Source organism: Cololabis saira, chromosome 16, assembly GCF_033807715.1.
Source record: "Cololabis saira isolate AMF1-May2022 chromosome 16, fColSai1.1, whole genome shotgun sequence".
Lineage (NCBI taxonomy): Eukaryota > Metazoa > Chordata > Actinopteri > Beloniformes > Belonidae > Cololabis > Cololabis saira.
Window position 1 is genome coordinate 32,801,498 of NC_084602.1, and position 109,295 is coordinate 32,910,792.

General features: G+C 41.1%; 5 protein-coding genes across 20 annotated transcripts; 1 reads left to right on the forward strand and 4 right to left on the reverse strand.

The window, feature by feature from the left end:
* Positions 1 to 8,281: 8,281 nt before the first annotated feature.
* LOC133461871 (SCAN domain-containing protein 3-like) lies at positions 8,282 to 29,182 on the reverse strand. 7 transcript variants are annotated; one of them, XM_061742854.1, is made up of 15 exons: positions 28,965 to 29,182; positions 27,433 to 27,477; positions 22,895 to 24,302; positions 21,886 to 21,944; positions 21,632 to 21,808; positions 21,377 to 21,440; positions 20,978 to 21,180; positions 20,542 to 20,641; positions 20,401 to 20,459; positions 20,136 to 20,312; positions 19,884 to 19,947; positions 19,482 to 19,690; positions 18,634 to 18,740; positions 12,616 to 13,070; positions 8,282 to 12,390 (listed from the first exon to the last, which is right to left on the reverse strand). In XM_061742854.1, exons 2-15 carry the CDS (start codon positions 27,469 to 27,471, stop codon positions 12,383 to 12,385), a joined length of 3,129 nt encoding a protein of 1,042 aa, XP_061598838.1. In that variant the 5' UTR covers positions 27,472 to 27,477; positions 28,965 to 29,182; the 3' UTR covers positions 8,282 to 12,382. The 7 variants fall into 7 exon arrangements, with proteins under 7 accessions (XP_061598838.1, XP_061598837.1, XP_061598834.1 ...); XM_061742853.1 differs by lacking the exons at positions 8,282 to 12,390; positions 12,616 to 13,070 and adding an exon at positions 14,995 to 16,924 and having other exon boundaries at positions 24,137 to 24,302; XM_061742850.1 differs by lacking the exons at positions 8,282 to 12,390; positions 12,616 to 13,070 and adding an exon at positions 14,995 to 16,924 and having other exon boundaries at positions 20,401 to 20,453.
* Positions 29,183 to 34,916: 5,734 nt separating this feature from the next.
* On the reverse strand, positions 34,917 to 72,259 carry LOC133461870 (zinc finger MYM-type protein 4-like). Of its 8 annotated transcripts, none has more exons than XM_061742847.1 (30): positions 72,082 to 72,259; positions 67,014 to 67,611; positions 65,918 to 65,959; positions 61,637 to 61,695; positions 61,410 to 61,559; positions 59,955 to 60,018; positions 59,561 to 59,769; positions 58,110 to 58,234; positions 57,666 to 57,900; positions 57,269 to 57,484; positions 56,966 to 57,116; positions 56,447 to 56,562; positions 55,986 to 56,348; positions 55,142 to 55,292; positions 54,139 to 54,314; positions 53,873 to 54,050; positions 53,082 to 53,195; positions 50,709 to 50,752; positions 49,168 to 49,306; positions 44,969 to 45,090; positions 44,753 to 44,870; positions 43,645 to 43,893; positions 42,770 to 42,846; positions 41,468 to 41,597; positions 41,224 to 41,375; positions 41,033 to 41,147; positions 39,819 to 40,076; positions 38,289 to 38,400; positions 38,116 to 38,184; positions 34,917 to 36,524 (listed from the first exon to the last, which is right to left on the reverse strand). In XM_061742847.1, the coding sequence occupies exons 2-30, from the start codon at positions 67,597 to 67,599 to the stop codon at positions 36,380 to 36,382; spliced, it is 4,665 nt and encodes a 1,554-aa protein (XP_061598831.1). In that variant the 5' UTR covers positions 67,600 to 67,611; positions 72,082 to 72,259; the 3' UTR covers positions 34,917 to 36,379. The 8 variants fall into 8 exon arrangements, with proteins under 8 accessions (XP_061598831.1, XP_061598829.1, XP_061598825.1 ...); XM_061742845.1 differs by lacking the exon at positions 72,082 to 72,259 and adding an exon at positions 71,805 to 72,070; XM_061742841.1 differs by lacking the exon at positions 72,082 to 72,259 and adding an exon at positions 71,730 to 71,887 and having other exon boundaries at positions 57,269 to 57,481.
* A 9,409-nt stretch (positions 72,260 to 81,668) lies between these two features.
* adprs (ADP-ribosylserine hydrolase) lies at positions 81,669 to 89,056 on the forward strand. The gene is made up of 6 exons (XM_061742869.1): positions 81,669 to 82,015; positions 84,327 to 84,423; positions 84,503 to 84,710; positions 85,453 to 85,640; positions 85,798 to 85,898; positions 88,243 to 89,056. The coding sequence occupies exons 1-6, from the start codon at positions 81,814 to 81,816 to the stop codon at positions 88,596 to 88,598; spliced, it is 1,152 nt and encodes a 383-aa protein (XP_061598853.1). The 5' UTR covers positions 81,669 to 81,813; the 3' UTR covers positions 88,599 to 89,056.
* Positions 89,057 to 89,480: 424 nt separating this feature from the next.
* Positions 89,481 to 108,744, reverse strand: LOC133461877 (b(0,+)-type amino acid transporter 1-like). 3 transcript variants are annotated; one of them, XM_061742866.1, is made up of 6 exons: positions 108,010 to 108,744; positions 96,958 to 97,091; positions 91,591 to 91,720; positions 91,381 to 91,505; positions 91,209 to 91,296; positions 89,481 to 91,128 (listed from the first exon to the last, which is right to left on the reverse strand). In XM_061742866.1, the coding sequence occupies exons 1-6, from the start codon at positions 108,703 to 108,705 to the stop codon at positions 90,898 to 90,900; spliced, it is 1,404 nt and encodes a 467-aa protein (XP_061598850.1). In that variant the 5' UTR covers positions 108,706 to 108,744; the 3' UTR covers positions 89,481 to 90,897. The 3 variants fall into 3 exon arrangements, with proteins under 3 accessions (XP_061598850.1, XP_061598852.1, XP_061598851.1); XM_061742868.1 differs by lacking the exon at positions 108,010 to 108,744 and adding an exon at positions 102,528 to 103,276; XM_061742867.1 differs by lacking the exon at positions 108,010 to 108,744 and adding an exon at positions 101,480 to 102,498.
* On the reverse strand, positions 97,103 to 100,811 carry LOC133461880 (b(0,+)-type amino acid transporter 1-like). Its single transcript, XM_061742870.1, has one exon. The coding sequence runs from the start codon at positions 98,495 to 98,497 to the stop codon at positions 97,772 to 97,774; it is 726 nt and encodes a 241-aa protein (XP_061598854.1). The 5' UTR covers positions 98,498 to 100,811; the 3' UTR covers positions 97,103 to 97,771.
* Positions 108,745 to 109,295: the final 551 nt, after the last annotated feature.

Consider the following 109,295-nt stretch of genomic DNA (forward strand, 5'->3'; position numbering starts at 1 on the left):
CATAAACATATTTTAACATTTTCAAGTTACAAAATAACATATTTGAACCATTTTTCAGATTTTTTCAGTTATTTTATTGTTTGGAAAATGGTTAAAATATGTTATTTTGTTATTTGAAAATTTGTTTTGTTTGAGAAAATGCTTTGAAAAAAAGCTGAGGGAAGAGTTGGTGGAGAATCAAGTCATAGCAAGCAAGGATCTCCCACAGGAAGAGAGAGTTGAAGGTTCTGGGTTCTTCTAGGGAAAGAGGAGAGCTTTACAAATCTGGCATCACTGGTGAAGGCAATGCTCTGCATCTCTCACAGCAATGAAGCTCAGAGAGGTCATTCAGCATGGTGACAAAGATCCTCACAGGAAACACAATGAGTATGGATAATTCTACTCTTTGCGCACTCCTTTCTTGCAAGATAAACCATACCAGCCCTGGCCACAAGTATGTCCCTCCAAGAAAGTGATTGAAGCTGCAAAGTCTGACACCTACAACTACAACAGGTCCTTGGGTGACAAAGGGAACCTGGAAAATTCTACAAATATTGTATTTTATTGTTATTAATACTAAACTTATTTGGCTCCAAGAAGGCTGTAGAATCATTTTGGGAGGTACATTTTAGCACATTTCATTGTAGCTATGGATTTAAAGCTCATTAAAAGTCGTCTTGTTTATATCAGGGTGGGGATGTTGTGAGTGGAGCATTCCAACCACTACCCCAGAAAATCTCCCTCTTTTTCACAGCCCAATGTTGGCAGGTATGGAGAACAGAAGTGTATTATATAAAAACTTTGTAGAGGGTGCAAATATTCAAAGTCTTAATAGCCTTTTGATTAGAACATCAATAAGTGATTTAAAATATATTTCCATTTCCTTCTGAAACACAACAAAACAAGGTTTTTTTGTTAACGAATTTACTTTTATGTATAACATTTTTTGCCCAAATTAAAAATAGATTTATTAAAAAGTAACATTATTCTTCTTCTCTAGGACATAATAGTCTGCCCAAAATGTTTTTGTGTAAGAACAATGCCAAAAAATATGTAAAACAGTTTCTGGATAAGGGTCACAAAAGGAGCAGTTTGTATTAATGTTTTTTTTTTTTTTTTCTGCGTATAATGACTGGCCGGGTAATACTTATGGATAATTTTGAAGGATACCTACTTAACCTTGTTTACAATTAAAAATTTATGAGGGAGCATCCACACTTTCTTCCAGTTAATATTTTTAATAAATTGATTCCAATAAGCAGTAACATAAGGGATAGAGACAATGTCTCTTTGGAATAGAGCACATATTTTCCTATTAGTATTTTGGGGGTGTAATGAGAAACAGATTTTGCCCTCTGGAGAGTTAATTGAACTGGGGAGAGAAACATATCCAAGTGAAGGCATGTGTATTCCTCTAAATAACATCAAGGTGCCTGTTGGAATGGCATTAATAATAACATCATATTCCTTTTGGGTTACTTGGAGGTTGTATCTAGTTAAGAATTCCTTGAAAGCGTCATTGTAGACTCGCTCGATTTATTTTACCTACAGACTTTATTTATATTTTTTTTATCGATAAGAAAAAAACAAATAAATGTAAAAATAAAAATAAAGTCTCTATAGGTGTCGGTACTACCTATGAACCTTTAGCTATGACACAAAGAAAGAATGACAATAGTACTGGTGGTAGCAGTAGTAGTAAATAAATAAATGACAATAATAGGATTTAATTCATTAGATAAAAGCTTTACACAAGGACTGATACATTCAAGTTAAAAGAAAAAATGTTAATGTATAATAATAAATTGAATGTAAATAGCCATAAAAAAGGACCTGTAAATACCTGGGATTTTTCTGAATGTTGATAATTCCTTCATGCTGATAATGTGAAAAAGAAATGCTTATGTACAAGCTTAAATGAGTGAAACACAAACCTTTTATGAACAATACTTGGAAATTAAATAAAAATCATTTTTTTATTTACTTGATGAAATTAGAGACATTGTACATCTCCAAACCAGTGTGGCAACCAAATTAGAGCTATTTTTAAATCCAGAAGTGATAAAGGTGCTCTCTGGTGTGACTTTTTCCTGGTAAAGTACATTGCAATCAAAACACAAACCCCCCTCTTTCTGCACTGCATCATAATGTAGCCAGAGAAAGTCCTTGTACCACTTTTGTGTGATACTCTCTCTTAGCTGGTCTGCTCCTGTCCCCCCCTCACTTTGACTTCCTGCCTACAACCCTTGATGTCCCTGCATGGTATTAATGTTTTTACAGTAGGCAACAATTTATATATTAATGTGCAGTACCAGCAATTGACTTACATAAAACTAAAAAAGTATCCGTTAAGGTTTTTATCATAGCCTACAGAATGAAGACTTGTAACAACTGATTTGCAAATGTATACAGGGTCATGCACTGTCAACTCTGTTTACAGTATAACACTTACAGTAAAAGATTTCACTTATTTATTTTAAGACCTCACCTCAAGCCCTGTACTATCCTCTTCCTTTCCTTGCTTCCTCCGTGCTGCTGCACTGCTGCTCCTAAACATATATAAGGGCTTCAGAGGTACAGCTCCTGAGCATAAAGGTGGCCCATTTTAAAACTAAATGGGACATTTAGTCCCCCTGGTTCCTCTGCCTATGCTATGACCACAATACAATAGAATAGAATAGAATAGAATATCCTTTATTTTCTCCCTCAGTGGGGAAACTTATTTGTTGCAGTACACACATATAGGGGAGGGGTGAAAGACAATAAAAAATGTATAAAAAATACAAAAGATACGTATAAAATATGTATAAACAGGATATGTATAAAAATCACTTTTATGTATATACAGTTAACAGTGCAGAAAAGCAGGTGGAGTGTGAGGTAGATTGGCAGATATTGCACATCTCAAGTTATTGCACATATTATTGTCTGTTGGCTACTGAGAGGCGTGGTTATATAGTCTGATGGCAGCAGGGAGGAAGGACCTGCGATGCCTCTCGGTGGTGCATCGTGGGTGACGAAGCCGGTCACTGATGGAGCTCTCCAGGGCTCTGACAGTCTCATGAAGGGGGTGGGAGACATTGTCCATGATGGAGGACAGTTTAGCCACCATCCTCCTCTCCCCCACCACCTCCACCCGGTCCAGACTGCAGCCCAGGACAGAGCCGGCTTTCCTCACCACCTTGTCCAGTCTCTTCCTCTCTGCTGCAGTGATGCTGCTGCTCCAGCAAACCACACCATAGAAGATGGCCGACGCCACCACAGAGTCATAAAAGGTCCTCAGGAGGCCGTCCCTCACTCCGAAGGACCTCAGTCTGCGCAGCAGGTGGAGTCGGCTTTGGCCCTTTTTGTAGAGAGCCTGAGTGTTAACAGTCCAGTCCAGTTTATTGTTGAGGTGAACACCCAGGTACTTATAAGAGTCCACAATCTCTATGTCCGTTCCCTGGATGTTCACCGGCGAGGGGGGGACTTTGCGCCGGCGGAAGTCCGCCACCAGCTCCTTCGTTTTTCCAGAGTTTATCTGGAGGCGGTTCCGCTGGCACCAGTCCACGAATCTGTTGTTCAGTTCTCGGTACTCCGTCTCGTCTCCGTTGTTAATGAGACCGACGATGGCGGAGTCATCCGAGAACTTCTGGAGGTGGCAGGTTGATGTGTGGTGGGTGAAGTCAGCTGTGTAGACGGTGAAGAGGAGGGGGGCCAGGACGGTCCCCTGTGGAGCTCCAGTGCTGCAGACCACCGTGTCAGACACACGGCCTCCTGTCCTCACAAACTGTGGTCTGTTAGTGAGGAAGCCGTTGGCAGACTCCAGCATGGTGTAGTTTGTCCCCCAGCAGTCCTTGTCCCCAATACAGCTTTGACTCAATAAAACTTTAAGGTCAAGTCGGTATCTGGCTCAATATAGATAAATTATTAATATTATGTATTGTTGAGTTAAGATTTTGAGTTATTTAGCTTTATTAGAGAAAGGAAACGATCATAGTCCACATGACTTTATTTACGACTGAAATGTATGTAAGAAACGACAATGCATTTATTAAAAACTTAAACAAAGCATTACAAAATTATATATACATATACATATACATACATACATACATACATACATACATACATACATACATATATACATATATATATATATATATATATATATATATATATATATATATATATATATATATATATATATATATATATATATATATATTATACACATACAGGCTCGTATAGGCTCTCTCCTGAAATATGTTTTCTTTTGCAATAAAGAAAGATGTGTTTTTCTGTCCAGCCAGTAGCCTATCAATTTTATTTTGAATTGATAAAGCAAATAAGTGATTCATGCTCGTGTAGTGTAACACTGATGATGATAATGCCCTGAACACATCTCAAAACACAAACACAATAAAATCTGGGATGTTAGGGCCAATAGGGGCGGATCTTGCTAACCTGCCATGCTGCTTGGTCCTGTCACTCATAGACATATATACATATACCTATATATACATATATGTCTATGCTGTCACTGGCCAATCTCATTTCCATAGAAACAAGGATCTGCTCAAACTGGCAGTAGACGTGACGTCATCTCCAACGCTCCCTGGCTGCAGCTGTTTGCTGGCCGGCCACTGAATGTTGGAATGATTGTGATCACGGCGACGTCATCACATAAAACACAGGGGGGAAAAAACAGAAAAAAAACAGAAAAAAAAATAAAACAAAGCAAAGTTTGCATTCGCAAGTTCAGGTGGAGGTGCTCTGCATCTCTCACAATTAGAAGACGCTCCATCTCTTCCAGGATGTTGTGTTGAAGGTCATGACCTCCAGCCTGCTGTGCAGCTCCTGCAGGCCACTGAAATCAGTGTTGATGTTTATTAGAGGTCCTTCTGAGCTCTTTGAGCCATTTCAGGTAAGTTTGCTTTTGAATTTTGCAAAACTGACTGATTAGATTATTCCCATTAATAATTACTTTTCATGTGGCAGAACAGTCCTTTCAGTTGATATTTTAACAGAATAAATAATTCCATCAACTTTGACTTGTTTCTTTGCAGACAGACTAAACCTAGATAGTTTTTCTTTGCCTACTTCATTCAATTAATTAGATCAGAAATTCAAGTGACTGCAGGTTTCAGTTCAATCTCAAAAGGTCATCAATGTGAGAGCAAATATCTTCATACAACACTTATACCTCTTTGTCCTTGTCATTTTACAATCTCCACCTGAAAACAACTCCCTTCTCAGGGAACACGTTTCCTTTCAGTAAACACTACTGCACTACTATTGTAGAGTCATGCATATTAAAATTCATAGATATTGTATATTTAAAAACATTAGAAATTTTGTTTTGAGTTAAGAATAATAGCCTTCCTGCTTGTTTTCAGCATTTCTTTAAATTAAGAGAAACAAATTATAATTTAAGAAGGCTGTGGGTCTTTGAAAGATGTGGTGTGAGGACTAATGTTAAATATAGATGTGTTTCATTTTTGGGAGTCAAATTATGGAATCAACTTAGTGATGAAGTGAAACTGTGTAAATCTCTGTTGAATTAAAAAAAAATATTGAAAAGTAAAATAATTAAGGATTACAATGCTAAATGATTGGAGTATAATTTGGTTAAGCAGAACAATTTAAAGGGAAATTTCTCTTTTTGTTTCTTTTCATATTGCAGATAATCTGGGTTTTCTGTTGGAAAGTACAGGTTAGGCAAATATAAGCTTTGGCTTCAGCCTATTCCTTTTTCGGTTACAGAGTTTATTATTATTATTATTTTTTGTGTGAAACTGATGAGTGTAAACTTGTATGAAAGTGTTTTGTCATTTACACACACACACACACACACACACACAGTTTGAATTGCAAATAATGTAATGTAACCGAAATAAACAATTCATTCATTCATTCATTCACTACTCAAGATGTCTACAGAATACTCAGCTCTGCATCATGTCATGCACAGACCAAGGTCTGCAATCAATCAATCAATCAATCAATCAATCAATCAATCAATCAATGTTGTTGAACATCAACTCATGTTGGATTATGATGAATCTTAAAAGAAATAAAATGTTGGAGGTCTGCTGTGGTGCCCTAACACGCCCCAACAACAGTGTAGTTCTGATCCTACCTAAATTAGCGTTTAGTGAATTAGTCCCAGGAGACAAAAGTAATTTAATATTACACAGAAGTATTTATTAGCACAACTAGCTGGATCTTGATAGTTCTTAAAAAGGAAAACAAAAGAGAAAACAGTTGAGCACATTTGCAGTTTGACTTCAGCAGGATCCAGTTTGCCCAGTTATTTGAGACAAGTTCATTCAAATTCAATAATCAGAAACCTTTTTTAGAGTACATCTAGAACAATTCTACATGTAATGTGATCACATACGACATTTTGACAGTCATGACACATTTATCCACCAGAAACATGAGATGGTGATGTTTAAGACACTTGACACACACTGTGAATGGAATCAGTTGTAATCAGAATCAGAATCAGAATCAGAATCAGAATCAGCTTTATTGGCCAGGTTCGAACATTGTCCAACAAGGAATTTGATTCGGTTATTTCGCTCTTTGGTAGTAAAAAAAAAAATAAAAATAAACAATAAACAAATAAAAAATAAACAAATGTGGTATTACTATCTACAGTATAAACATTTTAACATTTTAAGGTGCAGCAGTTTGAGGTAGTGATAAAAGAAGGATAGTTCTGAATAAAAATAAGAATAAGTATAGTATAACCTATATACAATTTTAACAGACAAATTATACAAAAAATACAAAAAATTATACAAAAGGAAGTACAAAAGTGAGAAAAGTGAGAGGTGCAGCAGAGTGAGGCAGACATGATTATTAGAGAGGGTGCTGGATGATTTTTATTGCACGTGTTTGGTTACTCTGAGACTTATTGTTTGTGGGAGTTCATCAGAGCAACCGCTTGCGGGAAGAAACTGTCTTTGTGTCTGGAGGTTCTGGCGCACAGAGCTCTGTAGCGCCGTCCAGAGGGGAGGAGTTGGAACAGGTGGTGTCCCGGGTGTGAGGGGTCTGCAGAGATTCGACCTGCCCGTTTCCTGGTCCTGGACCGGTACAGGTCATCGATAGATGGGAGGTTAGTCCCAACTATCCTCTCTGCAGACCTGATTGTCCGTTGCAGTCTGTGCCTGTCTAGTTTGGTGGCTGATCCAAACCAGACAGTGATGGAGGAGCAGAGAACAGACTGTATGATGGCAGAGTAGAACGTGATCAGCAGCTGCTGTGGCAGGTTGAACTTCCTGAGCTGCCGCAGGAAGTACAACCTCTGCTGCGCCTTCTTCCTGATGGAGTTGATGTGGGTGGACCACTTCAGGTCCCGGGAGATGGTGGACCCAGGAACTTGAAGGAGTCTGTGGAGGAGACGGTGCTGTTGAGGATGGTGAGGGGGAGGAGTGGCAGTGGGTTTTTCCTGAAGTCCACTGTCAACTCCACAGTCTTGAGTGGGTTCAGTTCCAGGTGGTTCCGACCGCACCAGTGGACCAGCTGATCCACCTCCCTTCTGTACGCGGACTCGTCACCCTCCCGGATCAGACCGATGACGGTGGTGTCGTCCGCGTACTTCAGGAGCTTCACAGACGAGTCCCCTGAGGTGCAGTCGTTAGTGTAGAGGGAGAAGAGCAGTGGTGAGAGGACGCACCCCTGGGGGGCGCCAGTGCTGATGGTACGGGTGCTGGATGTGATGCTCCCCAGCCTCACCTGCTGCCTCCTGTCACTCAGGAAGCTGGTAATCCACTGACAGGTGGGGGCAGGCACGGTGAGCTGGGTGAGCTTCTGGTGGAGGATTGCGGGTGCGATCGTGTTGAACGCAGAGCTGAAGTCCACAAACAGGATCCTCGCATAAGTCCCTGAGGTGTCGAGATGACGCAGGATGTAATGCAGTCCTATGTTGACTGCGTCATCCACCGACCTGTTTGCCCGGTAGGCAAACTGCAGGGGGTCGAGCAGGGAGCCTGTGGTGTCTTTCAGGTGGCTCAACACCAGCCGCTCAAAGGTCTTCATGACCACAGACGTCAGGGCGACGGGTCTGTAGTCATTTAGACCTGTGATGGTGGGTTTCTTGGGGACTGGGATGATGGTGGAGCGTTTGAAGCATGAGGGCACCTCACACAGCTCCAGGGACCGGTTAAAGATCCGTGTGAAGGTGGGAGCCAGCTGCTCGGCGCAGGCTCTCAGGCAGGAGGGCGACACGCCGTCCGGGCCAGGAGCCTTCCTGATCTTCTGCCTTTTGAACAGCCGGCACACGTCTTCCACAGAGATCTTCAGTGCAGGCAGGGTCTTGGGTGGGGGGAGGGGGGTAGACAGAGGTGGGGGGGGTTGGCTGAGGTGAGGTGTGAAAAGGTGGGCAGTGGGGGGGGAGGGGGGGGATGGTGGAGGTGTAGCCGCAGGGGGGGAGGAGGGGGATGGTGATGGTGGAGCCGCAGGGGGGGAGGGTGAGGGGGGGGGAGGTGGTGATGATGAAGGTGATGATGATGAAGGTGATGATGATGATGAAGGTGATGATGATGAAGGTGATGATGGTGATGATGATGAAGATGATGAAGGTGATGATGATGGTGATGATGATGATGGTGATGATGATGAGTCGAACCGGCAGTAGAAGTTGTTCAGCTGGTTGGCGAGTTTGCGGTTGCCTGCAGGGCGTGGAGCTGGTCTTTTGAACCCAGTGATGTTCTGCAGGCCTCTCCACACAGACGAGGGGTCAGGGTTGGCAGAGAGGCGATTCTGCAGCCGTTCGCCGTAGGATCGCTTCGCCTTCCTGATTTCTCTTGTCAGTGTGTTTTTGGCCTGCCTGAACAGGGCTCGGTCGCCGCTCCTGTAGGCAACCTCCTTGTCTTTGCGTAGTTTTCTGAGGGTCGGAGTGAACCAGGATTTGTTGTTATTGTATGTGCAGAACGTCTTGGTCTGCACACACATGTCCTCGCAGAAACTGATATAGGATGTAACAGTATCAGTCAGTTCATGGAGATCTGAGGCCGCAGCTTCAAAGACACTCCAGTCGGTGATCTGAAAACAGTCCTGAAGCTCCAGCTTTGACTCCTCAGTCCACTTTTTAACAGTATTAACTACAGGCTTCGAGGTCTTTAATTTCTGCCTGTAGGTAGGGATGAGGTGGAGCAGACAATGGTCAGAGTGACCAAGAGCTGCGCGGGGAACAGAGCGGTATGCATTTTTTATGACGGTGTAACAATGGTCCAGAGTCCGCGTGTCCCTGGTGGGACACGTGACGTGTTGTTTGAATTTCGGGAGTTCGTGAGTGAGGTTTGCTTTGTTAAAGTCCCCCAAAACAATAAAAAATGAGTTCGGGAGTTTTTTCTCCAGGTCTGTTATCTGATCGGCGAGACACTGAGTGGCTTCAGCCACACACGCGTCGGGTGGAATGTAAACGCCGACCAGAACAAAGGATGAAAACTCCCGCGGTGAATAAAATGGTTTGCAGTTCACAAAAAGTGTCTCTAAGTGAGGACTGCAAGAAACTTTTAGCACTGTGGCATCTGTGCACCAACCTTCGTTTATATAGAGGCAGACCCCGCCGCCTTTTCGTTTCCCTGATGATTCCTTGCAGCGATCCGCTCGGATGAGCTGGAATCCCGGCAGCCGTACTGCGCTGTCCGGGACGAGATCACTGAGCCAGGTTTCCGAGAAGCAAAAGGCGGCAGATCTGCTAAAATCCCGGGTCCTTGTGATGAGCATAAGAAGCTCATCTATTTTATTTGTAAGGGATCGGACGTTTCCCAGGTGAATGGAGGGGAGCGCGGTTCGGAATCCTCTCTCTCTCAGACGCACGAGGGCTCCGGCGCGCTTCCCCCGCTTGCGTCTCCTGTAGAGCCGGTAAACAGCGGCTGCTGCTCCGATCAGAATCTCCTTTAAGCTGTCCGGATCGGAGAAAATTGGGCAAGATGTGCCGGGAGAAGACTTCCTAATATTAAATAGCTCTTCTCTGCTGAAGGTGACCCGTGAGGGGCAGCAGAAAATAGGAAAAATAAACAAAAAGCAGAAGAAAAACAGAGAGCGAAAAACCGTGGCGGCCATAGGCGGCGCCATCTAAGGTTCATCAGTTACACAGTTGTGTATTCTGACATGTTTATTTTTGATTTTGTATTTTTGTTATCGTGTTACAGTACCATCTGTAGGATAGTGAAGCACCAGAAGTATTTAAACTTTGTCTGTTGTCGACAACAAAATACTCTCCAAGAAAAATAGATAAAAAACCATGCAAATCTGTTCCTGCAGAGTGGATTTTAAATACTGGAATCTCTACTTAATTATAAAAATACAGAAATATATTTATTAAAAGCAGACCGAGTAGTGTAGGTGTGAACACAAACATTTAACCCCCGTGGTTTTTAAATTGCGTCTGTGGCAGGGTGGAGGAGCAGCCACTCAGCTGATTGGGCACAGGTGTGCCCAATGATATTTTTAAAAGGAGGCTCAAGACACACCTTTTTAGCTTGGCTTTTATCTGATCTCATTTACCTAGTCTTTTCAGGTATTTATTGTATTTACTTATTTAGCTTTTTTATTATCTTTAAACCTTTAATCCATTTTAGTGACTTTGTATTTTATGTTATTTATTATTCATCTTAAGTTTTGTATAGATTTCCCTAAAATTTTACACTTTTAGGCATTTTTTACTTTCTTTTAATTTTTAGCTCCAGTGTTTCCTCAGGGGGGTCGTCCACACTGGGAGGTGTGCCTGCTCTGCCCATGGGGGTGTCGTCATGGGGGTCCCTCAGGCCTGGGTAGCTGGGGGTGGGACTCCACCTTCTGTGTGGGGTCTGTCCTGGGGCCTGTACTACGAAGCGGGATTTGGGGTTAGCGAGGTAACTTCAGGTTTAACCCTGGGTTTTCAGGACTACGACGGTGGTTCACTTCTTACCGGGGTACATCGCCATGGTAACTTATGCTGAACAGCTAACCTGCTCCGGAGCAGGTTATGTTCGAGATACAGATCGCCGGGTATAAAAGCACCGCCCACTGACCAATCAGCTCTCTTGGAAAATGGCATGCCCTTTCGAAGAGAATCCAGTGGAGCTCGGTGCGCGGATCGTGAGAGGATCCCTCCGATCTTCTTCTTGTCATTTTTTTTTTCTGTTTGCTGCAAGTAATGTCAATGCTATTTCATTGTGCTTTTGTATACTGATATCATCCTAAAACAGAGAGTGATAGAAACACTAAAGCCTTGTACTTTTTGTACTTCTAAGATATGAAAGTGAGCCTACTTACCGCTTTGAATTATGTTTTTATATTTATTTTTTATTTGCTCCCATGTGCGTTTCACTCCGCTGGGGTTGCAGCTGAAGGGATGAGGCTACAATTGTCATACACGCCATATGAATACATCTTAGCAACACATGCATTTAACAGAATAGACAACTGTAATTATAGTCAGATCTACTTATGCCCTAATGATGGGGCAGTGATGTTTATATCCCTATGAACTTACGCATTTATACAGTCAGCGATCTTTTGCCAGCTGTCTTTCCTGCATTTTGCAGCTGCAACTGTGTTGCTTTTTGCCTGTATTATATGCCTATACTCATCATATTTCCGTAAAATTATTGTTTGCTCTTCGCTACTGAAATAAGCGGCTCTGACAGCGGACTTCTCCATGCTTGCGATTGGTCATGCGCTGAAAACACCGCCCCTTTTATGTGCACGCGCTCATATCCAGATTGGAGAAACCTGGGTTGATATACCGAGTTGATAACCACCGTCGTGTGACCGCTTAGCGTGATTGCAATTGTCCGGGTTAGTGAATCTGGATAAGGAAAAGATATCCTGGGTATGTTGAACTTGCTTCGTAGTACAGGCCCCTGGTCTCTCCGGGTTAGGGGGGTCTCTGTGGCGATGCTCCCTGTGGTCGTGGTCGGTGGAGCCTCTCGGTGTGGACGGCCACCCACAGGTAGTGTTTTCCTCACCTGGATCGTTAGTGCCAAGCCATGTCACCAGTCCACTTACTGTGTTTGTGTGTGTGTGTGGGCGTGTGAGTGTATGCACATGTATATGAGTGTGAGTGAGGGTGTGTGTACGCGTGGGGGGTGGGGTCGTATGGGATGTTTTAAATTGTATTTCTGATTGTTATTTTATTTTGTATGTAAAGCACCATGTGTTGCATTTATATTGCATGATTCGGTGCTATATAAATAAATAAAGTTTGAAGTTTGAATCAACCTCTCCACCCTGCCTGGCTACATAAGAATTGGCTGCACACCAGCAAGAGGTCTGCTGGGAGAGGGCTCTGCTGGTGCACGTGTGTCTGGGTGAAATAAAGAGTTTCTGCGCTAAACCCTGTGTCCTGTCGGGTGACCCCCGTAGCACTAGCCTTGCTACAGCGTCGTTGGGCAGGCAGAGGACGACGTCTCGTAGCAGCAGATCAGGAGGCTGTGGAGAGAAAAACCGGGTGACACACTCAACCCGCTTCAGAAGTTGGCACACATTTCAACAACTCATGTCAACACATTGTTTTTATTTTGACTAAAACACCATTAAAATTAACTTATTGACACAATATGCACAAACTTCCAAAGATTAGAAACTGCCAAACTTTATTTGCTACAAGTTTAAAGAGTCATATATGTAATCTTTTTGATTATTTTGGACACTCACTTTGCATTTCCAGCTCTGGAACCGTCTTGTAGATCAGTCGAGTGTGGTAGAGTTCAAAACATGGCACGGGGCAGAGGTGGGGCTCTCCTGAACACGTCTTACAGTAATAGCGCGTCTGCCTTTTTGTAGTAACACAATCCTTCATTTCAGGCTGGTCCTCTTCTTTCGTCTCCTCGCTGAGAGCTGTTCCTTTCTCCTCCACTTCCTCCTCTGCTCCCTCCTTTCTCTCTGGATCATCATTCTCTTCCATCTTCCGCTTTTTACCCTCTGCCTCCTCTTCCTCAGCCCCCTTCCTCTTGCGTTGTGAGCAGACCTTGCAGTCCGACTTGGTGTCCTTCTTGCCCAGGAAATGGCGTCCGGTCAGGCGGGCTGGGACGCCCACGCATGGCTGAATTTCCTCCTGAGGATTTGTTGACTGTGCCGGCGACGTGGATGGTTGGTCGGGCTGCGAGGAGCTATCCAGCAGAAGTGCAGAATTAACTATAAATACTATTATGCAACAGTGAATATCATTCAATGTACCAAGATTATTATTATTTTCTATAGTGGAACAGATTTGACTATTGTTCCCATCTTCCTGCCAGCTTCATCTGCTATGGGTAAACTGGCCAAAAATACAAGTCTCATATCTCTAGCAGAGGAGAGCAAAGAGTTGGTTCTGGGACGCCTTTAAAGCGCAGCACGGTGCTTCTGGTGAGACCTGGCTGGGATTCACGATACCTGGTTGGGCAGTTTGACCGCTGCAGCCGTCGTGCCTGGTGGACCCAGAGGTAAAGAGCCTCTCGGATGATTCTCAGGATGATTCTCTAATGTCCGGCTTTAGATGCCTTTACTGTATGATGATCTGTCCCACCATGTGCTCATTAGTAAGGGGTTAAGATATCTTCCTTTAAATGGAAAACTAGTCAAACTAACCGTTCTCGTCAGCCACTGATACCTGATCATTTGTATTACTTTTATTAATATTTTCAGATGTAAGTAGACCACATATTTGTAATGCACTGCTGCACTGTGGGTCAGCTGTGTTTGTCTGTGTGTTTCAGACATGCCCTGCATCTGTAAAACAGTGTTGGCTAAAGCTGCAGCTTAAGAGATCCAGATGTGCATTGTGAGTTGTTCTAACATCTCTCATATTCGTATAGGTTCGTATTAGACAACCACAAAACATAGTCGATAAACATAAGAGGTCAGTACATTAAAAACATTTAAAGGGGACCTATTATGAAAAACATGTTTTTTCTTGCTTTAACATATATAAAGTGGTCTCCCCTCAGCCTGCCAACTCAGAGAAGGAGGAAAGCAACCAAATTCTGCAGTGTCTGTACAGCCGCCCGGATGAGCCGTCCAGTGTGATGTGGATCTACGAGCCAATAAGATTCTGCTCCCGTCGTTACGTAACGACAGGAGCGATTTACATCGGTTGGCCTCCGATGCGTGAAACCACGCCCACAACTACCTCTGGCCGGAACAACAACAACAACTCTGCCGGCCGGAGCTTCCGCCATTTTTCCGTAGCGGTGTATCGCGTCAGGCAGCCAATCAGCACAGAGCCTCATTATCATAGCCGCCCATCCACTCAGAATCCCACATAGATAATGAGGTTAGAGAATGGGAAGATAAATACATGGTTCAGAGGCTGAATTTCTAATTCATTTAACAAAAACAATCAAAAGCTTGTTTTTAAGACATTCAAGGCCTGTTTAAAGTAGGTTTTAGATGCCATAATAGGTCTCCTTTAAAGCAGGGGTTCTTAACCTTTCTGACGTTGAGGCCCAATTTTTTCAGTACAGAGCGGCCCAGGGCCCAAGCAAAAACCTTGTCAAATAAAATGATCATCACAGACTTTTATGAAACATGTCAATGTTAACATGCACACGTCAAGCTTGATTTATAGGACAAATCAATGAGTTCAGGCTTATTAATAAAAAACGATCAATAATTAGATTTTACTTAAATGAAAAAGGAAGGACTCAGAATAATAAAAAAAATATATATATACATATAAATCAATCAATGGATGGCAGTAGAGCGGGTCGTCCAATGATCGGAAGGTCAGCGGTTGGAATCCCGCTCCGTCCCAGTTACTGTCGTAGAGTCCTTGGGCAAGACACCTTACCCACCTTGCACTGTGTGAATGTGTCTGTCAGTCTGCAGGGCAACTGTGGCTACAAACGTAGCTACCACCACCGGTGAGAATGTGTATGAATGAATAATGATCTCTGTAAAAAGCGCTCTGGGTGCCTTGAAGGGCGCTATATAAAACCAAGCCATTATTATTAATAAAAAGTAAAATAAATACATTCAAAATAATGTTTTTAAATTAAATAAATAAACTGTAAATAAAATTGAAATAAAGTGCAAATTAAACTATATTTGTGCATGGCAGAACCAGAATAATCTTTATTTTCTTTCATATACATATATATAAAAAAAATTAAAAAAATTCCTTTTTATCTTCACCTCTCAATGAGACACTTGGGCCTGCTTCTGAGACAAAATCAGGTCCAGTCTGGGTGGAATGGGGGAAAGGCTCACTCTCAGAGTAGCCTCCAGCGTTGCTCTGAGTCTGTTTCGGGCTTTGGTCTTAGTTGTGGCCACGATGGAGAATCCTGACTCACACAGGTACGTTGTTGTGAATGGGAGGAGTTGTTTCACAGCCCTCAGTGCAAGACATGGGTACTCCTTTGAGACAGCAATCCAGAAGGAGCCCAGGTCCAGTTTGCCCCACTGCAACTTTAAAGTGCTGTCGGTGGAAACTTCCAGAAGCTGGGATTCCAAATGCGAGGGCAAAGCAACATCATTTGCAGTGGGATCCACAGAAAATGGGTCCAAAATCCACATGTGTCCCTCTCTGGGATCCTCAGGAAAGTAGTCATCAAATTTCTCTGCCAGTTGTGAGAGGTGCTGAGAGACTGAGTCACTGATATTCACATGGGGGAATTCTTCCAAAATGTCCGACAAAAGTGGAAACATGTCCATTCTCTTTTCCTGGGTCCTCTTGGTCCACAAAGCAAGTTTCCTCTTGAAAGCTTTAACTTTGTTTGCAACAACAAAAATGTTGCTGGTTCTTCCTTGAAGTGAGATGTTCAGCTGGTTCAGTAGTGAAAAAATGTCACAGAGGTAGGCAAGTTTTGCTGTGAACTTTGTGTTGGCAAAGTGATGTGCAAGAGTATATTTTTTCTCGGTGAGAAATGAGAAGACCTCATTCCTCAGTTCAAACAGACGGTTGAGGAGCAGTCCTCTTGAGAGCCATCTCACTTCACTGTGATTGAGCAGCTGGATGTGATCTGCTTCCATGTCCTTACACAGTTCAGCAAAACTTCTGGAGTTCACAGCATTGTTTTTAATCAAGTTGATGGTTTTCACACTTACATCAATCACCTCGTGGAACTCTGACATCTTTTTTGCTGCAAGGCTTTCACGGCGGAGAAAACAGTGTGTCCATTTAGCTTCTGGTGCACGATCCAGAATCTGTCTGATGACGCCGTGATGCTTGCCAGTCATTGATGCTGCACCGTCACTGCACACCCCGACACAGTTCTGCCAGTCCATGCCGTTCTCACTGAAGTAGTTATCCATGCAGCGGAAACATTCCTGAGCCGTAGTCTGTGTTGGTAGCTCTCGACAAAACAGTATGTCTTCATGCAAACTATTGTCCCAGCAATAGCGAACAAAAACCAGCAGCAGTGTAGCATTCGTGACATCAGTGGACTCGTCAAGTTGCAAAGAGAAAAATGGGCTACTTTTTACTCTTTCAATGAGTTGTTGCTGTATGTCTGAGGCCATGTCCACGATACGGTGACTCACAGTGTCGTTTGAGAGTGGGATGGTCAGCAACCTTTTTGCAGCGGCCTCTCCGATCATCTCATGGCACATATCAACAGCAGAAGGCAGAACCAACTCCTTTGCTATGGTGAAAGCTTTCTTACTCTGTGCCACACGTCTGGCTACGAGGTAGCTAGCTTTCAATGTACATTTAGAGTTACCAGTCAGTGACACGATAGAGATAGATTTTTTCTCCATCTGCAACCCATCTTCTTTTCTCTTGAAAAATTCCACCGGCTTTCCTACAAGCGTCGGATGCTTGCTCTCTAGATGCCGCTGTAGTTTTGAGGGCTTCAGTGCTTCGTTGGATAGAGTTAATCCACACTCCACACACTTGGCTCTTGGCACTGCCGCGCTACCTCCGTTTACAAAGCCGTATTTGATGAAGTCCGGATTGTACTTGCGCATGAATTTACTTTTGGTGGGGTTGTCGTCTTCATTTTTCCGTTTTAGATATTTCTCCATCGTGTTGGCGTATGGTGCACTGGAAAATAAAGGATAAATGATCAGGCCAGTGATACGGTGTTTCCTCAAACCAGAGCTTTTAGTTATCTTTTTAAATCACATTTTACATCAACACTTCTGCACAAACTGTTAAGTTTAAACCATATTTTAAATCATATCTGTAAACTGCACACTTAAGTTACTTTAGGTTTAACCTGCAGTACACAAATGGTAATATACATTCAAACCAAAATCTTAATAAAGCTACAAAATAATATAGCCTACAAGCAACAAACAATTTCTTATTAGCTCATTACCTTCAATAAGTCTTGTGAAAATTAACTTTATCTCAGGGAAATTCACCTTTTTAATACAAAAACTGCTACATACATAGTAGCTAAACAATTAACATGAACAAATATGGTCTTTGCCTTAACGAAATATAATAAAATCCATTCACTCATGCACAACGCATGTCAGCATTGAGTAATTCCGGCACATGCACGTGCTTACTCTTGAACACAAAGAAAATATACTTATACCCGCCACGCCCCCGTCTTGCGCTTTTCCACTGCGGGCCAAGGCGGGTGGAGCCGTGCCAAGCAGATACTTTTTCTGTAACCATTCTGTCGAGGTTCTAACCGGGCTGAGCCGGGACTATTTCTGACGTCACCACCCTCCGCGCCACTGATTGGTCGGGGGGCGGGGCCGTCAGACGTTTGAATCATGAAGCAGGAGTCAGAGCGAGAGCGACTGGTGGCTCGCGGCGATTTTATTATACAGCGCAAACGTCTGTTTGGTGATCCAACTCTGAGGTGCAGATGTTCATAAACCTGGTGGCTGACGAGAGAATTAAAAAAGGGATGTAGACGGGTGATAAGGAACGATCAGATCCACAGGCGCTCTTTTTTCTTCTCAGCCGCTCGCGGCTCCAGCTGATTTCTGATTAGCGCCGACACAAACAAACGGGTTGCGCAATAGAGTACGTCACAGCAGCTTCACCCCAACCCGCCCACTTCTCACCTGGCTGTGGAAAAACAAACGTGGACAAAACGGGTGTAGCCGCGACGAGCCGAGTCGGGCTGAGTAGATACTAGTGGAAAAGCGCCACAAGTAATCAATCCTTGATACTGGCGGATCCAAGCCGACTCTGAGCGCAGACCAAGTAAACGATCCCTTATCCTGGCGGATTTAAACCTATTTTGTGCAAAATAAAGGATCTTCTCCGTAAATACACACCTTAATATTACACGTGCAGCTAGCTGAGTGTCCGAGGTAAATGGAACACGGCATTATTCTCCTCTTTTATAGAGCTCCCCCGTCTTCTTCCCCTTGGTTCCCTCCTCCACCGGGTGGCAGTGAGTAACAACTGACTAATGCATTAGCGCCACCACATGGTCGGGAGTTGCTATGCAGTCCCGCGGGCCCTCGCAGCCCACGCGTAAAAAACTGAATTTTCTTGCTGCCCTCTAGGGGGCGCTCGCGGCCCAAGCTTGGGCCTATGGAGGTCTTGGCCCTATGGTTAAGAATCACTGCCATAATAGGTCCCCTTTAAATAACACAGCAAACTAAACAGAGACCAACTATGTCTAATGCAAATACATTTAAAAGTAGATTCAGATTCAGAATTCTGTCCACTTGAAATGACAATCGCAGGGCAAATGGCAGAATTTGCTATTCTTATTTTATGACATTTTTTGGTTATTGGAAGTGGAAAGGTAAAATGTTCAGATGGCTGCAGAAATTCACCTGTCGCACTTGGTGGCTGGAGGAACGTGGCCCATCAGGCAGACTGTGGAGCAGAAGAGCTGCGTTGATCCTTTTCTCTGGATTGCCGTTTGGCCTTTTAGCAAAACCTGGAACAGATACCAACATTTAATAATACAGACAATGTCTCAGAATTAGACAGTGAAGTGTTTTCATGTGTTGAGACACATTGTCACGCAAGTGCCAGCTTCCTAAATCCCTGCAGAGACGACACCTTGCAAGTAGCTTCAGCCTCATACCCCCGCTTCAACAAAGACTTGAACCACGGAAATGCCATATGATGGAGTTCCTGACTGACTATGGGGTAGTTCCAAACTGAACGATCAGATCTGACTGTAAATAGCTTTTAATTGCTTCCTGTCTTTCACCTTTGGTTTGTTGATTCTTGCCGTCTGTGCTTTGAACTTTTTGTATAAAAGCCCTGTTGTCAAACCACTCTGGGTCAGCATACCAACTTCAGACCCGATCTGTGCTGGTCCTGCTCACCGCCGGCTTACTGAAATAAAACTCTCAACCCCACAGCGGATTCCTGAACTGGATTTTATATTATTCTTCAACACATGCTACACGCTGCATTAATCCATTCCCACACATTCTCAAAGGAGCTCTTAGTCTGTGCAGTGTCTTATTTAGTATACAGAGTGCCTTTTCTCTGTAATAAACCTACTTGCACACTTACAAATGCATTTGGAAAAATGGAGAGGCCAAAGATCAAACTACTGACCTTCCAACTGGTAAGTAACTTCTCTAACTCCTGAACCTCAGTCTCTCTTGCAGATTTTAACTTGACAGAAAACGCACTATTGCGTAACAACAATGCTGCAAAGTACCTTAGAGCAGCCGCTGCAGCGGACACTACCAGGGACTGGGGGCTGTGGTGGCCGCGGCGGCATTGGTGCCAGGGTGGGAAGTGAAGTGGTGATTGGCACTGGGGGTCTCATCGGAAGGGAAGAAATGGCCTGCAGCCCGGCTCCTCTGCCAGGGATAAAAATGGCCGTTTGAGTTGGAGCTGGAGCTGGAATTGGGACAGCTGCTGGGGCTACACAGGGGGGACAAAAATAGGTTTTTGCAATTGTTCAGATTATTTCTGTTTTAGCAAAGAAAGGAAAAAAAGTGGAAAGAATATGTCATCCGGGCAGCTATTATGTACTTCACTTGTACACATTATTACTGATGCTCTAAAAAGTGACCATCGCCCCTTTTGCGGAATAAAAACCAGTAAAAAGACTCACTTGAAGGTGATGCAAGAGTGGTGGCTCCTCTTACAGAGTAGACAGAGCTAATCTTAAGCTCTTCCTGAAATGATGAAACACAGAAAGGCAATCTTTCAAAGGGTAATTTGTGTTATAAGCATTATTATTCACATGGTAACAATACGGGCTGTCAGTAATATATCATCATTCTCTAGTTGAATCTTTTCAGATTATTCAACATGCAATAAAAATCACAAATCATCATCATCAGCCTTTCCTTCTCCTACCCACCTCCTGTTGGTCCGGCTCTTCTTTAATCTGCTTGATGGAGCTCTGAGGAAGCAAAGCGGCATCAAAGCCTTCATCAATGGGCTCGTCTTTAATATTGTCATCAATGGGCTCGTCTTTAATATTGTCACTAGGAGGCGTCGGGGGATTTCTGTCCTCCACTGGAGCTGTGATTGACGTCTGAAATAAAAGACTTGTCATCAATACCTGGTCGAAACTTAAAGGGGCTGATGACTGACAAATCTATCTGACTGATTCAAATCCTTACTTCTCTCTGTTGGCTGTCTTCTGTCTGCTCTGCCTGGTTCTGGACACCACCGTCTGATGCTACGACAAAGAGAAAGACATTTCTTTAATAACCATATGGGCAACCTGAGAACTGCAAAACATCATGTGAGAACAGGCTGACCCTTGGTGGCTGGAGGAAGGTGGCTCGTCAGGCAGACTGTGGAGCAGAGGAGCTGCGTTGATCCTTTTCTCTGGAACGCTGTTTGGCCTTTTCGTAAAACCTGGAACAGACAACCAACATTTAATAATACAGACAATGTCTCAGAATTACACAGTGAAGTGTTTTCATGCTACACGCTACATTAATCCATTCACACACATTCTTACAGGAGCTCTTAGTCTGTGCAATGTCTTATTTGGTATACAGAGTGCCTTTTCTCTGTAATAAACCTACTTGCACACTTACAAATGCATTTGGAAAAATGGAGAGGCCAAAGATCAAACTACTGACCTTCCAACTGGTAAGTAACTGCTCTAACTCCTGAACCTCAGTCTCTCTTGCAGATTTTAACTTGACAGAAAACGCACTATTGCGTAACAACAATGCTGCAAAGTACCTTAGAGCAGCCGCTGCAGCGGACACTACCAGGGACTGGGGGCTGTGGTGGCCGCGGCGGCATTGGTGCCAGGGTGGGAAGTGAAGTGGTGATTGGCACTGGGGGTCTCATCGGAAGGGAAGAAATGGCCTGCAGCCGGGCTCCTCTGCCAGGGATAAAAATGGTCGTTTGAGTTGGAGCTGTAATTAGGACAGCTGCTGGGGCTACACAGAGGGGACAAAAATAGGTTTTTGCAATTGTTCAGATTACCGTATTTCTGTTTTAGCAAAGAAAGAAAAAAGTGGAAAGAATGTGTCATTCGGGCAGCTATTATGTACTTCACTTGTACACATTATTACTGATGCTCTAAAAAGTGACCATCGCCCCTTTTGCAGAATAAAAACCAATAAAAAGACTCACTTGAAGGTGATGCAAGAGTGGTGGCTCCTCCTACAGAGTAGACAGAGCTGATCTTAAGCTCTTCCTGAAATGATGAAACACAGAAAGGCAATCTTTTAAAGGGTAATTTCTGTGTTATAAGCATTATTATTCACATGGTAACAATACGGGCTGTCAGTAATATATCATCATTCTCTAGTTGAGTAGTCTTTTCAGATTATTCAACATGCAATTGAATCACAAATCATCATCATCAGCCTTCCTTCTCCTACCCACCTCCTGTTGGTCCGGCTCTTCTTTAATCTGCTTGATGGAGCTCTGAGGAAGCAAAGCGGCATCATAGCCTTCATCAATGGGCTCGTCTTTAATATTGTCATCAATGGGCTCGTCTTTAATATTGTCACTAGGAAGCGTAGGGGGATTTCTGTCCTCCACTGGAGCTGTGATTGACGTCTGAAATAAAGACTTGTCATCAATACCTGATCGAAACTTAAAGGGGCAGATGACTGACAGTAGATTCAAATCCTTACTTCTCCCTGTTCGCTGTCTTCCGTCTCCTCTGCCTGGTTCTGGACACCACCATCTGATGCTACGACAAAGAGAAAGACATTTCTTTAATAATCATATGGGCAACCTGAGAACTGCAAAACATCATGTGAGGGGCGGCAGAGAGCCGAGGTGTGACAGACTTGGAAGATTGCAGAATATGACAACCTACATATGGTAACCATGTTGGTCCCTGAATGTTTTTAGCTCGTCAGCTGACCCTTGATAGACAGTGACCCAAATATGCAAATACACGCGGATTGTCAATCTATGGGATCTGACTGAGATGTTTTGTGACAGTTCAGTCGAGATCTATGATTTTCCTGTTTACTTCACCTCATCACCCTGAGGCTGTTGTGGTCAGATTCAGCTTCATCGTAATGTTTCAGGTCTTCATATCGCCACTCTGCAACCGCAACATACCCGCCAACTTTAGTTTTTTTTCTTCAAAGAACAAGTAAATCATCTCTTTCGCTGTAATTTGTCCTCTAAATCTCTCGCAAAGGTTGGGATTTAAAAAAAAAAAAACTAACCGAAAAATGTGTGTGTCTTTGACGCCAACCCTGACCCTCGCGCACAAACATTTTGAAGATATAGGGAACTGGAGACGCAGGCGGTGAGGTGGAGAAATGAAGCCAGATTCATGTCATACTTTTAATGTCATCACATAGACTTATAGATCCATGTACACCCCTATTTTTTACATTTTCAACTGGTTAGAGTTGAAGTTGAAGTAACATTTATTTATTGTTCAGGGATTGTTCTTCAAAAGTTCAGGGATAAAAGCCAATAAATAGGTTTTGAAAGTTACATTTGCTGTCAAGTGGTCATTTGTGTACGCCGTACATTTACAAATGCCACAACTATCAGCTGAGGCGGGATGCCGGGATGCCATGATCCCAAGAACGTACCAATTACGCAATATCGTGGACAAATACTGGTAAAATGGCATCTGTGATCATAATTTATTCTGAATAGTACGCATGAAGCTACCTCTGCTGTTTTCTGGTGTGTTGTCTTGAGAAGAGTGGGAGGTGTTGGCTGACCCACGGCTTTCTTCTCCCTCTTGCTCCAGAGTGCCCACCGGCAGAGCAAAGTGCCAGTCCTCATCATCTTCCTCCGGCCCAAACGAAGGCAGGCCATCCAGCGCATCATCAAACGCTGCCTCCCCACATCCTCCACAGACCCCTTTGCTGGTTCCCATGTTAAAGGAGGACTGTTGGTCAAAATCCCTCAGAGCCATCTTCCAGTTTTTTTCCAAAAGTTCCAAGAATTCTTTTGCCTTCTTCTCTGCCAGGTCATCATCATTCATAAGAGCCTGTCCAATCAGGACCTCCACTGCTCCTTTTAGACAGAATCCAATTTTAACTGCTGTTGAAGGTTTTCCATACTCATTTTTGCCTGGACTGAACTTTGTAAGAGTCTTAGCTACACTGATGACAAGCTGAAATTTTGATGGTGCACATAAATCTTCCAGACTTTGCACAGTCTTGTCCACATCTTTGGCAACCAACACAAATCGGCCAAGCTGCCTCATTCTTTGCGCAATGTACTGATCCCCAGACTTCACACGGCTGTGTTTTGCGTACAGTGAATCTCCATATCTGCAGATCAAAGAATCACTCCTAATGTGAAAGGACACATCATCTTGTCGCATGTTGTTGATGATACCCTGACATCCGCCGGAAGAAGCCGCTATTGGAAGCAGGCGTGCAGCACGACTTTGTACTCTTCCTCTTGTCTTTTTTCCTTCTTCTATCACACAGGATTTTTCACTTTTGCATAAGGACTGATGTCTCCACAGATCCTTTTTAGAAAACATTCCCAAACAAAATGAGCAAGGCAAATAGTCCTTAACAGAAGCTTTATCAGAGGGCTGCTTCCATGTCACTAGTTGTCCTCTGCCTTTTTCCAGGACTTTGGTATTGTGCTTGAAGTCGCCTTTATTCCGTAGTTGTTCCAAAAGAACCTTTCTTTCTTTTGATCCTAAAGGGAAGCTGAAGGCATATGCTACATTCTTGATGTCTGAATGCTTTCTCTGCAAATGCCTCGCCATCTTTAGGTGTGATTGGCCACAGTAGAGGCAATAATGCCTTTTGTCCCATGCTCGTTTGTTTTCTTCTCTTTTTGTACATGTTTTTACAGTCACTTCAACTTTTTTGTTCCTCTTTGGTCTTTTATTTAGTCTTTGCACATAAGTTATTGGGTTATTTTGTTCTTGAATGTTACACTTGCCTCCTTGCTGATCTTCATCTTCACTCAAACTTGTGCCTGGGCGTTTCAAATCTTCATCACTAGATGATGATGCATTCTGAGGTGAACTGTAATCTGGATCCAATCCTGTGTAGCTGGATAATTCAGACCCAGAAGAATCACTCCCTGAATCCTCATTCCACTCCAACTGTAAGTGAAAAGCATAACCATGAGAAAGTCATCAATTTCAACTTATCAAGTCCAACTTTACAGAGCCACTTAACCATCATTATGTTGAAAATGGACTATCCCACTCGCTGATACGAAGTGAAGTCAATTGTAAATTTGTATTGTAGCAGAGCAGTTCACAAATTAACAACCGTTACCATGTTTAGCATCATGACTACAGTCATCAGTTCCATAGTGAACACTTGAGATTAAAATATCGTTTGGAAAATTTCAAAATCATTTGTTTGGAAAAGGCAGATGTCAAGCATACTGTTTTTGGATGTATAACAAAACTTCAAGAGTATATTTTTACTCATGCTGGAAAAAGACTCACAGAAGACATCATGTTGAATTGTTGGTAACTTAAACCTTTCGTACATTGTGACTACGAGTGTACCACTACCTTTCTACCCTCACAGTCAAAAGACAAACATCACTGAATACCATCAATACTTATACAATGGTTTTTCAGATCTGCAAATAAGCTACATAAAAATATAATTAGCCTGCTATTTGGAATTAGTATTAATCTAGCACAGTGAAACGGCTCTATATCTGTATTAATTTGGATGTATGAATAAGGGCCATGAAACTATCCCCTCAAATATTACCATAGAGTTGACTCAGCACGTTTATTGTTTAAAACTTGAGCTGTCCATTTTGTATTTCTTAAGTCCCCACCATAATTTAGCTGAATTTACAGTATCTCCTGCTCACTGAGTAAGAAGACATGAAATTGATCCTTTCAACTTGCAGTTGTGCATAGTTTTTTGATCCATTGTTGGTTACTTGGACATTACAGTCACCCATGATGTTGCATATGAGTGGTGGTTGTTGCCGTGTGCTGAGGTTTTCTAGAAAATATTAGTAGTAGCCTAACTATGGAATATTATATCATTCAAAAAGGTAGGAAGGAAGGGAGGAACATTTCAGTGTCTGCCAGGGTCATGTAGCCTGTATTCACAACCTGTGAGGCAAAAACACTTATGCAGCAGTGTGTGTGCATGCACATAGACTTTTGACATGTGTTTACTACATGTGTTTACTATCTGTTGCAACACGTGAGTACAGAATGAGCAGACAGTAATTACAGTCCACTGTAAAAGCCCAACACTCGTATTACATCAACATAGGTTAACTAACATGTGAGTGTTAGTCTACCTTAAAGGAATAATTCTGACATTTTTGGAAATACACTTATTTGCTGTCTTCACAAGAGATCACTGAGAAGATCAAACCACTTTAATGTCTGCACACTAAATATAAACCATATATACACAAGTGGTTTTATATTCCCATTCAGCTCTTGACATGGAAATGAATAAGCGTGTGTGAACTAATTTTTGACATTTCATAATTCATAATATCCAATTCATTACATTTACTTCCCTAAAGATGGACATAGCAAAATTGGAACAATGTATTTTTTTGCTGTCAGGATTCGTAAATTAAAGTTATTGACCAAGATGAGGAAGCAGAATGGCTTGCGGTGAGCATCCCATTCAGTCAGCTTGTTACCTCACCCCTTAGAACAGGGGTTCTTAACCTTTCTGACCTTGGGGCCCAATTTTTTCAGTACAGAGTGGCCCGGGGCCCATTAAATATAAACACTGTATAGCAGGGGTATTCAACTTTAAGAGGTCCATTTAGAGAAAATGTACTCAAGCGAAGGTCCAGAACATCACAATAAATAAATATATATATATATATATATATATATATATATATATATATATATATATATTCAAGTAACCTCCTAGTTGTATCAACATCTGCATCTGACTGTTATATTAAAAAAGTACATACCGGTATTTGCCCATTAACATGTGTAACTTCAATTACACATATTTTTTTCTCTTAAAAATAAAATAGATTTTATTTTATTTTTCAAATGCTATCTTATTTTATTTCTTTACCAGCAGTTTGAATTTCCCCTTTTCTTTGTTAATTGTCTCAACACATTTTTATAATAAATGAATATAAACACATCTTAACAATTGAACAGTTTTGCAGTTTCTCTTTCTTCCCCTTATAATCTTATATGTCCCCACTTTCTGTCGTTCAGTGAGAGAACTGAGCTCTAATTTCTCCTGCCAGGACTTTAAATCTGGGCTGAATGGTGTCAGGTTCTCATGAGAAGGTGCTCATTGATGAGCCTGGAACGATATTTAGTTTTATTTAGCTTCTCATCTCTGTAAGAGTCAAGCTAATTACTTACTAAGTAACTTACTAAGTTTTATTTACATTAATAAGTTGTCAGGACTGCGCGTGTCGGATTTCATCCGAGCCTGATCAGCTGACACGGGCAGGGCCCGCAGCTCCCTGGCCGCTGCAGCAGTGTCACTTTCCGATGCTTTTGCGAGCCCGAACAACAGTCCAGCCCACACATCTACATGTACAATCCTTCAGCAGTAACGATGGAGCCCACCGCCCGAGCGGCACCGACCTCCCCGGCCGCGGGGACGCGTCGGGATGAATGAACACGCCGCGCTCGCTCGCTCTGGGCGCAGACCCAAGTAATCGATCCCTGATCCTGGCGGATCTAAACCTACTCTGTGCAAAATGAAGGATTTTCACTATAAATACACACCATTTCTCTTACTATTACACGTACAGCTAGCTGAGTGTCTTCTTCTCCTCATTTGGTCGGGAGTTGCTATGCAGTCCCGCGGCCCCCGCGGCCCACACGTACAAAACTGATTTTTTTTCGCGGCCCACTAGATGGCGCTCGCGGCCCAAGTGTGGGCCGCGGCCCTATGGTTAAGAATCACTGCCTTAGAAAATGTAACTTCAAGTATAGGTGAATCAATATAGCTAGCCTGACAGCCATGTGTAGTAATCTATTTAGCCTAAGCTTGAGAATTGCATGAATCCAGACAAAGTACTCACATGAAGATCGCATTGGATATAAGAATTTATCATTTTTCCCATCGTTAACTTATTATTCCAGATGTGAAATCCTGTTTGTATTAGGGTATCTGTTGTCAGTTTGTTTCAATTTAAAAGTCTCTTTAAAAAAAAAAAAACCTTCAACGCTGAATTATAACAACCAACTGTTCTAGTTTAGGGTCTACATCAGGATAGAGTAAAGATTTCATAAAGGCACATACCTGTATTGGCGTCACAGCCTGTATTGGCCTCACAGCCATCTCTTCCTGGAAATAATACCAAAGAGAAGATTGGTATTATTCATTATTTCATGTTATCTTTTGAGCAATGTATACAAAATAGTAAACAACATTAAAGAACAGCTTTTTCTATTGCAACAGCAAACTTAGACTTGAAATTAAATATATTAACCCTTAACAGTTTACAGTATACTTAAATATAAATAACAGAGACTCAGCAGTTTGTTTTTTGTTGCTGGAAAGGAACATTTTGAAGAGGTTTGACTATCACAGCCCAACAGTTTGGCAAACTGATTGAGTTTGTCATTCGTGAGGCTGATAATCTTGAACACTCCCATCACATGCATACAGTGGTGGACAGTAACGGAGTAAATTTACTTGAGTACTGTACTTAAGTACATATCCAGAGGATTTGTACTTTACTTGAGTATTAGATTTCTTTGGTACTTATTACTCTTACTTGAATACATTTCCAAGACAAATATTTTTACTTTTACTCGAGTAAATTTCTAGGAAGGCTGAAAAGTACTCGTTACTTTCAGGTCTGCTCTTTTTTCTTCTTCAGGTTTTATATAACATTGTGGTTCTAAAAGCAGCACATCAGTGCAGCTGGTTTCAAAGATTTAATTCTCAGAAACAAGAGTTAAAAGTTCCTTAAATTAATTTATGAAAAATATAGTAATTTACTGATGTGGAAAATAAGAAATTTACTCTTACTCTTACTTTTACTTAAAGTAAATTTAAAAGCATTTACTTTTGGATACTTAAGTACCTTTAAAAGCAAGTACTTTTCTACTCTTACTCGAGTAATATTTTGACTGAGCTACTTTTACTTGTAACGGATTCAATTTTGACCAGTAGTATTTGTACTCTTATTCAAGTACTGGGGTCGAGTACTCTGTCCACCTCTGCATGCATACAAAAAAACACAGACCTAAGGTTCTCGGGTTCTTTGCTCCACACCAATCTGTAAAAGTCCTGATGCACTGGTATCTCTGGTAGTATTTACATGTGGCAACACGTTTCCCAAATAAGAAGGGATACCTATAGACACCTATAAACAGCCTCTGGAGGCCATTACAGTGAAAATAAAGTGAGGACCAGCCTAAATGTCCTCACTTTGTAAAATGGTCCTCACTCCAAAGATTAAAAACTCACCCTGGTGCTCACAAAGATAGCTATGCAATAACACGCAATAACACGCAATAACACACACACACACACACACACACACACACACACACACACACACACACACACACACACACACACACACACACACACACACACACACACACACACACACACACACACACACACACACACACACACACACACACACACACACACACACACGACAAATAACAGAGTTAAAAACGTTATTTCTATTTCTTTAAGAGTCCTTTAATTAGGATATCAACTATAGTCTCAAATGCTTAAACAGGCAACGCATAATGAGTGCTGTTATGATCAGATTAATAACAAGAAAGAAAAGAATAGTAGAAAAACTGTACCTTGTTCCCTCGTATTGTGCCGCTCCTTGGTCTTCTCTAAAAAATGACTTTGAAGAGAAAGTGCATTCCTAGTCTGAAAACTTTTGTTCAGCCAATCTAATTCTACAAAGAGAATGGAAGAAAAAAAACGAATGAGTTGTTGTTAAGACTGAGAGATCGTGACTTATCACCATGGATGTATTATCTTTAACCGCTTATCACACACTGCATGTATTGGAAACAGCGCTACGGCGTCGCTTGTAAACAGTCGCAGAAATATGACGTCATCGTAGACTCTTTTTTTTTTTTTTTTTTTTCTTTATTGAAAGACAAGATGCAAACAGCACAATCCAACCGCCAGGGGGAGACATACACTCATCGGCGGAAAATCAGGACACAATGAAACAATGAACTACAAAAATACATTGAAAAGGGACATAAACTTAAGGTCTTGATGGCCTTTGCATTGGTGGAGAGACTAATGGTTCTAATGTATTGTTTGACCTCATTTTCAAAAATACAAAAAAGAGGCAACTACAAACGCATGGAGTGCTGCTGGGTGTAAGAAAAGTATACTTCAGGTGCTCTTCGGCATGGGGATCCGAAAGATTCAAAAACAATTTAGAAAAACCGAGGCACTCAAGAAGTTAGAAAAATTTAAAACGCCTTTATTAAATCATGGCTTAGAAAAAGTTAAAATGCCTAGAAAAAGTTGAAATGCCTATTTTTTAGGCATTTTAACTGGAACACAAACTGTTCCAGACTCTTCCCTCTGGCAGGAGGCTGCAGTCCATCAGGACCAAAACCTCACGCCACAAGAACAGTTTTTTCCCGTCTGCAGTTGTCCTCGTCAACAAGGCCCCGGTACATTTCATCTCATTTTGTCTCTTACATATTTGCTTTTATAATTGTATTGTGGTGCACCAATCACCATAACAAATTCCTCGTGTGAAAACTTGGCTATAAACCCTTTTCTGATTCTGATTTCTGATTCTGATTCTGATCGTAGACTCGCTCGCTTTATTTTACCTTTTTTTATTTAACTTTTTTAATTTTAAATGTATTTGTATTTTTTTTATCGATAAAAAAAATACAAATACATTAAAAAATAAAACTCTCTATAGGTTTCGGTACTACCTATGGACCTTTAGATATGACACAAAGAAAGAATGAGTACTAGTGGTAACAGTAGTAGTAAATAAATAAATTACAGTAATAGGATTTAGTTCATTAGATAAAAGCTTTACACAAGGACTAATACATTCAAGTTAAAAGAAAAACATGTTAATGTATAATAATAAATGAATGTAAATAGCCATAAAAAAGGGGCTGTAAATACCAGGGATTTCTCTGAATGTAAATTTGTGGTTTCCAACCTTTTTATGTGTGGTAGCAGAGTCACATTTCAGACGTGTAGGATAAAAGCCCACAAATTCTTATTTTTCCCTAAACGTGTAAACTAATGTGGTACTTTTGGATTACTTTCGTAAAAAATGATCTGAAAACCTCTTTCATCGCTGCAGCAAGGAGTTGGAGATGCTACAAACAACAACAAAAACAATAATCATAATAATCTCTTTCAAGAGTTGATACAAATTACTGTCATCATCCTCATGTCCTCTCATGGTTTGTCCCTGCCGTGCCAAATATTTGATTGAACTTGCAATTTTCTACGGACAGTGCCTTTTATTTTGCTTGGTGATTTGCCAGAGCTCTGGACGACTGTGCACCTACAGGGTGACTTTCCTGTGCAGTCATAGAAACAGCACGATGGTGTGTATGACTCTTATCATGGGCTTTACATTTTTCAAAAGCTTTTTTCCTATTTTTAAATCCAGAAGTGATAAAGGTGCTCTCTGGTGGGACTTTGTCCTGGTAAAGTACATTGCAATCAAAACACAAACCCCCCTCTTTCTGCACTGCATCATAATGTAGCCAGAGAAAGTCCTTGTACCACTTTTGTGTGATACTCTCTCTTAGCTGCTCCTAAACATATATAAGGGCTTCAGAGGTTCAGCTCCTGAGCATAAAGGTGGCCCATTTTAAAACTAAATGGGACATTTAGTCCCCCTGGTTCCTCTGCCTATGCTATGACCACAATACAATACAGCTTTGACTTAATAAAACTTTAAGGTCAAGCCGGTATCTGGCTCAATTTAGACAAATTATTAATATTATGTATTGTTGAGTTAAGATTTTGAGTTATTTAGCTTTATTAGATAGAGAAAGGAAACGATCATAGTCCACATGACCGTATTTACGACTGAAATGTATGTAAGAAACGACAATGCATCTATTAAAAACTTAAACAAAGCATTACAAAATTATATATATATATATATATATATATATATATATATATATATATATATATATATATATATATATATATATATATATATATATATAGATATATATAGATATAGATATATAATATACACATACTATAAGTATAGGCTCTCCTGAAATATGTTTTCTTTTGCAATAAAGAAACGTGTGAATAAATCAATTTAATTTTGAATTGATAAAGCAGATAAGTGATTTATGCTCATGTAGTGTAAAACTGATGATGAATGATAATGCCCTGAACACATCTCAAAACACAAACACAATATAATCTGGGATGTTAGGGCCAATAGGGGCGGATCTTGCTAACCTGCCATGCTGCTTGGTCCTGTCACTCATAGACGTATATACATATACCTATATATACATATATGTCTATGCTGTCACTGGCCAATCTCATTTCCATAGAAACAAGGATCTGCTCAAACTGGCAGTAGACGTGACGTCATCTCCAACGCTCCCTGGCCGCAGCTGTTTGCCGGCCGGCCACTGAATGTTGGAGCGATTGTGATCACGGCGACGTCCTCAAATAAAACACAGAGGGAAAAAGAACAGAGAGAAAGAAAAAAAACACTTCTCTCAACCTGCATCTCTCTGCAAGGCAGAAAACATTTAGAAGACGCTCCATTTCTTCCAGGATGTTGTGTTGAAGGTCATGACCTCCAGCCTGCTGTGCAGCTCCTGCAGGCCACTGAAATCAGTGTTGATGTTTGTTAGAGGTCCTTCTGAGCCCTTTGAGCCATTTCAGGTAAGTTTGCTTTTGAAGTTTGCCAAACTGACTGATTAGATTATTCCCATTAATAATTACTTTTCAAGTGGCAGAACAGCCCTTTCAGTTGACTGTTAACTGATAAATAATATCAACTTTTACTTGTTTCTTTGCAGACAGACTAAACCTAGATCATTTTTCTTTGCGTAGTTCATTCAATTAATTAACATCCATCCATTTTTAAAATGTAAAAACAAATAAATTAAAGAGTTTTTACCAAATCTTTTTGGTAGACGGTATCCTACCATCCTGGGAGCGATTAAGGATTTCAGTTGTTATTCCTCCTACAAACGTCTTTAGGAATGCAGCACTGTGGGCTTGTCGGCGTCACATACTTCACGTTCTCTGTTGGTCTTCTGTTGGTCAGAACTGCACTCGAACCACTTCTTCCCTCATTTACGTACGCAAAATGATCCCATTTAGATAAGAGTTCAATGTTGGGAATTGCATTTAACAGCCATTTATCATGAAGGAAGAAGTAGTTATTTTGTGATATATGCTGAAAGAAAACCTATGCACCAGATAATAAACAATAAAATAAAGTAGAACAAAAATAAAGCAGGTCAAGGTGCCAAAAGCCAAGAAAAAAAACTGTTTTAAGCTGTGATTTAGGAGACTCCAACAAAAGAGGTCCGTCTGGTTTGAAAAGGAACCACAACAGCGAAAGCCTGGGTCCCCAAAGGCCCGGTAAAGCAAACAAATGAGGGGGAAAAAAAGCTCTAATAACTGAAACGTGATGGGTACATATTTGCCATCTTCCTTGCTTGTTTTTTTCTTTCTTATGACTGTCAAAGACCCCACTTAGTAAATAGGGTTAAAACAAATCTCTGAATTGGGTTCACTAAATAAGTTATTTGAAGTTCTGGCTTGACTACTATAATTTTTAAAATGTGGTTCCAACCCATGAAGATCAGAAACCGGTGAGTTGTTCCTGTACGTTGTGGATGTTCTCTTACGCGCTGGAGTTCCTGTTCATGCTGACGTTCATGCCTGTGAAGGTGCTTCATGTTTAATCAACAGTTCTAGTTAAAAACTCAAACGATCATGAAACAGAAACACAAATACAGAAGTTTGTGAGCAAATTCAAAGAATCATACACAGAGAAAGATCTGACAAGAGCCTTAAAAAGATGATTTTTGCACTTTTTAATGGATTGTATTTATGTTTTAAAACTGCACAAATTGCGTTTAGTTTCCCAACACCACGTTCACGTTCCACCACAGTTTTTTTTCCCATATCCTTTGGCCTGCTAACAAAGAAATGATTTGATTTGTCCTTTTAATACTTGATGGCAACAGCATGGTGTGCATGAATAAAACATTACATTGTCTGTGGGCATTTTTTTTTGCCATACAGTCCTCACATGGGAGTCTCAGAGAGCAGCAATTAAATCCAGTAATATTTTGAATACGTCAGCATTAATGGTAAACGTCCATATGGGTTTTAAAAAGAAAGAAATCCACCAACTTTAACTGTTATGTCAGATCATACTCATGAATCCCCGTTAGTTCTGTGAATACTTAAACAAAAAAAACAGATGCAAATAACAGTCATTACAAACGCAGCCCCACCCTAACTTATATGAAAGAACAAAACAAAAAACAAGCAAATTGAATCCCAGATTTATTTTCTAATGTTAAATCAACCCGAAGTATTCTGTTATACTCACGATGAGAGAGAAGGAATAATAACCACAAATGTTGTACGGGCCATAAAAATGTCATTAAAAAAACAAAACAAAAAAATCATACAGCACTTTTTCTTATTCAGGAAACCTCAGTACAAGTTCTTTTCTTTTATATTTTTATTTGTCTTATGCTCCTTAATATGTTTCAAACTTTTTCCTTTAATTAAGACAAAAAAGGGGGAAAAAAACCAAAGGTCTTGGTCTTTAGGAGTTGTACACTAACGTCTTTCACAATGTCTTTCTTAAATCGTCTGATCCTTAAAACAAGCTCGGTTGAACAACACAACATTGGACCTATTTCATTATTTATTTGACAAAAAAGAAGCCAAAATGTGTAGCACTGTGTAAAAAAAAAACTAAGCAAATCAGTTTTTCTTTGTCACTGAAGAATGTTCTCCAGCCTACCTGGAAATGGCCTTATAATCTTCTCTGCAAAGCTGGTGTTCCACAACTGCTTCGATAAGGCCACGTTTCCACGACAACATCATTTTGTGTCTGTTTTGTTGAAGTATGGTTCACAGAATGCAAAAGCGTAGGACTTCTAATTGGCTGGATAACAATTCCTTGGATGCTTTCATTTGCATGAGCTTGGTCTGAACTCTGACCTTTGGACTTGCTGCCCAAATACACCAACTTCCCAAACTGCATTGCACACAGAAGAAGAGTGGGGTCCATGCAATGCAACCCATTCTGTGCCTGCAGTGGGTAAGATTACTGCATCAACTCACACCTAGATCCTCCAGAGAAAACTGCCACGACGTCTGCTTTTACAGAGATGCTCACAATCAATTTATCAAGTATATCTAGTACTCGAGTTGAGGGGAGTTGAGGGGGGATGGCATCCCCCCTGAAATTAAAACGGTCCAAATCATCCCCCCTGTAAAACTGCCATCCCCCCCTTCCATCCCTTATGTCATTTCATCAATGAATGTGGTTTTACTGCTATTTCAACATTTAGAGTCATCACCAGAAAAATAACAAAAAATAACTTATTTGACAATTTCTACCTGTTTCAAGTAAATTTTCACTTGAAATAAGTAGAAAAATCTGCCAGTGGGACAAGATTTATCTTCTCATTACAAGCAAAAAAATCTTGTTCCACTAGCAGATTTTTCTGCTTATTTTAAGTGAAAATCTACTTGAAACAGGTGAAAATTGTTTTTTTTCCCAGTGATGAGTCTTGTTTTAAGTGTAATGAGATTTTTTTACTAAAATGAGACATTTTAACTAGAAATAAGACAAATATTCTTGTTAAGATTTTGAGTTTTTGCAGTGATCCATTTTACTTATCCTGTGAAGGACAGAGTCATATTGATAAGTTCAGAAAACTGTTTTTTATTGTTGTGTTTTGATGTATTTGATGTAAGTCCAGTGGATATTTAAAGCTTACAGAAGGCTGCATTTAACTGCTGCTATGTCATTCCTGCAGTATTTCTGCTGGTGTTTTGGTCAGTGCTATTATTTGTAATATATTATATTATTTTTAATCAGCACAAATTATCTGTCCCCATATGATAAAATCCACCATCCCCCCTGATTTTTTTTTACAACTCGAGTACTGAGTATATCTGATTAGGTGGCCGACTTACCATGTTCATTCTGATTGAAGCAGCATGGACGCACTAATCGTTTTAAACACTGACTTTTCATCTGGTTTAGGTTTTTACATAAACTATGCAAGCTCAATCAGCCTGGAAAAGACCAGAGGATTCTTTTTTTCTATGTCCTGATACATAAAACCGTAGAACCTTAGGCTCCCTTGTCCCAGCATTATGTACAATACAAAAGAGACGTTTCTTGCAACAAATAAGGCCACACGGGATAAACAATATAAAAAGGAACAACAGCCATCATCTCTGCCTCTGCTGGAGCCTGTCCCGGCTCTCTTCAGGTGAATTAACCTGACGCACGTGTTTCTGGACTGGGGGAGGACACATCACGTACGCATGGGGGGAAGAATATGGAAACTCCACACAGAAACCCCTGCTGGGACTGGAACCAGAAACCCTCATGCTGAGAGACGACAGTGCTAACCACAACCTCCATGCTGCCCGGGAAACAACAGAATAAATGATAGTATTTACAAATAAAACTAACAATGAGAGGCACTGAGTTGTATCTCCGTCCTTTGTAGAAAGTTTTTTTTTTTTTTGAACCAGCATTTTATAAATCACAAGAAAATTAAAAAACAAAACAAAACAAAAATCACAATAAAATATATGTGCTGCAGGCGGGTTCCATCCTCAAATACCAGCATCAGCTTTCAGAACTCACACGAGTCAATGCTCCCCAGTCCAGGTGCTGAAGGTTCGATGGGTGACGACACTTTGACAGGTCAAATTAAAAAAACAAGGGAGTGGTGGCGTATGATAGTTGGGGTAACGAACTCTGACATTCCCTCCTTCCCCCCTATAATACCAGGGGTTTGTAAACTCATTGTGCATTTCTGTGATGAGGACATGACCACTGGAGAAACTAAACACAAGCGAGTTCTTTGCTCTGCGCTTTCAGTGTCTTTGTTCTTCCACCCTGATTAAAAAAGACAAAAAAACAAACAAACCATCTGTCTGCGTCAGTCTCCCCATGAAGAGGCTTTAGGTGACGTTTCTGTTGCAGAGAGAAATACGATGAGAATCATTCCCCCTCGGCCTTAGGGGTCGCTGAGCCCTGACGCTGCGCTGCTTCCTGCTCCTGCTGGACCTCCCGGACAGCCAGGATACGTGTGAGCATGCTCTGCAGGGTGCTGGCGGCGAGCGGCTGAGACGTGTACCAGTGGGAGCTGAGACGGTAGAAGAGCAGACACAGTCATTCCATTCAGTTTCATGTTATGAGCAGGTTGATGTGTTTGCAGTGCAGAACTGTAGTTTCTCCCTCATCAGAGGTGTCAAAAGTATTCACATTCATTACTCAGGTAGAAGTATACATACTTGAGTTTAAAAATACTCCTGTAGAAGTTGAAGTATCAACTCAAGTTTTTTACTCAAGTAAAAGTATAAAAGTACTGGTTTCAAAACTACTTAAAGTATAAAAGTAAAAGTAATGTAAGGGGGAAAAAAGCCATTACGGACAAAAGCCATTGAAAATGAAGCATCTTAGTATAATGCAAATATATTAAAGAACCATATATGTGTACTATTGAGCATTAACATGTGTTTCAGAGAGCAGGAGATATGATGACTAGTTGCCTATAAGTATTGTAATGGTGCAAAAAGTCAAACTTCAGAGGCATGTTATCATTTATCCTAACCTTTATTGGAATGTACATCCAAGTTTAGTTGCAGGAATCTGAGGGAACGGATGTAAGAACAAAACTGGACAAGAACATCTGAAACAACCACAACCAAATTCACTCTATCCGGATGGAGCAATTTAACTGGATAGTTTTGTTTTTAAAGGCCGAAATGAAATAGAGTAACGAGGCTGTTTTTAAAATGTAAGGAGTAAAAAGTACAGATAATTACGTGGAAAATGTAAGGAGTAAAAGTAAAAAGTCGTCTGAAAAATAATTACTCCAGTGAAGTATAGATAACCAAAATTTCTACTTAAGTAAGGTAACAAAGTATTTGTACTTCGTTACTTGACACCTCTGTCCCTCATCCATCAAGTGGTATCTGTTTTCAAAAACCTGGAAGGTTCAGGTTAAAAGACATTCATTTGTTCTTGGTTTCTCTAGAAAAATAGACATCAAAGCTCATCAGTGGAAAAAAAAACATACAAAACCACTTCAGAGAAGCGGTTCAGTTATTAGGTTTAGGGGGCAATCACTTTTTCACACAGGGCTATGTAGGTTTGGACCCCCCCCCCCTTAATAATAAAAACCTTCCTTTAAAAACTGCATTTTGTGTTTACTTGTGTTATCTTTATCTAATATTTAAATTTGTTTGAGGATGTGAAACATTTAAGTGTGACAAACATGCAAAAAAATAAGAAATCAGGAAGGGGGCAAACACTTTTTCCACACAACTGTATATAGAGAATTAACGGTTTATATATACATAAACCTTTATTTAAATGTTCTGCCACCCACAGGAATTGAAATAAAATTAAATTAAAGCATATAATGACTTTCACTTTGTCTGATGTTGGAGTAACGTGAGGAGTGAGTTTCATCATTGGGATATTAGTCCTCTAACTGTTTCCTAACGTTCATAAACCACAGATTTAACTAAAAACTTAAATCCCACACTCTGAGTCGATGGGAGACTTTTTGTTAACAATGAATAGAGCTCATCACCTAGCTGGCTTACTTTTAATCTCGAGACGACTGTCAAACCTAAGCTTTAACCATGTTTACCCGGAACTTAGCCACTAAATACTCTGCTATTTGTATTTGTGGGAGGTTTTGCTGTAAATCACAAGTTGAGGCTGACCTGTGCGTGTGGACATCTGTTTCAGGTTGGAGGTAAAACACATCTGGACGATTCTTCACAGATTCTGGGCTGTTGGGGAGCAAGAAGACAAAGTTTAGTTCTCTCAACAGCAGCAGTGTGTGTGTGTGGTGTGTGTGTGTGTGTGTGTGTGTGTGTGTGTGTGTGTGTCTCACCATCTCGAGAGGTAGAACTCGTAGAGGCGGACAGGACAGTGCAGGGGGTTGGTCTGGTTTTCAACCATCTCTAGGTCTCCCTCGTTCTCCGGCTGCCGTTTCCGGCGTCGCTCTTCACACAACAGGAACCAAACCACCGTTATTTTCATCACACCGAAATCCACATTTATATTTTATTATAGCAATTTCATATTTTAATGTACTCTGAAAACATCAACCATATCCCACTGCACACTGCAAAAATGAATTTCTAAGAAAGGAAAAAAGGACATGCTCCGAGAAAATTGGAAAAACTATTTTAAACAGTTTTGTTGATTTTAGAAAACCGGTCAAGAACATTTTTGTTAGGCGAAAGAAAAGGCTAATTTCTTTTTTTGCAGTGCAGTTAAAAAATATCTTTTCCAACTTAAAAGTGCTAGATATACACGAAATTAAAAAAAATTTTTTTTACATTGACACCAAAAAACAAAATTGTGTATTAACAGTAAATGTTATGTTCTTTACAGACTTCTGTTTATCTAACTCTTCTCTAAAAAGGTGATTTATAAACATAAATCATATTTATTGTTGTACATTAGAAGTAAATAACATAATTTATCTTATTTCAGAAACCCACAGGTTAACCATTTCTTCTTTTAGAAATTCTTAACTTTTGGTTCTTTACTGTATTTTAGCTTAAAGGCTTTAGTCAGTCATCATCAGAGCATCAGAGCGTCTGCAGAAGATGGACCTTGTCTGCAGACTTCCTGGAGGTAAAGTCTCACCCCAGAAAACAGAACCGTCCAGCAAAGATGACGGAGGGCGAAATGAAGAAGTGCCCTGAGGGAAACCCGGTCCCACGACAATGGGAGAGGAGGTACTAACTGTACTAACTGTATTTGAGCTGGAATCAATACCACATACAGGACTGTCTCAGAAAATTTGAATATTGTGATAAAGTTCTTTATTTTCTGTAATGCAATTAAAAAAACAAAAATGTCATACATTCTGGATTCATTACAAATCAACTGAAATATTGCAAGCCTTTTATTATTTTAATATTGCTGATTATGGCTTACAGTTTAAGATTAAGATTCCCAGAATATTCTAATTTTTTTAGATAGAATATTTGAGTTTTCTTAAGCTGTAAACCATGATCAGCAATATTAAAATAATAAAAGGCTTGCAATATGTCAGTTGATTTGTAATGAATCCAGAATGTATGACATTTTTGTTTTTGTAATTGCATTACAGAAAATCACAATATTCTAATTTTCTGAGAGAGTCCTGTACTACAACGTGCACTTGGGCATGGTCATGTTTACTGATGAGTGAGTGGAGAGCAAGACAACCAGAAGAAAAATAAGCAGACCTATTCGCTGGCTGTCATTACTGTATTCACATGTGGACATTTTTTGGACTCCCTGCTTGATGCTGATCAACTTTATGCTCATGGTCTGGTGATTATTTCCCCAGAATAGTTTAAATATCATTAAATGTTTTTTCCTGACAAAAATGTTCTGTGTAGACAATGGTTATGATTGAAATTACCTGTCTGTTCCCAGCCAGACGTGGCTGCGCTGCTTCTCTGGTAATGGAGGTAGAAGACTTTGCCGGTTTTGCTGCAGGGTTTGGAGCGGCGGGTGAAGTTGGAGAAGGACAAGCGTCGCTGGTGCGCCAGGGTGGTTAGGTGGAAGTTTTTGGTACAGAAGAAAAGCAGCGTGTTCAGCAGAACGATAGGCGAGTATGCACCGAGCTGTTTACACTCCCACAGGTACGACTCCTCCACTCGGGAGGGGAGGATGCAACCTGGAGGAGGAAGGGGAGGTTTGTCTTGCTGCTGTTCAGTGTAGTCAGCGTAAAGCTCCCACGCTTTCTCCCTGGTGTCCACTAAATAACACCGAGGTGTGTGGTGAAACTTACACAAATCATTCAGGTACAGAGCAGAAAAATAAGCTGAGTTGTATGGGCTCAAATTAAAGCCATAAATATTTTGTATCTGTAAATAAACTTTGTACTTGTAGAAATATTTTGTGCGTGTGCAAAAAATATTTGTAATTGTAAAAAATATTTGTACTTGTAGAAATATTTTGTGTGTGTGCAAAAAATATTTGTACTTGTAGAAATATTTTGTGCATGTGCAAAAAAAAATGGTACTTGTAGAAATATTTTGTGCATGTGCAAAAAATATTTGTACTTGTAGAAATATTTTGTGCATGTGCAAAACATATTTGTAGCTGTGGAATTAATTATTATTAATTAACATTGGATATACAAAGCTACAAACTTTTTTTACAAAAGCTACACTTTTTTGCGCACGCACGAAATATTTCTACAAGTACAAATATGTTTTGCAAGTACAAATATTTTTTGGACACGCACAAAATATTTTTACAAGTACAAATATTTTTTGCAAGTAAAAATATTTTTGCACGCGCACAAAATATTTCTACAAGTACAAAGTTTATTTACAGATACAAAATATTTATGGCTTTAATTTGAGCCCATAGAGTTGAAGGTAAATCTGTGGGTCTGGTGCTGTTATTAAAATCTATCAAGCCTTCAGACTCCTTGTTAAATTATACATACTGATTAATTAAACTTTTAAATTCGACTATGCCAGTAGCGGTGCAGATGTAGTATAGCCTGCAAGGATACTGTAAACAAGTTAAGACCCAAAGTAAATACTCTTAATGACTGTTGCAGGAGAAAAGACAAGCATTATTTCATCAAGAATGATCAAAGCTTGATGTCAGTGAAGGTACCACTTTGTAGCAGCTTAGGTTTCCAGAGCTGAAGCATCCAACTGATCTCGCCGGCAAACTGGCAGTACAGCTCATCAGTGAAGATGTTCTCTATCCGGCCCTGCATAAACAGATGCTGTACAAGAAGATGCAGCACTGAGTTACTACAGCAGGAGAAAGAGGGGAAACCAGTGACACAGTCATAAGTGTACCTGCTGTATCCCCAGACAGAGGTAGAAGATGCTGTCCGGGCTGTAACTCTCCCCGTTTGGCCGTCGTACTTCCTTGATGAAGCGAGACAGGCCAAAGCTCAGCTCAGCAGAGTTGCACTCAACGATGTCTTCTTTCAAGTCTATTCCACTGGCTGGAGATGCAAGGAATTCAAAAAGGAGATTTAGAAGACGGCTGATTAACTGACAGCGACTTCAACAAGCATCATGTCACATGACTGCTTACACTCTTGCGGCTGCTTGTTGCACTGTTGAACCCAGCTCTTCCAGGCGTTGACCCCGTACAGATGGTTCAGTTTAGAGGTGACCGGGGGCTTTAATGATCTCCGTTCTATTGAGACAGTTCGCCTGCGGCCCTGCATCAGCAGAAAGGTGTAAATGAGCAAAAGACGGACGTGACTGAAAAGCCTAGACATTCAGTACCAATCAGAATGGCTTCTCCTGACTTATAAAGATATTCTTCAGAGTAAATTCCCAAAAGTATGATTATTTACCAATTTTTCATAACTAAACAATTCCAAAGTCCATTTTTCTTCATTTTAACCATTGATTTGTGCTGGTGGGACTGTGCTTCATGTTATGTTCACATGAAAACTAGTTTTCTTAAAATGAGTGACATCTTCCTCTGAAATCCTTTGCTAAGAATTTGATTTCATCATTCCTCTGATTGACTGAACACCGGCATCCAAACCAGGGGATGCGAACAAGCCGCCACCACATTCTGCTGTAGGTAAACCTTCTCATCCCTTTTGGTCTTCATGTCATTTTTCTGCATCACTGAAAAGCGATGCCTTGGTCCAAAGTGTCCTGATGAAACAGGATATGTGGTCTTGTGCCTTTTGGAAGTGTTATATTTGTTAAGAATCATATTTTTTATTGTTTTAGATATCTCTCATCTTTAAGAGAACAAACTGGAGACAACCAGTGCCTTTTGATACAGAAGAAAGATCATTTACTTGTTAGTTACAGCCTGTCAACAGGGAATATCAGTATCAATATTTACTTGATCTATCGATCTTTGAGGAATTCATTTAAATCCACAAAAATAATAGTAGTTTTATTCATCTTATTTTAGTTTTATTCATTTTATTTTAAAGCACTGATCGGAGTAGCCCCTTAAATTTTGTTGTGTTGTGTTGATACATAATGACGAATAAAACTTCTATTCTATTCTATTCTATTGTATTCTATTCTATTCTATAATGCCAATAATTGAGTTCAGTATAAGCTGAATATCTTCAGTTTTCATTAATTATTAATATTTGAAACCCTTGATTCATCAATGAGTTTTCATAGACAAGTACTTTTGAACAATTTCAAATATTCTGATTACAGATTGGTTTATTTAGATTTATCGCTGAAGACATTCAACATTTTGAGCATTTTAAGTTTTGAAATTTAAGATTTTTACTAAGTGAACTGGATCTGTGGTCTTGGCATGAGTTTAGTTAAAAAATAAAGCAGGATAAGTGAAAAATGTAAACATTTTAAATGAGGGTGAAGATATAATTCGTCCATCAAGTCGTACCCGTTTACGGCCAGAAGAACCTTCTCTGGTTCTCTTCACTCCTCGCTTTGGAACAACTGACTTCTGATCCAGTGATTCTGCAAAACACACGCACACACACACACACACACACACGCACACACACACACACACACACACACACACACACACACACACACACACACACACACACACACACACACACACACACACACACACACACACACACACACGCACACACACACACGAACCCTGTGAGCATTTGTACGTACCGTTGACTGTCTTTGATCTTCTATACCGGGGTCGGCAACCCGCGGCTCTAGAGCCGCATGCGGCTCTTTAGTGCCGCCGTAGTGACTCCCTGGAGCTTTTTCAAAAATGATTGACCTTTTTTTTCCCTTCTTTTTTTATTTTTTCTTCTTTTTTTCCCTCTTTTTTTTCTTCTTTTTTATTTATTTTTCGATTTTTTTCTTGTTTTTTTTCTTTTTTCTCTTTTTCTTCCTTTCCTTTTTATTCTCAACATTTCGACTTTTTTCTCGAGATTGTACTTCAACATTAATCTCGACATTGCTACTTTTTTCGATATTGACTTTTGATTTTTTCTCGAAGTGCATAATGAACAAAAAATCTTCCCCCAGTTATAACTAATATAGAAACATGCAGCATGTGTTGTCTTCATTCTAAGGCTGATACAAGACTTTTCATTTTTTGCGGCTCCAGACATATTTGCTTTTTGTGTTTTTGGTCCAATATGGCTCTTTCAACATTTTGGGTTGCCGACCCCTGTTCTATACAGTATTTAGACAGTGTAAATACTTAAAAAACTGACAATTAAACAATTAAATTAACAAACAAAAGTATTGATAACTGGAAAACGTGTGAATGTCATTCCTCACCTGGGGGGAAGTCAGTTTCCAAGTCCATCAGAGGTGAGGAGGGAGGCTGGTCTTTGGCACTGGTGGCAGCAGAATCGCTCATCTCTGGCTTGTTGCCGAGCTCAGTGTCGTCTGGCTCTTTGCTCTTAACTGAACATTTATCAAAGAGCAGGTCATCTTGTGCTGGACTGGGGGTCTTCTCTTCTTCATGGGTTGTGGGTGGGACCTCATCAGACTTCATGCCTTTGTTAAATGAAGAACTGCTCTGCTCTGCAGCACACACACGTGCACATTCATACAAAATCATTAAGAAGCACTTGTATTGCATTTAAACAATCATAAACACATGTACACAGGGACTTTGTCTTTTTATGACTTGAAAATATACAGAGGTGTCAAGTAACAAAGTACAAATACTATGTTACCTTACTTAAGTAGAAATTTTGGTTATCTATACTTCACTGGAGTAATTATTTTTCAGACGACTTTTTACTTTTACTCCTTACATTTTCACGCAATTATCTGTACTTTTTACTCCTTACATTTTAAAAACAGCCTCGTTACTCTATTTCATTTTGGCCTTTAAAAAAAAACTATCCAGTTAAATTGCTCCATCCGGATAGAGTGAATTTGGTTGTGGTTGTTTCAGATATTCTTGTCCAGTTTTGTTCTTACATCCGTTCCCTCAGATTCCTGCAACTAAACTTGGATGTACATTCCAATAAAGGTTAGGATAAATGATAACATGCCTCTGAAGTTTGACTTTTTGCACCATTACAATACTTATAGGCAACAAGTCATCATATCTTCTGCTCTCTGAAACACATGTTAATGCTCAATAGTACACATATATGGTTCTTTAATATATTTGCATTATACTAAGATGCATTCATTTTCAATGGCTTTTGTCCTTAATGGCCTTTTTCCCCCTTACATTACTTTTACTTTTATACTTTAAGTAGTTTTGAAACCAGTACTTTTATACTTTTACTTGATTAAAAAACTTGAGTTGATACTTCAACTTCTACAGGAGTATTTTTAAACTCTAGTATCTATACTTCTACCTGAGTAATGAATGTGAATACTTTTGACACCTCTGAAAATATAGCATCCCCACTCTGTCCCTCACCTGTACTAGAAACTGATTGATTTTCCTGCGTTTCTTTATCTGCGACAAACATCTCTGCCTGGACAGCTGCATCTTTCATGTCCTTGGTCTGCGGTGGAACCACAAGAGGGACTGGAAGCTGGAAACAAAACGCAAGCAAGTTTGATGCTCTACTGCAAAGACACCAGACAATCCATCCAATGTCATTGTGAGTATATGCAACGTGACGGGACGTACAGGCATGGTCATCACCATGGGAACCGGTGTGTGCTGGGAGTACATATTCATAGGCACTGGAATGAAGACCGGTACTGGGACTGGGACTGGAACCATTAACATTTTCACCTTTTCCCCCTTGGCTGTGGATGAAAAAGGAAGGTCACAATAGGGCTGAATAAAGAAAAAAAAAAAAAAACAAGAACTATCCCCTTCTCATCCAATAAATTTAGAAGGAAAATTATAGAAAAAACATTAATCTTCGTCGACGTCTTGGAGAATATCTTTCCCCCCACCAAATACAATTTTAATTTGAAAAAAATGTTTTCATAACAGAACCTTAAAACTTCTCTTTGGAAAGCATTGAACACGTCAGCTGTGGCTTTCAGTTTTTAATAGTTTTTGGAAATTCATGTAATGAAATGTGCAACAAAAAAAAACTGTAGTGTTGAACATTATGTCCGTGCAGCCTCAACTTCACTGATGCAGCTGATTGATGTGGCCACTAGATGTCACTATTGTACCATATTAGCTGCTAAATAAGAAACTAAAAGATTAGGATTTTAGAGATGCAGAATTTGTTTATATTCATTTTAATTACAGCATTTCATGTCTTGAAATGAAATTCGATTAAGCTGGTTTCCAAAAAACTTTAGTTTTTTGATGCTCATAGCTCTACATTCATCAGACACAATGTTTTTAATGTGAAATAACTCAAACTGCACGACACAGACATTTATTCCTCAAATGCCATTTATTGACATTACTTGTACCAAAATCTTTTTCAGTTTATTTTAATAAAACAGAAAAACCATGGAAAAATAAAACATGCAGATACAGCAAACATGAGGGAAGAGAACATACACAAAGTTGTAAAATAAGTCAATTTAAAAGATCTAATACAAAGTTGGAATCTACTCATATTTATCTTTAAATTTGGGGCAAGGTTCGCTGACTTGCTTTGGCCAGAGACGGATGAACCGAAGACAAGTGTGGTCCACATAAACGGGTCAGTGATGACGTCCAGCAAGAACTCCAGTATATATATATATAAAAATAACAATAATCACACATTCATATGTGACAGTGAAACAGTTTAACAATAAAACGAGTTAGCTTAATATCTACATGTTTAAGGTAGATCAGAAATTCAAGTGACTGCAGGTTTCAGTTCAATCTCAAAAGGTCACCAAGGTGAGAGCAAACGTCTTCATACAACACTTATACCTCTTTGTCCTTGTCATTTTACAATCTCCACCTGAAAACAACTCCCTTCTCAGGGAACACTTTTCCTTTCAGTAAACTCTACTCAAGATGTCTACAGAATACTCAGCTCTGCATCATGTCATGCACAGACCAAGGTCTGCAATCAATCAATCAATCAATCAATCAATCAATCAATCAATCACAGTGTTGTTGAACATCAACTCATGTTGGATTATGATGAATCTTAAAAGAAATAAAATGTTGGAGGTCTGCTGTGGTGCCCCAACAACATTGTAGTTCTGATCCTACCTAAATTAGTGTTTAGTGAATTAGTCCCAGGAGACAATAGTAATTTAATATTACACAGAAGTATTTATTAGCACAACTAGCTGGATTTTGATAGTTCATAAAAAAGGGAAACAAAAGAGAAACAGTTGAAAACATTTGCAGTTTGGCTTCAGCAGGATCCAGTTTGCCCAGTTATTTGAGACAAGTTCAGTCAAATTCAATAACCAGAAACCTTTTTTAGAGCACATTTAGAACAATTCTACCTGTAATGTGATCACATACGACATTTTGACAGTCATGACACATTTCTCCACCAGAATTAACAGTTGCACGATCCATTTACACATTTCAATGGAGCAAACATGAGATGGTGATGTTTAAGACACTTGACACATTGAATGGAATCAGTTGTAACAACACAGTTGTGCATTCTGACATGTTTATTCCTGATTTAGTATTTTTGCTATCGTGTTACAGTACCATCTGTAGGATAATGAAGCACCTGAAGTATTTAAACTTTGTCTGTTGTCGAAAACAAAATACTCTCCAAGAAAAATAGATAAAAACCATGCAAATCTGTTCCTGCAGAGTGGATTTTAAATACTGGAATCTCTACGTAATTATAAAAATACAGAAATATCTTATACACACACACTTGCTCGGCAGAACCTGTTGGCAGATACAAATACGTGAAACTACTAAAATGTAGCGTCCCCATTCGTACTAGGATGCAAAAAGCAGACCGAGTAGTGTAGGTGTGAACACAAACATTTAACCCCCGTGGTTTTTAAATTGCGTCGTTGGGCAGTCAGAGGACGACGTCTCGTAGCAGCAGATCAGGAGGCTGTGGAGAGAAAAACCGGGTGACACACTCAACCCGCTTCAGAAGTTGGCACACATTTCAACAACTCATGTCAACACATTGTTTTTATTTTGACTAAAACACCATTAAAATTGACTTATTGACACAATATGCACAAACTTCCAAAGATTGGAAACTGACAAACTTTATTTGCTACAAGTTTAAAGAGTCATATGTGTAATCTTTTTGATTTTTCTGGACACTCACCTTGCATTTCCAGCTCTGGAACCGTCTTGTAGATCAGTCGAGTGTGGTAGAGTTCAAAACATGGCACGGGGCAGAGGTGGGGCTCTCCTGAACATGTCTTACAGTAATAGGGCGTCTGCCTTTTTGTTGTACCACAATCCTTCATTTCAGGCTGCTCCTCTTCTTTCGTCTCCTCGCTGAGAGCTGTTCCTTTCTCCTCCGCCTCCTCTCCTCCCTCCTTCCTCTCTGGATCATCATTCTCTTCCATCTTCCGCTTTTTACCCTCTGCCTCCTCTTCCTCAGCCCCCTTCCTCTTGCGTTGTGAGCAGACCTTGCAGTCCGACTCGGTGTCCTTCTTGGCCAGGAAATGGCGTCCGGTCAGGCGGGCTGGGACGCCCACGCATGGCTGAATTTCCTCCTGAGGATTTGTCGACTGCGCCGGCGACGTGGATGGTTGGTCGGGCTGCGAGGAGCTCTCCGGCAGAGCTGGTGCAATTGTTGAAACAACTAATCGTAAGCCATTATTTCAATACTTCCCCCAGAAGAATAAAATCATTTTAAAAACGTGTGCTTTGGCCAACTCTTAAAAGGACAACATCAGTTATGGCTTTCAGAATAAAAGCTCCAATATGTCATGATGAGAACTTTTCCTGCATAATTTCAGTGACATACTGGCAGAAAATGACACTTATTTCACATTTAGCTCCTTATATCGTTAATGTGAACAGTAAGAAACGTGTATGAGTGTGAGTGTGTGTGTGTGTGTGTGTGTGAGAGAGAGAGAGAGAGACCACTTTATGATTCTTTCTCATCTGTTCAGGTTTGTGTCTTGGAAACGTATGTTTGTATAAAAACAACCTTTAAGTAGCATGACCAAGAACTGTTTGGTTTGATTAAAGTACAGAAAATTAATATAACAGCAGGAAATATATTTCAGAACAAGACATTTTTAACTTCTTTAAAAGTGCTTCTGTAACCAGGGGCAAGATGCATAAAACTCTGAACTTAATGAGGAGATAGACAGATGTGAAAATTGGGCATATTCTCCCAACCCTGGAAGTCTAAAGTTGTGCATGAATCAACTATCATCTGGCAAAAAAAATAAAAAAATAAGGAGGATTATCAGAAACATTTTCATTTTCTTGAAATCATATTGGTGAGATACATTTGAGCTTGGGAGAACAGAGAGACATCCAAACACTAACTTCCAATCACACATAGGGCCAATTTAAAAACCACTAATAAAATCATATAAATAAAATAAAAATTTGATTTTGAACAGTAGAAGGGTTGAGAACACTCACACACACAATTGAACTAAAATATAAAAAAAACCAAATGCAACAAAGACCACTATTGTACATTTCCAGTAAAAAACTTTTTTTTTAAACAATTTTGATGACGTTTCCTAGTAATGTTTTTTTAATTTCACGATATCAAGCTCAAATATAATAAAATAAATTGCAACTTCCACACACTTTTAAGTTTGTACTTCAAAAACACTAGTTAAATGCAAGGAAAACATGCACACCTGGCATTTCTGTCTACACATCATTTATGCATCTGACCCCTGGTTTCTGCACAACCTTTGTCTTGAATTTCAGAGCTGGGAAGTGTAGTTCAGCTAAAACTACTTTCTGCACTGCAGTAGCATTTAACTGGTCAGCCTTGTAGTTACCTTCTGACTCAGTGGAGGGTCCGGGCAGCTCACACATGCTTTCTTGGTCCACTGTGAAGGGCCGGCAAAGAACCGACTTGTTCTTCATCTGGCGGCGACGGGACGCAGGCACACGCATGGCATCGGTCTGGGTACTGGCCTGGGTAGACACAAAACAATGAAATTTTTTTTTGATTATTTGTGTGGTGCAGGTTAAAGTCACTCCAATCAAATTAGATAGAAAAGAAAAAAAATAATTTTACTCATGGAGCATTGCAGTTAAAAAGGAATGGGTCTTGAGAAGGAGATTTAAATAACAAACACGTCTGTATGAATAAAAATCTAATCGAGCAGGTTTTCTTTTCTTCTAAGCAGCTCTTTCCATGCTACAAAAAGCTACAAGGCCTGACTTTATTCAAGAAAGACCAAATCCATCTTGAAGGTTTCCTGTGAAGTTTCCCCTTCCTTAAAAAAAAACCTATGAAGAGTTTGACAAATCATCATTACAATTGACTCATGAGTAACAGCAATACATTAACTAGACCAGGGGTCGGCAACCCAAAATGTTGAAAGAGCCATATTGGACCAAAAACACTAAAAACAAATATGTCTGGAGCCGCAAAAAATTGAAAAGTCTTGTATAAGCCTTAGAATGAAGGCAACACATGCTGCATGTTTCTATATTAGTTATAACTGGGGGAAGATTTTTTTTTTTTTCATTATGCACTTCGAGAAAAAAGTCGAAATGTTGAGAAAAAAGTCGAAATTTTGAGAAAAAGAAATCGGAATATCGAGATCAAAAAGGAAAAAGTAAAAAAAAATAGGAAAAATGAAAAAAGAAGAAAAAAAAAGAAAAAAAAAAGAAAAAGAACATTTTTTTTTAAAAAGGTCAAACATTTTTTAAAGAGCTCCAGGGAGCCACTAGGGCATGCGGCTCTAGAGCCGCGGGTTGCCAACCCCTGAACTAGACCAACAAAAGGTATCAACTTTTAAAAAGACCCAGGCAGATGAGGCAAGGTAAGTGTGACAGCAGAGTCCCCGCTACTGAAAACAACCATACACCCACCCACACGTGAAGCTGCACTAATCTGTGGTCATCCAAAATGCAGTTGCTCCTTCTCTTCAAGTTGGGTATGTGCATGCTTGTTCATTTCAGTGTGCATGTACAGATGGGTCATTCTACAAAACGGGTGCAATTTCAGTCCAAAGTTTGACGAGATTCATAAGCCATAAAAATGTGCCAAATTATATTTGAAAAGCTAAAAGCTGTTAATGAATTACTGGTACATTAAATTTTGTATAATGGCCTTTGCAAAGAAAAAAAAAAGAGATTTCAGGTTGATATCATACATGCCAAGTCAGCTGGATAATATTGCTTTGTACTGGCAGCCAATTTATAGGAATGAAAAAGGAAAAATATAATAGTTTAACAGTCAAAATGGTAAATATGCAACACACACAAATAAATGGTTCAGAGAAATTAAAATACAGACAAAGATAAAAACATGATGTTTCCCTTTGAGAGCTGTAACCTCAGACAACGATATACATGCAGTACCTACATGATCAAGGTTCTTGCCGTCTACGTTGGAGGTGGGAAGAGCTCCTGACAAAAAAGAAAAGCAAAGAAACAACACTGTCGTAAGAAAACAGATCACAAACAACTGATGAACTATGGAGATGAATGGTGCAGCAACTTATTTATCAATCAATCTTTATTTATACAGCACAATTCAACAAGCTAAGTTGTAAGCGGTTTGGGACCTGCATGTAAAGGATCGATCACCCCAGTGTTTGCTCCTCGACCGCGGGACCTCTAACAGAAACTGGCCATGTTTAGCTTTTTTGTGACGCAAGCAGCCTTTATTTTGAAAGTGGAAAAACAGGAAACGTGGGTAGAGAGAGGGGGGAAGACACGTTGTAGAGCCACAGGCCGGGATTCGACCTGGCCGCCTGCACGAGGGCGATAGCCTCCGTGTACGATGTGCCCGCTCAACCATCCAAGCTATCTGGGGCCCCGATACTGGCCATATTTAACGATGTGGACGCTCAACCAAACAAGCTATCTGGGGCCCCGATACTGGCTATATTTAAAACAAGTGCATGTCTAACACAACCAAAAGCCGACCCTGAGCCGAACACAGTAATGATACGAACAGGTTTTCAACAACATATTTAACCCGAGACAAACCAAACTGCCATCTATCAGAGTATCTGACAAGCAGCTTGCACAACTACTCAGCTTTCATCTTCTCTGGATGCCAAAACAAGCAAACCTCCAGCCGTTTAAAACCTTAAAAAAAAAAAATAAAACCACAGAGAAACACTGAGATGATGAAAAATGTTGCTGTTGAGAGCGAGGTTAGAGGGCAGGAGTGAGTCATCGCTGGGTGGGACTGATTTTCATGTGGAGCCGCAGGGACGGAGTCAGGGATTACCACCAGCCCCACCTCATTTTTTACTTGCGTTTCTTTAATATGGCTGTAATTAATATGTACACGGTTTTAACAGTTCTTCAGAAACATACTAAGGCCCTGTCCCAATACTCTCCCTACCTCTAGTTTTCATCCCTACCCCTACATTTTGCGCGTTCCCGTGAGGGTAGTGGTGTCCCAATTCCTCTTTTCACCTAGGGGTAGTGAAGAAAACTAGTGTAGTGGCTGAGTTTGTCCCTACGAATCGAGGGATTTCCGATGCACACTAGTTGATCTAGGGCCAGAAAAATTTCCCAGAATGCTTTTCGTCGTCATTTGTGGACTGAATCGAGAAAAAAAACAACATGGCGGACATTTCTTATTTTTTAGTGAATAAAATGAATATTTTGAGTTAGTTTCTGCATAAAAATGCGTTTTGATTACATTTCTAGCGAGAAATATATATTTTATTTTCATAATATTCACTCAGTGAATGTACATAATCACTCGTTTGCCCGTTGTTGCGAAGATCACGCCAGAATAAAGGCTGATTTATGGTTCCGCGTTACACCAACGCAGAGCCTACGCCGTAGGCTACGTACCCTATGCCGTAGGCTCTGCGTCGATTTTAACGCGGACCCATAAATCAGCTCCGGAGCCGGCAGGCAGAAATCTCGAAATTTTCGGAGCGAATTTCTTTCTCAGGCTAAAACTGTTAGATTTCATCTATTAAACCAACATTTATCTTCCTAAATGATTTATTTCAGCCAGCGGTAATTCTCAACAGAGCTGCAGGTTTCTCTCCCGGGACGAAGGCGCATGGCGATCACGTCTGTACTCCGGCTGCTGCTGCTCCGAGCCGGCGGCTCTTATCTCTGAAAACATCTGGTCAAATTTCTTAACAGGCGTTATTTGGATAAACTGAGCCCAGGTTGGGGATCTTAACGGTTACTTTTACGCCTGAAAAAATATTAAAACTTAAGTGGCATATTAACAGCGCTACAGCTGAAATTAAAACAGCTTTTGGTTCTCAGCTTCCTGATTTTAGGGGTGGTGCTGAAAGTAGGGGTAGGGGGAGTATTGGGACAGACCTGGGAAGATTTCAAGTGCCCTAAAATCTGTCCCTTCTTTTTTAGGGGTAGTGATTGAAAGTAGGGCTAGTGAAAGAAAGTAGGATGTGTATTGGGATTGGGCCTAACTCACTCCTCAATGAACCAACGACTTACGTCTGCAGGACATGCCGGTTATGTGAATGAAAGCGACACAGTTCACTTCATCTGCAGCTTAAATATTTGCCAGGTGCAATTCACATCTAAACATTTAGTTCTGATAAAACAAATGCAAATCTACCCAATTGTTGCAGTTCCTTTCAGTTGGTCCGATATCTGCCAATACACTGCTTCAGTTGGTCTCACATCCAAACATCTAAAACAGCACTAGACTACTCTGAACCCACTGCCTGACCAGCACCATGAAACATCTTCATTGAAAATAACGGCTGCCGGTTGTGTGTGAACTAACCGGTCAGAGTCGTATCCCCTGAGACACTGGGCTGAGCGGCTGAACCGTTGGCCAATGAGACGACGTCAGCTATGACAGGATTCATCTTTGAGGAGTGGTGGGGCTGTGCTGGGGCTGCAGGAGGAGGGAAATGAGGAATATCCACCATGGAAAGAATCCTTTCTACCATGTGATACTACTTAGAAATAAAGTAGGTTCTACTTTTCTATGGGCTTTAATGACATTCATTCTAGATATGCTAGATCAGGGGTTGGCAACCCAAAATGTTGAAAGAGCCAAATTTGACCAAAAACACAAAAAACAAATATGTCTGGAGCTGCAAAAAATGAAAAGTCTTGTATCAGTCTTAGAATGAAGGCAAATGGCGAAATGTCAAGAAAAAAGGCGAAAAAAGTCGAAATGTTGAGAAAAAAGTCAAAATGTTGAGAAAAAAGTTGAAATTTCGAGAGAAAAGTCGAAATGTCGAGATTAATGTTGAAGTACAATCTTGAGAAAAAAGTCGAAATGTCGAGAACAAAGTCAAAATGTCGAGGAAAAAGTCAAAATTTCGAGAAAAAAGTCGAAATGTCAAGATTAAAAAAGGAAAAAGGAAGAAAAAAGAGACAAAAGAAGAAAAAAGAAAAAAAAGGAGAAAAAAAAGAGAAAAAAAAAGGAAAAAAGGTCAAACATTTTTGAAAAAGCTCCAGGAGCCACTACGGCGGCGCTAAAGAGCCGCATGCGGCTCTAGAGCCGTGGGTTGCCGACCCCTGTGCTAGATAAATCAGCTTATTGATATATAAACCAGAATTTACCGCATGGTGTTTGTGGAGCAGCTCCAGTGCCGTTGCTGCTCATGTGCTGGCTTGTCTCAAAATGAACGTAGCAGTACAGCAGCAGGCAGGACTTGTTGCAGAAGTTACGGACTGAACCTAAACACTGCAGCTTCTCCGTCATGTAGCCCTGATTCCTGCAGCTATCGCATCGGCCCATCTGCAGAGGACAGGAGGAGGATGGAAGGACGTGAGGGTTCAGAGTGCAGGCGAAGATTCAGAGATTTGTAGGACCGCCACGTTCTTACCCCGTAATAGAGCACCGTGTACTGGGACATGCAGTGGGGTCTGCAGAACTCCTCCAGCTTCCCTCCATAGTGGCTGTGCAACATCTTCTGGGTGATGCCAGAGCAGTAGGTGCAGGGATTCCAGCTGTGGTCCTTGTTTCGTGAAGTCACATTATGTTTGAAAAGCAGCCTGCAGTCTGAAGCAGAGGAAGGAGGAGGTTTTACATTTGTCAGTAATAGAACAAATACACACCAGTCAATATTAATACATTTACTCTGGACTAGATGACTTGTTATCGGGTTCATTTAAACCTGATCATACCTGTCAACCTGACATATCTCTCACAAAGATCACATCCCAGAATGGGAGTGTCTTTGCATCTAAAAAACAAACGGCTTCTTCACTGATGTTTATTTAATAAGGATCCCCATTAGTCCTCACCATGGGAAGACTATTCTTCCTGGGGTCCACACATAGACATACAAAAAAATTACAATAATCACAACTCGAAAAGGGTGAAAAACATTCACCAGAATTCCTAAAATAATAAATTGAAACAAAAATAAAAGATTAAGTAAACAACCAAAACCATCCACATCTTAGGTAACAATATTTGCTACTATCACCAGATCTGTATCCACTTTTGAACAAAATAGTTTGCAACGACTTTATAATTTATAATATACTTATACTACTATACTATATATAAACTCATAGCCTACAGTAATTTAGAATATATTTACTATTACATTCATAATATACTTACAATTTGCAAAATAATCACAATATATACCTAGGACCGATCATAACTTCCTTCTGAACCACAGCCTGCTTCAGTCTCCTTTTAAAATTTCATACTAGATATGTACAAGTGGCCTTGATTTCAAGTTAAAAACCTGGTCATTTTAAACAAATTCAAATATATGAGATTTATCTTCCCATCAAATGTATCCCCACCCACCCACCAGTATCGTGTAGCCACATTTTACATAAATGTGAGAAGATAAAACAGCTTTCACTTACTTTCACTGCAGAGGAACAGGTCCTGATGGTTGTAGCTCATGGTTTCATGAAGCACCTTTTCCTGTTTGCAGCAATCACACAACCCCAGAATATTTTTCTGGGTTTTATATTGTTCAGAACAGATCTTACTGCAGAACATGGAAATGCGACCCTGCAGACAAAAACAGTAGTATGATTATTGTCATTGTTACTTATTTGTACACTTGTAGAGTTTAGACTGGATGTACGGAAGAGTATTAGGGCCAGGCAGGAGAAAATTAAAAATAATATCTGGAAGAATTTTTTTTCATTATGCACTTGGAGAAAAAAGTCGAAATGTCAAGATTAATGTTGAAGTACAATTTCGAGAAAAAAGTCGAAATGTCGAGAAAAAAGTCGAAATTTCGTGAATTAAGTCGAAATTTCGAGATTAATGTTGAAATACAATTTCAAGAATAAAGTTGAAATTCCGAGAATAAAGTCGAAATTTCGTGAATAAAGTCAAAATTTCGTGAATAAAGTTGAAATTTCGAGATTAATATTGAAATACAATTTCAAGAATAAAGTCGAAATTCCGAGAATAAAGTCGAAATTTCGTGAATAAAGTCAAAATTTCGAGAATAAAGTTGAAATTTCGCGAATAAAGTCGAAATAGTACTTCACCATTATTCTCAACATTTCGACTTTTTTACGAAATTGTACTTCAACATTAATCTCGACATTTCAACTTTTTTCTCGACATTTCGACTTTTTTCTCGAAGTGCATAATAAAAATAAAAATCTTCCTCCTCTAAAATATTATTTTAATTTTTCTCCTGCCTGGCCCTAATACTCTTCCGTACTGGATGTGACCCGTGTTTCTTACTTGGTGACTGAAGAGCAGCGGCTTGGTGTTGAACTGTTTACTGCACTGATGGCAGGTTAGTTTAGTGAAATTATTGGCTCCGCCCTCTACTGGTTTAAGAGGCTGATCTGGAGACGACCGGGCCTGGGCTTGTCCTGAGACACCCGGGGAGGACATGGCCAGGTAGTGAGGCACTAATGGAGGTACTGAGGTATGACTGGGATAATGGCCTGGGTATGACACCGAGGAGGGGGAATCTTGAGAAGTGGGAGGGACTGAGCTGCCGCCGGCAGAGGGCCCCAGTTTTGGAGCATCTCTGACAGAGGGATCCCTGAGAGCAGAAGTTCCATTGGTCAGGTCTGGTTGAGACATATGACCAGACTTCTGCAAGACAATGATTGGAAAAGTCAAACATACAAGAAGCAACAGATGTTTAATTCATTTCTTTGGATGGGTGTATAAAAATGCTACCAATGCTTTACCCGGTATGTAGATACACAGGTATAGGAGCAGAAGTTCCGTATGGTGCCGTCCACCATGGCCAGATGATACTGAGGAACTGCTGAAACCTTGCACAGGCTACACGGAAATGGAGTTCCTATAAACAGTAAACAGAGGCTCTATGGAATGGGTTGGGTAATGGGTTGAAGCAATGTACAAATATAAATCAATTTAAAAAAACGGTACAAAAAGGAAGTTCTGGGAAGTTATTTGATTGAGGAGTTATGTTAAGGAAAGATTGTGTTTGTTAGCTGGTTAGGTGCAAAGGCACAACCAATGGGAAAATCTGTAGCCTAATAGGTAAATTAGCAGCTTTTTATTATTAATATTTATGTTTAATTTATAATAGAGGTAAAAAAGGGGCAGGGTTAAATAAGTTTTACTTCTACCTGCTCCTTTTCGGACACCGTTTTTTTTTCCTCCTGTTTGTATTATGTTTTTGTTGCTTTTTTTCTGTATGTTTTGAATTCGTTTTAACGTTTTTTTCAGCATCATCTTACCAGTGAGAGTGTGTTGTGGTGGTCGACTGAGCTCCACACAAGCAGGAGAACAGTAAAGCTGAACTTTGCCCTTCAGATCGCGCTCCATGACGGTGGCGGATACTATTGCTACCTTGTGACAGTTGGCACACTCTGTCATCTTTCTGCAGGTCTGCACAAAAAATGAGTTTAGCAAAGTTATACATAAGCTTTTTTAGTATAAAAAAAAGGTGCCAAGAGTTTTACGATATTACATTATTTTTTGAGTACCAGAACTAGAATGAAACATTCAGTGTCATAATACATACATTATCTGCTACATACCTGTTTGTAGGTGCCAACACAGGTGGCACTGCAGAAGTTTAGCTGAGATCTGTCTATTGTGAGCGTCTGACAGGACCCTGAGTTGCTGTTACAGTAAAGTCCGCAGCCTTCGCAGCAGTTCATGGCTAACTGACGCAACTTGCGCCAGGTTACAAAACATGCATCACTACAGAGTCTGTGCAACCGGCCTTGATGGGTGACTTCATGCTCAATCTGCTGTAGAGACGACAACAGTCAAGTAAAAGGACAACAGCGAGACATGCAACCAAAGATGAACAAAAACCAACCTACTGCACTGAGCAGGGCACTAATCAGCTCTGTCAAGTGTCACTAAACATTTTGATTGGTTGTACTGATGCACCAGAGCCGTGGCAGGTCTGTGCAGCTCTCCTCTTACCCTGTTGCTGACTTTGCAGACACTACAAAAGGGTCTGTCGGGCAGACGCTCCACCGGCTTCTCAGACGGCTTTTCAGGCTTCTTTTCCAGTCGTTTATCTGCCCATTTTTCAGGAACCTTGTCAGGTAATTTCCTCTTATGTCTAAAAACTGATAAACAGAACTGGCCACAAAAGTTCAACAGGACATTGTCTTCTGCAGGGATTGTGATCATGTCTCTGGGCTGAAGGATCTCCCTGTGGGGAAAAAAAAGCAACAGATGCAATAAATGACAAGACTCAAAAGGCTTATGTGCCGTATCGCTTTGTATGTCCAGATTCAGAATTCTGTCCACTTGAAATGACAATCGCAGGGCAAATGGCAGAATTTGCTATTCTTATTTTATGACATTTTTCGGTTATTGGAAGTGGAAAGGTAAAATGTTCAGATGGCTGCAGAGATTCACCTGCTGCACTGGGAACAGGCTCGACCCTTGGTGGCTGGAGGAAGGTGACCCGTCAGGCAGACTGTGGAGCAGAAGAGCTGCGTTGATCCTTTTCTCTGGAACGCTGTTTGGCCTTTTAGCAAAACCTGGAACAGACAACCAAAATTTAATAATACAGACAATGAATTAGACAGTGAAGTGTTTTCATGCTACATGCTACATTAATCCATTCACAGACATTCTCACAGGAGCTCTTAGGGCCAATCCCAATACACCCCCCAATTTCTTCCACTAGCCCTAAAAAAAGAAGCCACAGATTTTAGGGCACTTGAAATCTTCCCAGGGGTCTGTCCCAATACTCCCCCTACTCCTACTTTCAGCACCACCCCTAAAATCAGGAAGCTGAGAGCCAAAAGCTGTTTTAATTTCAGCTGTAGCGCTGTTAATATGCCACTTTATTAAGTTTTAATATTTTTTCAGGCGGAAAAGTAACCGTTAAGATCCCCAACCAGGGCTCAGTTTATCCAAGTAACGCCTGTTAAGAAATTTGATCTGATGTTTTCGGCGATCATAAGTGACCGCCAGGTCAACCTGCGCCGTCGTCCCGGGGAGAAACCTGCAGCTCTGTGGAGAGCTGGCTGAAATAAATCATTTAGGAAGATAAATGTTGGTTTAATAGATGAAATCTAACAGTTGTAGCTACACCTGTTAAGAAATTTGCTCCGAAAATTTCGGGATTTCTGCCTGCCGACTCGGGAGCTGATTTATGGGTCCGCGTTAAATCGACGCAGAGCCTACGGCGTAGGGTACGGCGTACGGCGCGCATCCCTGCATAACCTACGCCGTAGGCTCTGTGTTGGTGTAACGCAGAACCAAAAATCAGCCTTTATTCTGGCGAGGTTTGAAAAAGACTTCGCAACAACGGGCAAACGAACTGAGTGAATATTATGAAAGTAAAATATAGATTTCTCGCTAGAAATGTAATCAAAACGCATTTTTATGCAGAAACTAACTCAAAATATTGATTTTATTCACTAAAAAATAAGAAATGTCCGCCATATTATTTCTTTTTTATTCAGTCCGCAAATGACGACGGAAAGATCCGTAGAGACAGATTCATAGCCACTACACACGTTTTCTCCACTACCCCTAGGTGAAAAGAGGAATTGGGACACCACTACCCTCATGGGAACGTGCAAAATTTAGGGGTAGGGATGAAAAGTAGGGGTAGTGGGAGTATTGGGACAGGGCCTTAGTCTGTGCAGTGTCTTATTTAGTATACAGAGTGCCTTTTCTCTGTAATAAACCTACTTGCACACTTACAAATGCATTTGTAAAAATGGAGGCCAAAGATCAAACTACTGACCTTCCAACTGGTAAGTAACTGCTCTAACTCCTGAACCTCAGTCTCTCTTGCAGATTTTAACTTGACAGAAAACGCACTATTGCGTAACAACAATGCTACAAAGTACCTTAGAGCAGCCGCTGCAGCGGACACTACCAGGGACTGGGGGCTGTGGTGGCCGCGGCGGCATTGGTGCCAGGGTGGGAAGTGAAGTGGTGATTGGCACTGGGGGTCTCATCGGAAGGGAAGAAATGGCCTGCAGCACGGCTCCTCTGCCAGGGATAAAAATGGCCGTTTGAGTTGGAGCTGGAGCTGGAATTGGGACAGCTGCTGGGGCTACACAGGGGGGACAAAAATAGGTTTTTGCAATTGTTCAGATTATTTCTGTTTTAGCAAAGAAAGAAAAAAAGTGGAAAGAATGTGTCATTCGGGCAGCTATTATGTACTTCACTTGTACACATTATTACTGATGCTCTAAAAACTGACCACTTTGCAGAATAAAAACCAGTAAAAAGACTCACTTGAAGGTGATGCAAGAGTGGTGGCTCCTCCTACAGAGTAGACAGAGCTGATCTTAAGCTCTTCCTGAAATGATGAAACACAGAAAGGCAATCATTCAAAGGGTAATTTCTGTGTTATAAGCATTATTATTCACATGGTAACAATACGGCCTGTCAGTAATACATCATCTAGGGCTGAAACGATTCCTCGAATAATTCGAGTAATTCGATTACAAAAAATGATCGAGGAATTTTCTCTGCCTCGAGGAATCGTTTAATTTTGCAGCTCAAAGCAGGTATTTCGCCCAGACTACATTCAATGCGGCACAACGCGCTGACGCCGCGCACGTAAAGGAAGAAGAAAGAGGCGGCGGATATGTTTGGTTTTAGTAACATGCCATGTTACTAAAGTCTGCAACGGAGCCTACGCCGTAGGCTCTGCGTCGGTGTAACGCGGAACCATCAATCAGCCTTTACAATAATACTATGGGCGCTTTGCGTCATTGGGCGTGCGGTACATTTAAAAATAAAAAAAGACGTTTATATGCGCCTAATAGTCCTAAAAATACGGTAAAAAGCATGAGGGGACCGGAGAAAAATGTACCCTGGAACTAAAGTGCAAAAACAATGATTGACGTTGGACTGTTAATTGCAGTGGGACAATAGCCTATTTGCAGCATCGGACAGAAAGCTTTAAACATCATTCTTCCCTTTGCCACTTCATATCTCTGCGAGAAGCTTTTCAGCTGTTGCTTCTCTAAAAACTAAGTACAGATCCCAGCTCAACACTGAGCATGATTTGAGAGTGGCAGTTTCCAGCCTGCAACCCCGTTTTGAAAGGATGTTCAGTGCAAAACAGGCAACACTGCAGCCACTAGTAATGAAGGGAAAGTTCACTTGTTTATGTTTTTGCAAATTAAGTTATGATAGCACAACTGCACTTTTATTTTCTCTTTTTGAACTTTGTGTTATTTGTTGTTTTTGATTCAGTATCAAATATGACTAATATACTTGGTGCTAGTAATTTATATACATTTAAAATAATTTGAAGTAATTCATCAAGATTTTTGTTGGGGCGGGCTGCTCGGTGGCACAGTGGGTTAAGCAGCAGCTCATATACTGAGGCTACAGTCCTCCTCCTGCAGCGGTCGCAGGTTCGAATCCCAGCCTGCGCACCTTTACTGCGTGTCTTCCCCGTTCTCTCTCTGTACCCCTTTACAGTCTGCATCTTCAATAAAGGGCCACTAGAGCCCAAAAAAATCTTTAAAAAAAAAAAAAAAAAAAAGATTTTTGTTGGGGCGACGGCCGGGGGTAAGTGGGGCTTGAAAATCCCCACTTGTTCAAAGTGGGGAATGACGAAAAAAGTTTGAGAATCACTGCTCTAGTTGAATCTTTTCACATTATTCAACATGCAAAAAAAAAAAAAAAAAAAAATCACAAATCATCATCATCATCAGCCTTCCTTCTCCTACCCACCTCCTGTTGGTCCAGCTCTTCTTTAATCTGCTTGATGGAGCTTTGAGGAAGCAAAGCGGCATCGTAGCCTTCATCAATGGGCTCGTCTTTAATATTGACAATAGGAGGCGTCGGGGGATTACTGTCCTCCACTGGAGCTGTGATTGACGTCTGAAATAAAGACTTGTCATCAATACCTGGTCGAATCTTAAAGGGGCAGATGACTGACAGTAGATTCAAATCCTTACTTCTCCCTGTTCGCTGTCTTCTGTCTCCTCTGCCTGGTTCTGGACACCACCATCTGATGCTACGACAAAGAGAAAGACATTTCTTTAATAATCATATGGGCAACCTGAGAACTGCAAAACATCATGTGAGGGGCGGCAGAGAGCCGAGGTGTGACAGACTTGGAAGATTGCAGAATATGACAACCTACATATGGTAACCATGTTGGTTCCTGAATGTTTTTAGCTCGTCAGCTGACCCTTGATAGACAGTGACCCAAATATGCAAATACACGCGGATTGTCAATCTATGGGATCTGACTGAGATGTTTTGTGACATTCAGTCGAGATCTATCATCTTCCTGTTGACTTCACTCATCACCTTGAGGCTGTTGTGGTCAGATTCAGCTTCATCGCAGGTCTTCATATCTCCACTCTGCAACCGCAACATACCCGCCAACTAGGGCTGGGGATCGATTCAAATGTCAAGAATCGATTCGATTCCGATTCTTAAGATTCAGAATCGATTATCAAGATTTGATTCCGATATTGATTTGGGTTAGTGTTATTAAAACTGTTTTTTGAGCTGTTGCATGTTGCAAAATATTACTACTAGTATTATATTGAGATTCAACAGCAAGTATTGGCAGCTAATGATGCTGTAAGGACCAATCAGCTCCCAGAATGCTGATAGAACTGCTTTCAGAAACATCATGTGGGTCAGAATTACCAAACAGATCCAGGGAGGAAACAGAGACGGATGAAATCGGTTTTATTTTTTCAAACATTCCGTTTTTATTTGTTCCATTTTCTGTCTATTTTGGTTTTTAATTTTTGAGCATTTGGTTTTTAGCATTTTTTGCAAATGTAACCCCAAGACAGTATATAAAGTAATGAAATATAGACAATTTATGCAATCATAACCTAACACTTTAATGTTTTCATACCTTTAAACATATTTAAAGGCAAAAACATGGCACCAGTTATTCTCGTGTCCAACAAAACATTCCTTTTTTTGGGGATAAACAAAAAAAATAACCAAAAGTTGTAATGTAATGATAAAAAAAAAAAAAATACATAAATAAATAAAAGAAGAATAAAAAAAATAAATAAATAAAAAGAAAAAAAAAAATCGATCTTTAGACATATGAATCGATTTTTAGGAATTAATATGAGAATCAATTTAAAATTGGGAAATTGATTGTTTTCAACACAGGCCTACCGCCAACTTTTGTTTTTTTTCTTCAAACAACAAGTACATCATCTCTTTCGCTGTAATGTGTCCTCTAAATCTCTCCTTGTTTTTTCTTAGTCATGTTGATTGGTAAACCCTTCTTGTCTTCCCATTTTAAAATAATAATAATAATAATAGAAAAAAAAAAAAAGGTAAGACTGAAAATGCCCAGGTCTGCTAACCTTTCTTGCCGCCCCCGTCCTGTGACACTTTGTGGTTCTCTGGTTGCCCGTCTTACAATCACCATTGATAGTTAAAACAGTTTAAGCACGCTGGACATCTTAACATGAGGTTAGTGGAGAACGACTCACTAATAAAAAGTAATGTGTACTGCATAAGTATAGGAAAGCTAGACATTTTCTGTTCAGAGAGTGGAACCTATTTAGTTAAAAACCCACTCAAAATGTCAAAGTTGATGGGACAGAGCTGGTGTATCGGGGTGTATCATGTCGGACAAATAAGAGAGGAGGGCGAGTGTTGCTGGTGTCTTGGGTTGGCCATAGTAGGATTTAGGGCTGTGCGATTAATAGATTTTAAATCTAAATCGGATTTATTAATCAAGACGATGTTAAAAAAAAGGAAAATCGGAAAATCGATTTTCCTTTTTTGCAGCTGGCTGCATTACAGACAGAGCTGGTCTAGTCATCTTTGTTTGGTCAAGAAAATTGTAAATGTTGTCACTTTACTAAACTCAAGGAGGATTTACAGTATCTTTCAATTGCACTTCATTCCCAATAGGGAAATGTGTTTGCTATTTTTCTTTAAAAATAAAGATAAAATATTTGAAACAATTTATTCCATTGTCTTTTGTAGTTTTACCAAAAAAATCGAAATCGAAAATCGGGTTTTCAGAGGGAGAAAAAAAAAAAAAAAATCTGGATTTTATTTTTGTCCAAAATCGCCCAGCCCTAGTAGGATTCCTAAATCAAAACCATGAATGCTGCAAAGCATTCAGTAGTTTATACTAACCCAGCTTCAGCTAAACACAGCGGTAATTTTTCATTTTGCCACACAAACAACATCTGAATGAGATTGATATCGCTCTACCGGGCAGCATGGCTGCACGCAGTACAAGGACAGAGTGTCTTCCAAACTAGGGTTGTGAATCTCAGCTTTCAGGACGATCCGATACGCATCTCGATGCACTGCCAGCGATCCGATACTTTAGCGATAATCTGAATTTTCTGGCGATACGATGCGATACGATTCTCCCTCTTCCCGATGCGATTATATACGATAACCTTTTAGTTCAAATCAATGCGATACGATGCGATATGATGTGATTGATTGCGATACGATGCGATTCAACATGATACGAAAAAGCAAAGGTATTTACATTTTTAAAAAAAAGATTCGATGCATTATGTTACTCCAAAAAGAATTTGGTTTATTCCTTCAAAAACAGACTACTCTCACTGAGTGTCATAAATGTTCATAAAACAAAATACAATGAAATAAAATGTAAACAATATAGCAGTCACAGACTCACTGCTGCTGTAGTGTAAAGAGACTACTCTCCCTGAGTGTCTTGTATGCAAAGTCCATAAGACAAAAAATAAAAAATCCAATTATCTTTCTGTAAATGCTACTCTCACTATATCAACACCTCAATTTGTGATTTATTTCATATGGCTTTTCTTAAAGTTTTTTTTCAGGAAGATTAGTTGGTCCACATGTTCAGGGAGAAGCCGACTGCGCTCTGCTGTTATAATGTCCCCTGCTGTGCTGAACACTCGTTCAGAGGGGACACTTGTTGCAGGGATGGATAAATAGCTCCTGGCTCACCTAGGGTAGACAAGACAAGATAAAAGAGACATGAGTTACACAACATGTCTACAATAATATATACAGTATAACAAAAGTAAACTAAACAATATACTGGTAAAGTATGATACAATAATCGCAATTAAACAATAGCACAGGCTCACAACTCACTTTTTAATGCTCCAAATATATTTATTCATATGCAGCAGGCTGCGTGAGCCTGTTATTATTATTATTTTTTTTACAATATCACACCCATTTCCAGCATAAGGTCTGCATTACAAGATCATCATCACACCTACTGTATGTTCAAATCAACACAACATTATAAGAAAAAAAACATAACTAGGAGTCCCAAAACAAACCTCTCTCCTCTTCTTCCATCTCCTGCACTTTATTTTCCTCCTCCTCGAACTCCTCCTCCGCCTCCGCGTCCTCCTCCCCGTGGCGTCTCCCATCACCTTCTTTGCAAACGACGTTCGTCTTGTCCAGCTTCCCGTCTTTCTTGTAGAAACCGTAGTGTTTCCAAACATACGATTTAAAGTGTGCAGGTGCGCTAAATATAGTCTCTTCGCTGCTTTTTTCGCGGACTTCCATGTTTGTTTTGGGTTGTTTTGCATGCGCCTCACGGCTTCCGCCCGTGTTCAAAAAAAAAAAAGCGAAATAATAATGGTGCATTCAATGAGCCTGGGAAACACGAAACAGGCTGAAAGTTAACATGTAAAAAACAACGCTTGTACCGGATTTAGCGCAATTTACTATCGGATTTGACCGATGCAAGCAATCCATCGAGATGCATCTAGATTTCACCCGTCAAATGCACCGACACGCAGTGAATGAGCCGATGCACTCGCATCTTGCACGTAGCCGTCGATGCATCGATGAATATCGGATATCTCCAGCACCCTTATTCCAAACGACGACTCAGGAACCTACGGTCACTTGACTGATGCTTCGTTTATTGTATTCACTGACAAGAAGAGGAGTTTACCAATCAGCATGGCTCGGAGAGAGTAAGAGGACATCTTACTATTTGTTTTCTCCCCCTTGCCGTTAGTGTATGATCCCAGAGTTGGCAGATTTAGTTGCGGCTGCAGAGCTGAGGTACAGACTCTGTGGTACACAGCAGCATACAGAGTACCCGCCAGCTGTTTCTCACAGCGTCCATCGTGGCAAGGGCAGGAAAACGCTGGTGTTTTATTGCCCAAACCCAATTATTCCAGGGAAAGTAGACAGGGAACATAGCCGGGAATTTCTTACGAGGTTCAGCGCACAAACATTCCTCCCCTTTTTGATTCCCCCCTTACCAGTTTGTACTGGAGCTGCTGAATCAGTTCCTTTATTCTCATCTGTGGAGACATTTTTTTTGCCATTTTACATCAGCCATGAAGGGACAGAAATATTAATGAAAAACATAAATGCTTGGACACAACTAGCATTGTCAGAGTCGCCACATATACCAGACAAATAATTGGGGCACCGAGCCAGAAGGGGGACCCCGAGGGCGGACCAGCAGTGAACCTTACTAAACAATCAGTGCAAGGAGACCGTCTCTTCCGTGTTCGTTCGTTCTGTTAATTAATTATTCCTAATTTCTTCTCTACAAGTTTGCGCTTGTTGTAACTCAATGTCACTGCCACTCGGCCCTGACATAACCAGTCCTTTCATCAAGACCATTATCCCTCTGATGAAAACACTAGAAAGGAGAGATGATTTGGATAACTGACACATAACAGAACCAAATATGAAGCTGTCCTCAAAACAATGTCACATAGGAGCAATTCTGAGTTCCCTCAGTAAGGCATCTTAATGTCCCTTTTGTTTTGCCCTTTGAGCTTCGTTTATTTTTCAAAATAAATAAATCAAACCCTTCTGTTACACCACATTCCCAAAGTTGTGATAAAAAATATCTTTGGAAGACTGAAAGATGCTCTCATTTCAACCTTCCTATAAGATAAAGGTTTTGTAAAGAAAGGAATGGCATTATTTTATGCACTTCTCTTAGTGTGGTATTAATTTGAAAGACAACAAATAACAGCAGGAGGTGTAAACTGTTCAGGAGCATATTGACTCATCACATATCCCAGCAGCATATGAGGTCGCTCTAAACCAATCAGCCAAAGTATTGAACATCCAATTATACTGAATTTTCACCAAATTGGGAGAAGAAATAAAATTGGTGACATAATTTGGTTTTTAAATTTACCTTTTACCCAATTATGCATTATTCCCATAAAAATATTTTGTCTGCAAGCTTAAGACACAACTATTAGGTCACAACTATCAGCTGAGGCGGATGCCATGATCCCAAGAATGTACCAATTACGCAAAATATCGCGGACAAATACTGGTAAAATGGCATGTGTGATCATAATTTATTCTGAATAGTACACATGAAGCTACCTCTGCTGTTTTCTGGTGTGTTGTCTTGAGAAGAGTGGGAGGTGTTGGCTGACCCATGGCTTTCTTCTCCCTCTTGCTCTTCCTCCTCCTCCTCGTCCTCCTTCCCCCCTCCAGATTTAGGAGGAAAGGGATCACCTTGAGACGAGCTGTTTTCTTGTCCAAGTCGTTTCGCTTTGGCTTTCTCCACGTCGACATCCTCCAGAGTGCCCACCGGCAGAGCAAAGTGCCAGTCCTCATCATCTTCCTCCGCCCCAAACGAAGGCAGGCCATCCAGCGCATCATCAAACGCTGCCTCCCCGCATCCTCCACCGACCCCTTTGCTGGTTCCCATGTTGAAGGAGGACTGTTGGTCAGAAGATGAAGAGGTAGGGCGGGGAAAACTCGACTCTCCCTCCCCCTCGTCCACCTTTTCTTCTGGTTTGCTGCAGTTGCTGTCTTCTTCCATCGGCTGGGTTTCTCCTTGTCCCAAGGTCTCCTCTTCCATCTTTGCCTCACACGGACCCCCGCTCTTGGAGGAGGTGGCCGAGCCCCTGGAGGAGTCCGCGAAGTCTCCCAGGCCCATCACTTCATCAAACACTCTGGACATGTGCTCCTCGTGCTGGATAAAGAAAGTTATAGGTGTTAGGGGATGTTGCATGGCATGTAACACTCAGAAAGTTTAATCTATGAACATATTTGATAGACACAATTAAAACATGCATGTGACAAGTGCAGATTGTGTTATTCAAACCATAAACATAACCAATTGAGGACATGTTAAAATTGTTTTGAACAATTTGATGTATTTTGAGAGAGATGAGACACAAATGCAAACAAGTTTGCCAGTCTGAGCAGTGTTCATAAAATGATTTTTCTCCCCATAAGCGTCACATGTAATATGGCAAAGAAGCTCTCCATACTAAACTCAATAACAATCTGGTAGAATAAAAGAGTAAACACGTTTCTTTGACACTTTGGGTCCTGAAAACGCCCTCTTTATATATTTTTTATTATTAAGACATTCAAAGTATCTTCATCAAAATGTATTTTTAAATACAAACTTAAAAACGCTTGTGAAGAACTTAGACTTGCTAAGATCTGTCTTTTTTTATCCTCTGCACGAATACCGAATTACCTAAAAATTGATTTTGAATTCAAATAATTGTCTTGATGGAATACAAGTTAATTCAAGATTTGACCATTATATTAATTTCTGGGGAGTCTGATTATAAAAATATCATAAAATCACAATTTGAGAAGATTTAAAATTAGACAAAACAAGAACTAAACAGAGATTCTTATATTTACTTTAACCTTTGTTTGCAGAATGTTTGAACCCACAATATTTTCATTCCTGAATGAAAATCATAAAATTTCCACCCTGGAACACATTTCAAAAAACAGTCGGGACAGAGAAACTTTAGTGATATAAATCAGGTGAAACAACAACAACAATCATCATGTCAAACAGGTGATTGCAATGATTATTTAGTACAAAAGCACTATCAATAAAACGTTTAGCATTTGAAGAGTAGAAGATCCTGGATCGTCAAGAAATGCACAAGGGAAATAAAGAAACTTTTTTAAATAGTTTTAAACAATGAATGTTTTGAAGAGGAAAGGTGCACTTTTTAATTGACTTGATACTGTTAAATTGTGTCTTGCTGCTTTTAATGTTGATGTAAAGCACTTTCGAACTACCTTGTGTTGAATTGTGCTATACAAATAAACTTGCCTTTAAGGCCCCGTTTACACGGAGCAAAAACGGAGGCGTTTTCATGCGTTTTGGCCGTTCGTTTACACGAAAACACAGCTCAAAGTCACCAAAAACGACCATTTCTGAAAACTCCGGCCAAAGTGGAGATTTTCAAAAACTCAGTTTTCACGTTTGCGTCTAAACGGAGGAAAACTGAGGAAAACGGAGATTTAAGCTTCAGAATGTCACATATGCACCAGAAACTCACCAGCGTCATGAGTGCGACCTGTGTTTGGCCACCGTCAATATTTTCTTGTATTTTACCTGTTTTATATTCTAAAGTCACACTTAAAAGTAACTCCACTTCTCTGTCACTCCAAACGAAAGACTCTCGTTCGGTCTTGGAAGTAAAGCCTGAATTATGGTCCCGCGTTAAATCGACGGAGAGCCTACGGCGTAGGGTACGCGGCGATGCGCGCCGTACGGTGTGCGTCGCCGCGTACCCTACGCCGTAGGCTCTGCGTTGGTGTAACGCGGAACCATAAATCAGCCTTAACTGGAAGTTACACGTGTCATTTGTTGATGTTTTTTCCAGGATTCTGATTGGCTGGCATGACATTAACAGCGTTTTCATGCGGGTCCGTGTAAAATAGGATATTTTTGAAAACGTAGAGGGGAAAATATCCGTTTTTGTAAATACCCGGCTACGTGTAAACGAGGCCCAAGTCAACTGATCAGGGGACACTCATGCATATTTCATAAAAAAAAAAAAAATTATTCTGGACACATTACAAAGACATAACAGCAGAAAAAAAATGGCATTGTTGCAAAATTGACCTGCCTGTCAAGAAAACCCAGAACAGCTCATGGAAACATAAAAGCCAGAAAAAAGTTATCTTTAATGTCACAACATCTTAGGGTTTGGGGTAAAAGATTTAATGTTCATTCATATTTTATTGTGTTGCAGGCGTAAGATACATAAAACAAATGAAAACAAAGCTGATAATATGAAGGTGCAAAATTGTGATTCATAATATTTGCAGTGAAATTAACTTCTAAAAGGAAATGCATTAACACCAGGGTTTTGTTTTTATGTGCAACATCCCTTAAGGTCCAAATTTTAGCTCATTAAATTGTAAAGTAATGGTTCAGATACATTTATGTGCTTTATGGTTGTCTTGTTTTTTTGTGTGCATATATATTAATTGTTACCAAGTTTTGCAAAAACCTAAAGCATATATATGCATTTTAATATCTAAATTGATATTGATATGACAATGCTTTTTTTGTTTAAATATAATTAATATTAACAATATTATGGTTGTCTCGTTTGTTTTTTTGTCTGCATAGGCCTATATATTAATAGTTAATACAAAGTTTGGTAAAAACCTAAAGCATATATATGAATTTTAATATATAAATCAATTTAATATATAACATAATATATCTAATTAATAATATTGTGGTTGTCTTGTTGTGTTTCTGGCTCCAGGCCTCGTGTTGTCCAAGCATTTGTGAGGAAGGAGCATCCCAAAAAACTCAATGGGAATCAGCAACATATGGCTTTGGGGCTTCTTCACAACACTCAAACATTTGTTTAGGACATTTTAGTAGTGGTGAGAGTTTTGACATAATGGAAACACAAATTTAATTCAAAAGAAATGAATGTAAAATGTATAATTGTATTGTCCTCAACGACGTGAGGGCTTTGTGTAATCAGCACTTAATTACAAATAAAGTTGTATTGCATGGTTATTAAAACCTCTGAGGTCTCATATTAACATAAAAGATGCAGTGTGGCGTAAAATACATAAAACAAATGAAAACAAAGCTGATAATATGAAGGTGCAAAATTGTGATTTATAATATTTGCAGTGAAATTAACTTCTAAAAGGAAATGCATTAACACCAGGGTTTTGTTTTTATGTGCAACATCCCTTAAGGTCCAAATTTTAGCTCATTAAATTGTAAAGTAATGGTTCAGACACATTTATGTGCTTTATGGTTGTCTTGTTTTTATTTGTCTACATATATATTAATGGTTAATACCAAGTTTTGCAAAAACATAAAGCATATGCATTTTAATATCTAAATTGCCTATGACATAAAGCTTTTTTTTTTTAAACATAATGAATATTAACAATATTATGGTTGTCTTGTTTGTTTTTTTGTCTGCATAGTCTATATATTCAGATTCAGAAAAACTTTATTTATCCCCGAGGGGCAATTTCAAGGCAACTGAGCAGCAAAATGTTGAAGGTATCAAATAGGATAATGAAAACTAAAAATAAAATAAACAGATAAGTGGGGCATGTCTCATATGTACAAGAAATGTGCAAAGAAAAAATTTACAAAAAAATATATATAAATAAAGGAATGTCAGAAAAAATGTACAATAGAGTGACTGTGGTTTAAATAAAATATACAGTGTAAAGTGACAGTGTAAAGTGTAAATATACAGTGTAAGGTGTCAATGTAAAGTGTTAAATATTAATGGTTAATACCAAGTTTGGTAAAAACCTAAAGCATATATATGAATTTTAATATATAAATCAATTTAATATATAACATTATATAAGATATACAATATATTTAATTAATAATATTGTGTTTCTGGCTCCAGGCCTCGTGTATGTGAGGAAGGAGCATCCCAAAAAACTCAATGGGAATCAGCAACATATGGCTTTGGGGCTTCTTCACAACACTCAAACATTAGTTTAGGACATTTTAGTAGTGGTGAGAGTTTTGACATAATAAAAACACAAACTTAATTAAAAAGAAATGAATGTAAAAAATATGTAATTGTATTGTCCTCAACGACGTGAGGGCTTTGTGTAATCAGGACTTAATTACAAATAAAGTTGTATTGCATGGTCATTAAACCCTCATAGGTCTCATATTAACACAAAAGGTGCAGTATAAACATCATAAGTGTATTTTCACTCCCTAATTAAGCATGTAAATGCAGATTTAGCCCAGCTAACCCGGCTAACGTTAGCACATCTCGGCCGGATGGGGGTGGACAATAAAGCAGCACTTACAACACGCCCTGGACGAGCTCTCGCCCGCGTTTCTCTGCTGCTGCATGTGTCGTCTTCTTCAGCGTCGTTTCTTACCTGCAAACGCTTAAGTCTAAATTCCTCGGAGTCCGCCATGTTTCTGCTGCAGACTCCGCGCCGCCTCCTCCCCTGCAGCAGCTGCAACAAAAGCTGCTGCTGCCCATGCAAGTGTCTCACACGCTCCAGCTGAGAAAACCCACTTTTAAAAACATTTCTCTCATTTTTAGTCACCCCCGTTACCGTATTTTAAGCTGCAATGGTTCTTGTTTTACTCTCAACAGTGAAGGAATTCATGTGAGTTTTGACGGTGTAACGCTGGTGGAACAATACGTACCAGTGTCAAAGTTTCTCTTGCTCAGGTGTCGGCCCCGGCCCGAAATGACATGTAGTCCCGCTTTTTCGCTACAATTTTTTGCAAAGATCTACGTTGCCTCGCCTTTACTTTCGGTTTATTACGGTAATTGCGGCGCAAAACGACTTAAACCCGTGATGCGTTTGAGGTCCGTCCGAAATTTGAGCTCCTCCCCCTCTGGACGGCGCTACAGAGCACTGTACACCAGTGGTTCCCAACCTTTTTTCCATGGAGCCCCCCCCTCAGTGGCGTCAATTCAGTCGAAGCTAAGGTATGGCAAGGTTACGAGTCACAGAACTTAACTAGAGTATCAATCAACACGTCCAGCAAATACTCATCACAGAAGTCTGCTATGTAGCTTATCTGTGTGGTCAAGAAAATTGGAACTTTTTCAAATGCAGTCTCACTCACTGCAAAAACTCAAAATCTTACCAGGAATATTTGTCTTATTTCTAGTTAAAAAGTCTAATTTTTAGTAAAAAAAAATCTCATTACACTTAAAACAATAGTAATTACCAGAAAAATAACTTGTTATTTGACAATTTTCACCTGTTTCAAGTCCATTTTCACTTGAAATAAGTAGAAAAATCTGCCAGTGGGACAAGATTTATCTTCTCATTACAAGCAAAACGACGTACAGTATGTAATGGATTTGAGATGTACACACTGATAGGCTTTTAAGCCGCTCCTCCATGCCAACTCCATGTTCACCTGGCACTCAGTCAGTTCGCAAAACACATGTTGATTTTCCCCCCACAATTTGTTTTGCACATGAAGAGGCGTACTGGCTCCAAGAAAAGATTTTTGGACAGTGAAGATCCCGTTTTCTGCATCTATGCATTCACTGTCAAGGTGGGAATTGGCTGTAATGTCCTTATATTTGTTTAAGTGCTTTCTTTCAATGTGTCTTTTCAAATTTTTGTTTGTGCATGGTAGTCTGGCATATGGGGCATTTTTTGTGGAGTGCCAGCTTTATGCTAGACCTTCTCACCTGTCCACTTGGGGTGGCTAGGCTGGTTGGTGCCAGGCGGCTGGTGGTGGTTGGTGCCAGGGAGGTGATGGTGATGGTTGGTGCCTGGGGGGTGGTGGTGGTTGGTGGGACTGTAGGGTTGGAACCTGGTTTCTTCTTGCACCAATGTATATGTTTAATAAAATCGTCTTTCCGTTTTATTGTTGAACTGCAGTATGGACAGTGATAATGCAGCTGCGGCCGACATCCCAGTCCACATCTGTGAATGGTGTATTCTTAAACATAAGCACATAGATATAAATATTATTATATAATCAGTTTTCCATTAAAAATTGTCACTTAAAAATACAAATCCTGCATCAACAATGAAGTTCCAGCATGCACTACATGCACACACACAGGGAGAATGTTTTCAAACTTTACCTTCATGGCTAACAGCTCTGTTAAAATGAAGATCCATGTGTTTCTGACATTTGTTCAACGGGGAGGGGTAGTAAACTGGAGGGCTGCAGAATGGACAGTGGTAGTTATTGCAGCATGATGTGCATCTGTGAAGTTGGGGCAAGGCCCTTCCTTTCTGGATTGTTATGTGTACCTAAAAAAGAGTGTTCAATTAGTCCAAGTTAATATTTTTACACTGTTTTACAGACAAAACTGGGCCAAAACCTAATAACGGACAAATATACATTTTCATCTTATGCACTGGATTAGCTAAATTTGTGTCCACAAAATATCTAAATATAGGCTATATAGTGATATAAATGTGAATAGTTATATAAACACACATAATGTATAATATGAATAAAAAGATAAGTTAAGATATTCCTTCAATTGTCCCACAATGGGGAAACCCACAGTTACAGCAGCAACTGCACAGTTGATTGAAGAGTAGCAATAACAAACAATATATGAACAATGAATTATTGGGACGAAAAAAATAACAACCCTAACAATAATAGTAAAAATATATAATCAATATAATAACCATGACATTATTTACAAGATTAATCTTGGTAATGATTGGTAATATACCAGAGATCATGTTCTTATTGCACATAATAAATGAAAAATATATATTGCAGACAATAGAAATTGTGCCACGTAGTATTAGTAGTATTCACGCTACAAAATTAGTCATAAAATTGGAGCTAACTAGCTAGCTAGCTCAAGTTTCATGTTTATATATATATATATATATATATATATATATATATATATGTATATGTATATATATATATATATATATATATATATATATATATATATATATATATATATATATATATATATATATTGTAGCGACCCTCTCTGCCTGTCACCGGGAGGTTTAGAACTCCGGGGTTTCCTTCTTCTGTTGTTCTTATTAAGGGGTTGTTTTAAGTTCTACCGGAGACGTTAGACGTTAGAGTGTTAGTCTGCCGTTGGGATTGTCAGAGAACCTGGCTGTTTGTTTTCCTGCTCGGTAATAAACTGGCAAGAAAGTACGAGCCGTCTCCTCCCTGTCTGTCACTCATTACACTGGTGTCAGAAGTGAAAATTCGGACATCGGACAAGCCAGAGAAGAAAAAGAAAGAAAGAAAGAAAGGAGGAAAGGAAGATTAAAAAAAAAAAATCTTCAGTGACGGCGGCTCTAGTTAACGGGCTGGCTGGCGGCAGTTGGAGCATGAATTACGGTGCGAGACCAAAGACGGGAGAGAGGAGGGGCGGAGAGGAGGAAGCTGCAGGCGGGTGGTCAGTAGACTTTGCCAAAGAGATGGAGAGACTTTCACGGGAGGCAAAGGACCGCCTGAGAGAGTCAGCTGTTAGGATGGCTAGTGAGGCGGGCATGACGCCTTCCCCGTCAGTTCGAGCCGGTCCCCCAACCCGCTTAAATGAGGCTCGGGAGGTAAACCCCGCCCCTCGCCCTACGTCATGCTCAGCTGTCAAAACACCCAAATACTCCGGTAGGTCAGAGTGGGAAGCCTTCCATGCCCAATTTGACCTACTAGCGGAGGCAGAGGGATGGACAATAGAGACTAAAGCCCTCCAGCTGGCTTTGTGCCTCACAGAGGATGCCCTCTCATGCCTGCTGATGCTCAGCCCTGAGGAACGTCGTAGTTATGAAGCTTTGGTGGGAGCTCTGCAGAGGCGTTTTGGACAGTGTTCTCAGCCTGAGCTCCTGCGGACGGAGCTGAGCAACCGTTGCAGAAGATACGGGGAGCCGCTGAGGGTCTTAGCCAACGACATAGAGAGCCTGACACGTCGGGCTTATTCACACATGCCCCCGGGAGTGCAGAGCGAGTTAGCCCGAGACCAGTTCATCAGAGCTCTGTCCCCCACTGACTTGCGTGTTCAGGTTCAGCTGCAGCATCCTCAGACCTTGCAGTCGGCCTTGGAGCTGGCCGTAGAGAGAGAGCAGGTGTGGGGCGGAGCCGCTGGGAGCGAGCAGAGGGTGACTTCACCTGCGGCCCGGGCTGCAGTAGGGAGCTCCCCAACGGAGGACAGACCGGCTTGGGTGGCTGAAATAACCGAACTGATACGTGCAGTCTCGCTGCAGGCGCCACGCAGACCACGCCCGGGCCCTAGGGTCTGCTGGGGCTGTGGCCAGCCTGGGCACTTAGTGAGGGAGTGCCCCCAGTCACACACAAGGCAGGGAAACGGCTCGGGGCACGCGTAGAGAGGGATATGCGGACCCCGGGCCCCACCCCACCCTCAGCGGTTCCTACCTCTCCCTCGGCGGGGGGAGGAGCCCCATCTGACAGCAGCCAGAGCCGGGCTCCACCCCCCATGGAAACAGAGGACATTGCAGCCTGGGAGCCTGTCGTAGCAGTGGGTCACACCGGTGTGGGGGACTCATGCTATGTCCCGGCCTCAGTGGAGGGGGTGCCCTGCTTGGCCCTAGTTGACACGGGATCAACAGTAACCCTGGTGAGGCCTGACTTCCTACCAGCGGGGACTCAGTTGGACTCCACCACAGTACGGCTGCGCACGGTCACGGGTGAGATGGCCCAGCTGCTAGGCACATGCCAACTGACTGTGGAAGTTGGTAAAAGAGCTGTGCGTCATCCAGTGTGGATAGCTGCAGTACAGGACCAGTGCATCCTAGGTTTGGACTTCCTGAAGGCCATGCACTGTCACCTGGACCTGGGGAGGAGCATCATACGCTTCCGAGGGGGGCCAGCTATCACTTTGACTCCCTATGACCCCACCTCTAGTCCTCTAGTCAGGCTTTTCATGCCAGCCGATGTTGCAGTGGAGAGGGGAGGGAGTTGCCTCTCCTCCTCTTCCCCCCTCCCCACTAGTACTATCGGGAGTGATTCCACAGCCGATCCGGCCAGTCACATACGCCACTCGTCCCTAGCCCCACCTCTGGGGCCCCCGTCATGGAAGCAGGGGGCGCTGCCTGCAGTAAGAGAGGTGTGGAGTAAGAACAGTGGTGGCCTCAACCCCCTGCAGCAGGAGCAGCTGTGGCAGCTGTTGCTGGAATTCCAGGACAGTTTTGCATGGAGCGAGGAGGAGGTTGGGTGGACTCAGCTCATGCAACACGTTATTGATACTGGGGACCATCGTCCTATTAAGTGTCGACCACGCCGCCTCCCCCTGGCTAGACAACAGGCTTGTGATGAAGCTGTGCAGAACCTGCTGCAGGCCGGCATCATTGAGCCATCTGACAGTCCCTGGGCAGCAGCCGTCGTCATGGTTCCTAAGAAGATGGGCGGCTGGCGGCTCTGCCCAGACTACAGGCCGGTGAATGGAGTAACCACAAAAGATTCATACCCCCTACCTCGCATAGATGAGTCGCTAGACCTGGTCTCAGGGTCCTCCTGGTTCTCCTCCCTTGACCTCCGCAGTGGCTACTACCAGGTCCCACTAGCTCCCGAAGCCCGACCAAAGACAGCCTTCTGCACAGGTCGGGGGCTGTGGCAGTTTAAGGTCCTCAGTTTCGGACTTTGCAACGCCCCTGCCACTTTCGCGAGGCTGATGGACAAGGTGCTGGCTGGGGTCCCCCGTCAACAGTGCCTGGTTTACCTGGATGACATACTGGCGCATGGCAACTCCTTCGAGGCTGCCCTGTCAGCCCTGCAGCTGGTACTGGAACGGATCCGAGCCGGGGGCCTGAAGCTTCACCCCGACAAGTGCCACTTTATGCGGAGAGAGGTAACCTTTTTGGGACACCAAGTGGGGGGGGAGGGCATCAGCACTTTGGAGGAGAAGGTGCAGGCAGTCACAGGCTGGCCAGCCCCCACCAACCAGAAGCAGCTTAAGAGCTTCCTGGGGCTGGCCTCCTACTACCGGAGGTTTGTGAGGGGTTTCTCCTGCATCGCTGCCCCCCTGTTTCAGCTGCTTCAGAAGGACAGGGAATATGTGTGGACAAAGCAGTGTCAGGAGGCATTCACCGGCCTTCAACGAGCCCTGAGCCAGGCCCCAGTGCTCGCCCCAGCGGACCCCACCTTGCCTTTCACCCTTGACACAGACGCTAGCGGTGTGGGGGTGGGGGGTGTACTGTCTCAGGTGGGTCCCGAAGGGGAGAGAGTAGTGGCGTACTTCAGCAGGGCGTTCAGCAAGGCAGAACGGCGCTACTGCGTCACCCGCCGGGAGCTCTTGGCAGTGGTGTTGTCAATCAGACATTTCAAGTACTATCTGTGTGGCCCTCTTTTCACTGTGAGAACTGACCACTCAGCCCTGCAGTGGCTCATGACATTTAAAGAACCTGAAGGGCAGGTAGCCAGGTGGCTAGAGGAACTGCAGGCTTTCCACTTTAAAGTGGAGCACAGGCCAGGGACTCGTCACACCAATGCCGACGCTCTCTCCCGGCGCCCATGCGCAGCTGAAGGGTGCCGCTACTGTGCACGGAGAGAAGACCGTGAGAGAGAGTTACGGGAGGAGGAGAGTTGTGCTGAGGGGCGACGCTCAGAAGTGTTCATCTGTCGGGAGTTACAGACAGTTGACACAGCAGATTGGGGGCAGCATCAAGAGCAGGATGCAGACCTACGGCCAGTCCGGCAGTGGGTAGAAGCTCAGCGGCGGCCGCCATGGGAAGAGGTGTCCGCTCTCTCCACACACACCAAGGGGCTGTGGTCCAAGTTTGAGGCTCTGCGGCTTTGTCAGGGGGTCCTGCAACGTGCGTGGAAGGAGCCAGCCACCGGAGAGGAGAGGTGGCAGGTGGTGGTCCCTAGGGGCCTGAAGGAGGCGGTGCTCAAGGCCATGCATGGAGCCGCCGGGTCGGGGCATTTCGGGGTCACTAAGACACTCCGACGCCTGCGACAAGGCTTCTACTGGGGGCAGTGCAGGAGGGATGTACAGGACTTTTGTCGCCGCTGCGACGCATGTACTGCGCGTAAGGGTCCTCCTGACCGTTCCCATGCTCCCCTCCAGCAGTTCCCTGTGGGGGCTCCCATGGAAAGAGTGGCAGTAGATATAATGGGCCCGTTACCTCGCTCAGACCGGGGTAACCGTTACGTCCTCTCCGCCATAGACTATTTCACCCGATGGCCCGAGGCGTACGCAATCCCAGATCAGGAAGCAGAGACTGTTGCAGACGCCCTGGTGGAGGGCATGTTCAGCAGATTTGGAGTGCCGGAAGCCCTGCACAGTGATCAAGGGAGAAATTTCGAGTCCCGGGTGTTTGCAGCCATGTGTGAACGTCTGGGCATACGCAAAACGCGCACCACACCTTTGCGGCCGCAGAGCGACGGCTTGGTGGAAAGGTTCCACCGCACCTTGGGTCAGCAGCTGGCCATTCTCACCTCTCAGCACCAGCGTGACTGGGACCTCCACCTCCCCCTGGTGCTCATGTCGTGTCGCTCTGCGGTGCAGGAGACCACATCCTGCACCCCCACCCTCCTCATGCTGGGGAGAGAGCTCCGCACCCCAGCAGAGCTGGCCTTTGGTCGGCCACCAGATTCCCCAAACTGGCCACCAGGCCCCGAGTATGCTAGCAGGCTGCAGGACCGGCTCGAGTCTGCTCACAGGTTTGCCAGGGAGCAACAGCTGAGAGCAGGGGTGCGTCAAAAACGGAATTACGATGTGAGGGCACACGGGAGGCATTTTCGGGCCGAGGAGCTGGTGTGGGTCTACCTCCCTCAGAGGAAAAAGGGCCGTTGCCCTAAGCTAGACAGCCAGTGGGTGGGCCCTGGCAGAATACTGGAAAGGCTGGGAGAAGTGGTGTACCGAGTGCAGCTGCCACACACCCGGAGGAAGGTGGCGCTCCACCGAGACAGACTGGCCCCGTACAGAGGAGATGCTTCACTTCAGTCTCACTCCGGGGAGAGTTCCTCAGCGGGAGCACGGTGGGCTCCTGAGTCAGTGTCCACAGCACTCCACCCCATTCTTCCAGACCCCCCTCCCGGGAACCCAGATTCACCGGGTGTCCGCTGCCCATCAGTGACTGATTCACCTGCCACTCCCTCCCCGTCTCCCCCATTTGAGGCTGCATCCTCGGGCCCGTTCCCCGGGTTGTCAAACGCCCAGGCGGTGCGTCCGCAAAGGCAGAGGAGGCCGCCAAGCCGCTTCAGAGACTTTGTTTGACTTTGTTTGTTCATTTTTATGGGGGTACTGGGTTGTAGTGAGACCATTTGTTCCAGAAGCGGGCAATAATGCGCCCCAGTCTCAGTGGAAGGGAATGCAGCCCACCCTGTTCTTAAAAAAAAAAAAAAAAAAAAAAAAAGAATGTTGTTTTACTGTGTGCCGAGTTGCCTATTTCGTTTTGGCTCATTGGTCCCTCGTGGGCGAGGACTTTTGTAAGGGGGGGGTAGTGTAGCGACCCTCTCTGCCTGTCACCGGGAGGTTTAGAACTCCGGGGTTTCCTTCTTCTGTTGTTCTTATTAAGGGGTTGTTTTAAGTTCTACCGGAGACGTTAGACGTTAGAGTGTTAGTCTGCCGTTGGGATTGTCAGAGAACCTGGCTGTTTGTTTTCCTGCTCGGTAATAAACTGGCAAGAAAGTACGAGCCGTCTCCTCCCTGTCTGTCACTCATTACAATATATAGCCTACGCACTTTTCTGACTATCGTGGCAAATAGAGTCATTAACGTTAATTTCTCTGTCAAATTTAACTTAACAATATAGTTTGTGGATCATGTTAGGCATTTCACTGATTGATTAAATCACTTTTGCAGATCAATTAAATGCCAATATATCTTGAAAAGAATACCCAAAAAATGTGATTCACGGTAATACTCACACTCCGGTCGTCATCCATCTTGAGAAAAGGAGAAAAGAGCACGCTGCCGGAAAAAAACGAGAAGTCTCGATCTGAACTGTTGATTTAGTTGCAGTTATAAAGTAATCCAGTAGGGGGCTCTGTCACGTCTAGAACTGCGGTTCAGATCTTCTGCTCAGATCTGCTGCCATACCCTTCTCGTACAGTTGGCGAAACCACTGGAGTCAAATTCCCTGTCTTTTTTTTACCTGACTTGGCCAATAAACCTGATTCTGACTTTGGGCACTGTTTAGTGCACAAATTATTGACGAGGAACTGTTTAGGTTTGCCTTAATACTTTGATATTAGCAATAGTCTAAACACTGATGCTTAAAATGACTTACAAGTGTGTTTGTAATCCACTTCAAATGTTGACTACTTCCAACTGTTTAATTTTTGAGACAAATATTTAAATCTGAAGTTGACATCTGTGCTTTTTGTAATGAATCTGAAGAATCACTTGATCATATGTTTCTATTGTGTCCTGTCACAAACTTTTTGGCGTGAAATTAGAAATTGGCTATCTTTAAAAATGCACAACATCCCAAAATTAGAAATCTCAAATATTATTTTTTACATAGATACAATTGACAAATCAGTGTCTCTCTTGGTTAATGTCATTCTTTTACCGGCTAAATATCATATTGTAAGTGGTAAGTGGAGAAAAATGAAGCCCTCTTTCCAATGTTTTTTAAATGATTTCAATTGTTTTTTTCTCTCTATAACAAAAATTAAGTCAAATAACTGCAAAAAAATAAATAAATTAGCTGATATATCAAAGTATCTTTTATTTAAATTTTTTCTGAAATGTCGATACTATTTGCCTCAAAATGCCTTACTGTTTTTGTTGTATTTATGTTTACCTTATTGTATGTATGTCTCTTGTTCATGATACCTCCCAAAATATGTTCTATTTTCTTATATTGTATAGTATTTCCTCAACAAGCAGTTTGTATAAATGAGTTTTTTTGTTTATAAATTGTGTTCAATAATAAAAAAAAAATAATAATAATAAAAAAGGTTGACTAGTTCCTTGATTTTGGCCATTGAAAGTGAGAAATGTCGATTTCAAGAGCCAAAAAGCTCCTATCCAGCAGGCGGCAGTCTTAAAAAATGCATATCCTTACAGTAAGTTCCGGTGTATGCACGCAAAACCGTCAAGGAATAAAAGAAAAACGATCAATAATGAACAATTACTGACCAAAATGTGTTCTTTTAAAGTATTTCAGTCTTCCTAGTGTAAAATAATCTGGTGGTATAATGGCAAACGCAAAACGTTTTGCATGAAATGCTGCTGCGCGTTTATTACATTAATTTCGGTGTCACGTGTTCGTTTGTTATGTATAGAAATATAGTAACTAGAACACACTCGAGCGGGCCTTTTAATGAAAGTTCTCGTTCTGTGCGTGTATTTCTATGCTTTTCGCCCACAACCTTTCACCTGGGGGGTCAGAGAGCCGTCAATGGACTCGGGAAGCAAATGAGAGCTGTTGTTGTTGTTGCTTGTGTGTTGAATTACAGATACGTCTGGTGACTGTCGGCTGAAGGCTTTTCCCCGGCGGATGAATGGCGGTGAGCGCAGCCAGAGCGGCGGCCGCGGCAGCCGCGGCGGCGGGGGGGCCGGCGGCTCTGTCCCGCTTCAGGGGGGCGCTGGTGGCGGCCGTGCTGGGCGACTGCGTCGGGGGAGAGTTCGAGGGAGCGGAGGAGGTGCCGATGGAGAGCGTGCTGCAGCACCTGAGCAGCCTGGACGACGAAACCAAGGGCAACGGTGGGTGCATGCATGCCAGGTTAACACCGTCCTGCAGGGATGGAGCTTTGCCAACATGCAATCACTGAAAAATCTGCAAAATGTGGGGTTAAATTCAGAGTAGGTCCAGTCTGCAGAATGTTACACAGAACTTGAAGGGATTTCCAAAAGGCTGAAATGGTAATTTTCCCCCCAAACTAAACCAAGAAGTATTCTCACATGCATATGAGCACTTGGGTTGAATAATTTAAATCAAGTGATTCTGAGAACTGGGGTTGAATCATTTAAATCAAGTGAAAGTTTCTGCACTACACCAGTAAAATAAACAGCAGCTAATATGCATCGTGTCAATTGCATGAGGGGTTAACACCGTCCTGCAGGGATGAAGCTTTGCCAACATGCAATCACCGAAAAATCTGCAAGATTTGGGGTTAAAGTCAGTACTCAGAGTAGGTCCAGTCTGCAGAATGTTACACATATCTAGAACTTGAAGGGATTTCCACAAGGCTGAAATGGTAATTTTTTTCCCCAAACTAAACCAAGAAGTATTCTCACCTGCATCTGAGCACTAGGGTTGAATATTTTAAATCAAGTGAAAGTTCCTGCACTACATCAGTAAAATAAACAGCAGCTAATATGCATCATGTTAATTTACGGTGGGTGCATGCATGCCAGGTTAACACCGTCCTGCATGGATGAAGCTTTGCCAACATGCAATCACTGAAAAATCTGCAAGATTTGGGGTTAATGTCAGTACTCAGAGTAGGTCCAGTCTGCAGAATGTTACACATATCCAGAACTTGAAGGGATTTCCACAAGGCTGAAATGGTAATTTTTCCCCCCAAACTAAACCAAAAAGTATTCTCACCTGCATCTGAGCACTAGGGTTGAATATTTTAAATCAAGTGATTCTGAGAACTGGGGTTGAATCATTTAAATCAAGTGAAAGTTTCTGCACTACATCAGCAAAACAAACAGCAGCTAATATGCATCGTGTTAATTGCATTCGGAGTTAACACTGTCCTGCAGGGATGAAGCTTTGCCAACATGCAATCACTGAAAAAATCTGCAAATTGTGGGGTTAATGTCAGTACTCAGAGTAGGTCCAGTCTGCAGAATGTTACACATATCCAGAACTTGAAGGGATTTCCACAAGGCTAAAATGGTAATTTTCCCCCCAAAACTAAACCAAGAAGTATTCTCACATGCATATGAGCACTTGGGTTGAATAATTCAAATCAAGTGAAAGTTTCTGCACTACATCAGTAAAATAAACAGCAGCTAATATGCATCGTGTTAATTGCATGCAGGGTTAACACTGTCCTGCAGGGATGAAGATTTGTCAACATGCAATCACTGAAAAATCTGCAAAATGTGGGGTTAAAATCAGTACTCAGAGTAGGTCCAGTCTGCAGAATGTTACACATATCCAGAACTTGAAGGGATTTCCACGAGGCTGAAATGGTAATGTTTTTCCCCAATGAAACCAAGAAGTATTCTCACCTGCATCTGAGCACTGGGGTTGAATATTTTAAATCAAGTGAAAGTTTCTGCACTACTTCAGTAAAAAAAAAACAGCAGCTAATATGCATCATGTTAATTTATTATGAGGACTAAGAGCTGGAATAGATTTCATGCATGTTTTTGTTAGGTATACTTGAAATGTGAAGTCATCTGGAATGTCCAAATGAATATTTGATTTGCAAGGATTTCATAATTGGGTGGAGACCCAAAGGCCTCTGGGTGCAACTCAGCAGTTTAACATCCAAACAGAGCAAGAATAGTAGATGTACTGGAGAGCAGCAGGTTTTTATTTATTTATTGCAAAACATCAGATTCAAAGGAATGATCAACCGCTGCAGAATGTTAAACGTATCACCTTATACGTATCCAGAACTTGAAGGGATTTCCACAAGGCTGAAATGGTAAATCTGACACACTCGCCAATTTTTCTTATACAGGCATATCATTTTTTTTCCAATGAAACCAAGAAGTATTGCCACATGCATAGTGGGGTTCTGAGAACTGGGGTTGAATCATTTAAATCAAATGAAAGTTTCAGCACTACATCAGTAAAATAAACAGCAGCTAATATGCATCATGTTAGTTTATTTAGGCAGCATTCAGTTATTCTGCTCCTCACCGGTGGAACAAACTTCCTGTAGACCTGAGGTCTGCTCCAACTGTCAGCTCCTTTAAATCAGGCCTAAAAACATTACTGTTTACTGAAGCGTACTCTTACTGTTTCATTGTGTCTTGCTGCTTTTAATGCACTTTGAATTACCTTGTGTTGAATTGTGCTATACAAATAAACTTGCCTTGCCTTGCCTAGGTATACTTGAATACAGTGATGATACTGCCATGGCACGCTGTGTGGTTCAATCTCTACTCACCCGGGCTGGATTTGATGAGCAGGACATGGCTCGCAGGTAGACCAATACTTACGGCTAAATACTAACGCTTGAGTCTGATATCAGAAAGTAAATCCCATGTGTGTCATCGTTGCAGGTTTGCTAAGGAATACAGTGCCTCCCCAGGCCGGGGTTATGGTTCTGGCGTGATCCAGGTCCTGAAGAAGCTCTCGTCTCCTCAGCTCAACGACGTGTATCAGCCGGCCAGAGATCAGTTTAATGGTCGAGGATCTTTTGGGAACGGAGGAGCTATGAGAGCAGCCCCTTTTGCCTTGGCTTTTCCAGACATGGCTGATGTTAAACGGGTGAGCGGTGGGCGTCCAGTGTGCATTACTCTACACCCTCTTCATCTAATATAAAGTGTCATTTGTTTTCATACCACTCCAGTTTCACAATATCTTTTCTCCTGCAGTTCTTTTCTGGTTAGATAAGAGCCTGAATAGGTGCCTTTTATGCTCAATTTTGGGCTTAAAACTGAACATTTAATATTGTAAAGGCATCTAGACTGGGCTTCTCGAACCCAGGAGTTCTTTAAAGAGACTGCAGATTGTCAGAAAAAGCTGCAGCCAGGCTTTTAACTGGCGCTCGTAGGTGGAACCACCTACGATTTTATATTCCTTACATTGGCTGCCAGTAAAGCAACACATTGATTTTAAAGTTCTTGTACTGATTTTTAGAGCTTTTCATGGCCAAGCCCCAAAATATATATGTGCTCGCTCACTCAGGTCATGAAAACAAAACGTATTATCTGTCCCACGATCCCGGTATAACCTGACCAACGTGCTGGCTCTTTTAAAAGACCAGCTTTCAGTTGATTGAATAACCCCGACTTTGCAATTTTTAAAACTTGGTGTTCTTTTGGTCTTTTATTTCCTTTTTATGTTCTTAATCCTTGTTTGTTTTATACTTCTTCTTTTATCCTGCTCCGCTTTTTATTGTAAAGCACTTTGTGATTGTTCTCTGCGATAAGTGCTATAGAAATAAAGTTGATTGATTGATCTACATGCATGTTTACATTCCAATAATTGTGTCTCTTGTGTGCTGTAGTTTGCGCGTCTGGGTGCCATGCTGACACACTCCTGCTCATTAGGCTACAACGGTGCCGTGCTGCAGGCGCTGGCCGTCCACCTGTCGCTGCAGGGGGCGCTGGACCTGCCGCAGCAGTTCATAAGCAGGTTAATCACAGAGATGGAAGAAGTGGAGTGTGAGGAAGCGGCGCTCAATGATGCCAGAATGTGAGTTGTGATTGGCCACAACTTTGTTTTTCTATCTTATCTAATAGTTTCCACCTGACTATGTCTGAATTTTAAAGATCATTGACAAGAAAGAGCAGAAATCATTGTCAAATCAAATGTATATATTGCTTATTCCTGATGGGATTTGTCTCCCCAGCCTGAAGGAAGCAGAGAAGCCTTTCTGTGAGCGTCTTCATAGGGTTAGAGACCTGATGGACCGGAGCAAGGTCAGCATAGAGGAAGTCATCTCTGAACTTGGTCAGTATCTGCTTCACTTTGGCTTTGCATTTAATTAAATTTAATTAATACTTTTTTTTTTTTTTAAAGCTTCCTGTTTTGTTAAGACCCTTTACCTGTCTCCTATTCAGTGTATCATTATGCACCTGTCCATCATTTAATCCCCCGGAGAAATAGTAGAGTGTAAACCATGCTTGCTGGACAAATGTGAAATCATCTGGAATGTCAAATGAATATTTGATTTGCAAGGATTTCATAGTGGGGTGCAGACCCAAAGGCTTAGCTGCTTTTCATCTTTACAGCCATTGAAACATAAAAACTTAAATATTTAATTGTCATTTTCTTATATTTTTCACAATTTGTTCATTGATTTTTCATTTTAATGAACATACATTCATAAACATAACAGTCAAAAAAGAGTAACCTTTATCCCCCATCCCACCCTCCATAAGATCTGCATATACATCATCACACTAAGTGTCATTTTCTTTTCCAAAAAGAACCTCATATTTTGATTTATCAGAGCACAGACACTTGCATTTGCAGACACATACATTTTTTTCTTTTAGGTTTTAAGCAGGTTTTTTCACTTGTGTAGATATGAGCTGGGTTTGCTGACGGGGATTTTCAGAAGCCTTCCTGTTTTTAAACTAAATTCCTGGGTTGTTGCCAGGAACCTAAGCAGTTGTGAGATGTTCCACGTCTTTGTGGGTGGGTTGAGTGGGTTGAGTGGGTCCCCCCCCCCCGTCTCTCTATACCCATTTCCTGTCCACTTGCCCCTCGTTCACACTGAAAGAGTCACGGGCGTCCCGACGCCAGCATCTCGCCGCTTGCTGCATTCACACTGAAAGCGTCAGTGCCTGCAGCGAGGCGGGGGTGGGCGGGGTTTCAAGCTGCGCTGCAGAACTGAAGGGAACAGTGGGAACAGCCTACACATATAGCGTACACATCTTAATTTTCCTATTTCACCATAGATCACACTTTGGGAAGCCTTCTTTATATTTTAGCGTTATTTCCGCGTAGATAAGAGTGAGTTTGATGCTCCTTTAACAAGTTTGGTCTGCGGATCAACATCAACCCAGCGAGCACTTGCTCCCGGTGGCTGATTTATGGTTCCGCGTCACACCAACGCAGAACCAACGGCGTAGGGTACGCGGCGACGCACACCGCACCGCGTACGTACGCCGTCGATTTAACGCGGAACCATAATTCAGGCGAAGCTGCAGTCTGTCTGCGCTGATCACTGACACACCGGGTCGGAGCGGATTTGGTCATGATGTTTAAACTGTGTTTTGTGATTAATAAGCACGGGTTTTAATTATTTTTCGTTGGATCAATGTAGCAAATAAAATCGTTGGGACCATCCAGTTCCTCACCCATCAGATACGTGTTTCACGTGATCAGTTCAGGTAAAAACGGCAGTCAAACCAGCAAAATGTCATTTTGCTGGATGAAATATATTAATTCCTGATAAAATAAGTTTGTTAGTGCACAGCTCTGCTCATGTACACATGTGAATGAGTGTACGTTTGTGTTTACATGAAAGTACAATCTGCATTGAGAGTTCTCGCTTCGGGAATCCCGGTCTGTGATTGGACGACGCCTCGGCGTCGCCGCTGCTCATTTGCATAAAGTTCAGATTTTTCAACTTTTAAATTGACGCGCCGCGCCTGCCGCTCCCGCCGCCCCCGCCGCCTCTCGACGCCCGTTTTTCATAGACAATGAATGGCAGCCGGACGCCTATGACGCCCGTGACGCTTTCAGTGTGAATGCAGGGTTACTCTGAATAAACGCTACTTGTGCCAAAAAATCTTAAAAAAAATATATATATGTTGCTCTTATTTACCTGATTCCGTGGGTGCAATGTAGTGGTGGGGGAAAAAATCGATATTGCAATATATTGCTGCACTTTCTGTTGCAATAAATAATCGATAAACTGACAGCAAATATTGATATTTTAACACACGTGATGGATTTACGCCGTTGTCACCGCACTATTGTTCATGCATTTATTCGGCTCAAAAGTTTGATATGGGCCAAAGTAGACCAAAAAAAATAGAAAACATATTAGTTTTTATTTATTTATTTATTTATAAATGCACTTTCTTTGTACATTGTATAAAGTTTTGGCATTGAATAAATTAATAACTACCAACGTTTTCCTTTTTATGGGTATTTTTTCTTTTTCAGTCACATATATCGTGATATATCGATGAAATATTTTACAATATATCGAATATCGTAGATATCGTGATATTATCGTTATCGTGGGCCACATATCGCCACAGTATTGAATCGTGAGTTACCCGTATCGTCCCACCCCTAGTGCAATGTAAGCTACTCAACACGTCCCTTTTTCTCCCAGGTAATGGCATCGCAGCACTCCACTCAGTCCCCACTGCTATCTTCTGCGTGCTCCACTGCCTGGAGCCCCGCGAGAGCCTCCCGGAGAGTTACGGCGGCCTGGAGAGGACGATAGCGTACAGCCTGGCCCTGGGAGGAGACACGGACACCATAGCCTGCATGGCCGGGGCCATCGCGGGGGCTCACTACGGGATCGAGACCGTTCCTCCGTCCTGGATACGGTGCTGCGAGGGGGCCGAAGATGCTGACGTGAACGCAGAGCGGCTTCACATGCTGTACCACCAGTCCTCGCCGGGGGCCACGGGCGAGCCGGAGCGGCAGAGGAACGGGTCGGAGAAAAAAAACGGAGCAGAATGACGGCTCGGCTGGACTTTAACACGCGGACTCTTAAGAGACACACATTTAGGAAACATAAGAGACATTAATGTTTTCAGTTTCTGACTTCTTCTGATGTTGGAAAAACCTTTTTGGACGCAGCCAGTGTTAAGATTTAAATGCTTGCAGTAGTAAAGTGCTTGTTTTCAAACTGTCCATATAGTTTGTCAAGTGACTAAAAATGATAACTGCAGCACAAAAAAAAAAAGCATTATGTCAAATCCTTATTTGAAGAATGTGGCAGATCCCAGGAACGCCTCCACGAACTCCAGTCAAACATGAATTTAAATAGTACATTAAATTGTAAATTATCTTCCCTGTTGTTGCATATTTTGTGCTGATGTGCTGAACAATCTTTAGTCTTAAGAAAGTCTGTGTAAACTGGACATGTCTTGTTCTATCCCTTTTGATGGTTATTAAACATTTTCTTTTAAATCGTACATTCCAGAGTGTTAAGTTTGAATTTAGGACACAAGAACTCATGTAGTTTGCCAAGTTCTGTTGAAGCAACAAAAGTAAAAAAACTGATACAGATATTTGCTTGAGCAACATTAAAAAACTGGTGCAACTTCTACAGTAAAAGTTTAGTGGAACTTCATTTTATTCTCCATAAAAAAAGTCAAATGTCCTTTCTCTGCACTGATTTGGGGACGGTGCTGTTAAAAGGATTTCTGCTGGTCGTCCTGGCATTTGAACATCTGTTTGTTTTTTTTCAACTAACCATGATGAAACGTTTACAGATTACATGGAGCATGTTAGCACAACTAACCTAAAGGGAGGGAAAACTACTGGTAGTGGCTTCTAAAATATACAATCTTGGATACCTCATTATTTCTGCTACATAAAATCAGTAAGACAGAAATGTATTGTTTTATGCAGTTTTATTTACAAATACATGGAAAAACCAAAGGATTAGAAATTGTTAGTGATTAATGTGGGTCATCGTAACTGGGGCTGCTCAGCTTTTCGTTAATCTGCAAACTACCAGTTGTTCCTCACACAGCAACTCTGACTCCCTTTGTCGCAGTCCAATTCACCCTTTTTTTCCAACTCTGGTAAATGTCTAATGCTGTGAATTTTATTTTATTTATTTATCCTTTATTTATCCAGGAAAGTCCCATTGAGATACAATATCTTTTCTGCCAGGGAGTCCTGGTCAAGATGGCAGCAGAAAAATAAATTCAGTTTCACATAAAAGAAAATACATACAAGGACAAGTAACTTTACAAAAAAATAAAAACATATCAAAACAAGAAACAAAGAAACATAAAACATACAAGGATCAGAAAGCTAAAAAGAATTTGCCATAAAGGTTATTTGGTTATCTCCTTATACGTGAAATTCTATGGAAGGAGGACATCTATCCTCCTTCCAAAAAAACCCCCACAAATTTGCAATAATTTTCTTCCCACTTTAGTCAAATAAAGCAGCTAGAATAAACCGAAATGTCTTAAGAAAGTGTGTACATTTGGCAAGATAAGAGATAAAATATTCTTTTTAGCTGTCCTGTTAAAGGAAAAAAAGGGACATTTTGAGTGAATATTTGGATTGTTCTCATAAGATTTATTTTACATAAATTCATGTGCTTTTGTAAAAAGATATTTACAATAAACTGAAGAATTGTAATTCACAATCTGTTTTTGCCTCTGAGTAAGAGGCCATCAACAGAATCTTGTAACATATTGGAAAATTGTACCGTATTTTCCTCACTATAAGACGCACCTTCAATGAATGACATATTTTAAAACCGTTTCCATATATAAGGCGCACCGCATTATAAGGCGCACTAAATATCTGGTAAAATACCGTACTATAGTGGCTGGGGTTGAGTTACGTATCTACCTGATGGAGCTGCGCTACAGGAAATGCTACAAAGTCCTACAGCAAATGCAAAAAAAAAAAAACAAGAAGAAAAGTACTGTATGTCAAACTTTATTAACAAAATAAAAACCAGCTTTGCTCCGTCTCGTCAAAGTCGCCATTATGCGAGTCAGCGTCGCTGCTGTCGTCTTGAACGTCTGTGACGTTTTTAGCGCCATTACTTCGGCGACACCAACTACATTACCCACAATCCCCCTGACTACAGTAACAGAAATTACCGTAATGAATAAGGGGCACTGCCGGTTTTTGAGAAAATTAAAGGCTTTTATGTGCGCCTTATAGTGCGGGAAATACGGTAATTCATACACAGTCGATGTAAACAAAACATATTCCTTATTATGTCTTATTTATCAGGCTGATTATAGTTTACATAAGAACTCTGCTGATGTTAATGGGGAAATCACAGGTTTTTCGCGACTGGGACAACCTCTAAGAACAGCTGCAGGAACACCGTCACCTTGTCGAACAGTCCTGGGAAGAGCTTGAAATGGATGAAAGGTACATAAACTAAAGCTCCACTTAAGATAAATAAAGTCACATATAGGTATTCAATCTCAGGTTGGTCTATGATGGGTGCCAGCACAAGGAATACTGCCACGAGAAGGACGACTATGGGGAGGAATATGGGAACCTGTGGAGAGATGAAAACCATAAGTATGATAACAAGTTCTGATATGCATGTTATTAAAAAAAAAAGTCTGTGACACTGACGCTGTAAGGCCTGGGGAGATCTGGCTTCTTGATTTTGAGATAAATGAGCCCACCCAAAGTGATGCCGTAGAAAAACCAGGCTGTGAAACTGAAAGCAGAAATGAAGAGCAATGTTAGATAAACACAAATGTGTTGCAATGTTTTTAAAAGAAAAAGCAGAGCCAACGTTCACCTGAAGTAGTTAACGATACTCTGAAAGTCCCCCATCATCAGTACTATCAAAGACACAGCGGTGGTGAAGATCAGGGCTGGGGACGGTGTAAGCCGGTGCACGTGAGCCATGGACAGAATATCTGGCTGCAAAACACACGTGGACCTGGGTTGAAACTGCACAACAGCTTTACTTGATTGTCTGTGTTTTGATGTGGTAAGGAGCTGTTACCATGTGACCCTCTCTGGCAGCGACGTAGCACAAGCGACCCCCACTGAAGAACGTCCCATTCAAGGAACCAAAGGCAGACAAGGCTGCAGCCACCGACATGATCCATCCCCAACTGCCCAACACCTTATTCCTGTGTTCAACATGAAATGAGAAAATAAGAATCATTTATTCAAAGACAAGTTTATTTAATACTAGAATTGTGTTAATTATACTGACATTTCTTCAATACTTAGAAGCTGAAAGGCATTGGTGTAACTTTAAAATGTAAGGTGTTTTGTTTCTCTCCCAGATTCAGTATACTGGCATTTGATTAGTGGGAAGAAAAAAGCTTAGGGCAAAGGAGTGGCAAGGAGTCTGGACAGGGTGGTGTGGGACAACATCAGTGCAGTATGAGGAAATTTTAATGTCTATGTAAACTTCTTTTTGCTGCTCCTTGGAGGGTTTTAGGGAATGTCTTTGAATTAAGTTGCACTGGTGCCCCCCATACGGAGGAGTACCAGGACCACTGAAGAAGAAAATGTGAGGGTTTTTTCTTCAGTGGCCCTGGTACTCTTCCTTACATCCTCTTTACACTTTGATGTGTCTGAAAAAAGTCATGAAAAAAAAACATAGTGAAAAATAAAATTTACCACAGGATGTGGTTAATTGCAATTACCGTATTTTCTGGACTATAAGTCGCACCTACGTATAAGCCGCACCCGCTCTATTTTTTAAAAAATAATTAAAAAAAAAGATATACAAGCCGCACCTGCATACAAGCCGCATCCGCTCTATTTAAAAAAAAAAAAACAAAAGACATGCAAGCCACAGATATTTATGTGTTTAGATTAGATATTTACTACATGTACAGAAGGATTTTGAACTGTAAATGATGTACATGTTTGTACCTAAATAGATCCTTTCCTAACAGTGTCTTTTAACACGGCAGCAACTTTGCTGATTAAAACGGGACAGAACCAAGAGAAAATAACCAGTATTTATTTATCTATTTATCTGTTTGAAATCTGCTTCTACCTACTTCTATCTGCTAAAGAAGAAGTAGTGTATTCTTCTTAGCATTTATTTTGTCTTAGTTTTGATTCTAATTCCAGTTAGAGCGCCCCGAGCGGTGGAATAAAAATCCACAGAATAGCTGCACCTTTGTATAAGCTGCATGGTTGAAAACCTATGAAAAAAGTAGGGGCTTATAGTCCAGAAAATACGGTAGATAAAATAAGATGAATTGTAAAGCTTTACACATGTAACCTTAAAACAGAGGATATTTTTCAAAGCAAGTTATTTTATTGATTATCATCTCATGTTGCTAAACTGACATTTTGAATGGATAAGAAAAACACATCAGTTGGACTCCCTGCCACCTGTTTCCTCCTCATCTTCATCACTTACCTCTTCAGTATCTGTCCCTTTTTCTGAACCTGATACCCTCATGTCTTCATCCCTCACACCACTGTCTTCTTGTTTGATTTGATTTGATTTATTTATTTAAAATGGGACAGTGCATATTAATGAACATTCACATGTAAATATGCCAGATTATAGCCTAAGGCTAATTTCCATCTGTAGTCCCCTGGCAGGTTGATGGTAACATGAACATAAACGAATCAGAAAAAACAAAGACAGAAACACATAATACCACAACACAACACGAAAATCAGTACAAGGAATAAGAAAAAACAAAGACAGAAACACATAATACCACAACACAACACGAAACTTAGTACAAAGAATAAAAACAGGAGACCAACGACCAGTGTGTAAACGAGTCTAAACAGTAGAGTACAGTTATAGTGGATATATGTTAAAGTGTTTATATTTTAAAGTGCTTAGTGCGAGGAGATAAATTATATTGCACAGGAACCAAAATGGAGTATACATATTGCACAAAACCCGTCGTTAATATAAAGTGCATAATCAAATTGCACATTGCTCTACCGTATCTCTACTAATTGTATTTAATATATACATATGTATATATACACATATATGTACACACATACGCATGTACAGTACGTACACACACACATATACACACATATATATACATACACCTACACACACATATCCATACCCATGTCTACATACCCCAGACAAGCCCTATCTGAATTATGCATGATCACAGGTTTGGTTGCCTCTTAACCACATCTTCAAGTGTTTCTTAAATGTGGTGAAATTAGAGCACTCCCTTACCGAGGGTGGGATGCTATTCCAAAGTGCACACCCTTTATAAGATAGGGTATTTTGGGCAAAAGTTGTCCGCCTGAAACTTAGGTCACAATCCCCTCTATCAGTGGCTCATCTCCTCCCATCTCCTCCTTGTTCATCTCCTTCCTCTCTTTGTTGCTGCTCTGTTCCTCCCTCTTTTTTCATTTCTATCCCTTTCTTCTGCTTGCTTCTTCTGGTCGTTCCTTCCTTTTTTGGCTAAAATAACTTCTCTTACAGGGGACGAAGTGCTTGAGGCTGAAACTCAGACGTTACTCGGCAACAAAGAAATTATCTTTTCTGATTGGCCGAGAAATTGTATTTTCTGATTGGCTGATAGGTTGGTAAGTCCAGACAGCTGCTCTGAACTGTGAGCGCTCAGGGCAACGGTCTGCCTTTGACTCATAAGATGGGCTGTTGTAGTTAAGAGCCCTGGTATACATCCAGTACTCGAGTTGAGGGGGGATGAGGGGGGATGGCATCCCCCCTGAAATAAAAACGGTCAAAATCATCCCCCCTGTAAAACTGCCATCCCGCCTTTCCATCCCTTATGTCATTTCATCAATGAATGTGGTTTTACTGCTATTTCAACATTTAGAATCATCACCAGAAAAATAACACCAGAAAAATAACTTATTTGACAATTTTCACCTGTTTCAAGTAAATTATCACTTGAAATAAGTAGGAAAATCTGCCAGTGGGACAAGATTTATCTTGAAATCTTGTTCCACTGGCAGATTTTTCTACTTATTTTAAGTGAAAATCTACTTGAAACAGGTGAAAATTGTTTGTTTTTTTCCCCAGTGATGAGTCTTGGCAGCACGGTGGCTTAGTGGTTAGCACTGTTGCCTCACAGCAAGAAGGTCCCCGGTTCGACTCCCAGGCCTGGCAAGGGGCCTTTCTGTGTGGAGTTTGCATGTTCTCCCCGTGCTTGCGTGGGTTTTCTCCGGGTACTCCGGCTTCCTCCCACAGTCCAAAAACATGCATATTAGGTTAATTGATGATTCTAAATTGCCCGTAGGTGTGAGTGTGAGTGTGATTGTGAGCATGGTTTGTGTGTCTATATGTGGCCCTGTGATGGACTGGTGACCTGTCCAGGGTGTAACCCCTGCCTCCCCCCTGTAAAACTGCCATCCCGCCTTTCCATCCCTTATGTCATATCATCAATGAATGTGGTTTTACTGCTATTTCAACATTTAGAATCATCACCAGAAAAATAACACCAGAAAAATAACTTATTTGACAATTTTCACCTGTTTCAAGTAAATTATCACTTGAAATAAGTAGGAAAATCTGCCAGTGGGACAAGATTTATCTTCTCATTACAAGCAAAAAAATCTTGTTCCACTGGCAGATTTTTCTACTTATTTTAAGTGAAAATCTACTTGAAACAGGTGAAAATTGTTTGTTTTTTTCCCCAGTGATGAGTCTTGTAATACGTGTAATGAGATTGTTTCACTAAAATGAGACATTTTAATTAGAAATAAGACAAATATTCTTGTTAAGGTTTTTGCAATGATCCATTTTACTTATCAGACAGAATCATATTGATAAGTTCAGAGAACTGTTTTTTATTGTTGTGTTTTGATGTATTTGATGTAAGCCCAATTGATATTTAAAGTTTACAGAAGGCTGCATTTAACTGCTGCTATGTCATTTCTGCAGTATTTCTGCAGGTGTTTTGGTCAGTGCTATTATTTGTAATCAAACTCAAGTACTGTATACATCAACAATTTGGACAGAACAACCTGTTCTGGCTAGCGATTAACAGATGTACTGGCTAGTGTTTAACAGTTGGCTTAGGCAGTTGGTTCCTGGTTGAAATTCCCCCATGGCGGGAATTGAACCCAGGACCTTCTTGCTGTGAGACAGCTGCACTACTGGCTGCGCCACCGTGCCCCGCACCAGCACTGTCAATTACAGATGTTGTCAGGTCTCTGAAAGCTCGAACTAAACAGTTTTTATCCAAAGGCTATAACAGTGCTTAACACGGCAAAAAACATTATCTATAAATCTCCATCTGTGTTATAAAAATGACATACACGGGCCTCTGCAAACTACATTTTTTTTGTTTTGTCTCATTAAGCTACTACGGTGTGTGTGTGTGTTGGAGTGTGTAATCTTTTCGTTTTGAATGTGTATTTTTATTATGCACTTTAAGGGTTTGTTATTCTGCACCTTAAGGTTTTGTACTGCCAATTTTGTTGTACTGGTACAATGACAATAAAGACAATTCTAATTCTAAGAGAATGAAAAGTACGTGAAAATATGGGCTGTGGAAGCTTAACTAACCAACAGTCTGCCAGCTCGTTCTCTCCGCTGCGGCTCGTATCGTCTCATCCACACAGCAGGAGGTCCGTCACACAGATTTGCAACATGTGTGGGGGCAGAACTAAGTATTTTATGGGCCAAATATGATCTTTTATAGTAAAAAAATAGTAAATAGTAAATAGTAATATAGTAAAAAATAGTAAAAAAAGCCTTATTTCAATGCATTGGGACGCTTTTGAGCAGAGTAGCCATTTGTTTTTATTATCTTTTTAAGAACATTAAAATTAGGGGGGCAACAGGGGGGGGCAAGGCTCTTAAGTGGGGGGGGGATTGCCCCCCCCCCCCCCCCCGTGTAGATCCGCCCCTGGAGGCTGGTGTAGGTTGGTGAAAAAAAATAAAAGCGCCATGATATGTAATATGAAATAAATAAATATCCCATTATGAAAAAAAATGTCATGAAATACTGTAAATAAATGTACCAAAATGAAATACTTTGTAATTAAATAAAAAAGTTGTCATTTAAAAAGAAAAGATTTTATTAATTAATTTTGTATTTATTATTTCATTGTCATAATAATTTACTTAATCGAATATTTCATAATTTAGGTATTTATTTATTTAATTTTGAATGAATCAGTGTTCCATATTCATTTGAGTTTTACTAATAGAATCAGGCCTTAAAGAGAGTAAAACATTTGCTTGTGAAGAGACAATTTCAACCATAAATTTTCCATGGGATCCACATATTTATTCCCTGCCAATAATATATATATGCCTTTTCTTTTGATGGCAGAGTAAATGTAAACATCCTCTGAGCCTCAAGCCTCAGTTTATAGCACAATAATCAGCAAGTAAGGAAAAAAATCTGTCTGGTTTCAGGAAAAGGTTGATCCTCACCCCCAGGTAACAGCCACAGCAGTGGAGGACATGAGCTCTTTTGGTGTCAATACTGCAAAGTAGCTCACATTCACCAGCAGATACAAGCCAGTCACCAGAAAAATGGCTATCATCAGTGCTCTGGGGAGGTTCACCTGTGAAAATATGAAACAGAAACGCCATGCATTCAGATCAGTTAGCTGTAAACTGCACAAACTGTATTTTTTTCTTCTTTCCACCAACATTTTCTTTTCTAAAAAGGGTCAAAAGTGTTGGCCTGACATGCTCGCCTTGTCTGTTTAATTAAACAAATAAATAAGAAAATATGAAAAAATGGCTAAAATTGAAACATTCTGACCAAATTGGGATACATTTTTATTAATCAGCCTGTTTAAGATTAATATTAGTGATCATAATCTGCAGAAATTTGCTAAGAAGTCCATCCAGCAATCCATCCATGTTCTATACGCTTAATCCTGTGCAGGATCACGGGGTCTGCGGAGTTTCCCAGCTCATTAGAGGCAACGCCAGTACATTGCAGGGCCACTGGTAAAAATCAACAACCTAAAAACAACCCATTTATCTGAAATTGAAAGCTGCTTGACCTTCGACAAGAAAAACGACAAAAAAAAAAAACAAGCAAAATAAAAGGATGATACGGTTTTTTGTCCTAATGTCATGATTCCTACTTTGTTTTAGAACTTTTAATTTGCGGACAACTTTGATTTGCTCCTGCTGAAAACAAGAACAATCAGACATTTACTTTTGAACTTATAAGGTCACGACACAAAGAGATTTTTTTTATATTAACTATTTAATATTCTTTCATGTTGTTTTATAAGATATTATGATAGATTGTATATAGTCTTACTTCTGGATGTTTCAGCTCCTCGGTTAAATAATTCAAAGTTTTCCAGCCGTCAAAGGACCACAAACCCTGATAGAAAGCAATACCGATAGAGCTAACACCGACATTTGTTCCCTCAAATGAGTCATGAAAGTTCTGATTGTCGCCTTGGAATAACATGACGATTCCTCCCAGTACGATCACGGCCAGTGACAGTAATTGGACCACCATGGAGGCCACCTGGATGGAGATGGCCAAACGGACGCTCAGACAGTTGATGATGGCCAGCAGCAAGATTCCTCCTGCAGCCACACATTTTAAAACCAGTTCAGGCGGGGGGCATCCGCTATAGAAAGGAGCTGCAACGTATTCCGCAAAGCTCAGAGCAATTCCTGTAGCACTGGCAGGCCTCATGACGATGACGAAGCTGAAGACCAACATAAAGGCTACGACTTTCCCCACAGTCCGCAGGATGTAGATGTATTCCCCTCCAGACTCTGGTACGACTGTGCCTAGTTCGGCATAGCAGAGCCCCCCCAGCAGGGATATCAGCCCACAGCAGGCCCATATAATAAGGCTGGCCCCAGGGCTGCCCATAGCTAGTAAGACATACTGGGGAGAAATGAAAATCCCAGATCCCATCATGGTCCCAGCAATGAACGACACGGCTCCCATTATCCCCACTTCCCTCTTCAGGCTGAGTTTCACTTCCATCGTTGGAGGACTGGAGATCCTGCTGCTTCCTCAGAAGTATTCAAACTGGACACAGCACAGAGCTGACAGGTAATTACTTGCTGAACAAAAGGACTTTGGACTTACACTCATACACACACTAGCTGTTGGCTCATTGACAGGGACTTCCACTAATTTCTCTCTGCACCATGTGAAAGATCAGCTTCTCATAGGCCTGTTTTTTTTTCTCCAGCTTCCCTCATATATCATCAACCATTGTTAGGGTTTGGCACACCCTTCCTCCGCCAGAGGTCGCCAAAGCCTGGTCAGGCTTGGCCAGAGCACCCGCAGCTGATCCTCATCACCTTCTCCACACGTGACAACCGTCAGCCTCATCACCCAGCCTGCTCTTAAGCCTGCCTCCCACAAGCTGCGGGGTCAAATGATTCTCCAGCTCAGAGCCCCGTCCTCCCGTTTCCTGGACTTACCCAGTTTACTGTTTCGTGGACCTTCCCTTCCTGGGTCCGTTTGGATTTTACCCCGCTCTTTGGATTACTTTTTCCAGCCGTGAGTTTCCCTCCGGTCTGCACCTTTTGTTGGACTTTCCGTAGTTTTCTCCAGCCGCGTTTTTACGGTCTGTGATTTTGTGTTGGTCATCCTTCCCTCCTGTGGAGCGCTTTTTGTTAAACTTTGTCATATCCGAACCTTGCTTGTGTTGTCCTGCATTTGGGTCCGCCCTCCTTCCCGCGAGCTTAACAACCATGGCGTCTATAGCCTTCACCGCTCTGCCCCTCGTCCCCTCCTGACACCAGGAGTATTGACTCCGTTGCAGTTTTTAAAAATCTCAAAACCTACTTATTTGGACGGACATTTGACCTACAATAACTGTCTTTTATGTTCTGCTGCAAACTCTGCTGTTCTGTTTAAATTGTGTTTTTATATTTTGATTGTTGTGCAGCGACCTTGAGTGCCGTGAAAGGCGCCTAACAAATAAAATGTAGTAGTGTTCTGGGTATAGTAAATGAACTATTTAGCACTTCATTTGTTCTGAATTTGTCTGTAAAACTAATGGAAACAAATATTATGAGTGGTTCCAGAGTTGCTTCTCTGTGTGGCAGTAATGTCTGCTAATATTCACTGTTAAATAAATATCACACAAGGACAAACTTAAAAGATACTTGGTCCTCCTGGTTCCTTGACTTGTTTTTATCGTCGATCATAATCACAGACTGACTATGTACAAGGTTGACTGTTATCTTTAGACCTCTGTTTATCTCAGTGAGTTTGTGAGGGGGGTAAAAAAAAGCACCCAGGGGCCGTTGATTAACTGATCATTGCTAAGTCTGACCAATGTTATGATAGTGACCGTCTAGTTTGTTTTAGAAGTACCTTATGGTTTTACTATTAAAGCTCTATGGCTCCTCACCTTTGTCTAACTTTTAATTTGCCTAGAACTTTGATTTGCTCCTGCTGAAAACAAGAACAATCAGACATTTACTTTTGCAGTCATCAGGTTTTGACACAAAGAGATTTCTTTTAAGTCTTCTGAAAGCAAACTCCTTCATTATCTGAGTTATCTGACACTCCGTGTATATAACGGCCAACCGATTTTCCTTTTAATATTGAAAAAACAAAATCACGCAGAAACGGGAAATGACTAATTTTTCATTTTTCTGATATTGACATCAAGGTATTTTGTGCAGTTTAGGTCTTGTTTTGATAACAATTGATTTGCAGCTTGTTGTCTGCATCTCAGTGGTTGGACAGAGGTAACATTCATGTTTTTATGTTTCTTTATGTAGGAGTTATTGACCGCAGAGGTGGGAATCTGCAAATATCTGTCCAACTTTACCGGACCAAGTCTGTCTGTCCCTGCTCAGCACACCACCTCCTTATACTTCTCTCTGAAAACCCCTGCGGTGGCGCTCAAAACTGACTATGTAAAACGGCGGAAATATCACCACACGTCATTCCATTGGTCGGTTTTTCCTTCATAAAATAAGCAAACTCGTGCAAACACATTGTTTTTGCATTAATGTTTCATTCAAAATCACGCAATAAGCAGGTCAAAATTTCTTCCCCACTTGGGTTTTACAGACAACTTCTGGGTCACGACCAAAAAGTCACAGACCATAAATAAATATTGCAAATCAAAACGTTCCCGTCTGTTTCCGATTTTAAGTTTTCATCTTAACATGCTTTCGGAAAACAAATAATAGCTTGTTTTTTGTTCTCCTTTTTTTAAGAAAAAAAGTGATTTTTCATATGTCGTTTCATATGTTGTTATACGTTCAGCATCTTTAAAGATACATAATCAAGGCTCCATGAGGTCACTGATGTTATCAGATAAAATGGTTTTGTTTTCTCTTTATGATTATTATATTCGTAAGTGATAGGAAGTCTTTTATCATATCAGTAACTGAGGTTACTACAGATTGTGAAGATCATAACATATTGCGACAGGGAAAGCAGGGAACAGTAAAAGCAAGTCCTTGCTTTTCTTTCTGTGTGTATGCCTGTTGTAAGGGTTCAAAAAAATCAGAGCAAAGTATATTTGGATATAATTGGATATTGTAAAGGTATAACATTAAGATTTTTTAAATAATAAAAATGCTTGGATGTTTTTGAACCCTTACAACAGGCATACACACAGAAAGAAACGCAAGGACTTGCTTTTACTGTTCCCTGCTTTCCCTGTCGCAATATGTTATGATCTTCACAATCTGTAGTAACCTCAGTTACTGATATGATAAAAGACTTCTTATCACTTAGGAATATAATAATCATAAAGAAAAAACAAAAGCATTTTATCTGATAACATCAGTGACCTCATGGAGCCTTGATCATGTATCTTTAAAGATGCTGAAACACATTGCTGTGAGCTTTGTTCTTCAACTCTAAAAAAAGCATTAAAAGTATTTCTAAATGTAGATAAATAACACAGAAACACCTTGTTTGACCAATTAAGCTTCTACCTCTTCAATCAGCATCAAGACATTCGTCTTGCATAACACATCGTCTCACCTCTGGTCTTTTCAATTCCTCTGTGACATAATTCAGGTTGTACCAGCCAGCATAAGAATAAAGTCCTTGATAGAAAGCCATTCCTAAAGCGCTTACAGAGGTCTGAGTCCCTTTAAATGAATTCTCTACTTTCAAATTTTCCACAATCATACTGCTGTCCTGTATGATTTCTGCTATTCCACCAACTACAATGACCGTCAGCGCTATCACTTTGGCCACCAAGAAAACCACTTGGACTCTGAGAGCAATGCGGGTATGCAAGATGTTGACGATTGCAACGACCACAATGGTGACGGCAGCAGTGCATTTCACAGCCAGCTGAGGAGCCTGGCAGCCGGAGTAGAAGGGTGCTATGGCATATTCTGCTATGCTAATTGCCATTGCAGCGGCGGCAAACGGTTTGATGAGTAGGATAAAAGTGACTGCTGCAAAGAAAGCAGGGCATGAACCATAAATCCTCAGTATGTAGATGAAGTCTCCACCAGATTCAGGGATGATGGTCCCTATTTCAGTGTAGCAGAGGCCTGCGACCATAGCGACAGCTCCCGAGAGTCCCCAGATCACCAGGCTTGCTCCAGGGCTTCCTACATAGGCTAGAACAAACTGAGGGGACATAAATATACCGGATCCAATCATGGTTCCCGAAACTAGTGCCACTCCTCCGAGCAGTCCAATTTCCCGCCTCATTTTCATGACTCCGGGTTCTTCGTTCCCAATGAACAGCAGATCCCTTTTTGCAGCACAGAATCCACAGGGTCCAGGTGTATTCAGGGATCTAACAACGTAAATTGTGGATGTCGGAGACGACAGGCACCTGACTAAACTGCAGCTGTTAAATATGAACCTCTGTTATGTAAGGTTGCATTGTTTTGGTCTTTGTATCTGACAGATCAGTGGGAGGTCTCACAAACCAACCTTTGCACTTTTACTTATCTCACTCAACGCCATTCACAAGAAATTATATTACTATGATCATTCTTATATTGACTATTTTATATCCATTCATGTTGTTTTATAAGATATTATGGTAGATTTTATAATGTCTTACTTCTGGATCTTTCAGCTCCTCGGTCAAATAATTCAAAGTGTTCCAGCCGTCAAAGGACCACAAACCCTGATAGAAAGCAATACCGATAGAGCTAACACCGACATTTGTTCCCTCAAAGGAGTCATGAAAGTTCTGATTGCCGCCTTGGAATAACATGACGATTCCTCCCAGTACGATCACGGCCAGTGCCAGCAGTTTGACCACCATGGAGGCCACCTGGATGTAGGTGGCCAAACGGACGCTCAGGCAGTTGATGATGGCCAACAGCAAGATTCCTCCTGCAGCCACACATTTTAAAACCAGTTCAGGTGGGGGGCAGCCGCTATAGAAAGGAGCTGCAACGTATTCTGCAACACTCAGAGCAAGTGCTGTAGCACTGGCAGGCCTCATGACGATGACGAAGCTGAAGACAAACATGAAGGATACGACTTTCCCCACAGTCCGCAGGATGTAGATGTATTCCCCTCCAGACTCTGGTACGACTGTGCCTAGTTCGGCATAGCAGAGCCCCCCCAGCAGGGATACCAGCCCACAGCAGGCCCATATAATAAGGCTGGCCCCAGGGCTGCCCATAGCTAGTAAGACATACTGGGGAGAAATGAAAATCCCAGATCCTATCATGGTCCCAGCAATGAACGACATGGCTCCCATTATCCCCACTTCCCTCTTCAGGCTGAGTTTTCCTTCCATCGTTGGAGGACTGGAGATCCTGCTGCTTCCTCAGAAGTATTCAAACTGGACACAGCACAGAAGCTGACAGGTAATTACTTACTGAACAAAAGGACTATGGACTTACACTCAAACACACCCTAGCTGTTGGCTCATTGACAGGGACTTCCACTAATTTATCTCTGCACCATGTGAAAGATCAGCTTGTCATAGGTCTGTTTTTTTTCTCCAGCTTCCTTCATATATCATCCACCATGGGGTTTATAGCCTTCACCGCTCTGCCCCTGATCCCCTCCTGACACCAGGAGTATTGGCTCGGTTGCAGTTTTTAAAACTGATCTCAAAGCCTACTTATTTGGACAGACATTTGACCTACAATAACTGTATTTTATGTTCTGCTGCAAACTCTGCTGTTCTCTGTTGTTTAAATTGTGTTTTTATATTTTGATTGTTGTGCGGCGACCTTGAGTGCCGTGAAAGGCCCCTAACAAATAAATTGTATTATTGATATTATTATTACTTCTGGGTATAATAAATGAACTGATTAGCGGTTTTCATGTGTTCTGAATTTGCCTGTAAAACTAATGGAAACAAATATTATGATTGGTTCCAGAGTTACTTCTCTGTGCGGCAGTAATGTCTGCTAATATTCACTGTTAAATAATAAATATCACACAAGGACAAACTTAAATGATGCAGCAGAGATACTTGGTCCTCTTGGTTCCTTGACTTGTTTTTATCGTCCATCATAATCACAGACTGACTATGTACAAGGTTGACTGTTATCTCTAGACCTCTGCTTATTATTAACTGATAATTTCTAAGTCTGACCAATGTGGGGCCACAGTCTGATATGAACTGTGGATTGTGTGATTATATGAACAGTTGAGGCCTTGGGTCATTTTTGAGGCCCAGTTCTGGGGCCTCAGGCTGAGACCAGCCTTGAGTTTATGATACCTGACCGCATGGTTTGAAACAAAGGAAACCCCATGGACTCAAAGCTCAACCAGGATTTGAATCTAAGGCCCTGTAGTGATAAGGAACAGCCCCTGATTGGACACAGACCCCAAGCCACAGGGGGGGCATTGGCTTCCTGGGCCCAGCTATAAAATAGCAAATCCCTCTTCTCTCCTCTCTTCTCCTCTCCTCTCTCTTTTGAACTTCTGAGCCCTAGAAAGCCGAAACAGGGACCCTGCATGCTTTGACGTGAACGTCTTTGGACCGACCTGGAGCTGAAGGAGGCCAGCCGCTGTGCTTGTGCTGCATCCCCTCATCCGCAAGGGGACAAGGACCAGGAGTGAGAGAGAGCCGCTCCTTATCAGGATCCCCTGCTGAGCGTAATCCCCTTTGTTCAACAAAGAACGCCGACCGGCCAGATTAAACTACCTTTTCTCCATTTGCAAAGATCCACGTAAGGGCTATTTTGTGTTTGGGCATAGAAACTTAGTTAACACAAGTTTAGTTTTACATAGTGAGCTGGATCGCTGATCCCGTCACAACTGTGTTGTTAGTTTAAGTGTGTCTATATACTTTATTGTTTTCTCCTCTCATCTCACTCCTACTAACCCCCCCCCCCCACACACACACACACACACGCACACACTCTTATCTTGGTCACGAAACCCCCAAGCTTGTTTCACTGTATGAGACGAAATCTCCCCACCAATTTAAGCAATTTAAGCAATTTACACACACGTAATCTGACGTTTTGTGTCATGTTTAGTTAGTGTTGTTTTTGTGTAGTTTAGCCATCAGAATTTATCCAAAGTGTTGTCTTACCAACTCTTTGACACTTGTGTAAATAGATTCTGATTAATTTGAATGAGAAAAGTTGTTTGTGCTTATTTTACACATATTTGTCACAACTGCTGGTTGCAAGGGCCTGTGCTTGGACTCTCCTTCCTTCACTATTATTCTGTAGAATAATTTACCTTGAGACAGATTTTTGCTGTTTAGATATCATTTTCCTGATTACATCAGGCGGTGCCCCGTTTTGATTAAGTCATTAATTCAATTTGATAAATAATCTACTTTATTAATTATTAAGGATTGTCGTCCGACAATCATTAATAACTTTTTGATAACTGAACCATCACCCACTGTGTGGCACAACATCAATGTCATAAAAAGCAAAGGTTATGGCAATTTTCTGGTCTGTAGAAATCAGGTGTGTCAACACACTTCAGAGGAGGAAATCAATAATTGATTTTACAGGGAAAAATAAACTGAAGCCAATCATTTCATAGTGAGAAAGACTGCTCCAGAGTTCCCACTCTTTCCCTGAAATTATTTTCCAGGACATTTTAGGCCGATATTTTAATTAAGGTTGCTACTCTTCCCTGTAGTCTCTCTGAGCATCTCACTCTGTTGACAGCTACTTGTATTGCAAATTAATGAGGTTAAGTCTACATGAAAACTCACCAATCTCTCTAATTTTTTTCTCCCATCTATCTGTGCACATACAGGGTATTTTAATACAGCATTCCTAAAGTTTTTTTTCCCACTTACTTTGTATTGTCAGACAATATAACAAGTGTAAGATACTGGATAAAGTGCAGCCCATTGAAGATTACATGCAACCTCCTGCTCTGCTGAAATCAGAGTTGCATGCACTGTACACAGCCAATTCAGTAAAGGACACACCCACTACAGCCCTCCCTGCCTGTCATTCAACACCGAGGGGAAGGGGGGGTCGTTTTCCAAAGTGGACATGTTTGTTTATAATACATTAATACAATTACAAAGTCTGCCTTCTATCCCACGAAGAACATCTGCAGGATCAGCAGGAACTTGAAAAGCTGATCCATGTGTTCATCTTCAGTCGAATTCATTACTGCAACACAGTCGAATTCATTACTGCAACAGTGTCTTCACAGGTCTTCTTAAACGTCAGTCAGACAGCTACAGCTGATCCAGAATGCTGCTGCCGGGTCTCACCAGAACTAATGAAGTGGACCACATCACTTCAATTCTGAGATCTTCACACTGGCTCCCTGTACCGTAGAGAATATAATTAAAGTATATTATGTTAGTTTATGAATCACTAAATGGTTTAAATACATCAGAGATTTGTTGCTGCCATATCAACCATCCAGACCTCTCCGGTGTTCTGGTTCAGGTCTGATCTGTGTTCTCAGAATCAGAACCAAACATGGAGAAGTAACATTCAGCTTTCATGCTCCACAGATCTGGAAACAAACTTCCAGAAAACTACAGGAATGCTGAAACCCTCAGTTCCTTTAAATCCAGGTTAAAAACGAATTTGTTTGCAGCTGCCTTTGACAAAATCGTTTAAATTTGAATTTAGATTTAAACAATGTTAATTTCAGTACTAAATTGTAACTCTTAAGTTAAGTTTTATTGATTCTGCCAATGCACTGCAATTAAAATCTTTCTCATCTTCACTTTTCATGTTTGTATTGCATAAAGTACCTTAAATTGCCTCATTGCTGAAATGTGCTGTACAAATAAACTTGCCTTGCCTAATGAAATGATGGATTGTGTCATCTGTCGGAATTTGCATTTATCTTTTAAAATGTGTTCAGATCAAATTTTTCAAACGTGATTTGTAAAAACTGAAGTCTAATCTCGTTTTCACATGGTTATTACCATTCAGTGTACACAGTCATAAGTGGATTGTTTAGTGCATTGACAGTTAACTCTGTCCACATTAACTCTGTCAGGAAGAAGGCTCAGCAGAGGTTATACTTCCTGCGTCAGCTCAGGAAGTTTAACCTGCCAGAGCAGCTGCTGACCACCTTCTACTCTGCCATCATCCAGTCTGTTCTCTGCACTTCCATCACTGTCTGGTTCAGATCGGCCACCAAACTAGACAGGCACAGACTGCAGTGGACAATTAGGTCTGCAGAGAGGATAATTGGGACTAACATCCCATCTATCCAGGACCTGTACCGGTCCAGGACCACTGGCAGGTAACATCTCTGCAGACCCCTCACACCCAGGACACAGTCTGTTCCAACTCCTCCCCTCTGGACGGCGCTACAGAGCTCTGTACACCAAAACCTCCAGACTCAGAGACAGTTTCTTCCCCAAACCGTTGCTCTGATGAACTCTCATCACTAATAGATTCTCAGAGTATCAATCACTGTGCAATATTAATAATAACACAATAATATGGTGTGACAATGCATATTCCAATAATCATGTCTACCTCATACTGCTGCACCTTTCACTTTTTAAAAATTGTATATACAGGACTGTCTCAGAAAATTAGAATATTGTGATAAAGTCCTTTATTTTCTGTAAAAATGTCATACATTCTGGATTCATTACAAATCAACTGAAATATTGCAAGTCTTTCATTATTTTAATATTGCTGATCATGGCTTACAGTTTAAGAAAACTCAAATATCCTATCTCAAAAAATTAGAATATTCTGGGAATCTTAATCTTAAACTGAAAGCCATAATCAGCAATATTAAAATAACAAAAGGCTTGCAATATTTCAGTTGATTTGTAATGAATCCGGAATATGACATTTTTGTTTTTTTAATTGCATTACATAAAATAAATAACTTTATCTTATCACAATATTCTAATTTTCTGAGACAGTCCCGTATGTTAATAAGAGCTGTCATTTGTCTATTACCTATTTACTGTAGACTAAGCGAAAATAACTGAGTCAAATTCCATGTTTTGTCTGACCTGATCTGACCAAATAAACATGATTCTGATTCTGATCATCAAAATGAATGACTTTTTCCATCAAAGAAAAGGTTATTTGAATGTGGTTATCAAATCATATCAATGCCCGGGTGTTCAATAGCTGCTTTATTGCACATCAGGTACTTACCTCAGGACGTTTCAGCTCCTCAGTCACATAATTCAGATTGTTCCATCCATCATAGGACCAGAGGCCCTGGTAGAAAGCTACTCCAATGGGATTGATGCCCACATTTGTGTTCTCAAAGGACTCTTGAAAACTTTCATTGTTCCCTGTGGCGAGCACCACAACCCCTCCTATTATGATGATGCCCAGGGCCACGACCTTGGACACCATAAAAAACACTTGCACTGACATGGCAAAGCGAACATTCATGCAGTTCACAATGGCCAGCACTATAATTGAAACTGCAGCCACAGATTTCACCACCAGCTCCGGAGGAGGGCAATCTAGGTAGAAAGGAACCACAGCGTACTGAGCAAAGCTCAGTGAAATCCCAGCGAGACCAGCGGGTCTCACAAATAAAACTGAACTGAAGGCCAGCATGAAGGCCGGGACGGGGCCTGACGTCTGCAGGATGTAGATGTATTCTCCTCCCGACTCCTTGATGACGGTGCCCAGCTCAGCGTAGCAGAAGGCGGCCAGGATCACCAGTAAACCACAGCCCGCCCACACCAGCAAGCTGGCCCCGGGGCTGCCCATGGCCACGACCACCGTCTGCGGGGACATGAAGATCCCCGAGCCGATCATGGTCCCCCCGATGAGGGACACGGCTCCCAGCAGACCCACGTCCCGCTGCAGGCTCAGCTTTGCCTGCTCGTCCATGGTCGCAGCCGTCCGGGCGCATTCACGCTCCGACACCCGCTGTAATGGAGCCGCTGTAATTATAGGTGGTCAAAGTCACCATTACATCAACGCATGGAGTTAATAATTAAGACTCTTGCAACGACACACTTAGACACATTCATACAACAAACTCTAGCCTACTTGTGTTTCCTTTTCTCTCCAATGCTTTAAATTCTTGAAATACAGGACTGTCTCAGAAAATTAGAATATTATGATAAAGTTCTTTATTTTCTGTAATGCAATTAAGAAAACAAAAATGTCATACATTCTGGATTCATTACACTGAAATATTGCAAGCCTTTTATGATTTTAATATTGCTGATTATGGTTTACAGTTTAAGATTAAGATTCCCAGAATATTCTAATTTTTTGAGATAGGATATTTGAGTTTTCTTAAACTGTAAGCCATGATCAGCAATATTAAAATAATAAAAGGCTTGCAATATTTCAGTTGATTTGTAATGAATCCAGAATGTATGACATTTTTGCATTAAAGAAAATAAAGGACTTTATAATAATAAAATAAAGGCCCAAAAAAGTAAGCTCAGCTGACTCCCTGATAATACTGA

Excerpts from the sequence above, each read along its gene's own strand:
- LOC133461871 (XM_061742848.1), bottom strand. The coding sequence starts at position 27,471 with ATGGCTGTGAGGCCAATACAGGCTGTGACGCCAATACAG. Across the intron at positions 21,181-21,376 it reads CACTCTTGCATCACCTTCAA|CCCCAGCAGCTGTCCTAATT; the intron begins GTGAGTCTTTTT and ends CCCTCTGTGTAG. Across the intron at positions 19,691-19,883 it reads CACTCTTGCATCACCTTCAA|CCCCAGCAGCTGTCCCAATT; the intron begins GTGAGTCTTTTT and ends CCCCCTGTGTAG.
- LOC133461870 (XM_061742839.1), bottom strand. The coding sequence starts at position 71,843 with ATGGCGGACTCCGAGGAATTTAGACTTAAGCGTTTGCAGGTAAGAAAC. Across the intron at positions 61,696-65,917 it reads AGCAGCTCCAGTACAAACTG|CATCAGATGGTGGTGTCCAG; the intron begins GTAAGGGGGGAA and ends TCTTTGTCGTAG. Across the intron at positions 41,598-42,769 it reads GTTCTTCTGGCCGTAAACGG|GGCCGCAGGCGAACTGTCTC; the intron begins GTACGACTTGAT and ends CTGCTGATGCAG.
- adprs (XM_061742869.1), top strand. The coding sequence starts at position 81,814 with ATGGCGGTGAGCGCAGCCAGAGCGGCGGCCGCGGCAGCCGCGGCGGCG. Across the intron at positions 84,711-85,452 it reads ACATGGCTGATGTTAAACGG|TTTGCGCGTCTGGGTGCCAT; the intron begins GTGAGCGGTGGG and ends TGTGTGCTGTAG. Across the intron at positions 85,641-85,797 it reads GCGCTCAATGATGCCAGAAT|CCTGAAGGAAGCAGAGAAGC; the intron begins GTGAGTTGTGAT and ends TTGTCTCCCCAG.
- LOC133461880 (XM_061742870.1), bottom strand. The coding sequence starts at position 98,497 with ATGGAAGTGAAACTCAGCCTGAAGAGGGAAGTGGGGATAATGGGAGCC.
- LOC133461877 (XM_061742866.1), bottom strand. The coding sequence starts at position 108,705 with ATGGACGAGCAGGCAAAGCTGAGCCTGCAGCGGGACGTGGGTCTGCTG. Across the intron at positions 97,092-108,009 it reads AGGAGCTGAAACGTCCTGAG|GTGAACCTCCCCAGAGCACT; the intron begins GTAAGTACCTGA and ends ATATTTTCACAG. Across the intron at positions 91,297-91,380 it reads AGTATCGTTAACTACTTCAG|TTTCACAGCCTGGTTTTTCT; the intron begins GTGAACGTTGGC and ends TTCTGCTTTCAG.